The sequence below is a fragment of the Thamnophis elegans genome, chromosome 11, assembly GCF_009769535.1.
Source record: "Thamnophis elegans isolate rThaEle1 chromosome 11, rThaEle1.pri, whole genome shotgun sequence".
In the NCBI taxonomy this organism is placed as follows: Eukaryota; Metazoa; Chordata; class Lepidosauria; order Squamata; family Colubridae; genus Thamnophis; species Thamnophis elegans.
This window is the reverse complement of record NC_045551.1, coordinates 12,844,564-12,981,430: the sequence shown is the minus strand read 5'-3', so window position 1 is coordinate 12,981,430 and position 136,867 is coordinate 12,844,564. Positions and strand designations below refer to the sequence as shown.

The window sequence follows — 136,867 nt, the reverse complement described above, 5'->3', positions numbered from 1 at the left end:
GAAAAACAATACATTCCACAATCCTACTTCTGTCTATTCCCCCCTCCCATCGACTATACTAATGAAACAGCATAATGAAATAAGCGAAAGTGTGGCAGGCCAAAATTCTAAAAAGAATATAAATGCGGGCCTGACACTAGGACAGTTAAATGTCATAAAATAAAAAGCTGTCAAATTAGTTTAGATCTGATATACTGATGTTCAGTTGATAATGACTGAAACTCATAAAGGGATTGTGAGTGGTGATCACTACATGATAAATAAAAAAAAATCAAAATCGAAAGATAATTGCAAAGCAGAGAGAAGCAAGAAACTAGGGAGCATCAAGGGAAATTTCAGTGGGAACTTTTGACACCATGCTGGGATCTCATCTTAAAAGCTCCAAGTGCTGCAGCCACCACCACTTATTTCTTTCACCTACAAGACTCTAGTATGTCCCTCGGTGTAAGGGAGGTGATTTGTATCAGCATGTACCCGAGAGGTTTTGACAGACCTTACTTCTGCTGAATCTCATAACTTCTACTATAATTGACGCAAATACCCTCAGGACCAACTGTCCAGAGTTTCTATTGCTCCATTCTCTGCTAGAAAAGATAAGAGAAAGGAAAATAGCTTTAGCTGCCCAGTGGTGACAAAGATGTGGAACTGCAGTGGTGGAAGCAATATAATGAAAGTGCCTAAAAACTTGAAGCAGTGAATGAAGTCAGAAGAATTAGTGAACTAAGTAGAGAAACGAGCACAGAAGAAGTTCTGGAGAAGAATTTCTTGTGACAGAAGTTAAGGGGGAAAGCATTACACGGCCTACATGAAATAACAGGTATTACTTGGAATCAGTTCTGTGAAAGCATGCAAAATAAAGCACAAAAGTTAATAATAAATGGTGATACTTTTACACAGGAGAGCCTCTGCAATATCTGTACTAGTTCAGTGAAGCTGAAATAATGCTTAATGGACCATATTTCCCAACCTTATAAGCAAAGAAAACATACTGTTCCAGAAATCCAAGAACATTGTGCAATACCCCAAATTCTTCATATTTAGTGGAGAGTGGTTGTTTTTTCTTTTGTTATACCCCATTCTGGTTTTTCCTATCCCTTGCAAGGATCTATAAATGCAAAGGGGTGTATAATTGCTGTCATGTATAGCAGAAAGTCAAAAGAATTATAAATCCTCCTGAGTTCTGATCAGCTGTTGGTCCAATCCATGTTATCTTGTGACAGAAGAAGATACAAAGACAGAACTGCTTTTTAATGTTCAGAACAACTATTTTTTTTAAAAAAACAAACCTTCCAGCATCACTTGGTCATTTTTTGTGCATTACAGTGCACTAATAAGGAAAATTTGCAAGGAATGAAGATATAAGAAGTATGAATACAAATGTGTAAAATGTTATCTCCTTCTCTGCACTAAAAACAGTATATGTGTGCAGTTCCAAAAGCAATTATCACAAAATTCTAGTAATCAAAGCAAAAACAGCCCCTTTTCGTTGAATATGTACAACAATTCTCATAAGGATAACATGTCTTTCAGTAGTCACCTGTGAAGATTCTCAATATTCAGTTAGGATCCACATTCTAAAAATGCCTATTGTGGGGAAAATAGGAGGAAGGAGTATTAAATATCTCTGCCATTTTGAGATATTTTTTAAAAAGTGGGATATAATTTTCTTAAAGTATGAAAATACTAAACTGTTACAAATGCAATTGGAAAATGTCCTTCTGTTTCAGGGTCCAGTCTAAATAATTGTATGATCTTTTTCTTGGCAAATTTTTGTATTGATTGGCAAGCACAATTTCCAGAAGAAACCAGATGGTGAGGAAACCAGATGGATGCCATATGGCAAAGAATGGAGCAAATACCCTTGTTCCACAGAGTTTTCTGCTGGATTTTTATCTTTATTTTTGAAAAAAACGTGGCAATAGGAAATGCCTCATAAAAGGCATTAATTTTTTAAATAAAACAATCAAAGATCCTCAGAGGGTCCCAGATATTTGAAATGGCTTTACTGCTTGTGGCACAGTTGTCAAACGTGTGGCATCACATTGCTGTCACATGATATTTTGAGATTCTCCTCCCCCCCTTTGCAGACCTGGCGTGGGCGTGGCCCAGTGGTGGGTTTCAAAAAATTTTCGAACCTACTCTGTGGGTGTGGCCTCCTTTGTGGGAGTGGCTTGCCAGCCATGTGACCTGGTGGGAGTGGCTTGCCGGCCATGTGTTCTCTCTCTTTCTTTCTCTCTCCTTCCTTTTGTCGCTCTGTCCCTTTTTCCTTTTTTCCTTTCATCTCTCTCACACACTTTTTCTTTTTTTTCTTTTTTATTTCTTTCTTTCTTCCTTTCTGTCTCATTTTTGATTTTTTTGATTTTATTTATTATTTATAGGCCGCCCTTTTCCCTGAGGGGACTCAGGGCGGCTTACAATTCATGGGAGGGGGTGTGCAAGACAAAACATAAGACAGTACGTAAATAAAAAAAATAAAATAAAAAAAATAAACAATAAAACACAACTTTCATTCAGCATTCGGGTGGGGCAGATTAAAATCTCTATCCCCAGGCCTGACGGGATAGCCAGATCTTAAGGGCTGTGCGGAAGGTCTGGACGGTGGTGAGGGTGCGAATCTCCACGGGGAGATCGTTCCAAAGGGTCGGAGCTACTACTGAAAAGGCTCTCCTCCGCGTAGTCACCAGTCGGCACTGACTGGCAGATGGAACTCGGAGGAGGCCTAATCTGTGCGATCTAATAGGTCGAAGGGAGGTAATTGGCAGGAGGCGGTCTCTCAAGTACTCAGATCCACTACCATGGAGGGCTTTATGGGTGGTAAGTAGCACCTTGAAGCGCACCCGGAGATCAACAGGTATCCAGCGCAGCTCGCGGAGGATAGGTGTTATGTGGGCGAACCGCGGTGCGCCCACAATCACTCGCGCGGACGCATTCTGGACTAGCTGAAGTCACCGGATGCTCTTCAAGGGCAGCCCCATGTAGAGCACATTGCAGTATTCCAGCCTAGAGGTCACAAGGGCTCGAGTGACTGTTGTGAGGGCCTCCCGATTCAGGTAGGGTCGCAACTGGCGCACCAGGCGAACTTGGGCAAATGCCCCCCTGGTCACAGCCGACAGGTGATGGTCAAAGGTCAGCTGTGGGTCCAGGAGGACTCCCAAGTTGCGAACCCTATCTGAGGGGTATAAAATTTGACCCCCCAGCCTGAGTGGTGGAACACTGGCCAAATTATTGGGAGGGAAACACAACAGCCACTTGGTCTTGTCCGGGTTGAGTACCAGTTTGTTAGCTCTCATCCAGTTCTTAACGGCCTCAAGACCCCGGTTCATCACGTCCACCGCTTCATTGAGTTGGCACGGGGCGGACAGATACAACTGAGTGTCGTCCGCGTATTGGTGGTATTTTATCCCGTGCCTCCGAATGATCTCGCCCAGCGGTTTCATGTAGATGTTAAATAGTAGGGGGGATAAGACCGAACCCTGCGGCACCCCATATGTTAGGGGCCTAGGGGACGATCTCTGCCCCCCAACCAACACCGACTGCGACCTGTCTGAGAGGTAGGAGGAGAACCACTGCAAAACAGTGCCTCCCACCCCCACCTCCCGCAGTCGTCGCAGAACGATACCATGGTCGATGGTATCGAAAGCCGCCGAGAGGTCGAGGAGAACCAGGATGGACGCATGGCCTCCATCCCTGGCTCTCCAGAGATCATAGGTCAATGCGACCAAAGCGGTTTCTGTGCTGTAACCAGGTCTGAAGCCGGACTGGAAGGGGTCAAGGTAGCTCATTCTCTCTCTGTGTGAGTCTGTCTGTCTCTCTGTGCGTGTGTGTGTGTGTGTTTGTGTGTGTGTGTGTGTGTGTGTGTGTGTGTCAGTGGTGGGTTTCAAAAATTTTTGGAACCTCTTCTGCAGGTGTGGCCAGCTTTCCGGGTCCACTGGTGGAACCTCTTCTAACTGATTCGGTAGATTTGACGAACCAGTTCTACCAAACTGGTGTGAACTGGTAGGAACCCACCTCTGGCGTGGCCTGTCCGTGATGCATCTGGCCTGGGGCTGCCAGTTTGACACCCCTAGTTATGGAGATTATAATGTAAAGGTTATCAAATCTGGGCTGCAGCAATCCAAATTCTCATTGCCTGCACGATCTTGAGGCAGGATATGAGCAAAAGCTACATTTCCAGAGGAAGGATTCTTAAGCTGTCTTTGCCCTGTCGTGGCTGTGAGAGGACACTCAGAAAAAGGCAGAGGTAAGGGGGCATGGGAATTGGGCCAACAACAGGAGCCGAGGTGGCGCAGTGGGTAGAGTGCAGTACTGCAGGCCACTTCAGCTGACTGCTATCTGCAGTTCGGCGGTTCAAATCTCACCGGCTCAAGGTTGACTCAGCCTTCCATCCTTCCGAGGTGGGTGAAATGAGGACCCAGACTGTGGGGGCAATAATGTTGACTCTGTAAACCGCTTAGAGAGGGCTGAAAGCCCTATGAAGCGGTATATAAGTCTTAACTGCTGCTATTGCTATCTATCCAGGACAGGTAACGCAGTGCAAAATTTGGATGTTTTCCTTGGATAAAGTGAGGATAAATAAATTATCCATTTATTTAAATAATGCATAAACCAATTTAATATAGATAAGTAGTTTAATTTCAGCTGTGAAGGAAATCTTGAAAATGAAACACTGCTTTTGATAGGCAAGATTTTCCTGCACTTAAGCAGATTTCTGCAATATTTTGATTAGCACCGAAGAATTGATTGATTCTTGCTCAAGGGAAAATGTGCTGGGAATTTGACCTTTTCTTTGAATTGTATTACATATTAATCCAATCCCCTTTGATGTCTCAGAGCACTAGATTTCTGACCTGGTGAATGATTTTTTTCATTGTTTATAGTTGTGTTCTATCCTGTTACTTAATTTTCTAGTAAGGAAACTGCAATATGTCTAAATATGATGTATAAAAACCTAAAAGGCTTGAGGGTCAGTAGCTGAAATACTCGAGCAGAGCACATGGCTGCAGTGTTCTCTGAGAATCAGACTAATTTGGAATAAGCAGCTTGAAACCACTAGCTCCAATTGCATCAGATCTAGTAAACAAAAATGTTCCCGTCACTTATAGCACTTCATGCAAATGGTTAGGACAGTACCAATCCATTTCGGCCAGGATTTCACAAGCACAACCAGAAACCAATATTGCCCTAAAGTTGTTCACACTATGCTTTGTAAACTAGGATCTCTAATCTCTAATCTACTTTGCAAGGCAGGCATTCTCTTGTCCACATCCCAGAAATTCCAAATTGTGTGCAGTGATACAGAACAAGTCACTCTTGGTTATAGCAGTAAAAGCAATGGACGCTCTTCTTCAGCTCCATGGCACCTTCTCTATTTGCATTCTTGTATGATGAGATTTAGTGCCACACTACGATCCAATGTCCAATCCACTTACAAACAAAGACATTCAGAAGGCCTTCAAAGTCATCCCAATTCCAGACAAAATGAGAGAAGCCAGGCTGTGATGGTATGGACAAGTGGTCAGAACTGGTCTGTTGTGAGGTAGCCCAGATACCCCAAGGATGACTGGAATAGCAATGGACGGACTGCCTGCAGAAAGACATGTGAGCCATAGGTATGTGCTCTGCCGACATTGCAGACTGCACAAACTGATGGACAAAATGCAAAACTGCTTCTCCCATGATACAACAGGAATAACACAAGATGGATCCATGTCTTGAAAGTACTGCTCTGTAAGATATTTTTGGAAGTCTTTGCTGATATTTCTCTGTTTCCTTTGCAAAGCTTTTGCTTTTGGAATCCAATGTTGCACTTCCTTGCTCTTCCATAAAAATCTTTGATTGCAAGAGAGGAAGGAGCTAGCCTAATTCATGTGGTAGATTTGAAGTCCCATAGTGCAATAACAAATGGTCTTAATTTCTGCATTTCTTTTCACACAGGGACAGTGGGGGGATTCAGCCAGTTCGCACCTATTCGGGAGAACCGGTTGTTAACTTTCTAAGCAGTTCAGAGAACTGGTTTCTGGAAGAAATTTCCTTTTGTTTTTCCCCCACTTTACAGGGCTAATCCTGTAAGGAAGGCAGAAAGGAAACATTCTGGTGTTGTTTCTAGCCTCATCTTTATTGCCCTGCTTACAGAAACTGCCTCTCCGGTTAACCCTGATGACACTGTCACAGCTAAGGCAAAGCGTGCCCATTGACGTGCGGGACATTGAGTTGGCCACGTCCACCCAGTCACATGACCACTGAGTTCCACCTACCCAGGTGGTCATTAGGGCAGAGAACCGGTTGTTAAATTACTTGAATCCCACCACTGCACAGGGACCTCATTTAGACAGCATAAATCTCCAATGATGTATTGAATTAAATTGTGAACCTTATGCTTTCAAAAATATTGTGCAATACAATAATAGTGGCAGGAGTAATGAACTTCACTATAATATGTAATAAGTTGGTACATTACATCTCTGATGCTTGAATGGTTTTGCAGATTGAACTACTATTGAAACTGAGATCAAAATGAACTATAAAGTTCAAAACTTTTCCCGATTTGAACGTATTCTTTTACAGAGAATGTTCCTGTTCTGTATGCAGAAGGAGGTGTCAGATTTTAACTGGGAGGTTCTCTGGCTTTGCCCATTAGTTGTTGTCCACATCCTATCATCTACTCTTTCCCCATCCCTTCACCCAACAAAGCAAGATTGCTCTTTCAGTAGACCCTTTCAGCAATGCTTTTGCGTTAGCTGAAGGACCTTTAAATCTGAATGTCAGCAACATTTAATGTGGTATTGTTAAGTGGTCCTAACCCTTTCTCACTTTTACATATTTTCTCAAGTGTCCTACACAGCAGTTATAGAATCGGAGTTGGCAGCTTCTTAACTGTATTTTTAACAGGCTGTGTTTTCATGAAGTTTATTTTTTCAGTTTGCCTATCAGAAAACTCACACAGACAGATGAACGCAAAGCCCTGTAAAGATTTCAGCTTGATTACCTTATTTGCCTTGTCTAACTCTGTTTCTCAGTAGCATCAAATCATTATCAAAACTGGTGCTGCTGTTTCACATTCCATATTGAATTGCACATTAGATGAGCTTGCACACTTGTGACCGAGAGCCACTGTGACATAGTGGTCAAAATGCTGGATTGACATTGGTTCTACCTCATCTTCAGCCATCCCAAGTCATCCTCTTTCAATCCACCCATGGGTGTTGTGAGAAAAAAAATAGGAGGAACATTTCCTTCTATATTCATATCCATAAGGTTGCCCAAGGCTTGAAAAATAGGCCAATCTTCACGTATTACTCAAAGGGGAGTGGGATAGGGGCTTTTGAATCCTTCGGTGAAGTGATTCCAGAGGACAGGCGCTGTGACACCAAAAGTACTTTTCTAGGATTTGTTTAGATGATAATGCTAAATAGAGGGGACCTGGAATACACTGAATCTGCTGGAATGGCAAATGGGTGTAAACCATGGGACTCCATGCACTATTTGGGGGGGGGGGGCTAGTTGTTAGTCTAATCAATTAATCGAGTCTAGTTGGCTCCAAGTGCTGTAACAAATAGCAAAGCGGAAATTGCATAATTTCAAATTCAGGTGATAGGACGTCACCGTTGTACATCCCAATGTACAACTGCAATGTACATTTTGCTTTCCAAATTCCTGGAGATCTAACCCTAACTCTATGTAAATTTACCACCCAATTGGATTTTCCCAGGAAATGTAGCTAAGGCAGATTTGAAAAGTCTGTCCCCTCCTAAGTATATGAATGTGCTGCAAATCCATTGGCGATGTCCATTTTGCTATTTAAATTCTTAGGGATCTAACCCTTACCTTAATTAGATTTACTCCCCAATAGATTTGCACCTCAATGGGATTTTCCAATATATATTCCCAGGAAATAGAGATAAGGCGGGGTCAAAAGGTCAGCATCCTCCTAAGCACACACTGTGAGTCCATTGACAATGCCCAAATTGCTCTCCAAATTCATGGAGCCCAGTGAATGCAAAGTCTTTCCAGGTGGTTATTCTTGTTTATGCTAATTATAAAATCATATTAATTTTGTCATTTTCCATTCATCTGGTGAACACGATATTTAGACATCCTCATTGATATGGTTAAAATGTTTACATTCAAATGTCTGAAGCCACTGTTCAATTGTGTACACAATCCAGAGGTGGGTTCCTACCAGTTCGCACCTATTCGGTAGAACCGGTTCGTCAAATGTGAGCCAAGGTGGCGCAGTGGTTAGGGTGCAGTACTGCAGGCCACTTCAGCTGACTATTGTCTGCAGTTCAGTGGTTCAAATCTCACCGGCTCAAGGTTGACTCAGCCTTCCATCCTTCCGAGGTGGGTGAAATGAGGACCCAGACTGTGGGGGCAATTTGCTGACTCAATTTGCTAAAAATCTGTAAACCGCTTAGAGAGGGCTGAAAGCTCTATGAAGCGGTATATAAGTCAAATAAATAAATAAATAAATAAATAAATAAATAAATAAATAAATAAATAAATAAATAAATAAATAAATAAATAAATAAATAAATAAATAAATAAATAAATAAATAAATAAATAAATAAAATCTACCGAACCGGTTAGAAGAGATTCCACCAGTGGACCCGGAAAGCAGGCCATACCTACAGAAGAGGTTCCAAAATTTTTTGAAACTCACCACTGACTCACTCTCTCTTTCTGTCTCTCTCTCTCTCACACACACACACACAAACACACAAACAGGGAGAGAAAAGAAAAAGAAAAAGAGTGAGAGAGATGAAAGAAAAAAAGAAAAAAGGGACAGAGAGACAAAAGGAAGGAAAGAGAGAGGGGGGGGAACACATGGCCGGTAAGCCACTCCCACCAGGTCACATGGCTGGCAAGTCACTCCCACAAAGGAGGCCACGCCCACAGAGTAGGTTCCAAAATTTTTTGAAACCCACCACTGACACAATCACAGATACATAATCCCATTTTAATACTGTTTGAAAGAAATATGACATGCAAAGTCCCTAAAACAATGGTATGTTCTATATTTAATCTGGCACTAGTGGTGGAGGAAATAAACTCTCTGAAACCACTCCTGCCAGCAATTAGTGCTCTGAACCATGTAAGATCATGGGACTCCTAGAGTCTTGTAAAATAAGAACCTTTGCAGCTGAAGAAAGAATTGTTAAGGGCTTTCTGCAAAAAGAGGTTTTACTACTTCACCAGAGATCAAATTGCTTAATTATGGATTTTACCAGGTAAACATAATAAATTATAGAAGTTGAATTGCTAGATCCAGGAAGTCTATGAATATTCTCATGGATTACATCTCAACTGTGAAATGAATCCTAGTGGCATTATCCAAACCAATTCTTGCAAGATCTCCTGCATGATAGCAGTGTGCTGCTACTCACTTTGCCCCATCCCCCCAAGACCCAGTTACACATCTTTTATGAGCACAGTCTTACATTTTTAAGGGGAAAGTACAAGTAAACTGTTTTAGATTAAACTTTCTCGATATACATGCCATCTGCTGAGAAATCTGCACTTCTTAGATTTATTACAAACTGGATGAATTATGGCTACTCAATTGGGAATGGGATCCATTCTATGACTGCCTTGGTCCGCCTGCTATCAGTTCTTCTTGCTATGTGACCATTTTCATTTCCATTTCAATTCCCTCTTGATATAAAGCATCCACGAAAGAGACCTAAAACAAGATGGATTGACAACATCTGTAAGTATCGTGGGCCCAATTGGCAAAAGAAAGCTCAGATAGCTTATGATTAAAGACCAGGAATGACATAAATTGTCTAGAGTTAGCCTAGCAAGGTGGAGCTAAAGCTCAATTGAAAGACGTTATTAACTTTTTATTTTCTTTCTAAATATATTTTGGACTGTTTTTGTTAAAGACTTATACCTTGTATTGGTTCTGGGAAGTCGGTGGGGGGAAGGTTGGGGGGAGTTTGGGGGGAGGGAAGTAAATATTTGTAACAAAATTAGGCTTGTGGGGGGGTGTTGGGTTTAAAAGCACTATGACTATACATGTATACTGTTTTGTCTTATTTTTTAAACAAAGAAGGAGGAAGATATGTTATGTATAGTGAAATGGAATTATAAATATCATCAACACAAAATGGAGCTTGCGCAGAAGCTGAAATACACCAAGTGAATGAGAGGAAGAGTGGGAAGCAGAGGAGAGAAGTAAGGTAGGAAGAGAGGGATAGGAGAGAGGGTGGGGGGGAAGACGAGGAGAATAGGGAGGAGTGGAAAGGGGAGAGAGGAGAAGGAGAAAGGAAGGGGAAGTAGAGCAGAAAAGGATGATGGAAGGAAGAAAGGATGTAGGGAGGGGGAGGAGAGAGGGAGAAGGAAGTGTTGGATAAGGCACAAATATGGTGTATGGAGAGCAGAAGAGCCAATAATTGTTTTTTGGGAGCTGATGGTAAGATGAATTGATGTAAATATTTAATAATACAACACAATATTCGCTATGTAATAGTATACATGTGATTATATGTTATGAAGATGGAAAATAAAAAAACTTTATACCTGAAACATGTGGAAGAGTCCTTCACCCTGCAGTGGATAGACAATGGCTAAGATGATGATGATGATGATGATGACGATGACTTGGGAATGGTAAATGCCCTGTACATGTTCAGAGTTATTTTCACATTCTTTCACTTAGTCAGAGTGAGTTTCTTCAAAAATATTTAATCACGCTGTGAGAATTAGATGTTTCAAAGTCCGTTTAAGAATTTTCCAAGTATCCCGTTACACAGACTATTAAAAGTTATAGTGGCACAGTGCTTAGAATGCAGTGTTGAAGGCTAATTCCGCTGACTGCTGATTGCCAGTGGTTCTGCAGTTCGAGTTTCATCGGCTCAAGTTGACTCAGCCTTTCATCCTTCCCAGGTTAGTAAAACGAGGACCCAGATTGTTAGGGGCAATATGTTGACACTGTAAACTGCTTAAAGAGGACTGTAAAGCACTGTGGAGTGGTATACAAGTGTAAGTACTATTGCTATTGCTATCAAGAGCCGAGGTGGCACAGTGGTTAGGGTGCAGTACTTCAGGCCACTTCAGCTGACTGTTATCTGCAGTTCAGCGGTTCTAATCTCACCGGCTCAAGGTTGACTCAACCTTCCAGCCTTCCGAGGTGGGTGAAATGAGGACCCAGACTGTGGGGGCGATATGCTGACTCTGTAAACCGCTTAGAGAGGGGCTGAAAGCCCTATGAAGCGGTATATAAATCTAACTTCTATTGCTATTGCTAAATATGTCTGTCAAAAATATCTACCAAGTGCAAATGGTTATAAATCCTGATGAGGCTGTCATTATCTGGCACAGACATTCAAATGGGATGGTGGCTCCATACAGAAATCCCTCCTGAAGGTGTTGCTTTATTTGACAGCTACTTGGCTGGATCTCTGCCTGCCATATGTTGCACAATTAAGCAGAGCTGCTTCCAGAGTCAGGTTGAAAATATAAACTAAATGGGTGAAACGTGGATATCTGTCGCCACCTTATGGAGGACAGAAAAATGTGTGGGAATGCATTCTATTTTCACTAACACCCTGGTTTAATTTTCACTGCCCTTTCCCAATTCTAGGAACCAGCATTCTATGAAGAGAGCGCAGCTGTCACAGAATTCTGGAAGTGCCCCTCCCCAAAAATTCCAGCGCACAAATGGATATTTATGGAACACTAGCTAGCCATTTAAAAATTATGACTATTAACATGTTCTATGCTTACATATTGCTATTTTGTATGCTGTCTCCAGCCACCTCAGAGTAAAGTCTCTCTGTCAAGCTGAGAGGCTTTAATGGACTCCAGGAGGAGGAGGGGACATCGTCTCCCACTTTGTGAAGCACAGTAAATGTAACTGTGCTGCACAAGGAGGTGACAATAGCAGAAAGTAAGAGAGATGAGAGAGAGAGAGACAGAGAGAGGAAGGGAGAAAGATATATATACAGCCCATCGGCACTTTAAAGTGCATGCCAGCGCATGGCTTTAAAAAATAAAAAATAAAAAAGTGCTAGCCCACGCGCCAGCAGAGGCAGGTAAAACACACACACACACACACACACACACACACACACACAAATTACTTATAATAAAACAAATTACAATTACTTACAAATAATTTTGAATTCCTCCCCCCTGCCCCCTCCCTCGGACCCACATACCTTTTCCAGCTGTGTCAGAGGATTTCAACTCTCCTCTTGTCCGCCATGATGAAAATGTAAAAAGAAAAAGGCAACTTAGGCAAGATTTTCTGCTGCCAGAGCAGGAGGCAGAGAACGCCGTGCCTCCTTTGCATAAGGAATTTTTCGCCTTTTAACCCTTGCTTATCTCTGAGCAAGGGTTAAAAGGCGAAAAATTCCTTATGCAAAGGAGGAACGTCGTTCTCTCGCCTCCCCCTGCAGTTAGCACAAAGCAGAGTTATCCACTGTGATGCTCAGAGTTAAGCAAGGGTTAAAAGGCGAAAAATTCCTTATGCAAAGGAGGCACGGCGTTCTCTGCCTCCTGCTCTGGCAGCAGCAACTCTTGCCTAAGTTGCCTTTTTCTTTTTACATTTTCATCAGGGCGGACAAGAGGAGAGTTGAAATCCTCTGACACACCTGGAAAAGGTATGTGGGTCCGAGGGAGGGGGCAGGGGGGAGGAATTCAAAATTATTTGTAAGTAATTGTAATTTGTTTTATTGTAAGTAATTTGTGTTTGTGTGTGTCTGTGTGTGTGTGTGTGTTTTACCCGCCTCTGCTGGTGCGCGGGCTGGCACTTTTTTATTTTTTATTTTTTAAAGCCATGCGCTGGCATGCACTTTAAAGTGCCGGTGGGCTGTATGGCTGGGCCCGGGCGGCGACATGCACTTTAAAGTGTTGGTGGGCTGTATGGCTGGGCCCGGGCGGCGACATGCACTTTAAAGTGTTGGTGGGCTGTATATATATCTTTCTCCCTTCCTCTCTCTGTCTGTCTCTCTCTCATCTCTCTCATCTCTCTTACTTTCTGCTATTGTCACCTCCTTGCGCAGCACAGTTACATTTACTGTGCTTCACAAAGGGGGAGACGGCGTCCCCTCCTCCTCCTGGAGCCCATTAAAGCCTCTGAGCTTGACAGAGAGACTTTACTCTGAGGTGGCTGGAGACAGCATACTTACAAGACTTTCCAATGGAATTCCCAATAAGATTTGAATCTGGAATTCCCTACTCCACGTTCAACACCTTAACCACCACAAACAGCATAAAAAGTGTGATAACCTGCCCTCAAAATGGAAGGCCTAGCGCATTGTTTATAATTTCCTTCCTATTTAGGAGGAAAACAAAATATTATTCTCTGTTATCACAGCAGAGCTATAGAATTGGTAGTTGCTTCACCATGGAATCTTCTCGTTTAGGTTTCCTTATCGATTATTTTCATTTGAAATTTCAAACATAATTTTTTTTTATTGACAAAATAGCAATATGTAAGCATAGAACATGTTAATAGTCATAATTTTTAAATGGCTAGCTAGTGTTCCATAAATATCCATTTGTGTGCTGGAATTTTTGGGGAGGGGCACTTCCAGAATTCTGTGACAGCTGCGCTCTCTTCATAGAATGCTGGTTCCTAGAATTGGGAAAGGGCAGTGAAAATTAAATCAGGGTGTTAGTGAAAATAGAATGCATTCCCACACATTTTTCTGTCCTCCATAAGGTGGCGACAGATATCCACGTTTCACCCATTTAGTTTATATTTTCAATCTGACTCTGGAAGTAGCTCTGCTTAATTGTGCAACATATGGCAGGCAGGCAGGAGAGATCCAGCCAAGTAGCTGTTAAATAAAGCAACACCTTCAGGAGGGATTTCTGTATGGAGCCGCCACCCCGTTTGAATGTCTGTGCCAGATAATGACAGCCTCATCAGGATTTATAACCATTTGCACTTGGTAGATATTTTTGACAGACATATTTAGCAATAGCAATAGCAGTTAGACTTATATACCGCTTCATAGGGCTTTCAGCCCTCTCTAAGCGGTTTACAGAGTCAGCATATCGTCCCCACAGTCTGGGTCCTCATTTAACCCACCTCGGAAGGATGGAAGGCTGAGTCAACCTTGAGCCGGTGAGATTAGAACCGCTGAACTGCAGATAACAGTCAGCTGAAGTGGCCTGAAGTACTGCACCCTAACCACTGCACCACCTCGGTTCACATTTGAAGAACCGGTTCTACCGAATAGGTGCAATAGTACTTAGACTTCTATACCACTCCACAGTGCTTTACAGTCCTCTTTAAGCAGTTTACAGTGTCAACATATTGCCGCTAACAATCTGGGTCCTCGTTTTACTAACCTTGGAAGGATGGAAGGATGAGTCAACTTGAGCCGATGAAACTCGAACTGCAGAACTACTGGCAATCAGCAGTCAGCGGAATTAGCCTTCAATAATGCATTCTAAGCACTGTGCCACTATAACTTTTAATAGTCTGTGTAATGGGATACTTGGGAAATTCTTAAACGGACTTTGAAAAATCTAATTCTCACAGCGTGATTAAATATTTTTGAAGAAACTCACTCTGACTAAGTGAAAGAATGTGAAAATAACTCTGAACATGTACAGGGCATTTACCATTCCCAAGTCGTCATCATCATCATCATCTTAATCATCATCATCATCATCATCATCATTTTAGCCATTGTCTATCCACTGCAGGGTGAAGGACTCTTCCACATGTTTCAGGTATAAAGTTTTTTTATTTTCCATCTTCATAACACATAATCACATGTATACTATTACATAGCGAATATTGTGTTGTATTATTAAATATTTACATCAATTCACCTTACCATCAGCTCCCAAAAAACAATTATTGGCTCTTCTGCTCTCCATACACCATATTTGTGTCTTATCCAACACTTCCTTCTCCCTCTCTCCTCCCCCTCCCTACATCCTTTCTTCCTTCCATCATCCTTCTCTGCTCTACTTCCCCTTCCTTTCTCCTTCTCCTCTCTCCCCTTTCCACTCCTCCCTATTCTCCTCGTCTTCCCCCCCACCCTCTCTCCTATCCCTCTCTTCCTACCTTACTTCTCTTCCCACTCTTCCTCTCATTCACTTGGTGTATTTCAGCTTCTGCGCAAGCTCCATTTTGTGTTGATGGTATTTATAATTCCATTTCACTATACATAACATATCTTCCTCCTTCTCTGTTTAAAAAATAAGACAAAACAGTATACATGTATAGTCATAGTGCTTTTAAACACAACACCCCCCCAAGCCTAATTTTGTTACAAATATTTCCTTCCCTCCCCCCACCCTCCCCCCCACCCCACCCCAATCTCCCCCCCTGACTTCCCAGAACCAATACAAGGTATAAGTCTTTAACAAAAACAGTCTAGAATATATTTAGAAAGAAAATAAAAAGTTAATAACCTCTTTCAATTGAGCTTTAGCTCCTCCTTGCTAGGCTAACTCTAGACAATTTATATCATTCCTGGTCTTTAATCATAAGCTATCTGAGCTTTCTTTTGCCAATTGGGCCCACGATACTTACAGATGTTGTCAATCCATCTTCTTTTAGGTCTCTTTCGTGGATGCTTTATATCAAGAGGGAATTGAAATGGGAATGAAAATGGTCACATAGCAAGAAGAACTGATAGCAGGTGGACCAAGGCAGTCATAGAATGGATCCCATTCCCAATTGAGTCGCCATAATTCATCCAGTTTGTAATAAATCTAAGAAGTGCAGATTTCTCAGCAGATGGCATGTATATCGAGAAAGTTTAATCTAAAACAGTTTACTTGTACTTTCCCCTTAAAAATATAACACTGTGCTCATAAAAGATGTGTAACTGGGTCTTGGGGGGATGGGGCAAAGTGAGTAGCAGCACACTGCTATCATGCAGGAGATCTTGCAAGAATTGGTTTGGATAATGCCACTAGCATTCATTTCACAGTTGAGATGTAATCCATGAGAATATTCATAGACTTCCTGGATCTAGCAATTCAACTTGTATAATTTATTATGTTTACCTGGTAAAATCCATAATTAAGCAATTTGATCTCTGGTGAAGTAGTAAAACCTCTTTTTGCAGAAAGCCCTTAACAATTCTTTCTTCGGCTGCAAAGGTTCTTATTTTACAAGACTCTAGGAGTCCCATGATCTTACATGGTTCAGAGCACTAATTGCTGGCAGGAGTGGTTTCAGAGAGTTTATTCCCTCCACCGCTAGTGCCAGATTAAATATAGAACATACCATTGTTTTAGGGACTTTGCATGTCATATTTCTTTCAAAGAGTATTAAAATGGGATCATGTATCTGTGATTGTGTCAGTGGTGGGTTTCAAATTTTTTTGGAACCTACTCTGTGGGTGTGGCCTCCTTTGTGGGAGTGGCTTGCCAGCCATGTGACCTGGTGGGAGTGGCTTAGCGGCCATGTGTTTCCCCCCCCTCTCCTTCCTTTTGTCTCTCTGTCCCTTTTTTCTTTTTTTCTCTCATCTCTCTCTCACTCTTTTTCTTTTTTTCTTATTTATTTATTTATTTATTTCTCTTTCTCTCTCTCTCTCTCTCTCTCTCTCTCTCTCTCTCTCTCTCTGTGTGTGTGTGTGTGTGTGTGTGTGTGTGTGTGTGAGTGAGTCAGTGGTGGGTTTCAAAAAAATTTGGAACCTCTTCTGTAGTAATGGCCCACTTTCCGGGTCCACTGGTGGAACCTCTTCTAACCGGTTCGGTAGATTTTATTTATTTATTTATTAGATTTATATACCGCTTCATAGAGCTTTCAGCCCTCTCTAAGCGGTTTACAGATTTTTAGCAAATTGAGTCAGCAAATTGCCCCCACAGTCTGGGTCCTCATTTCACCCACCTCGGAAGGATGGAAGGCTGAGTCAACCTTGAGCCGGTGAGATTTGAACCGCTGAACTGCAGATAACAATCAGCTGAAGTGGCCTGCAGTACTGCACCCTAACCACTGCGCCACCTCGGCTCACATTTGACGAACCGGTTCTACTGAATAGGTGTGAACTGGTAGGAGCCCACCTCTGGATTGTGTACACAATTGAACAGTGACTTCAGACATTTGAATGTAAACTTTTTAACCATATCAATGAGTTCACTTGAATAAGTTGTCTAAATATCATGTTCACCAGATGAATGGAAAATGACAAAATTAATGTGATTTTATAATTAGCATAAACGAGAATAACCACATGGAAAGACTTTGCATTCACAGGGCTCCATGAATTTGGAGAACAATTTGGGCATCGTCAATGGACTCACAGTGTGTGCTTAGGAGGATGCTGACCTTTTGACCCCGCCTTATCTCCATTTCCTGGGAATATATATTGCAAAATCCCATTGAGGTGCAAATCTATTGGGGAGTAAATCTAATTAGGGTTAGGGTTAGATCCCTAAGAATTTAAATAGCAAAATGGACATCGCCAATGGATTTGCAGCGCATTCATATACTTAGGGGGGCACAGACTTTTCAAATCTGCCTTAGCTACATTTCCTGGGAAAATCCCATTGGCTGGTAAATTTACATAGAGTTAGGGTTAGATCTCCAGGAATTTGGAAAGCAAAATGTACATTGCAGTTGTACATTGGGATGTACAACGGTGACATCCTATCACCTGAATATTTTAGAAATACTTTGTAATTTGAAATTATGCAATTTCCGCTTTGCTATTTGTTACAGCACTTGGAGCCAACTAGACTCGATTAATTGATTGATTAGACCAGTGGTAGTCAACCTGGTTCCTATGGCCCACTAGTGGGCGTTCCAGCTTTCATGGTGGGCAGTAGGGGTTTGCTATAACTCTGCTTTATAAATTTTATAAAGTAAAGTTACTTCCCTACTTTATAAATAACCATTATTATGGAACTGGTGGGCGGTTAGAAAATTTTACTAGTAACAGAGATACAAAAGTGGGCGGTAGGTATAAAAAGGTTGACTACCCCTGGATTAGACTAACAACTAGCCCCCCCCCCCCAAATAGTGCATGGGGTCCCATGATTTACACCCATTTGCCATTCCGGCAGATTCAGTGTATTCCAGGTCCCCTCTATTTAGCATTATCATCTAAACAAATCCTAGAAAAGTACTTTTGGTGTCACAGCGCCTGTCCTCTGGAATCACTTCACCGAAGGATTCAAAAGCCCCTATCCCACTCCCCTTTGAGTAATACGTGAAGATTGGCCTATTTTTCAAGTCTTGGGCAACCTTATGGATATGAATATAGAAAGAAATGTTCCTCCTATTTTTTTTCTCACAACACCCATGGGTGGATTGAAAGAGGATGACTTGGGATGGCTGAAGATGAGGTAGAACCAATGTCAATCCAGCATTTTGACCACTATGTCACAGTGGCTCTCGGTCACAACTGTGCAAGCTCATCTAATGTGCAATTCAATATGGAATGTGAAACAGCAGCACCAGTTTTGATAATGATTTGATGCTACTGAGAAACAGTGTTAGACAAGGCAAATAAGGTAATCAAGCTGAAATCTTTACAGGGCTTTGTGTTGATCTGTCTGTGTGAGTTTTCTGATAGGCAAACTGAAAAAATAAACTTCATGAAAACACAGCCTGTTAAAAATACAGTTAAGAAGCTGCCAACTCCGATTCTATAACTGCTGTGTAGGACACTTGAGAAAATATGTAAAAGTGAGAAAGGGTTAGGACCACTTAACAATACCACATTAAACGTTGGTGACATTCAGATTTAATGGTCCTTCAGCTAACGCAAAAGCATTGCTGAAAGGGTCTACTGAAAGAGCAATCTTGCTTTGTTGGGTGAAGGGATGGGGAAAGAGTAGATGATAGGATGAGGACAACAACTAATGGGCAAAGCCAGAGAACCTCCCAGTTAAAATCTGACACCTCTTTCTGCATACAGAACAGGAACTTTCTCAGTAAAAGAATACGTTCAAGTCGGGAAAAGTTTTGAACTTTATAGTTCATTTTGATCTCAGTTTCAATAGTAGTTCAATCTGCAAAACCATTCAAGCATCAGAGATGTAATGTACCAACTTATTACATATTATAGTGAAGTTCATTACTCCTGCCACTATTATTGTATTGCACAATATTTTTTAAAGCATAAGGTTCACAATTTAATTCAATACATCATTGGAGATTTATGCTGTCTAAATGAGGTCCCTGTGCAGTGGTGGGATTCAAGTAATTTAACAACCGGTTCTCTGCCCTAATGACCACCTGGGTAGGTGGAACTCAGTGGTCATGTGACTGGGTGGACGTGGCCAACTCAATGTCACGCACGTCAATGGGCACGCTTTGCCTTAGCTGTGACAGTGTCATCACTGTCACATTAACTGGAGAGACAGTTTCTGTAAGCAGGGCAATAAAGATGAGGCTAGAAACAACACCAGAATGTTTCCTTCCTGCCTTCCTTACAGGATTAGCCCTGTAAAGTGGGGAAAAACAAAAGGAGATTTCTTCCAAAAACCAGTTCTCTGAACTGCTTAGAAAGTTAACAACCGGTTCTCCCGAATAGGTGCAAACTGGCTGAATCCCGCCACTGTCCTTGTGTGAAAAGAAATGCAGAAATTAAGACCATTTGTTATTGCACCATGGGACTTCAAATCTACCACATGAATTAGGCTAGCTCCTTCCTCTCTTGCAATCGAAGATTTTTATGGAAGAGCAGGGAAGTGCAACATTGGATTCCAAAAGCAAAAGCCGTGCAAGGGAAACAGATAAATATCAGCAAAGACTTCCAGAAATATCTTACAGAGCAGTACTTTCAAGACATGGATCCATTGAACATTGGATTCTTGTTCTTGTGTTGTATCATGGGAGAAGCAGTTTTGCATTCTGTCCACCAGTTTGTCCAGTATGCAATGTCAGCAGAGCACATACCTATGGCTCACATGTTTTCCTGCAAGCAGTCCGTCCATTGCTATTCCAGTCATCCTTGGGGTATCTGGGCTACCTCACAACAGACCAGTTCTGACCACATGTCCATACCATCACAGCCTGGCTTCTCTCATTTTGTCTGGAATTGGAATGACTTTGAAGGCCTTCTGAATGTCTTTGTTTGTAAGTGGATTGGACATTGGATCATAGTGTGGCACTAAATCTCATCATGCAAGAATGCAAATAGAGAAGGTGCCATGGAGCTGAAGAAGAGCGTCCATTGCTTTTACTGCTATAACCAAGAGTGACTTGTTCTGTAACACTGCACACAATTTGGAATTTCTGGGATGTGGACAAGAGAATGCCTGCCTTGCAAAGTAGATTAGAGATTAGAGATCCTGGTTTACAAAGCATAGTGTGAACAACTTTAGGGCAATATTGGTCGCTGGTTGTGCTTGTGAAATCCTGGCGGAAATGGATTGGTACTGTCCTAACCATTTGCATGAAGTGCTACAAGTGACGGGAACATTTTTGTTTACTAGATCTGATGCAATTGGAGCTAGTGGTTTCAAGCTGCTTATTCCAAATTAGTCTGATTCTCAGAGAACACTGCAGCCATGTGCTCTGCTCGAGTATTTCAGCTACTGACCCTCAAGCCTTTTAGGTTTTTATACATCATATTTAGACATATTGCAGTTTCCTTACTAGAAAATTAAGTAACAGGATAGAACACAACTAGAAACAATGAAAAAAAAATCATTCACCAGGTCAGAAATCTAGTGCTCTGAAACTTCAAAGGGGATTGGATTAATATGTAATACAATTCAAAGGAAAGGTCAAATTCCCAGCACATTTTCCCTTGAGCAAGAATCAATCAATTCTTCGGTGCTAATCAAAATATTGCACAAATCTGCTTAAGTGCAGGAAAATCTTGCCTATCAAAACCAGTGTTTTATTTTCAAGATTTCCTTCACAGCTGAAATTAAACTACTTATCTATATTAAGTTTGTTTATGCATTATTTAAATAAATGGATAATTTATTTATCCTCACTTTATCCAAGGAAAACATCCAAAGAGTAATTTTGCACTGTGCTACCTGCCCTGGGTGGATGTTGGCCCACTTCCCATGCCCCCTTACCTCTGCCTTTTTCTGAGTGTCCTCTCACAGCCACGACAGGGCAAAGACAGCTTAAGAATCCTTCCTCTGGAAATGTAGCTTTTGCTCATATCCTGCCTCAAGTTCGTGCAGGCAATGAACACTGAATTAAATTGGTCAGGCAGTTTGAAAAGAAGGGCTCCATGACAGCCCATTCGTGGCTCTATTTGGTTCTGCTGGTTTCTTGGGAGAACTGCCCCTTCAGCTGGGTCCTGAATAATTCAGATATTTTCTCCATATAGTAGGGGTTTATTTAAAGGGAATTTTGTATCCCATAAGCAACATTCAATGTACTCTTCTGACTTTACTATGGAATGTTGCAGTTTGATATTGTTTGTTTGTGATACAGCAAAACCTTTAAACGGGTCTTTGTCTGACTTCCAAAAGTCTTCCTTGATTAGGTCAACAGACAACAAAACATCTGTATTCTCAGGGAAGTTTTTTCTAAAGCATCTGGAATTCACATATAAATTCATTCTTGCAGAATATGTGTAGTTTGTGGTTCAAAGGGTTCTTCAAATGATGGTTCTTGACATACTTTCAGGGAGAAACCAAGAGTACACTAAATCTTAAATATGCTTACTATATAGAATTTAGATGAGTTACCTGTTTCTGCTGCTTTGTAGAATTTTGGTGGAATGCATTCATTTTATCAAGGCCAACCAGATTTGGATGGTAAAAATCGAGATAGCCACAGATTCACAAAAATCACAGGAACTTTTGCTGCCATCTTAGTGAGAATTTGGATTGCTGCAGCCCAGATTTGATAACCTTTACATTATAATCTCCATAGCCAGGGGTGTCAAACTGGTGGCCCCAGGCCAGATGCATCACGGACAGGCCACACCAGAGGTGGGTTCCTACCAGTTCACACCAGTTTGGTAGAACCGGTTCGTCAAATCTACCGAATCAGTTAGAAGAAGTTCCACCAGTGGACCCAGAAAGCTGGCCACATCTGCAGAAGAGGTTCCAAAAATTTTTGAAACCCACCACTGACACACACACACACACATACACACACACAGACAGACAGACTCACACAGAGAGAGAAAGAGAAAGAGAAAGAAAGGAAGAAAGGAAGAAAGGAAGAAAGGAAGAAAGGAAGAAAGGAAGAAAGGAAGAAAGGAAGAAAGGAAGAAAGGAAGAAAGGAAGAAAGGAAGAAAGGAAGAAAGAAAGAAAGAAAGAAATAAAAAAAGAAATAAAGAAAGAAAAAGTGAAAGAGATGAAAGAAAAAAAGGAAAAAGGGACAGAGAGACAAAAGGAAGGAGAGAGAGAGAGAGAGAGAGAGAGAGAGAGAGAGAGAGAAAACACATGGCTGGCAAGCCACTCCTACCAGGTCACATGGCTGGCAAGCCACTCCCACAAAGGAGGCCACACCCACAGAGTAGGTTCAATTTTTTTTTGAAACCCACCACTGGGCCACGCCCACGCCAGGTCTGCAAAGGGGGGGGGAGGAGAATCTCAAAATATCATGTGACAGCAATGTGATGCCACAGGTTTGACAACTGTGCCACAAGCAGTAAAGCCATTTCAAATATTTGGGACCCTCTGAGGATCTTTGATTGTTTTATTTAAAACATTAATGCCTTTTATGAGGCATTTCCTATTGCCACATTTTTTTCAAAAATAAAGATAAAAATCCAGCAGAAAACTCTGTGGAACAAGAGTCTTTGCTCCATTCTTTGCCATTTGGCATCCATCTGGTTTCCTCACCATCTGGTTTCTTCTGGAAATTGTGCTTGCCAATCAATACAAAAATTTGCCAAGAGAAAGATCATACAATTATTTAGATTGGACCCTGAAACAGAAGGACATTTTCCAATTGCATTTGTAACAGTTTAGTATTTTCATACTTTAAGAAAATTATATCCCAGTTTTTTTAAAATATCTCAAAATGGCAGAGATATTTAATACTCCTTCCTCCTATTTTTCTCACAATAGGCATTTTTAGAATGTGGATCCTAACTGAATGTTGAGAATCTTCAAAGGTGACTACTGAAAGACATGTTATCCTTATGAGAATTGCTGTACATATCCAATGAACATATCCAATGTTTTTGCTTTGATTACTAGAATTTTGTGATAATTGCTTTTGGAACTGCACACATACACTGTTTTTTTAGTGCAGAGAAGGAGATAACATTTTACACATTTGTATTCATACTTCTTATATCTTCATTCCTTGCAAATTTTCCTTATTAGTGCACTGTAATGCACAAAAAATGACCAAGTGATGCTGGAAGGTTTTTTTTTTTTTTTTAAAAAAAAATAGTTGTTCTGAACATTAAAGGAGAATCTCAAAATATCATGTGACAGCAATGTGATGCCATTAAAAAGCAGTTCTGTCTTTGTATCTTCTTCTGTCACAAGATAACATGGATTGGACCAACAGCTGATCAGAACTCAGGAGGATTTATAATTCTTTTGACTTTCTGCTATACATGACAGCAATTATACACCCCTTTGCATTTATAGATCCTTGCAAGGGATATGAAAAACCAGAACGGGATATAACAAAAGAAAAGAAAAAACAACCACTCTCCACTAAATATGAAGAATTTGGGGTATTGCATAATGTTCTTGGATTTCTGGAACAGTATGTTTTCTTGTCTTATATAAGGTTGGCAAATATGGTGCATTAAGCATTATTTCAGCTTCATTGAACTAGTACAGATATTGCAGAGGCTCTCCTGTGTAAAAGTATCACCATTTATTATTAACTTTTGTGCTTTATTTTGCATGCTTTCACAGAACTGATTCCAAGTAATACCTGTTATTTCATGTAGGCCGTGTAATGCTTTCCCCCTTAACTTCTGTCACAAGAAATTCTTCTCCAGAACTTCTTCTGTGCTCGTTTCTCTACTTAGTTCACTAATTCTTCTGACTTCATTCACTGCTTCAAGTTTTTAGGCACTTTCATTATATTGCTTCCACCACTGCAGTTCCACATCTTTGTCACCACTGGGCAGCTAAAGCTATTTTCCTTTCTCTTATCTTTTCTAGCAGAGAATGGAGCAATAGAAACTCTGGACAGTTGGTCCTGAGGGTATTTGCGTCAATTATAGTAGAAGTTATGAGATTCAGCAGAAGTAAGGTCTGTCAAAACCTCTCGGGTACATGCTGATACAAATCACCTCCCTTACACCGAGGGACATACTAGAGACTTGTAGGTGAAAGAAATAAGTGGTGGTGGCTGCAGCACTTGGAGCTTTTAAGATGAGATCCCAGCATGGTGTCGAAAGTTCCCACTGAAATTTCCCTTGATGCTCCCTAGTTTCTTGCTTCTCTCTGCTTTGCAATTGTCTTTCGATTTTGAGTTTGATTTTGAATGCAGTTCTGAAGGATGCTGGCATGCCACAAAAGCAGAGGCCATTTTCCAGTGTTGTAAGAAATGTCCTTCTGGGTTCGGCTCCAAGTGGGGAAAAAGACACTGGAGACATGGAGGCTGTTTGGAAAGATGGTTTCCAAACCATCTTTGGACAGGACCACATGGCTTGAGCCTGAACAGAAAAGATGATCACATGGAGAAGAGAAGGGAAGGGGAGGGAAGAGAAGCTGAGTCCCTGGTTTTATGCCCTCTCTGGCCTTTGATCTTGAGCTTGTATTCTGATTGGTTGTCAGACTCCCACGGGCCCATGCAGAGGCAACTCTCTAGGATGCGTTTTGAATCCAGGTTTGGTTGAGTTCTCAGATGGCATGTGGCGAGTTGGGTAAAGGGCCAATATTATGTCTTAATCCCATCCCCCTGGAGCTGAAGTGGAGAAGTCTTTATTATGTAAAGGGACTAGCTTGGCCTTCTTAATGGTCCATTGACAAAGTGGGGATGGGCAGGAAGCTGCAAGCAGCTATTCTGTCTTTTAAAACATGTTTCTTTCTTTTCACATCCAGAGAAATATTCTGCCTTTTCAATATTTCCTAGGATATTTCATTTTTTTCTGGGAGAGGGCTGGGTTGATAACTTCCTACACCAGAATTACTTTGGTTTTTAACTAAGTTGGAAAATGAAAATGTTGAGTGGCTGCAGCTCAGATGGCCACTTCTCTGCCAAGAAAAACCTCTCAAGGAGAATTACTGGTAGTTACAGGAGTTTTCTATAAACATTTGCCTTGCATTTTCTTTCATCCAGATTGTCATGTTCAAATTGCTGAAGCAAGTTGCTTATCACGCAACCTGTTCAAACATATTACATTCTGTGCCCCTTCATTACCTTTGTCCCTTTCTCTGCATATATCTCTTGGCTAATAACCATATGATGCTGCCTTAAATTCTAGTTGCAATGGAACCCCCTCCTGCTTGCTGAGTGGGAATAAAAATCTGCCATTTAGCAGTTTCTTTCATTATAGTTTTTCTCAGAGTACTTACACTTAAATAACTTGAAATATAGACAGGGGATTCAAGAGGTCAGGCATTAAATAACTTTACTGTACCAAATCTTATTTATGCTGGCATTCTGCTGAACTGAAGCCAACCTTTATTTCTGCCACAGCTTGTAATCAGAGTTACACCAAGGTAGTCAGAGGTGGGTTCCTACCAGTTCGCACCTATTCGGTAGAACCGGTTCATCAAATCTACCGAACCGGTTAGAAGAGGTTCCACCAGTGGACCCGGAAAGCATATATTCTTTTTAGAATTTTGGCCTGCCACACTTTCTCTTATTTAATTATGCTGTTTCATTAGTATAGTCGATGGGAGGGGGGAATAGACAGGAGTAGGATTGTGGAATGTATTGAATGTAATGAATGTTGTGTTTTTATTGGTTATTTTCCTTTATTCACATTTCTTTTGTGTCCTGTCTTACACTCCCCTCCTATGAAATGTAAGCCGCCCTGAGTCCCCTTAGGGAAAAGGGCGGCCTATAAATGTCAATAAAATGATAAAAATGATAAAATGATATTGTTTTTCATTCTTTACTAGAAGCCAAGGTCATCCTTTGTCTCCGCACTTTCACACCTGACCGGAAGCAGCTGGGTGGAGACGCCAGCATGGAAGAAGAAGATTGGACCATGTGATGGATTGTGGGTGTGGGGACAAGATCATGAACTTTTAACTGGGTGGGATTCTGATGTCATTTCCAGTATTGGAATTCCATAGCACGATGCCAACATGCCTGTCTTATTAAATTGGAATTTTAAGGATAGTTTTGCCTTTGACTCTGATTTAATTCTGCATGGTATTTGAGTCCCTAGGGAGTGGGCGGCATACAAATTCCATTAAAGTTTGAAAGTTTAAAGTTTGAAAGTTTGAACGCTGACACGTAGCCTAGTTAGTAGCCATTTCCTAACAAACTTGAACAGCCTATGACTCATTCCTAACTCTAATCATTTAGAGGTGAGTTAAAAGTCAACTATCAAACAACAGACACCTGAGGAGTCAGGAAATTCCCATTCTTCTTTAGAGAACTGTTCATTTTCCTGTTGTGTAGTGTGTTGAACTTTCCCTAAAGGCTGCCAACACTTAGGAAGCACAATCAGGTCACAAATTATGTAATCTTGCTCTAAGGGAACTCCTCCTATCTTTCAGAGCCAACCTCCAAAACCAGCAGGGAAATACCTTTGGCTTTTCTTGCCATTGTTACTTGTGCGCTCTAAAGAAGCTGACAGAACAAGAAGGGCAACAGCCAAAAGAAGTAAGGTGAGGTGTGTGTGTGTTGTGTGCCGAGGGAGTGTAAATATAAGAGTAACAGGTCAAGAGCTGGAAGGGAAGGGGTGAAAAACTATACCAATATTTCTGTCTCTGATTCTTGTTCTGTATTCCTTAGAACAGCATTCCTGAAATGGAATAGTATAGGAAGGGATGTCCATGCAAGCTCTAAGCTTCCGGACAATGCCAAATACCTTTTTGGGGAAAGATTCTTCTTTGCAGAGGCATTTTCCACCTGAAAAATCCAGGTGTATCTATTTGAATTATGAAGCTCCTAAAAAGTTATTGATCCTTCAAAATGTTTTCCTAGAACTTAGAGGCTAAGGTAAATTACTCACAAGGGGTAAACTGGCATCATTGCGGAGAAATAAAGGGTCAACAGTGGATATCTAACTGTAATCAGTGTTTGGGTTGCTGTGATTTTGTTGTACCATTTTCATTTTTTAATAGAAATAGCACTTAGACTTACCTGTTGCTTCACAGTGCTTTACAGTGCTAAGCAGCTTACAGGGTTAGCATATTTCCCCCAGCAATCTGGGTCCTCCTAGTGTCTCCAGTGTCTTTTCCCCCACTCGGAGCTCGACCCAGAAGGACATTTCTTCCAACAGTAATTTGTGGTACTTGGAAGTTGCAATCTGGGTCCTAATTTTACCGACCTCAGAAGGATGGAAGGCTGAGTCAACCTTGTGCTGGTCAGAACTGAACTCCTGAACTCAATGAACATTGAGATAGCTTGCAATACTGCATTCTAACCACTGTGCCACTATGGCTCTTAATGTAAGAATAAGGTTGGTTTGAACAATTCCTTTCCCACTAGGTAACCATGGTACGCCGTGTAGCAATTATTGGAGCAGGAGTGAGTGGCCTTGCATCCATCAAATGCTGCCTGGATGAGGGACTGGAACCCACATGCTTTGAGAGGAGTGAGAGCATTGGTGGATTGTGGCGCTTCATGGTGAGATCCAAATATCCTACTTGTGTGACAAATGTACTGAACTTGAAACCTGCTTAGGTATACTGGAATTCTTTTGATACCTTGTGCATCCCTTGTCTGTTTCTTTGATTGGCAAAATATTTGATATCTTTTTAGATCTTATCTCAAGATATCTTGGGTTTGCAGGGATATTAGAGATGTTTATAGTGGGTATGAAACACTTACAGAAACTTGTATTGGAGTTTATGCAAAAGTACTGACTGGGGTTTTATTCAGTTCATGGTATATTTTAAATACTATATTTTTCGGAGTATAAGATGCACCGGAATATAAGACGCACCAAGGTTTTAAAGAGGCAATTTTTTTTAAAAAAAGTATTTGCACTCTGCAGACCTCCCAAAAACGGACCATTTTTCACAAAAACATTTTTATAGCCTTTAGGAAGCTTATAGAGTGCTCCTGGGGGCTGGAGGGCAAAATTGAGCAAAAACACCCAATTTTTCACTCATTTCTGCCCTCCCCAGCCCCCAGGAGCATTCAGAAAGCCTCCTACAGGCTCTGCACAGACATTTTGGTGAAGGGGGTGGGGTTTCGGGAGGGAAAAAATGCTGTATTCAGTGTATAAGACGCACCCAGATTTTCAGCCTCTTTTTAGAGGAGAAAAAGGTGTGTCTTATATTCCAAAAATTACAGGTAGGTAGAGCAGTTTTTCTCAACCATGGCAGCTTGAAGATGTATAGCCTTCAAATCCCAGAGTGCACCAGGCTTTCTGCCTGGGGAATTCTGGGAGTTGAAGTCTGCATATCTTCAGGTTGCCAAGGCCAGGAAACTGGGGTAGAGTATAGGTGTCATCAGGGCCGTATTTAGATGAAAAGAGGCCCTAGTCTATTCCACTTATGAGGCCCTTTCACTTCCCATTTTTAAGTTTGTAAATTACATGAGAGACAATAAAATACATCATTACTGTATACACTATATATATTGATATATCAATATATCAATATATATAGCTGGCCTCCCGACGGAGGGTGGCTCTGCTCTGCGGCAAAGGCAGCGAGGCCAGCCGCCTCCCTGCTGCGCTCAGCTGCCCGGCTCGGCCCCCTCACCTGCCTGGCCGCTGGTGGGCTCCGCGTCGACGGGGCAGCTACTGGGAGCGGCCGCGCCTCTCGCCCGACCACCGGTGCCGGGAACATGGGCGGGCTCCCCAACTGCTGTGGCGCTGGAACGATCTTAACCAATACATTTTTATGTTTGTTTATTAGTCATATGCGTAGAATTTCTCCTTATTTTCGGTTCAGTGTTTTAGTGTTCACTGTTTTTAGAATAGTGTAATTTTAATTTTGCTAACAATTTGAATGTAGGCCCCTCTTGATCTTGAGGCCCTAGGCTGAAGCCTAGTTAGCCTATAGGAAAATCCGGCCCTGGGTGTCATTCATATTGCTGTATCTCTTTACTCCATCTCTTTACTCTTTATATTGAGCAAGTCTCAGATCACACAGAGCTATCATAGAATTCAAGAAAAAATGGGCACAGTTCCTCTTCGGACTTAGAGCTTGAATGTATGGAAGTTGGGAATAGATAGATAGATGACTTGGTCAGTCCTGGAATCTGAAGGAAAGATAAAAGGGATGAGGGTGATCAATGCCTAAAAATTCATAGTCAAATACGAGGTAGTGTCATCAAAGGATGATGATGTCATGGTTCTGCAAAAATACCCACTACTCCAATATGTAAGATATTGCAATTAGAGATTTGAGGGTATGATTTGAAATGCTAACCCATGAGATTACTGCCTGCTACCTACCTACCTACCCACCAGAGGTGGGTTCCTACCAGTTCGCACCTATTCGGTAGAACCGGTTCGTCAAATCTACCGAACCGGTTAGAAGAGGTTCCACCAGTGGACCCGGAAAGCAGGCCACGCCTACAGAAGAGGTTCCAAAAAATTTTGAAACCCACCACTGCTACCCACCTACCCTTCCCTCCTTCCTATTTACCAAATAGGTCCTTTTTTATTTTTAATAAACCTAATTACAAATTGCAGTGAAAGCACATTGGGCTGGCTCCAAATACCCTTCATCAGGTTCCCCTCCAAATGGAATACAATTGTATGAGATACTAAAGCAGACTTTGAAAATGGAAAAGGAGTGACATTTCACGTAGTTTATTCCTCTTGAGTTGGTTCTTAAAATTAGTTGACTGGCTGATGGATTGGCAGATTTGATTGGATGGTTTATAGTGTGAATAATTTCAGCTGATTAAGTGAAAGTATTGATAAATCTTGGTCCCATTGGGTGAGCCAAAAATCTCTTGTTCTAGGATTCTGCAAGAGCAGAAACAAAAATGATTTCCACCTTCAACAGCTCCATCAGACTTTGTGGAATTCTTGGTGCTCTTCACTTTCATATCTTTCATTACCTGATTAGGTAACTTCAGGACTGCTTATGTCTGCAAGCAAACAATTGAGTTCAGAGAGCACCAAGTTCAGTTCAACCCAGTTCAACCCAGAGCTGCATTTACTCTGTTCATTGGGTCCATAAGGCTTTATCTCCTATCCCCTTCCCGCCACCTCCCACCTGTCATCCAGCTATCTCTCCCTCTGGCTCTAGTAAAAAAAAACATATAAGGGACTTGGCTTACCTGGGAAATCTTTAATGACTCTTGTTGTAGACTAGAGTAAAAAGTGGCCAACTGCTTCCATATTTCACCAAGAAAGGTGTAGGAAATCCCCGGGGGTCGGGCTTAACTCAAAAATTGTTATTGTAATCAATGTGAACAGTTTCCATTTCCAATTTGCAAAAGCATTAAATGTTAGAGCTAATAATTGGGTATCTGAATGTTCATGTTTCACTTTATTTGCTTCCCCTTACTTGTTTGGTTGTATGTTTTATACTGCAAATGTGTGAGTAACAATTCCCAGGGTGGAAGATTAAAGCAAGTTATAAATAGTCCAGATAAATATTTTTTTCAAGAAACTAGTATTACTACAAATAGTAGCTTGCAACTGCTGTTATATATATATATATATATATATATATATATATATATATATATATATATATATATATATATATATATATATGTACTTACATTATACGTATGCTTCCAAAAGATAATGCAATAGTTAATCCAGAAAATAACTATTCAAGTTAATAAGTGTTATTTGATAGGACTTTGACATCTGTCTTCTTTTTGTTGCCTGGAAATAAATTGTGGTGTTTTGTTTTGGTTATGCAATCTTTCATAACCATCTGCAGAATATTAATCCATGCAAACTTGTTGAGTAACATGAAGTGTTGCTTGACTGAGTACTGGCCCCCTTAATCTTTTGGATTGCTTTGAAAGCAGCAAGGTACTTGTGAAGGCTGTAGCCTTAAACTGATGGACTCCTAAGAGTAAAGCAGCTGGAAATCAAGGTTTAAGAAGTCCATGTCCAGATTTCATCTGATTCCTCCTTTGGATTGATGTTCTGTCTCGTTGCATTTTCCACAGCTTCTGATTGTAGATTTCTGTGTTTTTTTTAATACCTCCTGGAGCAGCAAAAAAAAAAGACAAAAACACCAGTGTTATTGTTTTTCCTGCCACTCAGGCTACAAAGTGGAAGTGGTAGAAATCTTGTCAATCTGACTCAGGATTTAAAAAGGAAAGAAAAAAAAAGATCTATCTGCTTGAGTTGGCTCTGGAAAAGCTTAGATTTGTTTCTATGGAAATCTATTGCAGGAGTTTTACTATTTTTCCCCTTAACATTCCTACTTCTTGTTCTCAAGTCTGCAATATGCATGAAAAATAGACAAAGCTTCAGTTGTGGCTACCATCTTGCCTTCCCCCTCCCACCCCGGATCTTTTTATTGTTTTACCTCTACACTTTTAAAAGAAATGTTCATGGAACAGTGACGTGCGGTGAGGTTTATGGTTGGTGAGGCAGAAAGAAAGAGGCTTTTGCCCGCCCGGCTGCTATGTCCGACATAGAGGCATCTCGCCTCTATGTCGGAGTCGGACATAGAGGCGGGGTGGGCAAAAGCCGCTTTCTTTCTTTTGCAGCAAAAGAAAGAAAGCACCAGCCCGCCAGCAGAGGTGGGTAAAAGACCCGCTTCTGCTGGCGGGCTGCCCCGACACAGAGAAAGAAAGCTGGCGGGCTGCCCTCCCTGCCTCTCCTACCCCCTTCCCTCTCTTCTCAAACAATCTCTCAAATTGAGAGAGAGTTTGTTTGAGTGAAGAAACAAACAAACAAACACACACACAAACACACACAAATTACTTACAATTACTTACAAATTACATTAATTTTGAATTCCTCCCCCTCCCTCTGACCCACATACCTTTTCCAGCTGTTTCACAATCACAGAGGATTTCAACTCTGCTCTTGCCTGCCATCATGAAAATGTAAAAATATAAAAGGAAAAAGGCAAGAGCTGCTGAGGTCAGGCTGGGCTAGCTGCTGCCAGAGTCCCCAATGGATGACTCTGCTTAACTGTTTAAAAAAGCCTCTAAAAAAAAAGCCCTCTACAGGAGGAGGCAAGAGAACCACGTGCCTCATCTACATAAGGAATTTTTCGCCTTTTAACCCTTGCTTAACTCTGCTCGAGTGATCATAAAGACAGACTAAATGAGGCACGTGGTTCTCCCGCCTCCTCCTGTAGAGGGCACTTTTTTAGAGGCTTTTTTAAACAGGTAAGCACTAAGCAGAGTCATCCACTGTGACTCTGGCAGCAACTACCTCAGCCTTTTTCCTTTTACATTTTTTTTCTTTTCATGATAACAGTGGTGAGGGTCTGCCTCCCCTGCCTCCCCTGACTGTACGTCACTGTCGTGGAAGTAGTAGGTGACCACCATTCCTGCTTTTAGAACACAATAACTGACAGGATTTGAAGTTTTTGCCTATTGTGAAATGAAAGGCAGCAGGGGATCTGAACTCTACCACTTGAGGCATTACAACTCAGAAAACACTTTCATGTAGTGCAGAAAAAGATGAGTGGAGATTGCCTTCTCAGTGGGCGAAGGATGACTAGAGCACAATGTTGTACATCCCTTTCTCAGGAAGTGGTTGAAGGCTAGCACTGAGGCAAGTGGATCAATCAGGGAAGTTCCCATAAATTAGAGCAGGCCCAAAAGTAGAATTCCTTACATGGGAAATGGTATAGTGGTTAAGGCACCAGGCTAGAAACCAAGAGACTGAGTTCTAGCCCTGCCTGTAGCACAAAGGCAGTCATTTCCTTCCTTCCTTCTGTAGGAAGTTATCACCCAGCCCTCTCCCAGAAAAATGAAATATCCTAGGAAATAGTGAAAAGGCAGAATATTTCTCTGGATGTGAAAAGAAAGAAACATGTTTTAAAAGACAGAATAGCTGCCTGTAGCTTCCTGCCCATTCCCACTTTGTCAATGGGCCATTAAGAAGGCCAAGCTAGTCCCTTTACATAATAAAGACTTCTCCACTTCAGCTACAGGGGGATGGGATTAAGGCACTTTACCCAACTCACCACATGGCATCTGAGCACTCAACCAAACCTGGATTCAAAACACAGCCTAGAGAGTTGCCCCTGCATGGCCCCATGGGAGTCTGACAACTAATCAGATTTCTTACACAGGAACTGGAAACTGAGAGGTGGGACTGAACAGGTTATAAAAAGCCTAGCAAGCCCCTCCCTCAGCCCTTCTCTTCTTGTCCACCAACATTGAAGCATGTGATCACCTTTTCTGTTCAGGGCTCAAGCCATGTGGTCCTGTTCACCAATAAACCGTCTTTCCAAGCAGCCTCCATGTCTCCAGTGTCTTTTTCCCCACTTGGAGCCGAACCCAGGAGGACATTTCTTTCATCACTTCCTTCCTTTAAGAAGGAAGTATTGATGAAAAAAATCTTGGCTGCCACCCCCCAAAATATTCTTTAGATTCCTCAGGACATAGTCACCCACCCAATGCTCAGAAATAGATATATTTCCCTTTGGAAATAAACTGTGCTCTAAACTTTGAATTTTCACATTTCATGACAGTTAGCTGCCTCACATGTCACTGGTTGCTGATCTCTCTTCTGACATTTGAAAATGTTTTTGATGGAATTGCAAGTATAATCCTCATCTCTATTAAGAACAATTTGTACTCTTGCGAACTTGCCTGAGGCAAGAGTAGGTAAGTATTTCCCAGCCTCACAAAGCGTCTTCTTAAACAAAAGAGGATTAGTAGATGAAATAGAATCTGTAAGAGGAAACTGCCGCATTTCTTTCTTGACAAAAAAATCTTATGAAACCCACAAAGGGCATTCGTCTAACAAATTCAATTACTGCCCTTCTGGTGATTGTATAATCCATAGCCTTGTCCTTCATGGAATGAAAAATGCCTTGCATCTCCTAGAGTCTTCTCTTGGTAAGACACTAGACTAATATTTCTCAATTGTAGAATTCAGACGAATGGACTTCAATTCCCAGAATTCTCAGACAGCCATGTACTTCTGGGAGTTGAAGTCAGGCATCTTAAAAGTTGCTAACAGTGGATCTCAACCTTCCTAATGCCGTGACCCTTTAATACAGTTCCTCATGTTGTGCTGACCCCCAACCATAAAATTATTTTATGTTTTCCATATTTTTTCAAAAATATGTGTTTTCCGATGGTCTTAGGCGACCCCTGTGAAAGGGTCGTTCGAGCCCCAAAGGGGTCCCGATCCACAGGTTGAGAGCCACTGCTCTAGAAAGTTCTGTCCTTTTTGATAGAAATAAATATCTTGTTTTATGAGTATTGCTTGCTTTATGAATAATGTGTTTTATTTGTGTCAGTCAGCTATTTTGATTGCTTCCGGCACAGCTTATGGCTGATCTAAGAACTTTTTCCTCGCCATGTTGTTCCATGCAAATAAAATTAGGATAGCAAGCCTAGATTTTATGGACAAGTTCAAAATGATCTGTCACTTCTCTCAATGGAAAATACCATTCTTATCTGCCCCTTTTTGTTCATACAACAAACAGAGCTGAGAAAAATCTAGCACCTCAAATTTCAAGTTAACTGAAAAATATTTCCACTTTCTGCAGCTCTGTTTCTTTGAAGAAACTTCAAATACCATTCATCTTTGCTTCCCTTTCTCTGCCAGGAGTCACCAGAGGAAGGCAGAGCCAGCATTTACAGATCTGTGTTTACCAACTCATGCAAAGAAATGATGTGCTACATGGACTTCCCTTTCCCAGAGCATTTTCCTAACTTTATGCACAACTCGAAACTTCAGGAATATATTGAACTATATGCCAAGCATTTTGATCTTCTTAAATACATACAGTTTAAGGTAAGTTGAAGGTAAGCTGATTGAGAAGGGATTTTTAACAATTGCCTTTCATTGCTGCTTCACATTTAGTTTATGGACCCCAAAAATACTGATCTGTGCTGCTTCTTATGGCTGCTGGATAACAGTCAAAATATGTTTTTTTTAATTTATTCATCAAATTTATATGGCCAGGAAGTGATTCTGAACAGTGCAGAGTAAAAACAGTATAAAACAATATACATGTCATACACAGTCATATTAAAAAGTTGCAAAAACCTAAACCATATCACCATCACATCTATCCTCCGCAAGCTGCACTGGCTCCCCATTGGAACACAATTCAAGGTGCTGGTTATTACCTTTAAAGCCCTACATGGCCTAGGACCTGGATACCTACGAGACTGTCTCCTGCCACATACCTCCCTTAGACTAATAAGATCGCACAGGATGGACCTTCTCCGGGTGCCTTCAGCAGGACAATGCCGGCTGGCGGCGCCGAGGAGTAGGGCCTTCTCTGTTGACGCTCCGGCCATATGGAATGAGCTGCCCACGGAGATCCGGGCCCTCCCCACTCTCATGGCCTTTCTCAAAGCCATTAAAACCTGGCTTTTCCGGCAGGCCTTCTGATTGGGTGTTTGTTGTCTTTCTTTTTAACTTTGTGTGTCCTATTGTTTTTAAGCCTTTTTCTTTTTAATTTCTTTTTATTCTGTAAGCCTCCCGGAGTCCTTCGGGATTGGGCGGCATAGAAATCAAATAAACTCAACTCAACCATGCACATAAAAGCTTTGATTAGCAATGGAGACATCTCAAGATCTCAAAAGTTTCCTGGGACAAAGCTAGGTTTTGAGAGACTTCTGGATGGAAAATTGATGGAAGAAGGGAGAAATAATGGGAGGATAACAAATGAAGGCAAAAAAGCATTCTGGGGTTCTCATCAAATTCTGTGAATAAGACAGGGTGATAGGATTTGAAGAGCAAACAAAAATGTCTGCTGTTGACTCAGTTCTTGTTTAAACCAGCATAACAGTAATACTTTGCATTTCTTCTGCCTATATCCCTGTCATTACCTTTTCTTTGGTTTGGTGAACATTTATAATTCCCAAGATTCCCAAGAATTTGTAAAGAATAAATTTATTTAATAACTGGCACTGATTTAACCTTTTGCATAAGCCTAATGTGCTGAACTCCCGACTTGAACATTATTCTAATTTTCACAAGAGAAGATCTGAAATAGAGCTTATTTTTCTCTCTGACTATAAATGTTGAATTCAAGCTGAGGATGACTTATGGAGGGGAGATCTATGTTCCTAATATAGTTTGTTTAAACTGGGTTCCTTTTAGGGTATATATTGAGCTAGATAAATCATGGTGTTTCCACTATTATGGCTTTATGCAGAATTGGCAAGCTTTTCAGATACTAGGCACTATTTCGATACAGGTTTGCTCCCATTTTGTTTTTAAAGAACTTGTCTGAAATATCATCCCTAAGTTCTCACAATTCCTTACCGTTTTCAACAGATATCTTGCAAGGGTTAGCAATCGTACAATAATTTTGCCATTTAAAATAAAATTTAAGAATAATTTGGAGATATGTATACATGATCTGAAGCATTATGGCACTTTAGCATTGTCAACGATTGGCTTAGCATACTGCACAAATTAAGACATAGATATTATAGGTTGGAATCCTAAATTCTTTTATTTGGAATTGATTGATTGATCAAGTCACTTTCAATTCTTAGCAATCACACAGGTAGATATTACGGATAAGTTTTATTGCACAAGTAAACTTGTACAGGATTGGATTACATGGTCCTTTTGTCAATTTTTTAATTCCACTGAAAAGAATTATAGATATATACCTGTTCTGACCCCCTCCTCCATCCAGTAATGAATGCCGAGACAAGCTTAACTGGAATGTACTTTAATAGCAAGACACCAAAACCTCAGTGGCTGAAAGCCAAGCAGAACAAACAGATAAGGACATTGGCAGCAACTCAGACAAACTCAGGCAGCAATAAACACAGATAAGGCTTGGCAGCAATCCAGCCTGCCAAGCTCACAGTACTGTCCTCCGACATTCAATCCTGTGTTGACTTCTACAAAGAGGGCTGTGTGCACAAGTAGCTTTTTATAGTCTGGAGAGGAGCCTAATGACCACCAGCTGAGTACAATCACCTCCTGTAATTGTTCCTGACGTTTAGTAGCTCTTCAATGGGGGCATCTAGGAACAACTCACTACTGGCCTCCGGCTCACTCTCCCTCGTCTCCTCCCCACTGGTCCAAGGCTCAGGTGCCTCCTGGTAGCCAACTAGCCTCTCTGCGCCCTGCTTGGAGTCAGAACCCTGTCCAGGGTCCTCCACCTCCTCCAGAGCCAACTCAGAGGGCCCCTCGCTGTCGGAGTCTGGTGGCAGCTGCAACAGCACCTGCTGGGCCACAACATATAGCCATACATATATCTCATACATGATGTATCCATTCACACCAATGAGATGTCATCAGTAGTCATTGATCTTGAATCATACTAACTCCCCAGTCATTAGGGCCAGGAAGTTCAGCCAACTTGTTGTTAGTGTGATTTTTATGACTGGAAGATAATGTATTATATATTTGGGCAACATCAGTTATTGTATTGTTGTTAAAACACAACCTTTGTTTGTATGCAGCAGCTCAGACCCACAGTTGTGAGATAGGCAACCATATTTATATATATATATATATATATATATATATATATATATATATATATATATATATATATATATATATATACACACACACATATATATACACACATATATATACACACACACACACATATATATATACACATATACATACACACGTACACACACACACACACACACACACACACACACACACACACACACACACATATATATATATATATATATATATATATATATATATATATATATATGTTGTATTTGTGCTGATAAATAAATAAAGGGAGACTAGTATAGATCTATTTCAAGCTATTTAGCTCTCATCAGCTAGCCATACCCTTACTGGGATTCGAACCTGTGCTGTATTACATCTTAGGCAGATGTCTTAACCATTAAGCCACAGGTCCTCCTCTTTATCAGCTGAAGCCAGGGAGGTAGGTATATATTTAGTGTCACAACGCCTAGTATGCCCCAATATATATATAAATAAATAATATGTCCTTGAATGTTTCTTCCAAGACAAAAGTGACCAATATTAAGAAGCACTCAGATTTCCATGTCTCTGGCCAATGGGATGTTGAGACACAGAAGGATGGCAAGCTGGAATCAACTACATTTGATGCTGTCATGGTTTGCTCAGGACATCATGTGTATCCAAGTATTCCAGTTGATAGCTTCCCTGGTAAGTGACAAATATATTAAATGGATATGGAAAAACGGCAAGACGATATGTCCTTCTTAGGATTTATTACAATCAATGGAAGTTATTATCTGACTGGACTGGAGGGAGCAGCCCTGCCCCCTTTAATATTGTACATATATGTGTTAGTTTTCACACTACCCTCAATCCTGCATATCAGGTTTTGGGCTCACATGAAATCCAATTCACATACAATAGTAGATGTAAGGTATTTTCTGGGCAAACATCTATATTATGGTAAACATGCCTATCTATGACTGAATCAGCACAGGTTAAAAGGGATCCCACCAGTGGTGGGTTTCAAAAATTGTTCGAACCTACTCTGTGGGTGTGGCCTCCTTTGTGGGAGTGGCTTGCCGCCCATGTGACTGGATGGGAGTGGCTTGCCGCCCATGTGACCGGATATGAAGATGCCGACGACACTTGTCAGAACCACCTTAAATTACCTCACACACAGCACTGGCCTGCATAAGAATATGATGCAAACTTGTTTTTTAAAAGGCATCTTTGGTTTGCGTTAAAACAACTTCAACACACGCAATGTTCTGATTGCACCACAAACGCAGTAGTCATCCTTACCTTTCACAGAGGCACTGAGTTTTATAAATAGGACCATGATAGTGTAGAATAATCATATCCAAGGACCAGTGGTGGGTTTCAAAAAATTTTGGAGCCTCTTCTGTAGGTGTGGTCTGCTTTCCGGGTCCACTGGTAGAACCTCTTCTAACCAGTTCGGTAGATTTGACAAACCGGTTCTACCGAATAGGTGCAAACTGGTAGGAACCCACCTCTGGGTCCCACTCTTCCACTCTTAACATGGAGAGTTTCATATTTTTCGTAATGACTAAACAGAACCAACCTTTGATAAACCACGAATGATAAAACACACTTTGTTAATCGTTATGAGTGATACAAGAGGTTCTCATGCTTTGTATCTTCTTCCTTGTAGTTATTTCAAAGCAAAATTGAGCCTAAGATTAAATGCACGACTACATTAATACATCAGTTTTACTTTTAACAGTAGTTGCTAGCAGTGGGGAAGTGGACTAGAAACATGGCAGATGAGAAAGAATTTCAAAACCATTTTCTCCTATGCCGCTATCCTGTTTAAAATCCTTCTTTCCAAAGCTGTAAAGAAAATCCCATTAATTAACAGGAAGCTTCATTTTTAAGGGCAGCGGGGCATACAGACCAATTACTCTAGGAAACAGCAATAGTAGAAGCTGAGATGATATGAACCGTATCAGTGGGAAAACTCAAGATGTACATCCATGTCAGACCTCCATGTGCTTTCACTCTATTGCATCAGTGGTTTTCTTTTGATGTGCTGGAAGATTTCAACTGTTACAATCATAATTTGTTTTCAAACTTTTTTTCATACAGGATTAGAGAAATTTCAGGGTGCCTTCTTCCACAGCCGGGAATACAAGGGCCCTGAAAAGTTTAGAGGGAAGAAAGTTCTGGTAATTGGACTGGGCAACTCTGGGAGTGACATTGCTGTTGAGCTCAGTCACACAGCCTCACAGGTACGGCCTCTACCCTGATAGTCCTCAGTTCTAGTTCTAGTTGTTCTAGTTCTCGGGGTCACCTGTCCAAAGCTGTGCCATTTCCTAGAGGGTCTGTTTCAAAAAAATCTTAAAATGTGCTATGTTTACACTGATTTGCACATAGTGTAATGAGAAAAAAATAGGAGGATCCAGATGAATTACATGCAGAAGGATTCAAGTTTAATTTCTAATACAGCCACCTGGAAGAATTTTCCATTAGTACTGATGAAAGAAATGTCCTTCTGGGTTCGGCACCAAGTGGGGGAAAAGACACTGGAGACATGGAGGCTGCTTGGAAAGATGGTTTATTGGTGGACAGGACCACGTGGCTTGAGCCCTGAACAGAAAAGGTGATCACATGCTTCAATGTTGGTGGAGAAGAAGAGAAGGGCTGAGAGAGGGGCTTGCTAGGCTTTTTATACCCTGTTTAGTCCCACCTCTCTGTTTCCTGTTCCTGTATAAGAAATGTATTCTGATTGGTTGTCAGACTCCCATGGGGCCATGCAGGGGCAACTCTCTAGGCTGTGTTTTGAATCCAGGTATGGATGAATTCTCAGATGCCATGTGGTCAGTTGAGTAAAGGGCCAATATTATCATGCTTTTACTCCCATCCCCCTGGAGCTGCAGTGGAGAAGTCTTTATTATGTAAAGGGACTAACTTGGACTTCTTAATGGCCCATTGACAAAGTGGGGATGGGCAGGAAGCTACAGGGAGCTATTCTGTCTTTTAAAACATGTTTCTTTCTTTTCACATCCAGAGAAATATTCTGCTTTTTCAATATTTCCTAGGATATTTCATTTTTCTGGGAGAGGGCTGGATGATAACTTCCTACAGTACAATATGGGCACTTTGCTCTAAAGCCTTGAAAGACCTTTACCAATCTGCCATAGTGATCTAAGTTGACTTCACATTGTGTTAAACCGTAGTTTAACTGGAGGTATACAGCCAATATTAAGCTATAGTTGATGGTTACAACAATAGAGACTGAGTTCACAAAATATATTAAGCCACAATGAAACCTAATTGTTCCGCAAACAGAAAATGTTTGTACACTCTGGATTCTCAGAGGGTGAGAAGCCTCCAAACATGCTTAAAAGTACCTCGTTTGTGGAAGGGAGTCGAGATGGTGGCATGCGTGGCCCAGGAACATGGATTTCACACTTTGGTATCCTGTCCTTGTTTTTTTTAAAGGTTTGCATCAGCTCTAGAAGTGGATCCTGGATAATGAGTCGTGTCTGGGACAAAGGCTACCCTTGGGACATGCTGATTGTAACTCGCTTTGAAACATTCCTCAGAAACGCCCTCCCAACAGCCATTTCTGACTGGCTGTATGTGAGGAAAATGAACAGACGGTTTAAACATGAGAACTATGGCCTGATACCTGTAAATAGGTAATGTATGAACAAGAGCTTATAATGAGATCCTGTGAAAACACATTCCCTTCTGCCAGAGCCACACTGATAGGCAAATGTGTTGCTTGTTTAGAAGACTTATATTCATATTTTGAGTGCTTTTTAATACAGCGTTCCAAACATTATAATAAGCAAACTAATATAATAATCCAAAACTCATACCACAAAATGCTTTAGCTAAATCCTAATCAAGTCAGTGTAGATATGCTGGTGGAAAATAATGGAAATTATTCTAATATATCTGATGATGATGATGGGTCCAAGAATGGGGAAGCTGCTTTAGCATATTAATAAGTCCCTTGTAAAGTGAAAGTAGGAGACCATTATTTAAATGTATGACTAGAGTAACAGTATTGAGTATATTTAATTTAATTGCAATAGTTAGACTTATATACCGCTTCATAGGGCTTTCAGCCCTCTCTAAGCGGTTTACAGAGTCAGCATATTGCCCCCAACAACAATCCGGGTCCTCATTTTACCCACCTCAGAAGGATGGAAGGCTGAGTCAACCTTGAGCCTGGTGGGATTTGAACAGCCAAACTGCTGAACTGCAGTCAGCTGAAGTAGTGCATTTAACCACTGCGCCACCTCGACTCTATGTTGATGTAAATACAACTAAATCAAATTCAATTTTCTACTATCCTCTAGTTCTGGTAGTGTAAATTTGGCCAGTTAAAAATCAACTACAGCTTTTAGCCCATAAAATGTTGTGCACTCTTGATGCAGAAGTTTCTCCCTTTTTCGGGGTGGTGGTGAGGAACATAAAATTTGACTTAATTTCCTAAGCCATTTATATTACATTACACCTAAAATCAGAAAAGTTCCACCCACATATGGCACCATTTTGTTCAATGCTAATAATAACACCCTAACATTTCTACAATCTTCTTATATCATTTTCTACATGATATCTACAGAGGTGTAGAAGAACCCTCCTTTTTGATAGCACTAAAGCAGTGGTGGGTTTCAAAAATTGTTCGAACCTACTCTGTGGGTGTGGCCTCCTTTGTGGGAGTGTCTTGTCACCCATGTGACCGGATGGGAGTGGCTTGCCATGTGACCGGATATGAAGATGCCAACACTTGTCAGAACCACCTTAAATTACCACACACACAGCACTGGCCTGCATAAGAATATGATGTAAACTTGTTTTTTAAAAGGCATCTTTGGTTTGCATTAAAACAACTTCAACACACACAATGTTCTGATTGCACCACAAACACAGTAGTCATCCTTACCTTCCACAGAGGCACTGAGTTTTATAAATATGAGCATGATAGTGTAGAATAATCATATCCAAGGACCAGTGGTGGGATTCAAACAATTTTGGAGCCTCTTCTGTAGGTGTGGCCTGCTTTCCGGGTCCACTGGTGGAACCTCTTCTAACCAGTTTGGTAGATTTGACGAACCGGTTCTACCAAATAGGTGCGAACTAGTAGGAACCCACCTCTGCACTAAAGTAAATTAACTTTAAATAAATTTGTGCTTTGAATTATATGACGTAGAAAATGTAATAGAATTTTAGATAATTCAAACAATGTTAGGATTGATGTAAATAAAGATGCATTCTTACAGATTGAATTTGTAAAGCTGAACAAGTTGTGTTCCATTCCTTGAAGCAGAATAAAAATTTGCCAAATTAAAGATATTAATGGGGCAAGAAAAAGCCAAGTATGTACATTGGATGCCACAGCACTCTTTCATATTCTCTGAAAAAAAGCCTTAAAATGTTAGTCTGTTATCCTGCTGGGAAAAAAAAATAACTTTTTAACTAAATCTATTTCTAGATTAAAAAAAACTATAAGAATAGTTTGACTTTTCCAAGAAAGATACCATAAACTGCAAGAAGAAATCTATAAATAAATCACAGTCTATCTGAATTGCTAAATAGTTTAAATATTCTTCTGAAGTGAGTTTGATTTGTGCAAGACACACACTTCACTTTATACAAACACTGAGATTAGAAGAAAATGGTCAAAGTTCAGGAAAACTATTATTTTCTCATCCATATCAGTTCAAAGCCAAAAATCCAATCCAGAAAATGTTACATAAACCTTTAAGTCAATCCCAATAACCTAACACAATTTCACTCCTTAACTTTTTCTTTAGTGGTTGGTTGTCAAAGCTTCGGGACTTTTAGCAAAGACTTGAAGAATTTTAAACATTTATCTGGGGAGTGGAAATCTGCTCAGTATAATACTCCCTACTGTTGTACAGCTGTGCGCTACGACTGTTTTGTGGCAGTCATGAACTGTGATATAGGGCTGATTTAAAGAATTTGGGACACAAGGTTTGGAGTCATCCCAGATATAACCCTAATTAACACTATATATTGAATCCTATAAAACAAGATGAGGGGGGAGAATGAAGAGATAGCGTGACCCGACAAAAGGGCGAACGACAAAACCGCGCCCGACTAAACCGCGTCACTGACGTCATCAACACGGCGACAACAGCCAGCGCGGAGAAAGAAGGGCGCTTTAAATAGCGCGTCGAAAGAAAGCCGATTTAACTTAAGGTAAGGGTTAGGTTTAGGGTTAGGTTTAGGGTTAGGTTTAGGGTTAGGTTTAGGGTTAGGTTAAGGGTTAGGTTTAGGGTTAGGTTTAGGGTTAAGTTAAGGGTTAGGTTTAGGGTTAGGGTTAGGTTTAGGATTAGGTTTAGTGTTAGGTTTAGTGTTAGGGGTTACGTTTAGGTTTAGGGTTTACAGTGTGCTTCTGTCTCCGCACTGTTGTCGCCCTGTTGATGACGTCAGCGACACGGTTTAGTCGGGCGCGGTTTTGTCGTTCGCCCTTTTGTCGGTGAACCAAGAGATAGTGTGTATTAGAAGAAAGGATCATGATTTGGGAAGAGAATAGCACCACTATGCAGGTCAATCTAGTTAGGATGATCAATTGACTTAATCTACGACTACCAGCATTATCTAAATGGGTGGGCTAGTGTATTAAAAAAACAACCACTGGCTTAATTTCACTACAGCATTGGCTAACATGGAGAGGCATTAGCCAAGGGGTAAACTGGTCTGCTCATAAATCTGTTGGCCTGATCTGCCCATTGGCTCATTCTGAGCTGGGTTAGTACCTTTTAATTTGTGGGAAGCAGATATGTATTTACCATCTAAGCTCCTGTTGTCCCATGCTCCTGCTGCTTGTCCAGATTGTGTCACTTGGCAACAATTTACATGCTTAGTCCAGACTGCAGGCTACTACAGTATCCCATTGGACAGTTTCCCTGATGTTGGCTATATCTATATCTACATACATTACACACACACACACACACACTTTCCTTAAAAATCCAAACGCCAAAAGGAATACAAATGAACAATGAAAACAATACAACTTTGGGAAAGGTGGATTTATTGTAATAGTGTACAGGTAAAAGGTTGTACACCCCTCTCCAGGACAATGCCTGCACTTCCCCAATAGAGATTACAGTTTATAATTTGGGAAACCCTCCTGTAAGAGAAGCTGTCAAGAATGCTATAGAACCTTCTAGACACAGAGTACCCAATCAGCGCATGCTGAAAAGTGTGTGGTACATACACGACTGTGTGTATGTATGGACACATGGACATGCACATGTGTGGACACATAGACACACACACGCATGGATACGTAGACGCACGCATGCATGGACAAACACATGTTTGGACACTTGGACAACCACATTCGCAGACAAGCACACATGCGCAGCAGAGACCCAAAGACCAGCTAGCCAGCGGGAGGCAAGGCATCACAACACCAGCAGCGTGACAAGAGGCAAGAGGTTTTTCTTTCAGGAGCTCCTGCTTTATCATTTGCAGGGAAACAGAAGTTCCTGAAAGAAATGCCACGGAGATCTGACCTGGGGCAACGGAACGTGTGCCAGCAGAGAGGGCTCTGAGTGCCACCTCTGGCATGCTTGCCATAGGTTCTCCATCACGGCTATAGAATATGGATGTCCAACCTTTTGCCTTGCGTGGGCCACATATAAAATATATAACGTAGTTAATGTATATATCACACAATAATGTTAAACATTTATGATCTTGCAGAGCCACGTTATTAGTGTCCAGGGCTACATGTGGCCCATGGCCTGCATGTTGGACATGCCTGCTATAGATCCTGAAGTGAGCAGGAAGTTAGACTACATGTTTCCCAAGGTCCATTCTTATAGCTAAGAAGAAATCATAAGATGGAAAGTGGTTGCGAATATGGATCTGATGAATCTGAAGGGTAAACAGGGGTGGGTTTCAACCAGTTCGCGGCGGTCCCCGCGAACCGGTTGGTCGGCGAACCCGGAAGTAAGTAACTTCCGGGAATGGCGAAGGGCCCACCCGCCTGCCCGCGCTCCTTACCCGGTTTTGACGAGTTCTGCGCTTCCATGCATGCGCAGGATGCATACAGCACCTGCGCGATCCTCCAGGAGCAGCTGGAGCATCGCACAGACGCTAGTATGCATGCGTGCACTGCGCGCGTGCACGAGGATGCCGCCGGCCCCGTTCCAACCGAACCGGTTGGAACGGGGCGAGAAACCCACCCCTGAGGGTAAATGTGGTACTTTGGGAAATATACAAAGAAAATTAAGTACATATTAACACATCTGCTAACTACAACTAGAATAGCATTTGCCCAATGCTGGAAACAAAATAATACCCCCTCGGACGAATTAGTGATAAAAGAAAACTTTGGATTGTGCAGAGATGGACAAATTAACACTGAAATTAAAAGATAAAGAAGAGTTGGAATACAATGAAATTTGGAACAATTGGTACAAATGGCTGCAAAACAGGAACAAAATTAATTAAGCCCATAAACAATATATATAAATATATATAGAACTGTGTATAAAGTGTGTAAATATAAAAGCGAAATATTATATACATGTACAGGTATGATGACATAACAATGTTGATGTAATGACTGTAAGGTGTTGTAGAAGGGAAAAATAATAAAAAAATATGTCGAAAAATAATAAAATAAAATAAAATATATAACGTAGTTAATGTATATATCACACAATAATGTTAAACATTTATGAACTTGCGGAGCCACGTTATTAGTGTCCAGGGCTACATGTGGCCCATGGCCTGCATGTTGGACATGCCTGCTATACAGGGGTGGGTTTCTTGCCCCGTTCCAACCGGTTTGGTTGGAACGGGGCCGGCGGCGTCCTCGTGCACGTGCGCGGCGCACGCATGCGTACTAGCGTCTGTGCGATGCTCCAGCTGCTCCTGGAGGATCGCGCAGGCACTGTACACATCCTGCGCATGCGTGGAAGCACAGAACTCGTCAAAACCGGGTAAGGAGCGCGGGCGGGTGGGTGGGCCCTTCGCCGTTCCCGGAAGTTACTTACTTCCGGGTTCGCCGACCAACCGGTTTGCAGGGACCGCCACGAACCGGTTGAAACCCACCCCTGCTGCTATAGATCGTGAAGTGAGCAGGAAGTGAGACTACATGTTTCCCAAGGTCCATTCTTATAATTAAGAAGAAACCATAAGATGGAAAGTGGTTGCGAATATGGATCTGATGAATCTGAAGGGCAAATGTGGTGCTTTGGGAGAGAAGACAGAGCTTTGGGGGAACTCCCTGGATTTGGCCCACAACCCAGATATATTCCTCATTACTGTTTTAAGATGTGACATATACTTTGATGGTTTTTTTTTTCTCATGAGATGGTTTTTGTTCATAAATTGTTTACGCTTAAGTGGCTTCAGTGGCAAGTCAAACATGTACAGCTTTTCAGGACCAAAGGCCACACTCGGCCTTTCAATGGTGTGATAGGATCATACCCCAAAAGTAATGAGGCCAAGACAGGAATTGAAACTTAAATTAAATTAAATTCAGTTACAAATATATGACAGTTCCTTCCCTCTGTCACATTAAAATTGTAATTTGGTAGCAACCCTTGGAGTCACCCCAGGACCATATTTACAAAACACCTGTGGTTTTGCACTTTGGGCCATGAAACAGTTAGCATCATTCATGAATGTATTTAACTAAACACATTCACAGTTTTAAAAGTAACAATTGGCTAAGAAAATCAACATGGACCATTTCTCTTGAAGCTAAGCTGAAATTCCAGGTAGAAGTCTTCTTTTTCTTTCAAATCTGCTCTGCTGAATAAACAACGAAGTGTGTATTTTGAATGTATGTCAAATAGTAGAACAGTGCAATTTAAATAATTTAAACATTTTAAAAAAAAGAAAACTGGGGAAGAATAAAATGGCTGAGAATTTATATTATAAATTCATATATCACAAAACAAGCAAATGCATTTGATCCAATTGTTCAAAAAAGAACAATAATGTTGATAAAGAGCATGTATCAGCATTCTGTTGCTGCAGATCAAGTCGAAAGGACAAAGACTTTCCAAGAAGCAGAAAAAAGAATGAGCCCTCTGCAACTCTCTTTCTGTAAGAGAGAAAGTGGCAGAGTCAGGGTGATAAGTTAAATGAGGCATCAGTTTAGAATCCTTATATAGCCACAAAAGAATGAAGTCCAATTTCCCTTGAAAGCTGTTGACCCTTATCTAGTTCTTTCCAGTTGCACAATGTTAATCTAAAACAGGGGTGTCAAACTTGTGGTGTCACAGCGGCATCACGTGACATATTGTGACTTTTTCCCTCTTTACTAAACCGGGTGTTTGCGTGGCCAGCGTGTGACACATCTGCCCCCTTCCCCCAGCCTGGGATTTTGACAGCCCTGGTCTAAAAGATTCCTGAGCATAGCCTTTAACAATAAATCAATAATTCAGAAACTTCACATGTTTTTTGTACCTGGCATATCCTGAGACAGAAACTATATAATATACAGTATAGGTTATACAGATATACAGTATGACCAGTGGTGGGTTTCAAAAAATTTTGGAACCTACTCTGTGGGTGTGTCCTCCTTTGTGGGAGTGGCTTGCCAGCCATGTGACCTGGTGGGAGTGGCTTACCGACCATGTGTTTTCTCTCCCTCTCTTTCTCTCTTTCCTTCCTTCCCTTTGTTTCTCTGTCCCTTTTTTCTTTTTTTCTTTCATCTCTCTCTCACTCTTTTTCTTTCTTTTTTCTTTTTTTATTTATTTATTTCGTCCTTTCTTTCTCTTTCTCTCTCTCTCTGTGTCTGTCTGTCTGTCTGTGTGTGTGTGTGTGTGGGTGTGGGTGTGTGGCAGTGGTGGGTTTCAAAAAATTTTGGAACCTCTCCTGTAGGTGTGGCCTGCTTTCCGGGTTCATTGGTGGAACCTCTTCTAACCGGTTCAGTAGATTTGACGAACCGGTTCTACCGAATAGGTGCGAACTGGTAGGAACCCACCTCTGAGTATGACCCTTTTAAAAAAGTAATATCTGCCAACTTAAAGGTCCCCTTCTCTTCTCTTTCTGCCTAGGACTCTGCGAAAGGAGCCTGTCTTCAATGATGACCTCCCGAGTCGCATTATCTGTGGCACCGTTGTGGTTAAACCCAACGTCAAGCAATTCACAGAAACCTCTGCAATATTTCAAGATGGGACTGTGCTGGAGGGCCTTGATTATGTCATCTTTGCTACAGGCTACACCTTTGCCTACCCTTTCATGGATGATGAATCCATTATAAAGAGTAGAAATAATGAAGTCACCCTATACAAAAGTATCCTCCCCCCTTTGTTGGAGAAACCAACCATGGCAGTCATTGGCTTAGTCCAATCTCTTGGATCAGCTATCCCAACCGCTGAGCTTCAGGCTCGCTGGGCTACAAGAGTATTTAAAGGTTAGTGATAATGCTGTGCACCAGGATGTCCCCCATTTCACATCTTACTTGCCATTTTATGCCTTCAAATTAATACAATTACTAGTCCTAGTTTTACATGATTCATTCAGAGTAAAATTTAACATCTGATATGAATTATCCATGACCAGAATCTAAATTTCTGCTTTGGTAACTGCAATTATCTTGTCAGATCAGGGTCAAAATATTTTGAATGATCATCCATATTTAACATTTTCTGCAGATACCATTGTTTTTTAAAACTTTTTTTTTTGGGGGGGGGGATAATTCTTTGGCTATATCCAGCTTCTCAAATCATATTGAAAATCCAGGTTGTATATTCTGCAGTCACTTAGCAATAGCAGTTAGACTTATATACCGTTTCATAAGACTTTCAGCCCTCTCTAAGCGGTTTACAGAGTGAGCATATCGCCCCCACAGTCTGGGCCCTCATTTCACCCACCTCGGAAAGATGGAAGGCTGAGTCAACCTTGAGCCGGTGAGATTTGAACCGCTGAACTGCAGATAACAGTCAGCCGAAGTGGCCTGCAGTACTGCACCCTAACCACTGCACCACCTCGGCTCTGTAGAGTGTAAAGAGATGTAGAAGGATATGCTTATCGTATCTGTGAAAAAATGATTATTGTAAGAAATCATAGCCAATTCTTTCTTCCTTCTACAGGATTATGTAAGCTGCCTTCAAAGACCACCATGATGGATGACATTGATGAGAAAATGGGGAAGAAGCTCAAATGGTAGGTATCAATTGCAGATATGACCTTTTAAATCTCTACCCATGTCAGAAATGTTCATACCATCACTTCAAGTCCTAAAAGTCCTTTCAACTTTTGGGATGATTTACTAAAATACTAAAATTACTTTGGAGACAATCTATTATTATCTTTGTCTTCATTCTATTTTATTTTATTTTATTCAAAAGAAAATTGAAATACAAAGCACACAAAAAACACTTTCTCCTTTCTTTTTTCTTTTAAGGTTTGGCCAGAGTGACACCCTGCAAACAGATTATGTTGTCTATATGGATGAAATCTCCTCCAACATAGGTGTCAAGCCCAACATCCCACTTCTCTTTTTGAAGGATCCCTGGCTGGCACTGAAAGTCTTTTTTGGCCCCTGCAGTCCATATCAATTTCGTCTCACTGGGCCAGGGAAGTGGGATGGAGCAAGAGATGCCATCCTAACCCAGTGGGACCGAACATTGAAGGTCACAAGGACACGAACTGTACCCAACTCTCAGAAGTGTTTTTCTTTCTCTGTTTTGCTCAAATTCCTTGCAATTCCATTTCTCCTTGCTGCTATTTTTATAGTGTTGAATTAGCAACTTCAATGTCAAATTAGATAATGTCGTGGGACTCTAAACTGTGTTTTATTGGAAAGAAAATAATCTCAGGTTTTATAATAAACATTTCAAGAGTGCTGAACACCTGCATATACAGAGTCCATGTAAAATTTGACAAGCATTTTAAGAGATCATCAGCCAAGCATTACATGTGCCGAATCCTGTGCAGAAGCCAGATGTCTGGCCTCTCCTACAGCCTAAGTTGAAAATGCCCTGGACAACTCTGGCTAGTGACCAAAAGGGTTCTATGTGACAGATATTGAAGGTAGTTGCAATCAGGGATGGGTTTCAAAATTTGTTACTACCAGTTTGGTGGGCATGGCTAGGTGGGGGGGGGGCATGTGATTGAGTGTGTGTGGACAACCTGATGTCACTCACACCCATGCCCACTCAGTCACACACTCCCCCACCTAGCCACGCCCACCGAACTAGCAAAAAAAATTGTTTCGTCACTGGGAGGTTGGCAAAGAAGCCTCGATTTCCCGGTTCCACCACAAAACCGCGTTCGACTAAAGTGCGCTCGATGAAACCGCGTACCTGACGTCATCACAGCGCGACAAAAAAGCACGCTGTGAGCGCTAAAGCTAAAATTAACCCCTAAACCTAAACCTAACCCCCCAAAACCTAACCCTAAACCTAACCCTAAACCTAACCCTTAACCTAACCCTAAATCTAACCCTTAACCTAATGCTAAACCTAATCCTAACCCTTAACCTAACCCTAACCCTAACCCTAAAGCTAACCCTAACCCTAACCCTAACCCTTAACCTAACCCTAACCCTAACCCTAACCCTAACCCTAACCCTAACCCTAACCCTAACCCTAAACCTAACCCTAAACCTAACCCTAACCCTAAACCTAACCCTTACCTTAACTTGAATCGGCTTGCTTTCAAAGCGCTTTTTAAAGCGCCCTTTTTTCTCTGCAGTCGCTGTTGTCGCGCTGCTGATGATGGTTTTTTTTGTGCCACGGATTTCCCTGCCGCCGCTGCTTCTACCTCAGTGCTGAACAGTCCGTGTCAGAGGGGGGGTTCTACTGGTTCAGCTGAACCAGTAGTGGTTCGGCAGCCTGGGTTGCTGGAACTGGCAGTGACCCACCCTGGCCACACTCCCAGATCAGTTTTCCCAGGGGTGCCATAGGTGCCGCCATTTTTCTCTTGCTTCTTTTTTTATTTCCAGTGCAATTTCTTTTCTTTTCTTTTTGATTTTGTTTAATTTTAATTAAACAAAAACACACAAAAAAGAATCATCCTTCATTACATCTTGTAGAAAGCGTGTCAATTGGTTACAGATAACTTTTGTACACAGTTATTATTACTTATAGTTCATATTAGATTATACACTTTAAGTCAAAGATCTTTGTATATCTTACTATCAATGTACCACAATTCTCATTTGACTACAATTATTTGAACATGTTTCTACCTCAGATCATTCATACTTAAAGACACAACCCCATAATGGCATTCATTAGCTATTTCAAAAAAAATCCTCCAATAACATTACACCTTTATAGCATCTTTTAAGTAAAAATCAATCAATAAAGTTTCTAAACCTTCCCCCCTTTTTTCCCAATCACCGATTAAAATTTATATCCAAGTTACTTTTGCCAATACCATAGCATGTTATATTTTTAAACAATGACCATTAACATTTCCTTGTTATTATTATAATTGGCTAAAAATCATTTAATATTTATGTCCCATCTCCTCTCATCAGACCCCCCCCCACCAGAAAAAGAAAAACCTTACACCTTTATAATAAGATCTAAATAAAAATTTGTTAATAAAATTGTATAGGTCTTTTTCCCAAGTCACAATTTGCAGTTTATATCCAAATTTATTTTGCTAGATTACCATACATGTGTATATCATTAAGCTGTATCCATTATCATTTCCTTATTGTTATTATAGTTAATTAATTGTTAGCAAATAAACATTTGATAACAATCTAAAACAATCCAAGAGTTACAAAATTCCTACTTATTAATCACCAAAATCAACTGATTTTTTATTATCAACTTTCATTGTCAACCTATATCTTTCCAGTAACAAAACAGACTTATCTCTCTTGACAATTGTGGTGTAAGTCTTCTTTTTATCTCCTTTATAAGGTTTTTATAGTCTTCTCTCCGCACTTTGAACTCACTGTTTAGGATTTATATCCAAGTTACTTTTGCCAATACCATAGCATGTATATATTGTTAAAAAATGTCCATTGACATTTCCTTGTTGTTACTATAATTGGCTAAAAATCATTTACTATTTATGCCCCATCTCCTCACATCAGAGCCCCCCTCAAAAAAACCTTACACCTTTATAACAAGATCTAAATGAAAATTTGTTAATAAAATTTATAGGTCTTTTTCCCAAGTCACAATTTACAATATATATCCAAATTTCTTTTACTAAATTGCCAATACATGTATATATCATTATGTTGCATCCATTATCATTCCATTATTATTATTATTATTATTATTATTATTATTATTATTATTATTATTATTATGGTTAATTAATTGTTAGCGAGTAAACATTTGATAACAATCTAAAACAATCTAAGAGTTACAAAATTCCTACTTATTAATCACCAAGTCAACTAATTTCTTATTATCAACTTTCATTGTCAACCTGTATCTTTCCAATAACGAACAATCTTATCTCTCTTGCCAATTGTGGTGTCAGTCTTCTTTTTATCTCCTTTATAAGGTTTTTATAAACTTCTCTCCGCACTTTGTTGCTTGAAGGGTCTCTCAGATAATCTCCTTGCCCACTAGTTGCTACTAAAATTAGCTTGTTTTTGGTTGTCAATCTTGCTTCTGAAAAAAATTCTCTTCTTATGTCTATCATCATTAGTATTTTTTTTCTTCTGTGTCCTGGAATCTGGGGTAGCACTCCAATTCGTCGAATTCCCTTTTCCATATTCCCTTCTTTCCACTTTCACCCACATTTGCTCCATTAATAAATTCAACTATTGTCTTATCTTTATCTTCTATCTCTTCATTCTCCCCTTTAATTTTTGGGCTCCAACCCCATCACCTTTGGTGTGAGGAAGACTAGTCTTTCCAACTTCTTCTTAATTCTCCCATATCCTTCCAATAGATTTTGAATTTCAGCCAAGATATTTTGGAATTTTAAGGTTTCCTCATCTAAGTATTGATCCATGTTTCCAAAACAGAAGAAAGAAAGAAAAAGAAAAAAAACTAATAGCGACTGCCACTCTAGCCTTCCAGGCCTCTTTTATTTTTTAATTTAAATTGACTTGAACACAAGTTCTTTTATGCTCTTCAAAAGAGAAGGGTTCTGTTTCCCCCCCCTTTCTTTCTTTCCCCTGCCAAAATAATTCTCAGAGGTACCTGTGAAAACAATTTGTGCCTTTAGTTCTTTATCAGCTTCTGTAAACAAGTTGCAAACCCTTCAGCTACAAAGTTAGTGAAGTCAAATAAGGAAAGAAAAGAGATATGTTGTTTCAAAAACCCCAGCTTCTGACCTCCGAGTGGCAGTGTTAATTTTCACCTTCTAATATTTATCTCTGGCTAAAGGGCTATAGGGAACAAAGTTCTTTAGATTTCTTTTAGTGTAGTTTGATAACAAGTAGTAGGAAGAATTGTTAAAATAAGAAGGAAGGTTTTAATCCAGAAGTCAAAAAATAAAGCAACAAAAAGCAGAAGAAAAAAATCAGTCCATTCACTTTAAGAGGAGAGATGAAAAAAAACATTGCAAGCACTTCAATCCACAAAAAATAGTTACAAAGAGAAAAAACAACTTTCCACAGCAATCCAATTAGGATTATTTTTGCCGCTTAGTTCTTTTGCTTAAAGATCTAATTTGGCTTTAAAGAAACATTTCTTTGGGCAGTCTTTAGCAAAATAGAAAAAATACCTCACCAGATGGACTTATTTTCTCTTTTCACTTCCTTCCTTCTGGAGCATCCCGATTTCATCAGCCTGGGGGCTGCCTGTTTACTGCCGGTTTGAAGCAGTTCCCTTGGGTCTATCAGGGATTTTGCGATATTCCTGAGACCAGCAAGACTTTGTCTTCCTGATCACCATCTCTACAGGACGGTTTAGGTCTCAATGGACCGTCCAGCGGTAAAAGTGTCAACGGCGGTCTCAGAGTATCGAGACCACACGTTGTGACATCATGACGTGGATCCTCCTTCTCGCCAGTGCAATTTCTATTGCACTGGCTGGCCACACCCCCAAACCGGCCCACTCTGATGCTTGCCCTGTCTTGTCTTTGCCATGTGGATTCACAGAACTGCCTCCTCCTGCCTACACACAGGTAAGCAGCATTTGCGCTTGCCTAGCCCCCCCTCCCCACCAGCTGCAATCCGGTCCCTGCCTGGTGAACTGGGCAGCCAGCAGGGAAAGCGGTGAGTGGGTGGGGAGGACCGGCCTGGCCTCCAATGTTCCATCCCTCAGGGGCGGCGGCAGCGAGTGGTATGGCAAGCCCTGAGCCAGTATCTCTGTCTCTTTCCTCTGAGAGCTGGCTTGGGGGATGGCCAGCCTCCTCCACCACTGCACCCTTCCCTTGCTGCCCCTGCCGGGCGAAGTGTTTGTGGCCAGGCCAGTCCCAGTCACCCACCCACTTGCTGCTTTCCCAGCCAGCTACCCAGATGACTAGGCAGGGCCCGAACTGCTGCTGATGAGGAAGGGGTGTGCACGGGGCGAAATGGGAGGTGCCCCACCAGCAGAGGCTCCGTGTGGACAGTGAGGGAAGGGTGCAGGGGCAGGGGAGGCTGGCTGTAACAGTACTTTAATAGTAATCTGAAATATAAATTTATCTTTACTGGTAGCAACTCAACTTTTCCCCATTTCACTGTCCAGAAAATAATGAGAGATGCTGAACCCAGGTTTTGTTGTTTCAGTATTAATCACTACCACAATCTTGTAAGGGACAAAACTCTATTTTTAGGCTTCTCTCTGAGTTGATAGAAATGAACAAAAAGGAAGCAGACAGCCCAGCCTTAACAGAAAAAATAATATTCATAAAGACAAAAAGGAGTATGCATTTTTTCCACCTCAGAGGTCAGGACAAAGGAAAGTAGAAATGTGGTTTTCTAAAGCTCTCCAAAGACCTTTTTCTTTGTTTGCTCAAGTTATCCACTGGTTTGCTGTTTACACTGTGCAATTGGCAGAGTTGCATATAACAGCAGAAATGTATCATAGAGCCGAGGTGGCGCAGTGGTTAGGGTGCAGTACTGCAGGCCACTTCAGCTGACTGCTATCTGCAGTTCAGCGGTTCAAATCTCACCGGCTCAAGGTTGACTCAACCTTCCATCCTTCCGAGGTGGGTGAAATGAGGACCCAGACTGTGGGGGTGATATGCTGACTCTGTAAACCGCTTAGAGAGGGCTGAAAGCCCTATGAAGCAGTATATAAGTCTAACTGCTATTGTAGTCAAAGCATTGTGTTATATGACTTATTCTAATCTCACCCATAATAATCATATTTCCTCTTTTATATCATCTTATAAGATATTTAAATTGGCTATAATATTTGACTTCATCATAACTTTCATAGTTCCATTTTCTTTGTTAAGTATTGCAGCAAATATTTAAAGCAGATCCTTTCAGAGGCTTACAGAATCCAACTCTGCAAAAGCTTAGGTTATATAATCGGCAAAATCTCAGCATTATTTTAATAGGAAAACTGCCACTGAGTAGAGGAAAGTCTCTTTTACTGCAGGAATACAGGAAAGTACAGCATATATGTGTATCCCTTGGATTGGAAGTACATTACCAGTTTATCAATGGGATGGGGGGAAATCCTATAAAGTGGATCCCAAAATAAGAATATAAAGCACCAAGATGTCTAAATGCTCAATGATGTTTTAATTCACAGGCATCTGTCAAAATAATTCAATGCTGATGTTTTATTCAACGAGTGTAATTTCATTTACACCAATCCCTTCAACCAGATGTTTCAAGTAGACTTCTCTAGGTTAAGAGCGAAGCTGTGTGCATCATAATCCGTGATGAACACGTACAAAAGTGTAGAAGTGTCACTACAGAATGGTTCCAAAGCAGGGATGGGTTTCAAAATTTTTTACTACCTGTTCTGTGGGCATGGCCTATTTTGTGGGGTGGCTTGGTGGCCATGTGACCATGTGGGTGTGGCCAACTTGTAAAATGTGGTGAAACTCACTTAACAACGCTCTTGCTTAGCAACCAAAATTTTGGGCTCAATTGTAGTTATACGCCAAGGACTATCTCTGCCTTCCTCTGCATGGCAGTAAACCTCTGTTTGAGGCACCAAAATAATCCAGACAAGGTAAGGCTTCCTGCTGCAGCAGGGGGTTGGACTAGATGACCTCCGTATAGCCTTCTAGCCCGAAATTGCTGTGCTGTTTTTCTTTCTTTCTTTCTTTCTTTCCGGTTCTCTGCCCTAATGACCATCTGTGTAGGTGGGGCTCGGTGATCATGTGACTGGGTGGGCGTGGCCAACTCAAGGTCACTCAGGTCAATGGAAGCTTCGCCTTACTGTTACTTAGCCTTAACCCTTATAACCCTGTTATAAGGGTTAACCGGAGAGGCAGTTTCTGTAAGCAGGTCAATAAAGATTAGGCTAAAAACAACACTAGAATGTTTCCTTCCTGCCTTCCTTACAGGATTAGCCTTGTAAAGTGGGAAAAAACAAAAGGAGATTTCTTCCAACAATCAGTTCTCTGAATTACCTAGAAAGTTACCAACTGGTTCTCCCGAATAGGTGTGAACTGGCTGAATCCCACCACTGCCTCCCTCCCTCCCTCCTTCCCTCCCTCCTTTTCTCTTCTACTTTTTTAAAGTCTTTTTTCCCTTGCATGAACTGGCCTTTCGCAAAGCCATTAAAACTTGGCTTTTCCGGCAGGCCTTCTGATTGGGTGTTTGTTGTCTTTCTTTTTAACTTCCTGTGTTCTATTGTTTTTAAGTCTTTTTCTTTTTAATTTCTTTTTATTCTGTAAGCCGCCCGGAGTCCTTCGGGATTGGGTGGCATAGAAATCAAATAAACTCAACTCAAACTCAACTAATGAATGACCCCATATCACCCAAGAGCTTCTGTGGCTAAGAATAGACTAAACCTCAGTCTTCTCAATGCCTCTCAAAAGGTTTATCCACCCTTTCTGACTTCCCCATGTCCTATGTTCTATTTCTCAGTCCATATATCTGTTAGAAATTATCTCTCTGGTGGGACCGGGCAAATTGGGGTTTGGGAAAAACATGCTGTTCCTTGTGGTTTGTTCTTCTTGCACAATCCCTGCTCTCTATGAGCTACAGAAGGAAAAGCATTTGCCAAGCAAAGGGATGATTAATGAATTGCTGGATGGGACGCAAAAAGAGGGAGTCCAAACATCTGCCAAGAAGAGTGAAAGGAGGAAGACATGTTTGCTGACTGCTGAAAACTCTTCAAGAGACTTTTATGGAACTGTAGAGGTAGCAAGGGCTCTGTCCGAAAAGAACAAATGTCGGTTTTTGATCCCATAGAAAGAAGAATGATCTATCAGTCAGGATTGATGGTGAAGAGTGCACAGTATTGACTGACTTTATTGTAAATGTGTTTTTATTTTCCATTTCATTTTTGTACAGTCACATATATACTGTGCATAACCGGGGCTATATAACATTAAACAATAAACACAGCCATTCCTCTTGTCGACAATACCCCCAAAAATAGAAACCCAATGTACCTCTTCGACCCTCCATACACCCTTTCTTTTGTCCCCCTCCAACTTTCCATCTTCCCTCCATCATTCCCCTCTACCCTACTTCCCCTCCCCCTCTATTACTCCTCTCTCCCGGTACACTCCCTCCCTTCCTTCTCACCCTCCCTCCAGTCCTCTCTCCCACCCTCTCTACCCCTCTTTCTTCTATCCCTCTACTCCTCCCTTCGGTGTATTTCTACAATCTATTAATATATTCAGCTTGTCCTATTTTTACAGTGGAATTAAAGAGCAACAGTATACAAGTGCCGTCACGTTACTTTAAAAAGTATTGTGGCACTTTCCAATTTGTTTAGCTGAAAAGGGCATGGTGGCTCTACATGGGGCTGCCTTGAAGAGCACCCGGAGGCTTCAACTGATCCAGAATGTGGCTGCGCAGGTTATCACGGGGGCACCTATGTGCTCCCATGTTGCACCCCTTTTAGGCAGCCTGCACTGGTTGCTGGTTGTCTTCCAGGTGCGATTCAAGGTACTAATTATGACCTTTAAAGCGCTCCATGGCTGAGGCCCAGGATACCTGCGAGACCACCTACTGCCACCGATAGCCTCCCACCGTCCAGTGCAATCCCTCAGAGTTGGCCTCCTCAGGGTGCCGTCAGCCAGGCAGTGTCGGCTAGCGACCCCCAGGGGGAGAGCCTTCTCTGTGGGAGCGCCTTCCCTCTGGAATGGGCTGCCCCCGGAGCTTCGCATAATCCCCGACCTCCGGTCCTTCCAACGCGCCCTAAAAAGTTGGCTTTTCCAGCAAGCCAGCCTGGCTTGAACAAAACACAATAAATTATTGATTATTGTTAATTTTAATCAAAAAAATTAAAAAAAGTTATTGTTAATCTTAATTGGGGTTTTTTTTATATGCTATCTAATTTTTTTTTAACTTTTGTAATATGTGTTCAGTGGTGGGTTTCAAAAATTGTTCGAACCTACTCTGTGGGTGTGGCCTCCTTTGTGGGAGTGGCTTGCTGCCCATGTGACCGGATGGGAGTGGCTTGCCACCCATGTGACCAGATATGAAGATGCCGACGACACTTGTCAGAACCACCTTAAATTACCTCACACACAGCACTGGCATGCATAAGAATATGATGTAAACTTATTTTTTAAAAGGCATCTTTGGTTCGCGTTAAAACAACTTCAACACACGCAATGTTCTGATTGCACCACAAACGCAGTAGTCATCCTTACCTTTCACAGAGGCACTGAGTTTTATAAATAGGAGCATGATAGTGTAGAATAATCATATCCGAGGACCAGTGGTGGGTTTCAAAAAATTTTGGAACCTCTTCTGTAGGTGTGGCCTGCTTTCCGGGTCCACTGGTAGAACCTCTTCTAACTGGTTCGGTAGATTTGATGAACCGGTTCTACCGAATAGGTGCGAACTGGTAGGAACTCACTTCTGTATGTGTTTTTTTTAATGTTGTACGCTGCCCTGAGTCCTTGGGAGAAGGGCGGCATATAAATCCAATAAACCAAACCAAACCAATGCTCCCACATGCTTCTTGTAGGTATGTGTGCCTGAGTGTTGACTCCAGGTGACTGCCTGGACAAGTCTCTGAAGTATTCTTGGCAGGTTTTCAGAAGTAGCTTGCCATTGCCTTCTTCTGGGTACTTGAGAGACCGCCTGCTGCCAATTACCTCCCACAGACCCATTAGATCTCACAGGGTTGGCCTCCTCTGGGTGCCATCTACCAGCCAATGCCACCTGGCTACTACCCGGGGGAGGGCCTTCTCTGTGGCAGCTCTGGCCCTCTGGAATGAACTCCCCGCAGGGATTCGGACCCTCACCTCTCTCCAGGCCTTCCGAAAAGCCGTCAAAACCTGGCTTTGCCGGCAGGCCTGGGGGTGATGAGTTCCCTCCCCTCTCGACATGTATGGTTGTGCGACTGTTGTCTACTTTTACTATTTGTATTTTGTTTTTTTTATGTTCCCCTTTTTCCCCCTTGAATTGTTCGCCGCCCTGAGTCCTCCCGGAGAAGGGCGGCATACAAATAATAAAATTCTATTCTATTCTAATGGCTGAGAAGGCCTGGCCCACGGTCATACAAATGGCTTCCTGTCAAAGGCAGGAATAGACTCACAGTCTAATTTTAAATTTAAATTTCAAAGTTGGAGCTGAATATGGAGGGCTTGATGGAATAAAAGAAAAAAAAGAGACATAAGATCTAGTTAGAAAAATCCTATTAAAATGGAAAAGTGCCTTATTGAGCCAGTTTGTCCCCTAGAGCCCTGGTGGTGCAGTGGTTAAAATATAGTATTGCATGAAAACTCTGCTCACTGCCAGGAGTTTGATCCTGACTGGCTCAAAGTTGACTCAGCCTTCCATTTTTCTGAGGTCAATAAAATGAGATCCAGATTGTTGTGGGCAATATGCAAATAATGTTTCTACAGGGAGTGTTGAGCCAAAAATCTGCTAGGTCGTTGGTAAAAGATTCAGTAATAGAGAAGGGTATGAATAGACATTACACTAGATTAGGTTCTGGCACGGTAAATAATGGTGGCTTTGCTTAACCTGAAAGTCCAGTTTAAAACTGATCTAGGGGTTTTCTTCCATAGTACAATAACTGTCCTTCTGGGTTAAAAAAGGTTGAATTATCATCTTGGTGAAAGAAAACAGAATTTTCTCGCCCACGTTTGTCTTAGCTGCTGCTTTATAGATGGACTTATTCTAATATTTGTGGCTATTCAATGGTTCGTGGAGAAAAGGATTTAAATAAGCAGGAAGATCATTTGAAGGAAAGCAGACAGGCAGAATGCAGTACCTAGGAGTATGCCAAGTGTATATAAAAATCTTACTTCTAGGGATATAAAGGTTCAAGTTCCCAAAATATTTTTTTTCTGGCAAGACCATCTCCCTATCCTGTCTTCTATCGGTATAATATTTTTGGTCTTCTTGGCATTGGTTTTTATGTTATGGCTAGTTACAAAAGAATGGATCTACAGATTCTTTTTGGTTTCATGAACACTGCATCAAATACATTAATATTTTCCCAGAATAAGAACTTGGGAAACTGGGAAGAAGAAATCTATAATCAGCATTGGAATTTATTCAGTGAATGGATTGTTTCCAGAACAAAAAGTTGTTATGTGGAAAGTTATCACCCAGCCCTCTCCCAGAAAAATGAAATATCCTAGGAAATATTGAAAAGGCAGAATATTTATCTGGATATGAAAAGGAAGAAACATGTTTTAAAAGACAGAATAGCTCCCTGTAGCTTTCTCCCCATCCCCACTTTGTCAGTGGGCCATTAAGAAGGCCAAGCTAGTCCCTTTACGTAATAAAGAGTTCTCCATTTCAGCTCCAGGGGGATGGGATTAAGGCATGATAATATTGGCACTTTATGCAACTCACCACATGGCATCTGAGAACTCAACCAAACCTGGATTCAAAATGAAGCCTAGAGAGTTGCCTCTGCATGGCCCCATGGGAGTCTGACAACCAATCAGAATACAAGCTTAAGATCAAAGGCTAAAGAGGGCATAAAACCAGCCTCAGTCCTTCCCTTCTCTTCTTCTCCACCAACATTGAAGCATGTGATCACCTTTTCTGTTCAAGGCTCAAGCCATGTGGTCCTGTCCACCAATAAACCATTTTTCCAAGCAGCCTCCATGTCTCCAGTGTCTTTTTCCCAACTTGGAGCCGAACCCAGAAGGACATTTCTTTCATCAGTTAAAAATATTTTGCATTTGTTTTCGGATAGACCATGTCAGTTCAAGGAGGCTCTATTAAATGTTTGTCCTAAAGCTTGTTTCCCTTGGGATATTGAATGTTGTCCAAACCTCATTTTCTGTTAATTTATCTAATATTATCCTAAACATTTTTCCATCACCTCACTACATTTCACTCTTTGCCCAAGTTTGTGGGGAAAGGAACACTACAGAGGCCTTGCTAGCAAATCACCTTGAAGAGATTCCAACCTTAAATTCCATGAAGACTTGCAGACGAGAGACAAAGAAAGAACAAAAAGCAAGCTGTTTGTAGGGTAAATGGGAAGATAGAACACATGAACACACCACCACCCCAAATTTGTAAAATTATCCTTTCAGCCTCAACTCTTTTAAGCAGAAGGTACAGTAAATGGCCATTCGGGAGGAAGACTGTAGTAGGAATTGGACTCATAGAGTTCTGGTCTATGAAAAGAGATTTTTGGCAAGTATTTTTTTCCCTCTCCATTTCTGCACCAACCAAAAATACCTCCTTTAAACAATTTCAAAAGTTAGTGTCCTTTTTTCCACATTTTATTACATCATTGATTATTAAATATTTTCAGAGTATTCCAAAAAAACAAGTGTGGGAAATTTATTGCTTCTTCATTCCAGAAAGCGTTCCAACTTTGATTCCTGGTTAAACTTGCATTTTTGGAAAATCTCCCTCCTAAAAAACACATAAATTTTATATGACAACTACTAAACTCTATTTTCTCCCATTATCATTTCATAAGTGTAATGTTTCTATAAAAAAAAGACAGGGGAGAAGGGATCTGGCTATATTCATAGCTGTCTGGGTCTTTGCCAGTGGAATAGAAAACCACGTGAGGTTTTGCCTGTTTGTTTAAAGCTCTCTGAACCTTGCTTGCCAGTGTCAATTTCCCTCCAGATCAAGGGACAATTAGCTTATTCTAGAAGACAGACAACAGGTAAGAGCTGTTCCTTCTCTACTATACTTTTTCTCTTCAAAGCAGTTCATCCTGATTAAAAGAAAACGAGTCTAGAAGAAGAGAGGAACAATTCCTGTTTGATGGAAATAGCAGGCAAGTGCATGAAATATTTAAAATTCGTCTCTTACTTACACATGCATGCACACTGCTGGATGAATTGAAAGCTTCCCAAGATCCTGGTGTCTCTGTATTCATCTGGTGCGATTCAATTTAGATTGTAAAGACAGCATTGGAGAAAGGATTATAACTTCTTTTTATTCCATTCAAAATCTGAGCCCTCTGCAGCTGCTCTATATGATTAAAAACGGACACAGTGGATCCCAATTTTCCAAAGTTCTGGTTTATTTGACTCCATTTCATTTTTCTTTGCTTTTCCTGAAGTTAATGCTGACTGTGTTATATGGCGATAACTCTAATTCATATGTATTAGTGGCAGCCTGGAAAAAAAAAATTGCAAAGTTTGACAAGATGATATAACAATAATGCATGAATAGCAAACCCGGATATTTACTCTTAACCAAAAGTAGTATAATGTAAGATATGAGCTGTAGAATTCTTTCTTGCAGACTATTTTATTGAATATTTCTGTATGCTTTTCCTCTTTCTTCCCCATCTACTTGACTTTTGGTCAATTAATATTTAGCATTTCTTAGATAATATCTATTCTTTAATTCAAAACTTGAATGAGTATAGCAATACATATTTGATGGATTCATCCATACTAAGTATTATAAGTTGCCATGGATAATGAAAATGCATATCAGGATGTGTTGTAAGTCTAGTTCCAAAAACAAGGGACAAAAGAGGAAGAAATTGAAATTATCTGGGCAAAGGGGAAAGGGGAAAGGACAGAGTCGAGGTGGCACAGTGGTTAGGGTGCAGTATTGCAGGCCACTTTAGCTGACTGTGATCTGCAGTTCAGCGGTTCAAATCTCACCGGCTCAAGGTCGACTCAGCCTTCCATCCTTCCGAGTTGGTGAAATGAGAACCCAGACTGTGGGGGCAAGTTGCTGACTCAATTTGCTAAAAAAAATTGTAAACCACTTAGAGAGGGCTGAAAGCCCTATGAATAAATAAATAAATAGATTTGAACTTTTATGAAGCAAAGGTCCATGCTTAAAGCATGGATTCAGTGTTTCTTTTTAATCATGATGTTTCTGGCAAAAGCAGGCACCTTGCTTTGTAAGTGTTAAGAAAAAATATGAATAGAATTTGTTAAAAGGAAATTCCTATGGTAAGTTTTATAATTTCTAGCCATTATTAATATAACAAATTGGCAAAGATATTATTATTTTTTTTAAAAAAAAATTATTTTCAAAACAAACATACAAATCCCCCTTTACATACTGTAAAAAGTGTATCAGTTGGTTACAAAAGGCTTTTGTGCATCTCTTCCACCGTCATCAAATATAATTCATATTAATTCTAATATTTTAACTCAGATATTTATTATATTACCATCATCAAACCTCGACTTTTATTTGACTATAATTATTTAAATGTCCTTCATCCTAAAATATACCAAGATTTAATACATAACCACATGCTGGCATTTCATTTACTTATTTATAAAATCCTCCATTAACATTATATCCTCATATCCTGTTTTAGCTAAAAATCCATAATATTTAATACCAAAGTTTTCTAATCCTCCATATAAATAGTTTATTATTGTTATCCTTTCTTTATTTAACTATATCCTATATCATAACATTTCCCCCTTATTAGTTAAAACTTAGCTGTGTCTAATTGTGTTCTTTTTTATTGTTATTGTTATTAATAACCTTTATATATAGTCCAAGAATATTTCTAACCTTCCCTTCACGGGTAACATTCAATATTCATATCCAATTATTACTTATCATAACAGCTCAACATTATATCATTACTATCATTATCAATTTTTATTTAACTATACCAGGGGTGGGTTTCTCGCCCCGTTCCAACCGGATCGGTTGGAACGAGGCCGGCGGCGTCCTCACGCACGCACGCGGCGTGCGCGCGCACGCACGCGGCGTCCTCGCGCACGCATGCGGCGTCCTCGCGCATGCACGCGGCACGCGTGTGCACGCACGCGGCGCGCGCATGCGTATTAGCGTCTGCGCGATGCTCCAGCTGCTCCTGGAGGATCGCGCAGGCGTTCTGCGCATGCGTGGAAAGCGCGAAATTCAAAAAAACCGGGTAAGGAGCGGGTGCGGGTGTGCGGGCGCGTGCAAGCGCGGGGGGGGGGCTTCGCCGTTCCCGGAAGTTACTTACTTCCGGGTTCGGCGACCAACCGGATCGCAGGGACCGGTGCGAACCGGTTGAAACCCAGCCCTGAACTATACCTATTATCACTGAATTTAACTAAGTTTAGCTAGTTTTAAATTATGCTCTTCCATCTATCAACCTGTATCTCTCCAATAGCAAAATAGTCTTATGTCTTCTGCCATTTGTGGATCCAGACCTCCAAACATCTTCTTAAACAAATCTGTCTGGATTCCTCTTTGCAGCTCCTTGTTTATAGTATTTCTCATATAATATTGACGTCCTGTTTCTGTTTTCTTTTTCAGCTTATCTTTAATTCTCAGCAGTGTTACCAAATTTTTGCAAATAGTATTTCATAGTCCATAATTTCTTTAATGCTGCCTTCTTCTTCTATGTCCTGTCCTTTGAAGTAAATTTTCTCTCCATTTAGTTCCTTTTCCAATATTCCACTCTTTCCTCCCTCAGAAGTGAACCAATTGCCACGAATATCAGCAAGCTCCATCTCTTTATATTCATCTTCCATTTCAATTTTTTGAATTTCAATCTTCTTATTTTGTGTTTGAAAAACATCCTTAATTTCATCATATTTCATTGGCAAATGCACCAAATAATCCAATTTTCTCTCGGTTCTTTCCTCTGTCTCCAACACCCTCTCCAGAGCTAAGAGTACTTCTCGGAGAGACACCATATTTATACGCAGTTATATTTTTTCTTAGAAGCTGAGCAAGATTGGAACACTCACTCACAAACTCTCTGCAAGCGAAAACAGACTTCAAAGGGACAGCTGTAAAATCTTATCAGATCTTAAGCCAAACAGCCGCACAATAAAAGCTTAGAAAGTCGAAGTCAAAGCAGGTCCATCTGTGTCATGCAGAGAGTCACAGAGAAATGTTAAGGGTATGATCCATCCATTTGAAAAAGTTTTGCTTAGAATTAATCCATGTAAATAACATTTAAAAGGTAAGATAACCAATGTCCAGAACCGTTACAAAGATCAAATTCGCCGCTAAGTTCTTTGATTTAAATTAGTTTTTAGATTTTATAGGCAGTCAGTTTTTTAAAACAATAAATGTTTCTCACCAGCTGGTATCAGTTTCTATTTCCTTATTGTTCCATTCCTTTCTGGGGTCATTCTGACTTCGTCAATCTTGACAGACCGGATTTTTTATTGCCGGCAGAAGACTCTTGCCCTGCTTTTCTCGGAGATTTTGCGATATCCCCGAGATCAGCAAGATGTAATTTTCCTGTTCACCATCTCTTTGGGATGATTTAGGTCCATTGGAACCCCCCAGCAATAAAAGTGTCGACTGCGACCTCAGAGCTTTGAGATCGCATGTCGTCTCATCACAGCATCGGCCCCACCTTCTGCAAAGCTACTATCTTGAGTTAATAACATTTAGTGGAGGCCTTTAAATTTGAAAGAGGGATTTGAGTAGGGATCCCCTGCTCCTGAAGAATTCTCCTGATCATTCTGTATTGTAGGAACCATGTCAAAGAGAGTAGCAATTGTTGGTTCTGGAGTAAGTGGGCTGACATCCATCAAAGCTTGCCTGGAAGAAGGACTTGAACCCACCTGTTTCGAGCAAAGCAATGACATTGGTGGCCTATGGCGATTCACAGTAAGTAGGTTGAAAATTTTTAATTGCTTTCTTATAGGAACAAGTATAATATGTAGGCAAAGTTTGGAAAATTGAAGTTTTGAAATCCCCTTAGGAATTTTCCTCTTCAGAAGAGAAAGAATCCTATACAGAGTATTCCTCTGAATCTGATAGCAATCCTACCGGTAGGAAAAATGTAGTTGTGTAAAATCTTTTATAAATTGAATTTTGAGGTTAATTTAGCAATTTGTATCTCTTAGACAGGGTTCCACCACAAAACCGTCCCCGACTAAACTGCGCCCGACTAAACCGCGTCGCTGACGTCATCAACAGGGCGACAACAGCGCGGAGACAGAAGCACGCTGTAAACCCTAAACCTAAAATTAACCCCTAAACCTAAACCTAACCCCCCTAAACCTAATCCTAAACCTAACCCTAAACCTAACCCTTAACCTAACCCTAACCCTAACCCTAACCCTAACCCTAACCCTAACCCTTAACCTAACCCTAAACCTAACCCTTAACCTAACCCTAAACCTAATCCTAATCCTAACCCTTAACCTAACCCTAACCCTAACCCTAACCCTTAACCTAACCCTAAACCTAACCCTAACCCTTAACCTAACCCTAAACCTAACCCTAAAGCTAACCCTAAACTTAACCCTTACCTTAAGTTGAATCGGCTTGCTTTCAAAGCGCTATTTAAAACCCCCTTCTTTCTCCGCGCTGGCTGTTGTCGCCCTGTTGATGACGTCAGCGACGCGGTTTAATCGGGCGCAGTTTAGTCGAGCGTGGTTTTGACGGGTCACGCTTAGACAGGATTCTAAGGGCATATGCATATAAGATGGGCAAAAAAGTTAAGGTGGCCATAACTGCCTGATTGAACACTCACTCTATTTATGTGGATTGGATGTATGATGCATGTAAAAAAGTATAAAGCCCTCTCTTACCAACATAACATTTGTCAAGAATTAGTCCTAAGAGCCAACTAGGAATGATGTTAACTGTTTGTAAACAATTAACATTTTGAGAGAGACAGGCAGACAGACAGACAGACATTACAATTGAATGCTGTGTCTAATTCTAGTTTGGCTGTGGGCTGAGCCTTCAATATAGTAGAGTTGTACTAAAGATATTTTGTGCATTGCATGAAAAATCTAAATGAACCTTACCGCCCTCCTCCCCCGATGAACTAGTAGTAGTTACATTTCATTACAGTAATTGATCAATTATGCACCATTAACCTATTATTTGCCCTTAAAGGTAAAGGTTCTCCTCTCAAATATGTGCTATTTGTTCCTGACTCTAGGGGGCAGTGCTCATCTCTGTTTCAAAGTCAAAGAGCCAGCGCTGTCCGAAGATGTCTCTGTGGTCATTTACCCTTAGTCAACCACATAGATACATCTGCTCCATGATGATCTGTCCCTAATCTGATCTTTCAGGTCTTTTTTTTTCTCCTATCACTAAGAGTAATACGGCATTGGGGACTTCCGGGGTGGAGTCACACTCAATTTTCCGTGCCAGGAGCTTGCAAAGGCAGAGCTGAGTCTCGGAGGGACTAGCGACAGAGAGGGGACCCTATACAGTCAGGAAAACAACTCAGAAAAAGAAATCCAAAATAATTTACAAGGGAGAAACCTACCAAGTATTTCAGAGGCAGCAAGAGAAATGCTAAATGGGATCTCCGCAGAGATATATAAAAAATTTCAAGAAACTTTTGAGGAAATCATGTTAGAACTGTACAATGAAGTACTTGAATAAACAAAAATGCCAAGTTCATGGACTGAGACATTTATAACATTAATTCCAAAAGAAGAAACAGACAATCAATTGATTCAAAACTATAGGCCAATCTCGCTGCTAAATGCTGACTATAAAATATTTATGATGATCATTGCGGAAAGACTTAAAAAAATATTAAATACAATTATTCATTCAGATCAAAACGGATTCCTACCCAAGAGACAATTAAGTATGATATACGATGGAACTTATTGTTCCTATGTTGTTTTTAAGTTATGTGTTTGTTTTTGTTGATGTGTTTATGTGTTTAAAATAAAAAAAATTATCATTAAAAAAAAGAAATAATACAAGAATTATAATTAATGTATTAGAATACTATGAAGCTCATCCAGAAAAACAATTAGCATTAGTATTGGTAGACGTACAAAAAGCTTTTGATAATTTAAATTGGCAGTTTCTTATCACACAATTAGCTATTATGAAATTTATCCCTTAGTAACCAAGAAAGAAACCACTCAACTTCATTTTTCAGAATTAAGAGTACTTTTACTGGTCATGAGTAGATAGCAGCTAAGCAAAGCAAGATTTAAGGCAAAAGCGCGTGTAATCATAGATATCAATATGTGACCCAACACCCCCCCCCGGTAACCCCATCCCATGGTCCAATCCGCACATCCCTCAGGTGTCATGTGGGAGACATCTTCAAAAAGCATCATCAAGTTGGTATGCCGGACAGTTGGCCTTGGCGGCAAATCCTCTACCTGCAGCATGCGCAGTAGATGGTGAGAACACCTCCCTTTTAATGACCACTCCTGCACTGAATACTTCCCCACCCAAATACCATGCCCCCCCTCCCAGTTTCAATGGCAGCCAAAAGCAAGCAGCAAAGCAGAGGCTGACAAATATACTCAAACCAGACAGCTAAAATAATGGTAAATGGAGATCTAACAGACAAAGTCAATATAAATAAAAGAGTCAGACAAGGATGCCCACTATCGCCTCTTCTATTTATCTTCTCATTGGAGGTTTTATTAACACGGGTTAGGGAAAAAGAGGAAATAAAAGGGTTAAAATTAAAAAAGAAGAATACAAAACTCAGGCATTTGCAGACGATATGGTTTTTATAATTGAAGACCTCCTTGAAACAGGGAAAATATTAATTCAAGAAGTAGAGGAATTTGGTAAAGTTGCAGGCTTCAAAATAAATAAAAATTAAACCAAGATAATTACTAAAAATCTTACACAAAGGTAAAATGAGGAATTAGAGAGAGTATTGGAAATGCAAATAGTTAAAAAGGTAAAATATCTTGGAATCTGGCTAATGGCTAAATGTTCTGCCATGAAAGAAGACAATTATTCAAAATTATTACGAAAAGACTTGGACATATGAAAGGACTTGGGCTAAATTACAATTATCGCTGATTGGAAGAATTACGACCATAAAAATGAATATCCTACCAAAAATTTTATTTCTATTCCAAACTATAGCAGTAAAATTAGGATATATTTTTTTTCGTGGAACTAAATAAAATAATTTTAAAATTTATTTGCCTGGGGAAAAAAGCTAGGATAAAATTAAAATTACTACAGGACTCTGGAATCAAAGGAAGATTTGGCCTCTCAGATTGGGAACTTTACTATCAGGCAGCAGTGGTAACATCATGGCACGACAAAACCGCACTCGACTAAGCCGCGCTCGATTAAACCGCGTCGCTGACGTCAACAGGGTGACAACAGCGAGCACGGAGAGCACTTTTTAAATAGCGCTTTGAAAGCAAGCCGATTCAACTTAAGGTAAGGGTTAGGTTTAGGGTTAGGTTAAGAGTTAGGGTTAGGGTTAGGGTTAGGGTTAGGGTTAGGGTTAGGGTTAGGGTTAGGGTTAGGGTTAGGGTTAGGTTAAGGGTTAGGATTAGGTTTAGGGTTGGGTTAAGGGTTAGGTTTAGGGTTAGGTTAAGGGTTAGGTTTAGGATTAGGTTTAAGGGGGTTAGGTTTAGGGGTTAATTTTAGGTTTAGCGTTTACAGCATGCTTCTGTCTCCGCGCTGTTGTCGCACTGTTGATGACATCAGCTACGCGGTTTCGTCGAGCGCAGTTTAGTCGAACACGGTTTTGTGGTGGAATCTGGTAACATAGCTCAAAGAATGGATAGTACTTCAAAATAAAAGAATATTGACGATAGAGGGTCATGATTTACAGCTGTGTTGGCATGCTTTTATCCGGGAGGGAAAGAATAAAGCCCTTAAATACTTCCAGAGGCATCAGGTAAGAGGGGCCTTACTAGAAATATGGATGAAAATCAAAAGAAACTTCTACACAAAAATTCCCAGATGGATATCAACCATGGAAACAATTATTTGCCCCAATGTAATAGATTTGAATAGGATATTGACATATACGGAGTTATTGGATGGGAAAGGAAAACTTAAAACAAATCAGGAGTTAAAATTACAGGGAATTGAATAGGCTGGTGGCCGTACCTACAAATTCAAGCAAGATACAAAAAGGACTTAGAACAGTACGCATTTCAAAACAAACAACAAGAATTGGACAAAATAGTAACAGGAACAGAAGACAAAATGATTACAAAACATACAATTGTCTCTTAAAATTCCAAATGGAGGAGGAAACCGTGAAGGAAACAATGATAATTTGGGCTAAAAACTTCGGGTATAATATTGAATTGGACCACTGGGAAAAAGTATTGGGGGGGGGGATTATAAATTGACAATGTCAGCATCCTACAAGGAAAACATTTACAAAATGTTTTATAGGCGGCATTTTTTGGCGAGATTGACCAAAATGTTCCCAAACAGATCTCCAAATTGTTGGAAATGTAACCACCAACAGGGGACCTTCTATCATATCTGGGGGACATGTACAAAAGCCAAAGAATTCTGGACCAAAATTCAAAAATGGTTTGAAGAAATAATAGAACAAAAAATTGACATGAACCCTGAGTTGTTTCTTCTAGGAATAATTTAAAAAAATATTAGTAAGGATATCCAATATTTAATGCTTCATATAATCACTGCTGCCAGTTTTTCTATGCCCAAAGTTGGAAACTAAAAACCATTCCATCAAATGCAGAAACCATAAAAAAAGGTGTTAGAATGCTCAGAAATGGACAAACTAACAATGGAACTAAGAGAGAGAGAGAAACAGAGAACTACAAGATATGGAACAGGTGGTATAACTGTCTTGAAAAGAGATGTAAAATCAATGCATAAGGAATACATAGCAAACACAATGAAAAGAGATGGAATATATTTAGAAAGCAATAGAGCTGGAAATATTGTATATAGATGTATATATTGTAAAAATGAGAAAGTAAACAAAGAAGAATATGTATAAAATAATAGAATGGAAAGTGGAAAACCCAAAATTAGAAAAAAGAAATACCAATAAGAGAAAGCTGTAAAAGTGTAATTGTGATTTTAATGTTTGGAAAATGTCAAATAATTTTTTTTAAAAAAAAAGAGTACTACGATATAAGTAATCCTCCATATTGTTTCTAAAACAATATATTTCTTATAGTTAAATGGCTTTCCATCTGAAGGAAAGAGATTCTCTTTTAGGTAGTCTGTGTTTTCCATACATCAAAATTTAAATTTCAAAGCTCAGATTCTTGCAATTTTGATGGTATAGATTTGGATACATTTTGCTCCAAAATCATTTTTTATAGGAAGTGTGGGAAGTTATCACCCAGCCCTCTCCCAGAAAAATGAAATATCCTAGGAAATATTGAAAAGGCAGAATATTTCTCTGGATATGAAAAGAAAGAAACATGTTTTAAAAGACAGAATAGTTGCCTGTAGCTTCCTGCCCATCCCCACTGTTAATGGGCCATTAAGGCCAAGCTAGTCCACTTTTACATAATAAAGACTTCTCCACTTCAGCTACAGGAGGATGGGATTAAGGCACTTTACCCAACTCACCACATGGCATCTGAGAACTCATCCATACCTGGATTCAAAACACAGCCTAGAGAGTAGCCCATGCATGGCCCCATGGTTGTCTGACAACCAATCAGAATACATTTCTTACACAGGAACAGGAAACAGAGAGGTGGGACTGAACAGGTTATAAAAAGCCTAGCAAGCCCCTCCTTCAGCCCTTCTCTTCTTCTCCACCAACATTGAAGCATGTGATCACCTTTTCTGTTCAGGACTCAAGCAATGTAGTCCTGTCCACCAATAAACCATCTTTCCAAGCAGCCTCCATGTCTCCAGTGTCTTTTCCCCCATTTGGAGCTGAACCCAGAAGGACATTTCTTTCATCAGAAGAATGCAGATAAATGTGAGCAATCAGCTCAAGTCAAAAGTGAGGCCCGTGATCAATATTTGTTTAGAATGCAGAATGAAGCCTGGCTCTTGTTCATTGTTGAGAATTGATGTTAGAGATACTAAAGAGTCAGAATTATCATATGCATCATCATACATAGTGGCTTTCTGTATAGAGAATATTGGAGAAAATGTTCTTTTTATATTCTTTAGGAAACTGTAGAGGAGAGAAAAGCAAGTATCTACAGGTCACTCACCAGTAATTCCTCCAAAGAGATGAGCTGCTTCAGTGATTTTCCAATGCCAGATAACTTTCCAAACTTTCTGCACAATATAAAGTTCCTGGAATATTTACGACTGTATGCAAAACATTTTGAGCTACTCAAATATATCAGATTCAAGGTGAGTAGCATTGAATTTCCAAGTGACCATATGGACGCATCACACTAGCACTGTTTAAATCAGTGTTTTTCAAACTTGACAACTCTAAGATATGTGGATTTCAACTACCAGAATTTTCTAGCCAGCATTTGAAAAACACTGATTTAAATAAAAGAAAATTGAAATCATCAGTGTAATAGCATTAAGCATAATGTATATCTCAAAGGACTACACAACATGTGTATTGTACACATACACATATATGTACATCAGTGGTGGGATTCAGCCAGTTTGCACCTATTTGGGAGAACCAGTTGTAAACTTTCTAAGCAGTTCGGAGAACTGGTTGTTGGAAGAAATCTCCTTTTGTTTTTTTCCACTTTACAGGGCTAATCCTGTAAGGAAGGCAGGAAGGAAACATTCTAGTGTTGTTTTTAGCCTAATCTTTATTGACCTGCTTACAGAAACTGCCTCTCCGGTTAACCCTTATGACATTGTAACAGCTAAGGCGAAGCTTCCATCGACCTGAGTGACCTTGAGTTGGCCACGCCCACCCAGTCACATGATCACCAAGCCCCACCTACACAGATGGTCATTAGGGCAGAGAACCGGTTGTTAAATTATTTGAATCCCACCACTGGAGGGAGGGAGGGAAGAAGGAAAGGAAGGGAGAAAGAAAGAAAAAGAAAAAGAAAAGAAACTCACTTTTCAGCCAGGAGATTCAGCAAAGGGGAAAAACAAATGCTGTCGCTTTTGGTTTTTGGAAGAAATCTCCTTTTGTTTTTTTCCACTTTACAGGGCTAATCCTGTAAGAAAGGCAGGAAGGAAACATTCTGGTGTTGTTTCTAGCCTAATCTTTATTGCCCTGCTTACAGAAACTGCCTCTCCGTTTAACCCTGATTACATTGTAACAGCTAAGGTGAAATGCCCATCAATGTGAGTGATGTTGAGTTGACCATGCTCACCCAGTCACATGACCACTGAGCCCCACCTACCCAGCTGGTCATTAGGGCAGAGAACCGGTTGTTAAATTATTTGAATCCCACCACTGACATATACATATGCCAGTTTAAATAAACCAAGGCAACTGTAAATAGAATGAAGTATAGTAGTCTATTAACCAGATAAATCGTAACAGAAAATAACCAATTTTTTTATACAGAGGAGCAGTTAGTGAAATAATCAGAACTGCAAAAGGCATCCCTTTGATGTATTTGTTTTCCATCAACCCCAAACACGGCACTTGAACTTTGAAAGAGAGTGTAGCCCTGTCCTGTTCTGATTGCAGATCTCCATTCCTGACTGGTAAACTTCCCAAGCTAGAGTAATTCTACTTAATGTAGTTTATCTATCTAATTACTCTAGAGGTGAAGGAACCAGACTAGAAATCAGGACACTTTAAGTTCTAGTTCCACTTTAAGCTTAAAAGCTAGCCAGGTAACTTCAGGCCAGCCACTCGCTCTCAGCCCAACTTATCTCACAAGTTTATTGTTGGGGAAATAGAAGAAGAGACTATTAGGTTTGTTCACCATCTTGAGTTATTTATATAAAAATATAAAGACAGGGTAAAAATAAATACAGGTTATGACTGTAATGGAGCCTGACCATTACAGTTGCAAGTTGCAACGGTCATTAAGAGAAATGTCAAGCCTAATGCCCTGTCCCTGCTCTCATCAATGAATCATTAAATGAATGTACAGGTTGTTAGGTGGAGAATTAGATGCCTCAGGGAGTTCACCGACAAATGCACGATAGACATATGTGCACCGACAAAACCGTGATGCCAAAACCGCGACGTCAAAATCACTAATTGATTTTCGACAATAGCGCGCGGACAAATGCGCGATGACAAAATCGCACATATATCCGTTATAACCCTAACCCTAACCCTAAATTTTTTCGATTTTATTGTCATTGCGCTTTTGTCGGCGCGATTTTGACGTCGCGGTTTTGTCGGCGCGCATATGTCTATCGCACATTTGTCAGGTCACTGCCTCAGGGGTGAGGCAGACCCTTGGAGGCCTAGCACAGACTCAGGCCTGCCTGCTCCAGGCCTCTCCCACCCCTGAGAGACTTGATGCTCCCTGTCCCTTGGGATTTCCCCAGGCCGAGTCCTGCTAGCAAGCTGGCCTTTTAGCCATGCAACGGAGCCTAAAGGAGCTATCAATGCAGGGAGGAAAGTTATAGCTTGTAGGCCTTAGCCAACTGCCCATCCAGCCACCTGAGGGACCACACTTACTTCTAGGGCCAAGCAACATCTAACTTACTTTTATTTTTGCAGAGGAACCTGGACCAGGCGGGGTGAGGTGAAGCTTTTGTTGCAGAGGCCGCCAACCTTAGGCCAAACTTATGCTAATCTCCTAACATGTGGTACTTCTCAAGAGACTGTGGGAGACTCTGTTTTTAAGGATGCTCCCTTTGTGGAGACACTGTTATTTTTAAAAAGACACTGTGAGTTTGCTCCAGGGGTGGGTTTCAACCGGTTCGCGGCGGTCCCTGCGAACCGGTTGGTCGGCGAACCCGGAAGTAAGTAACTTCCGGGAACGGCGAAGGGCCCAGCCGCCCGCCCGCACTCCTTACCCGGTTTTGACGAGTTCTGCGCTTCCACGCATGCGCAGGACGCATACAGCGCCTGCGCGATCCTCCAGGAGCAGCTGGAGCATCGCACAGACGCTAGTATGCATGCGTGCGACGCGTGCGTGCACGAGGACGCCGCCGGCCCTGTTCCAACCGAACCGGTTGGAACGGGGCCAGAAACCCACCCCTGGTTTGCTCCCTAGTGTCTCAGTAATTTTTTCACACTGTTCCTCATTCCCAAAATGTACACTGCTGCAATATTCAAAAGTCTCTGCTTCCTCTAGTCCACAGAAAGAATGATTGGTGTATCATATTTATTTCTCATGGCAGGTGACATTCGGTGAGAGATAAAACAGCGAGAGGAATTCACCTTAATTTGCTCCACATAAAATCTGTAAACACAACTTCAACCGATCAGCCTTGTCATTTCTCCTGGCTGAAGAAATGCACATCAAACATGGCAATTGTGTAAATTCCAGACTTGTTCTTTAACTTCATTCAAGAAAACAAAATGAGACAAGCTATTTTAGCAGCCAACAATTACTGTGTATAATAACTGTATCCCTTCTCTGTTTTCGTATTAGTCTCTAGTTGTGCGTGTAGAAAAATGTCAAGATTTCTCTACCACTGGCCAATGGAATGTGACTATAGAGAACGATGGAAAACAGGAATCCTTCACCTTTGATGCTGTCATGATCTGTTCAGGACACCAGATAGAAGCATATACTCCGCTGAATTATTTTCCTGGTACGGCTGGGCTTAACAGAACATCGAAGCTTTGAATGTTTTTGCAAATGTTTAGAAATAGCACATTCTAGCTCCAGCATCCAGTGATTGGGGATGAGATAAATTCAGCTCTGTCATAGAAACCAATGAAATAGCCATGGATCGTGCTGGAATGTGGGGTGATGTTTAATTATATCTTGAAAATGGTACATAACTAAGAACCTGACTTCTTGCCTGCCACAAAGATGCATTTGGAAATGGAAGGGGAAATGTTACAGACCTGAAAAATATGATCAGAAACACTATTTTACTTAGCTTTTTATGTTTGATTATAGTTTTATAGATTATAGTTTTTACGTATAAGGAGAGATTGAAGGAAGTGAATAAGTACAGCTTTAGTTTAGTTTAGTTTAGTTTAGTTTATTGACATTTATAGGCCGCCCTTTTCCCTGAGGGGACTCAGGGCGGCTTACAATCAATGGGAAGGGAGTGTAGGACAAAACACAAGAAAGAAAAAAATGTGAATAAAAAAAATAAACCGATAAAACACAACATTCATTCAGCATTCGGGTGGGGCAAGGTTCGGATCTTATCCCCAGGCCTGACGGGATAGCCAGATCTTAAGGGCTGTGCGGAAGGCCTGGACGGTGGTGAGGGTACGAATCTCCACGGGGAGATTGTTCCAAAGCGTCGGAGCTGCAACTGAGAAGGCTCTCCTCCGCGTAGTCGCCAGTCGGCACTGACTGGCGGATGGAATTCGGAGGAGGCCTACTCTATGCGATCTGATGGGACAGAGGGAGGCAATTGGCAGAAGGCGGTCTCTCAGATAGTCGGATCCACTACCATGGAGGGCTTTGTGAATGGTGAGTAGCACCTTGAAGCGCACCCGGAGATCAACAGGTAGCCAGCGCAGCTCACGGAGGATCGGTGTTATGTGGGCGAACCGTGGTGCGCCCACGATCACTCGCGCGGCCGCATTCTGGACTAGCTGAAGTCGCCGGATGCTCTTCAAGGGCAGCCCCATGTAGAGCTTGGGAGATAGAAGGAAAAGGGAGGACATTACTGAAAACTTTAATAATATTAAGGGTGTGAATAAGGTTCTAGAAGGCAGTATTTTCACCATTAAGCAAAAATCAAGAACATAGGAGCATAACTTCAAACTGACAGGAGGGAAGTTGAAAAGTAATGGTAGAAAGTATTGCTTCACAGAAAGAGAAGTGCAAGCTTGGAATCAATTTCCAGCAGAGTTAGTGAGTCAGTCATCAGTAACTGAGTTTAAACATGCCTGGGATAAATACATATACATCATTTGACACAAATTTAACAACAACAACAATTTTAAAAAAAACAAAGAAATAAAACACTAGGACTTTTTATGCTGTCAGTTTTCTGTTTCTATGTTTTGTTGTATAGATGCAGCATTTGTCAAGAAAAAAATGAGGCAAAAATCACTTTTATTTATATTCTTGCTTGCGATTCCATGATTTAAAAAGATTTTTTTCTCACTCATGATATCTATGTTTATCCCTGTCATTCTTGACGTAACTTTTTGTCCTCAGTCCAAACAAAATGTTACAAAAAGTTACAAATTTTGCAATGTATCCTTTATGTCCCGTTGTGCAAACAAAATGGTGAAAGCAAATCATGTAGTACTCTTTATTTTTATATTATAGCAAGCTCATATTTTGATTTCTTTAAAGCGGGAAGGCATTGAAATTCTACACGGAGGAGAAGGGATCAGAATCTGGTACATCAAAACCATTTTATTTTTTTTGCAGCCTAAAATTATTGTACTATCGTTGTGGTTTGCTTCATGGCAGGTTTTGAAAAATTCAAGGGGAATTCATTCCACAGCCAAAATTACAAGGATTCAGAAGGATTTGAAGGGAAGACTGTTGTGATCATTGGAATGGGAAATTCAGCTGCTGACATTGCTGTGGAGATCTGCAAGAAAGCAAATAAGGTATAGGGAGAGTAGGTTGTTTGGGGAGGTTATAATATTTCAGATGTGGTCTTAAGATTTTGCAGCAGGCCCAAAGCATGAAAGTAGATTACTCAATTTGAAAAGAGCATGCATCCATACACACGAGAGAACAGGAATAGGGGAAGTCAAAGGGATACAGAACAATATAGGTATAAATACAAAAATTGCATACCATACTCATGGGATATTTTTTTACAAAAACAAATGGTTAGACTGAATCATTGAAACAAGGGTAATATGATACTGGATCATGCCTCCATCAGTTTCCTACAAAAAGAAATTTTTCCCTAGGCCTTCTCCACATTTCTTGAATTGTAGAATCCATTTGCCAAAACATAAAACCAAATCTAGTTATTGGAAAGCAAAACAAATTCATTCCTAGCTTCATTAAAACTATCTGGAGTGGATACAAGAGATTTCACTTTTCAACTGTGCAAACACATTGACTCATCTAATAATCTGGAATAAACTCAAAATTTGCCAGATTAAAATAATCCCACCTATTCTGTGCCCAAACGGATTACCAAGGAAGGGAGGATAATTCCCCTTCTATCTCTAATTTCAGTGTGTCAGAAAACAGACAAACCACAGAAAAAACAATGCAAACAAGTGAGTTTTAAATGTCCCAGGACAAATACCATAGAAAAAGGCAAAAATAATTTCCCAAATTCAAATGAATGATAGTCCAGCCCAATTCAGTGCTAAGCTTGCTCCTGAATTTTCCCTGTATACATTGCTTTTTGAATAATATGTACTGCTTGCATCACAAATCTCACATATTTTGAAATCTGTTACAACAGTTGAATATTATGACCTTCATTAAAACTAGATAAACTTTACAACTTTGTAAGGGTTTGGATTTCTGAGAAATCTATTTCAAGCTAATTTAATGGCAAATATATTTGCAAAGAGCTAAGGATGTTTAAGATCTCTGAGCATTCACTGATCTTATAGCCACATTAAGTGCTCTTCATTTCTGAGCTTTAGGGTACTAACATTTCCTTTTCTCAGATCTCCGGATATTCTTTGGACGCTGAAATATCAATGGGGTGAAAAATGAGTCTCTATCCTTCCTTCCTTAAATTTGCTAGGTTGTACAGTATGTACATTGGCCTATTATCTGACTTGGTATCAGGGACGTGCAGTCACTAGAGGCAGGGGAGGCGTGGCCTCACCAGTCATGAGGAAAAGGAAAGAATTTTAAAGAATTTTTTTTTAAATAATTAAAGCCAAGGTAGTTGCTACCAGATTCACAGTGACTTGGAACAGTGCTTAGTGTTAACTATAGGAGGAGGCCAGAGAAATAGGGGCCTCCTGTGCATAAGCAATTTTTCACCTTTTAGAGTTAAGCAAGGGTTAACAAGCAAAAAATTCCATATGCAAAGGAGGCACGTATTCTCTCGCCTCCTGTAGAGGGCATTTTTAGAGGCTTTTTAGAGTTCTCTGGGAGCAACTAGCTCAGTATGACTCAGAGCTCTGGCAGAACCATGTTGCCTTTTCAAACACATACACACACAGCTGGATAAAAGTACATAAGCCCAGCTTCACTGATTACAACATGATTCACCTGCAATCAAAGGTTCCGATCGGAAGGCAGCAGGAGAAGTTGGGGTATGGCAGAGGAGCTGCTTTCAAGCCTTTGGAAAATATATCCAATCCAACTTCTGTGTTTGTGTTTGTTTGAGAGTGAGAGTGAGAGAGGGATCCAATTTCTCTGTGTGCGTGTGTCTGTTTGAGAGAGGGGGGAAGGAGGGAGAGAGGGAGGAAGGAGGGGGAGGGAGAAGAAAAAAAATGGGAAAACTTATTTTGCAAGGGGGAAAAATGCTGTCGCTTTAAATCGGAACTGAGCATGCCTGGCTGTGGAATTCTGGGAGTTGAAGTCCACAAGTCTAAAAAGTGCCTCACCAGCCATAAAGCTGACCGCACGTCACTGCTTGGTATCATGGTTCTGTAGTATTTTTATTTTCATCTTTTATTTGCATAGGAAATACCCATAGGTGGGACATATTAGAATCCCAAACCTCTACCAGCAAAGTACAGAATTACAATCTAACAAGAGCTAAAATCTATAGTACCCTTCCTGTAATTACAGCATGAGTTTGAGGTCTATGCTGAAAAAAGCTGTTTCTTTGAGAATCAAAACAATAACCGCTCTAATTATAAATTAAATGATTAAAAATAACAGAAGACTATAGAAAAGTCCAGACTTATAGAGTGGGAAATGATCATGAGAGCATTATGTACCTATGCTCAAATGTTGTAGTAGGCTAAGGAAAAGAAAGTGGGTTTCAGGAAAAGGAGAGCATCAAAATAGGTACCTTCAATCCTTCTCTTGTGATTATATAGGTGGTCCTCAGTGCCAGGGGAGGCACCTGGGTGATGAGTCGAGTATATGACAATGGCTATCCCTGGGACACCGTTTACCACACTCGCTTTCTTAATTTTATCCGAAATTCTGTCCCATGGTTTGTTTTGAAATGGATGACAGAACAGAAGATGAATCAATGGTTCAATCATGAAAACTATGGCTTGGTGCCTCAAAACAGGTATATGAGGAGAAATGCATAATTATATATTTGTCATGAAACTGTATTTATAGTTATTGCTAGTTATTACAACAATCACTTGCAAAATTAGTAATTTAACCTTAAAGCTAGTCAAGGTTTTGAATTGTGCTGAATTTCACCTCCTGTACCATTCTGCAAAACCAAGCAAAATTGAATTGGTATGTTGCTTAAAATAATTTTGTATGAGTAAAGTTAAATAATCTTTGACTATCAGTATTAGCTTCCATTTATTCCTATTTTGAAAAACCATATGCAATTCCCACTTTAAAACTCATGTATCTGTAAAAACATGTTTCTTATTGTGTCTCTTCATGGATCACTTTTGTTGCCTTGCTGATCTCCAGAGTGTGAGTTCCAACCAATGCCCTAATTAAAACATGAATCTCAAGCTGAGGTTCAAAAGAAATCCAGTTATTTATTAGGAGTGTCATGTCGGCATGTACTAAGTGAAACCAACTCTGACCTCACTTAATTCACGGCTTGGCTCTGATCCTGTTTCCCCCTCCCCCTAAGGTGTATCATCAGTCACATTCCCCAATGAAGCAATTTCACGGGTTGCAAAAGTCACTCCCTCCAGCCATTGTGGATCTCCGTGGAGATGGCCTTGACATTTGTTGGCTGGAATGTGCTTTGTTTTGACTGAGGTGCAGTGGTGGGATTCAGCCAGTTTGCACCTATTCAGGAGAACCGGTTGGTAACTTTCTAAGTAGTTCAGAGAACTGATTATTGGAAGAAACCTCCTTTTGTTTTTTTCCACTTTACAGGGCTAATCCTGTAAGGAAGGCAGGAAGGAAACATTCTAGTGTTGTTTCTAGCCTAATCTTTATTGCCCTGCTTACAGAAACTGCCTCTCCGGTTAACCCTTATTACATTGTAACAGCTAAGGCGAAGCGTCCATCGACCTGAGTGACCTTGAGTTGGCCACGCCCACCCAGTCACATGACCACCGAGCCCCGCCTACCCAGATGTACATTAGGGCAGAGAACCGGTTGTTAAATTATTTGAATCCCACCACTGCTGAGGTGCAAACTCCCTGATACAGCTGCGAGGCTCCATTCCCCATCCCCCTGCCAATGGCAACTTGAGAGCTGGTTAGGCAGGCTTTGTGAGTTGACACAGGGATTTATTCAACAATAGCATCTACCCTTGAAATCCTTTCATTTTTTCGGTATCAGTTTGATGGCTGCTTTTGCAATGCAATATGAGGACTCTAATGAATACAGCATGGTCTTTACTGTATTGTACAGACATATAGGAATTAAAACCAATAGCAAAAATCAACAATCCAAATGTCTAAAGTTGCAGAAAATATTCCAACTCCAATAGAGACAAGAACAATAAAAAAACAATCATGCGCTCACTCAACATTTCCTCTCTCTTCCTGTCCCAACCCAAAATGCCCCGGGGGAACAGCCAAGTCTCTATTGGCTTAGAGTATGAAGGAGAAGCTAGAGTGGTGTCTTTCAATGACTTAATAGTCTTTCCATCATCTTAATTGCAAGTGTATTTATATATTACATTTGTGTAGGGAAGCAGGCTGCTTTATGTGGGAAATCAAGCCTTCAAGTGTCTAGTTTCCACTTTCAAAGTTTTTGTTTCTTTTTTAAAAAAAGAAAATTAACAACATATGCACTTTCTCAGGTATGTACAGATGCAGATTTAAAATAAATAGTGAGTTATTCATACCCATTCAGGGACAAAACGAGGAATATCCTTTTAAAAAATGTTTTATCTTTTCAACAAATCCCTCCCATCTCTATTTACAGGGTTCAAATGGCAGAAAATGTTGCAAAACAAATTCTAGAGTTTTGAAGTTCTTCTTCCTATTTTCCCCATAACAGCTCCTCTATGAAGTGTATCGGGCTAAGAGGTTATGAGTGCCTTAAAGTCACCCAGCTGGTTTTCATGCCTAAGGCAGGACTATAAGTCATAATCTCTTGGTTTCTAACCTGATACCTTCACCACTAGACCTAACTGGGCTCTTTTCAAATTTTTAATTAATTTTCAGTTAAACATTGTACAGTTTAAAATTACGTTTAAAACTAGTTTAGAAGAAAAATGGGAGATGTCATCAAATGTTAGTGGGAAAAGCCGTTTTGTATAGAGTGAGAGTTGTTACAAAACTAAGGAGCGTGTTAGTGTAGATTGGCTTAAGAAAACTAGAATGAGTTCCTGAGGGAAGATAATTTCCCCTTCTAGGATATGCTCTTCTATTCATTGAATATGACAAAATCGAATTGTACAAAGCAGAGGTGGTTTCCTACCAGTTCACACCTATTCGGTAGAACTGGTTTGTCAAATCTACCGAACCGGTTAGAAGAGGTTCCACCAGTGGACCCGGAAAGCAGGCCACACCTACAGAAGAGGTTCCAAAAAATTTTGAAACCCATCACTGGTCCTTGGATATGATTATTCTACACTATCATGCTCATATTTATAAAACTCAGTGCCTCTGTGAAAGGTAAGGATGGCTACTGCGTTTCTGGTCCAATCAAAACATTGCGTGTGTTGAAGTTGTTTTAACGCAAACCAAAGATGCCTTTTAAAAAACAAGTTTACATCATATTCTTATGCATGCCAGTGCTGTGTGTGAGGCAATTTAAGGTGGTTCTGACAAGTGTCGTCAGCATCTTCATATCCGGTCACATGGGCAGCAAGCCACTCCCACAAAGTAGGCCACACCCACAGAGTAGGTTCGAACAATTTTTGAAACCCACCACTGGTACAAAGTATTATGAAAAGTCAACTGGTGATAATATATTTTTCTTAGCAGTGTTTTCCATCTATTGTTCTGTACGTTTTAGGTACTTGATGAAAGAACCAGTGTTCAATGATGATCTGCCCAGCCGTATCCTGTGTGGATATGTCAACGTGAAACCACTTGTCAGGCAATTCACAGAAACCTCAGCCATATTTGAAGATGGGACAGTGGTGGAGAATGTAGACATTGTCATCTTTGCAACAGGCTACAGTGTTGCATTCCCTTTCCTGGACAAATCAGTCCTTGAGGTAGAGGATAATCGTGTCCCACTGTATAAACATGTCTTCCCTCCTCATCTGGAGAAGCCAACCTTGGCTGTTATTGGTCTCATCCAGCCCCTTGGGCCTATTATGCCTACTTCAGAACTTCAGGCACGCTGGGCTACAAGAGTCTTCAAGGGTAAGATTATAAAGAGGATGAATATTTTATATAAAGTGATGCCAACAGTGGGCATCTTGACCTGCAGAGTATAGAGGAGTGTTTCTCAACCTTGTCAACTTGAAGATGTCTGGACTTCAACTTTCAGAATCCCTCAGCCAGCATTCGCTGGCTGGGGAATTCTGGGAGTTGAAGTCCAGACATCTTCAAGTTGACAAGGTTGAGAAACACTGGTATAGAGGGATAATATGCTGACTTAAGGAACTTGAAATCTAAAATTTGATACAGGATAATGAGAAAAGAAAATGAAGAACACTATACTTATTCAAGGTACAGGTAGTCCTGAAATTACAACCATTTGTTTAATGACACTTCAAAGTTACAATGGCTTTGTTAAAAGCGACTTATGTCTTCTACTCACACTTAGGGAACCATTGCACCATCCTTGTGGTCATGAGATGGCAATTCAGGCATTGAAAACTGGCTCACTGGTTGTCATTTGTAACACTTTTTTGCTGATTTCCAACAAAAAATGAAAAAAACCACCAATTGGGGAAACTGAATTTTGAATGAAATTTGAATTCGTTTAACGACCACACGATTTGCTTAATGTCTACATGACTCACTTAATGTCTTCAGTACAAATGGTTGCAAATAAGGTCCATCTCGACTTACAACCACAAAAACTGATTACAGAAAATCTGGTCCCAATTATGGCCAGAAGTCAAGGACCAACTGTAATATATATTATTCACATACATAAACAAACCAGAATTTATTTGAGGTTGATAAACCACAGTTTGAAATGTTGGCTTGCTGTTTACTTTTTGATAACAAGTACAGTTTAAAGGTCCACCAAAGTTGCAGCCTTTTTACCTCTAGTACATATTAAATATAATTTAATTTATATTTAAGTTCATTTTTTCTTGGCAATTTTTATTTTATTCAAAAAAAGTTAAAATATAAAAATCAAAGAAATTTAAAAACAGCAACAAACAAAAGACACCAAGCATGCAAGACATTAAAAACAGCATTAAAAAGGAAAAGAAAAAAAACCCCATCATATATACACATACTATCCCCCCCTAGGTTGAGTATTGATTAATACAAGGCTACACCTTGTGAAACAGACCCGCTAATTTTTAAAAAACTAATAAATCTGCTTGGCAAACAAAACAGTTAACAGTAAGAACAATAATAATCAGAAAAGGACAAGTTTAGAGTTTCAAAACCCTCTGTTAACAAGCTATTATCGTAATCAACTTGTAGAAAATTTACCATGGCATCTTATCTATCCCAAATCATCCCAAAAGAGTAATTCGTCCTGGATCAAATATCCACATTTGTTTCTTGATGAGTTAAATATAATACATTAAATCTCCACAGTCTATCTTCCTAATAAAATTCATATAAAAGTGGTTTGCAATTAAGCATAATCAATCCATTCCCTAATCTCTGCTATCTTTCTAAAAAAAAAAAAAAAAAAACAATTTGTCACTTTTCCACATCAGGCTCCCAGTATTGTAAATAAATGCACACCAAGTTCAAAGAGATGTATGGAATTAACTCAGTTCTCTGTTTGCACAATCAATATCTCTTTGATCTACAGATTTCAAATCAGATTCCTCCAAAGCTACACACCTCCAAATATGTTCCATAACCATTATCATCCCATCAAACTTTTTAAAAAAGCTTTCAACTAAAAGTTGTATGGTGCCAAAATGTCTTTTCTGATATTTCAGCCACTGTTGTCTGTCCTCTGGAACATTGTTGCTCTATGAAGCTTAACCAGAGAACAAAGAAGCTGAAGCAGAAGGAAATGGGAAATGTGTTTTCTGTCAAAGTGTTTTCTTGGATTTCGATCGAAGATTTTAAAAAAAATAAAAAATAAACAAACTCCAAATATTTTGAAATTGAAAGGGAACAAAAACCTTGTGGCAAGAGTCCAATATTAATGTAAATAAATGAAAACACTTCATAATCCACAATCACACTAAGTTTACATACTGAAAACAAAAGTTATTTAGAACAACAGCATAAAGGAAAACGAAAAAAGAAAACAGCTAAAGTCCAGAAGGGAGTTGAAATAAATCATCATTCAGCCAGCCAGCCAGCTAGAATTTTATCTTTATTAGCAATTTTGGCTTGTTCTACAATCCTGGTTAAAAGAAAACATGGTTTAGTCTGGGACAATGAACTCAGATATTAATCCTAAATTATTCAGTGAGCTTCATAATGTTCTCTGGTTCTCATCCTGCAGAAGATTTCAGCCTAGGAAGCTGACAATGACAGACTAGTGAATTTATGGCTGAAATCTGAAACATAATCATTGCTACTATATGCCAGATTTGGGGTGGTTATGTACAATGTGGATTCTTTCCATATTTTGATATCTTGGAAATAAATATCAAGCCAAGGAAAGGAAAATGAAAGATACATAAACAAAGAAACATATTAGCTCCTTCCAATCATAAGCACTGAGTAGGTTTTAGCCAATAATAATCCAAGGCAAGAAAAGATTCTTGATAAGAAAGAGGCCTGTTTCTTTATAAAACACTGAGGGGTTGCAGAAGTTATCTTTATATATTCCTTAAATCAAGAAACATTTGTTTTCTAAATCCTTCCCCTAGAAACAACTTCACTAACATGAACTCTGGTTAAGATATAGAATAGCTGGTTAGAGCAAGTGGTAGCTTTTGCTTCCCTTTGTAGCCTGTTCTACCGTGACCCATCAAAACCACGGAGGACAAAATCGCGCTCGACGAAAGCGCGCATTTGACGTCATCACAGCGCGACAAAAAAAATTAAAAATTGAAATAAAATTAAAATTAAAGCAAGCCGATTCACATAAAGGTAAGGGTTAGGTTTAGGGTTAGGGTTAGGTTAAGGGTTAGGGTTAGGTTTAGAGCATTAGGGTTACGTTTAGCGTTAGGTTAAGGGTTAGCGTTAGGTTTAGCGTTAGGTTAAGGGTTACGTTTAGGGTTAGATTTAGGGTTAGGTTAAGGGTTAGGTTTAGGGTTAGGGTTAGGGTTAGGTTTGGGGGGGTTAGGGTAAGGTTTTCACTTTATTTTTACATTTTTCGATCACAGCGCGATGTTTTCGTCGCGCTGTGATGACGTCAAATGCGCGCTTTCGTCGGGCGCGATTTTGTCCTCCGCGGTTTTGTGGTGGAACCGCCTGTCTACATTTCTAGTCTATATTTCTCTCAATTTTGTGCATCTTTAAAAGTAAAAGAAGATGAGGAGAAAGAAAAGTATCACAATCTTCCAGGTCTACAATGTGTAAACCTTTTCAAGTTCTGAAACTTTAGGGGATAAAAGAAAAAAAAACTTGATATGGTAGTAAACAAGGTACTAGTGATAGAAGACTGGCTGAATTTCAGTGAACTATTTTTTTTAAAATCCTTAGACTCAAAGAATCCCAAGTTAATTTTGCACTAAGACACTTTACATTTGCAAACAAGAGTTTGTGTACTGGAGAATACAATTAAATATCCTGTGGTTTCTGTGCAAGTAATCTTCAATATGCTCTTTCTTTAGCAAATCGGAGTATCTTATTGATTGGATGTGATTGATTCTTCTAGTACCTTTTGCAAGAATCCCAATTGTCATTTTTAGAAAATCCTGAGGTATAGCAATTTCAGTACTCAGCATGTGGTCCTCAATGGAATTACAGCCACATGAAGGGGAGCATGCAATGGGTTACCCCAAGGTTCTTTCTTTGGACCAGTTCTCTTCAACATCTTCATAAATGACTTAGATGAGAGAATTGAAAGGGAGCTCATCAAATTTGTAGATGACACTAAACTGAGGGAAATTGGTAATACTTTGGAAGAAATACTCAAGAGTTGGAATGAACTTGACAGACTTGGACACTATTCAACGAGATGCAACAAAGTGAAAAAAGTAAGGTCCTGAACAGGTACAGAATAGGCAGTATCTGGCTCAACTGTAGTAGTTGGGAGAATGATCAAGGAGTTCTAGTGGATCACCACTTCAGAAAGAGCCAGCACTGTGCTGCAGCTGTGAAAAAAGTCAACTCAGTTCTAGGCTGCATCAACAGAGGGATAGCATCAGTGGTGGGATTCAAATAATTTAACAACCGGTTCTCTGCCCTAATGACCAGCAGGGTAGGTGGGGCTCGGTGGTCATGTGACTGTGTGGGCATGGCCAACTCAACATCACTCACGTTGATGGGCGCTTCACCTTGGCTGTGACAATGTAATAAGGGTTAACCGGAGAGGCAGTTTCTTTAAGCAGGGCAATAAATATTAGGCTAGAAACAACACCAGAATGTTTCCTTCCTGCCTTCCTTAGCTTTGTAAAGTGAAAAAAAACAAAAGGAGATTTCTTCCAACAACCGGTTCTCCGAACTGCTTAGAAAGTTACCAACCGGTTCTCCCGAATAGGTGCGGACTGGCTGAATCCCACCACTGGATAGCATCAAGGTCATAAGAAATGATAATAACTCTCTAAATAATAAGGTCACAGTTACTGTGTTCAGGTTTGGTCACCACAATATAAAAAAAAATGCTGAGACCCAGAAAGAATGCAGATAACAGCAACAAAGATGTTAAGTTTGTCTCGAGCCTAAACTGCAGGATGAACAGCTAAGGGTTTAACTAGGTATGTATAGCCCAACAAACATAAGTATTAGGGTTGATAGCTGTCATCCAGGACTTGAAGGGCTGTCATAGGGGATCAACAAATGCTCCACCGTACTGAGGGCAGGACAAAAAGTAACGGACAGAATCTCATTAAAGAGAGATCCAATCTAATTCCCTGACAGTGAGAACAATTAATCAATGAAACAGCTTGCCTTCCAGAATTGTAGAATTGTGGCTGCTCCATTGCTGCAGGTTTCAAGAAAAAAATGGACAACCAATCAGGATGGAATAAGATCTCCTACCTTGGCCAAAAAGATACATTTAGGAAGCTCAAAGAATCAATTGGACTCTTCTACTGTTGCTCCCTAATATTTATGGCTGTGAAATAGGAAGTTCAGGATTAGAAACCATTGATAACCCAATTTATCACAAATTTAATCCACTTTTAAAAGCATCTAAACTGGTGACTACCACCCAATGCAAATGAATTTGGCAAGCTAGTTGTACATAAGCTAAAATAATAAACCAATAAAGGAGAATATTTGTAGCTCAGTGTTAAAATTGTGATCTCTGAGCTTGGTTGTTTTCTTGCAGACTGATGATTTTACCTAGTTTGGGTAATGAAACTTCTGCAAGAAAATAACCGAGCTCAGAGAGCATCAAGGATCCTTCAAAATAGTAAATGACAGCAAAGGAAAGAATAAAAATGCCTGGTGGAGCTATATAAATTGTATTCCTAATTGTCCATGAAGTTGATGGACGATGTATGTATATAGGTTTGTGTATGTGTTCATCATTAGAATATAAAGATATTGCATGTTTGCCCTTTTAATTCTCATTCCTCCCCCCACAAAAAAAAATCATTGAAGCACTGAATGACTTTTCCATTTTTTATTCAAAAGTACATTTTAAGTAAACACAGACAAAGAGATTAATACATAGATGTTCTGACCCCCCTCGTCCCACACAACACATACTCCGAGCAAAAGATAAGTTACGGCATTTAATTAACAGACAGACAAGATTAGGCAGCAATCCAGCACAGATAAGGCTTGGCAGCAATCCAGCCTGCCAAGCTCACCATAATGTTCTCCAACATTAGTTCCTGCGTTGACTTCTGCAAGAGGGGCATGTCCACAAGCATTCCTTTTATAGTCTGGAGCGGAGCCTAATGACCACCAGCTGAGTGCAATTACCTCCTGTAACTGTGCAACTGTTCCTGATGTCTATTAGCTCTTCAGTGCCGGGCATCCAGGAACAACTCACTGCTGGCGTCCGGATCACTCTCCCTTGTCTCCTCCCCACTGGTCCAAGGCTCAGGTGCCTCCTGGTGGCCAACCAGCCTCTCTGCGCCCTGCTTGGAGTCGGAACCCTGTCAGGGTCCTCCACATCCTCCAGAGCCAACTCATAGGGCCCCTCGCTGTCGGAGTCTGGTGGCAGCTCCAACGGCTCCTGCTGGGCCACAACACATAGAGTATGGGGAAATTGAAGAAATGGTAAGAGGAAGTAATATTAAAAAATTTTCTTTGCTACTGTCACCCACTTTACATACTCTAAAAAGAATAACATATAATCTCTATATTAGTTATCAAAATTATAAGAAAAAGTAGATGACAGTGATAATGATTATAAAAACAATAGCAACCACATCCAAAATTTTTATATCACTGGGAAGAAAAATAGGATTCTATATTTTTGGATGGCAAGAGTGAGTTATAAACCAATTAAGCTTGTGCATCTGTATGCCTTATGTGAAATTTGAATGAACTATATTGAGATGACTATCCTGCTATGTTGTTTTTTGAGAGGCATAAGTGGCTTGTTCAGACTCAAACTTTTTCTCCCCCTAGGGTTAAGCCTTCTGCCTTCAGAACGTGCCATGATGGCTGATACTTTTAAAAGAAATGAGAAGAGGACTAAGTGGTAAGAGAACTCTCCTAGGCATTGGCATATGTAGAGAGGGTAACAGGCAGCAAGTAATGAAACTTCTGTTGTAATGGTTACAAGTGCAAACATTGTCCATTATATATTTGCATGCAATGTCATCATGCATGGTGAAAAGTAGAAAAAAAAGTAGAAGTAAAAAGTAAAAGTAGAAAAAAACAGAAGTTGCCTTGTGACATCACAACACACAATTTGACATTTGGGCATTAGCATGATTAGGACTGGATAGTTATATTCCTAAAGAACATGGATATTTCTTATTTGGAGACACTTCTCCATCTTATAAAGCTTCCCAAATGGGAACAAATTTGACATGATGATATGTTCATAAATTCTGCTATAAATCAGTGGGCAATGATTTTTTTAAAAAATAGTTTAACTTGAGAGAAATATCAAGAAACATGCTTTGGCATGGATTTATAACATTAAAATATTATAAACATACTTATTTGCTCACCATGAAATAATTAAGAATGTTTTCATATCAATGATGTAAAACCAAATATCAGAGGGGAGCTGGATAGTAGCATTATTATTTGGTTCTCTTATTTCTAACTCTTATCATCTAGAATTTTATTTAGCGACTATTTCTGTTCAGACACAAAATGCTGCAGGGAAGAAAGAAAATACAAAATGTAGGATTGAGGGTTTTCACTTTTTAAAACAGGAATAGCCCAATCAAGTGATCAAAACATGACATTTCAACATTACTTTTAATAATATTCCACAACATTTTAATTCACTTCGTACCAAGGATTTGTGGTGAGTGGGAAGGGTAGAATTGATGTTGGAAGGAGAATAATTATTTCCATTACAGAATTGTAACCCCTCTCAACTACTGTCTCTTTATTTCTCCCACCCACAAAGGTTTGGAACCAGCCGCAGTCAGTCAATCCAAACCGATTTCATTGATTACCTGGACGAGCTTGCTGCAGCCTTGGGATCAAAGCCAGATCTGTTCTCACTGCTGTTGTGGGATCCCATACTGGCTTGGGCCATGTGTTTTGGCCCTTGCAACCCTTTTCAGTTCCGTTTGAAAGGGCCAGGAAAGTGGACTGGAGCCAGGGATGCCATCCTCACCCAGAGGGAGCGGATCATTAAACCCACAAAAACACGAGTCGTGAGCAGCTCTTCAAACCACGCTCTGTTCTCCCTGCTCACAGCCATTGGTCTCCTTCTTATCTTGGCTGCTTTTTTCCTTTTCCTTGTTCAGGACTGATGTCCATCCTAAAAACCCCAAAAAGTGACAATTGCTTATATCAAAACCATGCTTTCTATTCTTCTAATGATTACCATCACGGGTTTACTGTCTATTATACCTTAGTTCTGTATGCTCACAAACATAAAAGAGGATCGTTTGAGCAACTTTCTGGGAAATTATGAACGAGGAAGAGATATGGAAAATGGGGGGGATGAAAGAAAGAAAAAGCTTTTTTTTTTTAAGAAAGGGAAGTTAACATGCCAAGTGCAGCTTTAAGGTGCTCCAACAACATGCCTATTTTTCTGATTCCTTTTAACATTAGATAGCATTGTGAATTGCAATTCATTCTTGAATTTTAAAAAAGGAGCAAATTTGGATTTCATACTTGAATTATATAAAATGCTATCTGGAACATGTCTATTAATGTCTAAAGGCAGAAATATATATTTCATGAAATGCTGTGATGTTCCACTGTGGGTTCACCGACAAAAGGGCGAACAACAAAACCGAGCCCGACTAAACCGCGTCGCTGACGTCATCAACAGGGCGACAACAGCGTGGAGACAGAAGCACGCTGTAAACCCTAAGCCTAAACTTAACCCCTAACCCTAAACCTAACCCTAAACCTAACCCTAAACCTAACCCTAAACCTAATCCTAAACCTAAACCTAAACCTAACTCTTAACCTAACCCTAAACCTAACCCTAAACCTAACCCTAAACCTAACCCTAAACATAACCCTTGACCTAACCCTAACCCTAACCCTAACCCTTAACCTAACTCTAAACCTAACCCTAACCCTAAGAGCTATACAGGAGCTTAAGTATTCTAGATAAAAATCTAGGTAGCCTCTGCCCTACTAGGAGTGTCATAGCTGCTCTGCCTCCCAACCCAAATTCTCCGATTATAGCAATATTGACTAAATTGAACAAAGGAACCAAATATCAGGAATCTTAACATGACAACATCAATCATTTTAGGAGGCTGAAATCAGGCATAGCGAGCAAAAACATGAGTTCATCAAATATTATTTCCTAGTAACAAAATGGAAACTAACCCACAAGCTCAAAGAATGAACCTCTACCCTCATCTTTTATCAGTATTCTTCAATTGGCTATAAATTATATTCTCCCAAACTAAATATACTGTCAAGCTTGTAGACTTAGTTGCATTTCTATTATTTTTATAGAAACATTTTAAATGTTTTCAAACTTAACAGAGGAATGACTGCTGCTTAGCTGCATTTGCAAGTGTTAACATTACAAAAATGTGAGTATTGCTATCTCTCACCCCATTATTTTGACAGACTCTGACAATAGAAATAAGCTGTTCAGTAAAACATAAAATCAAGTGCTAACCACCAAACTAATAGGGATAATAATTCAGGTTTCTTAAATACATCCTTAAGTTAATATTAACAAGGTAGAGATTTAAGCCAACATATAGCCTTTTCCCTTCCCACTTAACAGTAACCCATTACACCACACTCCTTTAATACTAAAATATAAATGTAGCACACTTGAACAAAATTGGGCTGTTACTATGGAGTTGTCTAGAGGTGGATAGGTAGGTATATCACTAATTCCGCCACAGCAATAAGAAGAAGGCAATGAGAAACCACTTTGAAAATACAGTCATGAACTTGTCCTGGGAATTGTCAGGAGACAAGATAAAGTCAAAGTCATTTTTAAAAAAGTACTGAAGTGTTAAACTGTTTTAACTGCAGGAAGTTACAGTACAACTAATTATGCTGTAGTTATTACTCACGGAAACAAGTTTCTACAATATAAAAATATTCTGGTGAACTGTTTGTATTCTAAATGGCCTACAAAAGTGAGCTATGCATTGAGAGTTCTAATATATTTCGTTTTTATTTGAGAAATGAAGAGTGATCTTAAAGTACAGTTCCATTAAGTAATTCTTACCATCACATTGTTAAAATCTTCCAAGCTCCTATGAATGCAGAACTAGTTATTTATTAAAAAGAACTGCCAAGTATAAAGTAGCATTTAATCCTTCCTGCACTCATCAGTATGCCCATAGAAATGCCTCCAAGGCCATCACACCTGACAAGTTTATTTACAGTCACCTGATTCATTTGAAGGATAACAAAATGTATGGATTCAGGTTCCAATTCTCATCCAACTTTTCTTAAGTGCCCCTTACCCCCTTATCAGTGGCTTGACAGCCAGCCTAACATCTCAGATATGTAAGGTATGAAACTTAGGTATGCCATATTGGCGTCCTTACCTTATTTTAAAAAAATGCAAAAACAAACACTTTCTTCAGTAACTAAATCTCTATTAAAATTCAAAAATCAATCACCTTTGCACAGGTTCCACCACAAAACCGCGGTCGTCTAAAGCGCGCTCGACGAAACCGCGTACCTGACGTCATCACAGCGCGACGAAAAAAGCACGCTGTGAGCGGTAAAGGTAAAATTAACGCGTAAAACTAAACCTACCCCCCCAAACCTAACTCTAAACCTAACCCTAAACCTAACCCTTAACCTAACCCTAAACCTAACCCTAAACCTAACCCTTAACCTAACGCTAAACCTAACGCTAATCCTTAACCTAACCCTAAACCTAACCCTAACGCTTAACGTAACCCTAACCCTAACCCTAACCCTAACCCTAAACCTAAACCTAAACCTAAACTTAAACCTAACCCTTACCTTTACGTGAATCGGCTTGCTTTAAAAGCCCTTTTTTTCCCGCGGTCCTTGTCGTCGCGCTGCTGATGACGTCAGCGACGCACTTTAATCGGGCGCGCTTTAGTGGACCGCGGTTTTGTCGTGCCACGCTTTGCACAATTATTACTTGATGTGTAGCCCAAAAGTCAATCCAAGTGAATTTTCTGATAGTTTAAATTCCATATCTTCATTCTTATTGCCAAAAATGAACCTACAACAATAAAGATTTTCCCACCCAGCTGGAAGAATCACATTTTGGCAACTTGCCATACATTTTGTATGTAAAGAAAAAATAAATCTGTACAGAAATTGAAGAAGCAGGCCGTAGACATTCTCTTGAAAGTATTTGTGTAAGATTAAAAGGAGAGAGAAACATCGAAGGGATGTTTTTATAGATCAGTTAAGCAGGCAGAAAGTGTAGATGTGGTCAGAAGATTAGTAATCTTTCAAAGAGCTATACAGGAGCTTAAGTATTCTAGATAAAAATCTAGGTAGTCTCCGCCCTACTAGGAGTGTCATAGCTGCTCTGCCTCCCAACCCAAATTCTCCGATTATAGCAATATTGACTAAATTGAACAAAGGAACCAAATATCAGGAATCTTAACATGACAACATCAATCATTTTAGGAGGCTGAAATCAGGCATAGTGAGCAAAAACATGAGTTCATCAAATATTATTTCTTCTTCAGTTTCTCTGAAGAGCTACTACTGGTCAGCCACCAAATGCTAACTAGTTGCCAATTCTCTGGGCACAAGTATTACTAAAAAGAATTAGTATTTATTGGCTGACAGTTCATTACAAATAAGTATGATCCATCCTCCCAGTTTCCCGATTTCCAAAAAGATCTGAAATACTCAGAACACCACAGAATAGTTTTAAATGAAATACTTAAATTAAATCAAATTAAATCAGAGATTCTAGAAAGAGTGCAGAGAAGAGCAACAATGATGCTAGCAGGCTGGAGGCTAAAACATATGAATGAATAGCCATTCCGTGCAGGAACTGGGTATGTCTAATCTAATGAAAATAAGACATCATAGCAGTGTTCCAATATTTGAAGGACTGTCACAGAGGAGTCAACCTATTCTCTAAAGCACCAGAAGGAAGGACAAGAAGTAACAGATGGAAACCTATCAAGGAGAGACCCAGAGGTGGGTTCCTACCAGTTCGCACCTATTCGGTAAAACCGGTTCGTCAAATCTACCAAACCGATTAGAAGAGGTTCCACCAGTGGACCGGGAAAGCAGGCCACACATACAGAAGAGGTTCCAAAAATTTTTGAAACCCACCACTGGTCCTTGGATATGATTATTCTACACTATCATGCTCATATTTATCAAACTCAGTGCCTCTGTGAAAGGTAAGGATGGCTACTGAGTTTGTGGTGCAATCAGAACATTGCGTGTGTCGAAGTTGTTTTAACGCAAACCAAAGATGCCTTTTAAAAAACAAGTTTACATCATATTCTTATGCATGCCAGTGCTGTGTGTGAGGTAAGTTAAGGTGGTTCTGACAAGTGTCGTAGGCATCTTCATATCTGGTCACATGGGCAGCAAGCCACTCCCATCCGGTCACATGGGCGGCAAGCCACTCCCACAAAGGAGGCCACACCCACAAAGGAGGTTCGAACAATTCTTGAAACCCACCCCTGGAGAGACCCAATCTAAAACAAAGGAGACATTTCCTGATAATGAGAACAATTAATCACTGGCTTGCCTCCAGTGATTGTGAGGGCTCCATCGCTGGAGGTTTTAAAAAAGAGATTGGATAGCCATTTGTCTGGAATGGTATAGGGTCTCCTGCTTGAACAGGGGGTTGGCCTAGAGGACCTCCAAGGACCTCCCTTCCCTCTCTGTTATAATGTATTTTGTAGAAAAGTCTTACCATCGTAAAATCCTTTCAATCTGCAAGTATTCACAGTTGCTTTATCTGTTAAAAGAAAACCCTCAGAACAAAGTTCCATTGAACTATACAAAAGTATAGAGTTTACTCCAAAAGTTCAAAAAGATATCAAATGGTGTGATTGTATTTTGGGTGGTGGTGGTTTGTTTCCTGGGAAGAAGAGAACATAGGAATTGCATCTAGACTTATGTTTCAGATGTATAAAGTGATATTCTGAAATTTCACATTAAACATCATTGACTGGATGATAGATGTCTATTCAACATCAGTCTCTGAAGGGTAACTGCTGATTGACTGATGGTTCTTGGTGATTTAACAGATTCACAAGCATGTAAATGTGTCTATGCCCACAGCATATTATTATATTAATGGTAGAAGTTTTAAGAAATAGGAAATGTATATTGTTTCAAGCTCAGAACAAAGTATGCTGCCCAAAAACATTCTGTTGAAATGCTCTGATTTGGCTGTGTTCTGGTGGAATTAAAATGACATGAGAGTTCTTCAAAACAGTATTCTTCAAAGAGAGTTCTTCTTCAAAGTATTCTAGCCACATTTGGGGGTGGGGGGATGAAATGAAAATTGGCTTAATTTGTCTTTCATCCAGGGGCCATAGAGTAGGTGAGATGACAGTCCATGCTGACTTTTACTAGTTAGTCAACTTGTAGATGAATAGACTTGACTAGACTAGACTAGAACAAAGCAGAATAGAATAGAATAGAATAGAATAGAATAGAATAGAATAGAATAGAATAGAATAGAATAGAATAGAATAGAATAGAATAGAATAGAATAGAATAGAATAACAGAGTTGGAAGGGAACCTGGAGGTCTCCTAGTCCAACCCACTGCTTAGGCAGGAAACACTACACCACTTCAGACAAATGGTTATCCAAACTCTTCTTAAAAACATCCAGTGTTGGACTGATTAATTGTTCTAACTATTAGGAAATTTCTCCTTTGTTCTAAGCTGCTTCTCTCCTTGATTAGTTTCCACCCATTGTTTCTTGTCCAACCATCAGGTGCTATGGAGAATAGCTTGACTCCCTCTTCTTTGTGGCAGTCCCTGAGATATTGGAATACAACCATCATATCACCCCTAATCCTTCTTTTCATCAGACTATAGATGTACCCAGTTCCAGCAACCGTTCTTTATATGTTTTAGTCCCCTAATCAGTCCCCTAATCATCTTTCTTGCTCTTCTCTGCACTCTTTCTAAAGTCTCAACATCTTTTTTACATTGTGGTGATGAAAACTGGATGCAGTATTCCAAGTGTGGCCTTACCAAGGCATTATAAAGTGGTATTAACACTTGACGTGATCTTGATTCTATCCCTCTGTTTAAGCAACCTAGAACTGTGTTGGCTTTTTTGGCAGCTGCAGCACACTGCTGGCTCACATATTTAAATGATTGTCCACTAGGATTCCAAGATCCTTTTCACAGTTACTACTATTAAGCAAGATACCACATATACTGCATCTGTGCATTTTGTTTTTCTTGCCTAAATGTAGAACCTTACTTTTTTCACAATTGAATTTCATTTTATTAGATAGTGCCCAATGTTCAAGATCCTTCTGTATCTTAGGCCTATCTTCTGGAGTGTTGACTATTGTTGCTAGCATGATGTCGTCTGCAAATTTGATGAGTTCCCCATTTATTCTCTCATCCAAATCATTGATGAAGATGTTGAAGAGTACTGGGCCTAAAACAGAGCCTTGGGGTACTACACTGCATACTTCCCTCCATGTAGATGCAGTTCCATTGAGGACTACATGTTGAATGCGGTTGGTCAGCCAGTTATGAATCTATCTGGTGGTGATGCTGTCTATCCCACATTTTTCTATATTATCTAGTAGTAGGTTATGGTCTACTTTATCAAATGCCTTACTGAAGTCCAAGAAAACTATATAGACAGCATTCCTCTGGTCCACTAATTTTGCCACTTTGTCAAAGAATGCAGTAAGATTAGTCTGGCATGATCTGTTTTTGGCAAACCCATGTTGACTTTTGGTTATTACTTTGTTTGCTTCTAAGTAAGTGTTCGCTGATTCGTTGCTTGATTATCTTTTCCAGAATCTTCCCTTGTATTGAGTCAGACTAATAGGTCTGTATCTACTTCCTGGATCTATTTTTTTTTCCTTTTTTGAAGATGGGAAATACATCAGCTCTTTTCCAGTACTCTGGCAGTTCCCCAGTGCTCCAGGATCTTTATAAAAGGAATGATTTTTAAAAGATTGACAGTGCGTATAGGCAAAAATAACCCAGACATTTCTAACTGACATGATCATGGTGCCCAACATTTAAGACAAAAAGCTAATTCTTTCATCAATCAAACATCATCATCACAAATCCTTTACTCACACTGACACCAAACAGCACCAGTTCAATTGAAGCAACACAATATTCATTGGCCATGCTACCACCCACCATGCTCATGCTAGCACTCCACAAGCAATTCCATCAACAGACACATTGACCTATAACCAGCCTACAAACCCTTCAGAACGCAAGTCAACCACACAGCTAAGCAGAGACACCATCGACCCTCAACCAACCCGTGCAAGCACCTCCACTAGCATTTCACCTCCCAATGACCTTCACCTGATGTAACCTTCCCATCACAAGACCTATAAAAAGACTCCCACTGATGACTCCCACCTGACGCATCACAAGACCCATCACAAGACCCTCACTTGACACATTCACACCTGATCCATCATAAGACGCCCTTACCACATGATGCCCTTATAAACAGAAAAACACTGACACCCCCCTAAACTCTGCTGAAGATGTTACCTAGCCTAGTAACAAAATGGAAACTAACCCACAAGCTCAAAGAATGAACCTCTATCCTCATCTTTTATCAGTATTCTTCAATTGGCTATAAATTATATTCTCCCAAACTAAATATACTGTCAAGCTTGTAGACTTAGTTGCATTTCTATTATTTTTATAGAGACATTTTAAATGTTTTCAAACTTAACAGAGGAATGACTGCTGCTTAGCTGCATTTGCAAGTGTTAACATTACAAAAATGTGAGTATTGCTATCTCTCACCCCATTATTTTGACAGACTCTGACAATAGAAATAAGCTGTTCAGTAAAACATAAAATCAAGTGCTAACCACCAAACTAATAGGGATAATAATTCAGGTTTCTTAAGTACATCCTTAAGTTAATATTAACAAGATAGAGATTTAAGCCAACATATAGCCTTTTCCCTTCCCACTTAACAGTAACCCATTACACCACACTCCTTTAATACTAAAATATAAATGTAGCACACTTGAACAAAATTGGGCTGGTACTGTGGAGTTGTCTAGAGGTGGATAAGTAGGTATATCACTAATTCCGCCACAGCAATAAGAAGGCAATGAGAAACCACTTTGAAAATGCAGTCATGAACTTGTCCTTGGAATTGTCAGGAGACAAGACAAAGTCAAAGTCATTTTTAAAAAAGTACTGAAGTGTTAAACTGTTTTAACTGCAGGAAGTTACAGTACAACTAATTATTCTGTAGTTATTCCTCATGGGAACAAGTTTCTGCAATATAAAAATATTCTGGTGAACTGTTTGTATTCTAAATGCCCTACAAAAGTGAGCTATGCATTGAGAGTTCTAATATATTTCGTTTTTATTTGAGAAATGAAGAGTGATCTTAAAGTACAGTTCCATTAAGTAATTCTTACCATCACGTTGTTAAAATCTTCCAAGCTCCTATGAATGCAGAACTTGTTATTTATTAAAAAGAACTGCCAAGTATAAAGTAGCATTTAATCCTTCCTGGACTCATCAGAGCCGAGGTGGCGCAGTGGTTAAATGCAGCACTGCAGGCCACTTCAGCTGACTGTTATCTGCAGTTCGGCGGTTCAAATCTCACCGGCTCAGGGTTGACTCAGCCTTCCATCCTTCCGAGGTGGGTAAAATGAGGACCCGGATTGTTGTTGGGGGCGATATGCTGACTCTGTAAACCGCTTAGAGAGGGCTGAAAGCCCTATGAAGCGGTATATAAGTCTAACTGCTATTGCTATCAGTATGCCCATATAAATGCCTCCAAGGCCATCATACCTGACAAGTTTATTTACAGTCACCTGATCCATTTGAAGGATAACAAAATGTATGGATTCAGGTTCCAATTCTCATCCAACTTTTCTTAAGTGCCCCTTACCCCCTTATCAGTGGCTTGACAGCCAGCCTAACATCTCAGATATGTAAGGTATGAAACATAGGTATGCCGTATTGGCGTCCTTACCTTATTTTTAAAAAATGCAAAAACAAACACTTTCTTCAGTAACTAAATCTTTATTAAAATTCAAAAATCAATCACCTTTGCACAATTATTACTTGATGTGTAGCCCAAAAGTCAGTCCAAGTGAATTTTCTGACAGTTTAAATTCCGTATCTTCACTCTTATTGCCAAAAATGAACCTACGACAATAAAGATTTTCCCACCTAGCTGGAAGAATCACATTTTGGCAACTTGCCATACATTTTGTATGTAAAGAAAAAATAAATCTGTACAGAAATTGAAGAACCAAGCTGTAGACATTCTCTTGAAAGTATTTGTGTAAGATTAAAAGGAGAGAGAAACATTGAAGGGATGTTTTTATAGATCAGTTAAGCAGGCAGAAAGTGTAGATGTGGTCAGAAGATTAGCAATTTTTCAAAGAGCTATACAGGATAAGGTGACCAGACGTCCCGATTTCAGCGGGATAGTCACGATTTATAACAATTTGTCCCGTGTCCCAGGGCGTTTTAAAAAAGTCCCGGTTTTCTGGCTTCATGTTGAAAGCCCAGTGGATTTGCTTAAGAAATCCTAACCGGGGCAAGACAAAAGACACTGTGTCTAATCTCTCTCTCTCTGTCTCAGTACTTTCATTGAAGATATTAAAACTTTAAAGCAAGAAAATGGACTACCCCCCCGCGCCCCTTTTACTCACTTTTATAAGAAAAAATGATGAACTACCATAGAGCTCCAGGAAATACTTGGCTAGAGAGGTAGTGAGTGTTCCTTCCTGGATTTTCCGGAGGGGAGGGGCATGGAGGTTGGAAGTCTGCTCGTGTGGAAAAAATGGTAGCAAAGTTTCTTTGAAAAATATTTCCCTGACCATTTTAATTTGCTCAGTTCTTTGTATTAACATCTACATCATTATCTGGATTGACTTGGAGTGCTCACTTGTGCCTGCTGGTAAGTGAGCTGGGTTTTTTTCTTTTATTTTTTTAATGTATTTTAAAATAATATTTTATTTATTGTGCATAAGATTTTCTAAAATAGTTTTATTCTGTGTAGATTCTTTTTTTAAATTGTCTTAGACTATTTAAAAAAAGATTCTATCCAAAATACAAAATACCAGCTGCAGTTATTCACTTAAGAACTGTGGCAAGAAAGGTGGTATAGTGACCAAAGTTACAATGGGATTAAAAAAAGTGACTGATGACCATTTTTCACACTTAGCGACCATTTTCACACTTAGCAACCATTTCAGCATCCTCATGGTCACGTGATCAAAATTTTGATGTTTGGCAACAGATTCGTATTTATGATGGTTTCAGTGTCCTGGGGTCATATAATCACCTTTTGACAAAGTCAAATGGGGAAACCAGATTCACTTATGCTACTAACTTATCAGCTGCAGTTATTCACTTAAGAACTGTGGCAAGAAAGGTGGTATAGTGACCAAAGTTACAATGGCATTGAAAAAAGTGACTGATGACCATTTTCACACTTAGGGAGCATTTTCACACTTAGCAACCGTTGCAGCATCCTCATGGTCACGTGATCAAAATTTTGATGTTTGGCAACAGTTACAATTTATATTTGTAAATTGTAGTTATGTTGAAATAAAAAAAATATTACAATACTATTTTTGCGTTGTATGAAAATTTTTGTTGCTCCGTATAAAATTTTTAATCAAGCCCCCCCCCCTCCCCCTCCAGTCAAAGGTGTCCCTCTTTACCAATCTGAAAATCTGGTCACCTTAATACAGGAGCTTAAGTATTCTAGATAAAAATCTAACTCAGATAAGAGTAAGTGGTCTAACAAATTCTTGTCCTCTCTTGCTGATAACATCATTTGTCAGAAGATTATAGAAGAAACAACATAGAGGTCTTATATCCTGGACATAATTGTCAGAAAGGAAATGGCTGAAGAAGTGAAAGTGACTGGCATCCTAGAGAAAATGATTATCTGATCTTTGAATTTGTGATATCCAAAAGAGGAGCAAATGAGAAGAACTGGAGTTGCAAAGTGGATTTCAGAAGAGTGGATTTGATAAACATGATCGAGTTGCTGAATTAATCCACTGGTCACTATGTAAGAAATACGCCCTACCTGTATCTGAAAAGCCATGGGAACGTAAAGTGGAAAAAGTTACCGAAAATGAGCTGGTGAAGATCATATGGGACTTTCAAATATAGACAGATTGTCATTTGGAACTCAACACGCCTGATATCATGATTATTGATGGCTGAAGCAAGAATTCTAATATATTTTATTTTTATTTGAGAAATGAAGAGTGATCTTAAAGTACAATTCCATTAAAAAATTCTTACCATCACATTGTTAAAATCTTCCAAGCGCCTATGAATGGAGAACTAGGTATTTATTAAAAAGAACTGCCAAGTATAAAGTAGCATTTAATCCTTCCTGCACTCATCAGTATGCCCATATAAATGCCTCCAAGGTCATCACACCTAACAAGTTTATTTACAGTCACCTGATCCATTTGAAGGATAACAAAATGTATAGATTCAGGTTCCAATTCTCATCCAACTTTTCTTAAGTGCTCCTTACCCCCTTATCAGATGTGGCTTGACAGCCAGCCTAACATCTCAGATATGTAAGGTATGAAACTTAGGTATGCCGTATTGGCATCCTTACCTTATTTTTAAAAATGCAAAATCAAACACTTTCTTCAGTGACTAAATCTCTATTAAAATTCAAAAATTAATCACCTTTGCACAATTATTACTTGATGTATAGCCCAAAAGTCAGTCCAAGTGAATTTTCTGAGACGCCAGAGTTGAAGAAAAATAACTTGAAAAAAATCATGAAATATCGCAAACTGGCCATTGAAACTACACAGCTATGGATGAAACATGTAACAGTGATACCCATTGTCATCAGGGCATTTGGTACCATGTCCAAGAATTTTACAAAATTTCAGCTTCCTGCACTAACACCAGTGGAACTGCAAAAAGCGTGCTACTCGGAACATCATATATTTTACGAAGATACTTGGTTGATACCGAGGACACTGGCAGCAACCCGTATCAACCATTAGCACCAGTCAATGGTATTTGTGAACACATTTTTAAATGTTCAGTTGACTGAGTTTCATGTTTAATGAGTAATAATAATAATAATAGCCTTTATTGTCATTGTACATCATGTATACAACAGAATTGGTTTAGCCTCTACTGGTGCAATCCATAACAGAAAATACAAGACATCTCTTCTGGGAAAGGTCCTTGAAAAGCAGTTCATTTGTGAGTAGGATGGGTGTATTACAATTAAGAGGAGACAGCATGAGATTGTCACAAACAATTCATGTCTGCTGAAACTTATCTTTTTATCTGATAGACTTGTCAATTTAATAGACTGGGGAAGTAGTATAATGTCAAATAAATCAAATGTTAGATTTAGCCTGCAGTAAATTAAATCATGCTATCCCAAATAGACAGGAATGCTTGAGGCAATATAATAGGAAAGAGTATAGGAAAAGAATGAGTCCTGAGATCATTTTGAAGATGAGCAGGGGATTGAAAGAAGGTGGCATCATCCATTTATGCCTCCAGAAATACTTGTCTGCCCATTCTGTTGATGGGGCAACCTAGCAGTCCAAGTAAATCCTTAATCATATTTAAGTGTAGAATGTTTTTGCTACTGTCTGCAAGAAAACTTTCAGGTGTTAAACTCTAGTTAAATAGGTGTTTGATGCCTTTCACTAGGAAAAAAATATAGAAATGCCCATGCTTATTTCTTTTCTTGGCTGAAATGTCAGAGTCCTCTGATCGAATCTGATTAAACAGCTTCTTTCCACATGATGATCATGTCAGTTTACAAAGTTCCGTTGTGTAATCCAATATTAATCAAAACAATGTTTGTTTTGCCCTCCCAGAAAAAGCAGTTCCACCCTTCCACACAGTCTTGCAACACACTCTACGCATATCCATTGCAGTACTGTATTTCAAAGTAATTCCTTCAAAGCAACTTATGTAAGCCTGTAAAATTGAAGAAGATTTGAAGGGAACTTCTGAAATGAGGTAAGATTGTGACAATCTGTCAATCTTCGGCTAAAAACATTCCAAAGTAGGGAAATATGTATAATGAGAATAAATAAAATGTTGCTGCTGAATGTAACTAGGGATTGATTTGTCACTAAAATCCTTTTCTGTTGCTTTCTAGAATTATATAATACAGGAAGGATTAATCTTGCCAGTTGACCAGAATAACTATAATTTGCCTTTACAGCAGTTTTGAATATGGAAAGTAATCTTGTATGTGTTTCTGGTGATATACTGTATATTTTGTGGTGATGCTATATGTGTTGTCAATCATTAATTTCAGCACATGTTCACATTTGTTCTGCTTAGTTGCAGGCTTTTCTTATTTTCATACTGTACTCACCTAATTCTTACAATGAAGCTTATGATGATTTTCCAGACAGGAGATTACGGAGCCTGAAACTAATTAGGGCTAAGAACATGACCAAACTAACTTAGCTGGTTTTCACGCCTAAAAGGGGACTAAAACCAGGGTTTCCCCCTCATTTTGCAGCTCATTAAACTACCTCACATGTTGGCTGTCCACAAATTTCTGTACATGAAACCAATAAAGGCTTTAACTAAATATATTAGGCTGCAAAAGGAGCAGTAGCTTAAATTTGTATCCAGAGGAGGTAGCTAAGGAGGTCCCCAAAAGGAATTCTGTGGAAACTCTAATGTCTGTATGTGAACTGGCTCTCTACTTCTTTGCAAATTATTCACTTTTCACATCCTAGGAGAAGTCTGGTACTTTAACCTACCAATCCTTTTAAGGTTAAATTTTGAATCCAGATTTAATTCTTAGGAGTGCTCGCTCAGAGGTGAAGATTTAAGCTAAGAAAAAGGTAAGCAACCAATTAAGAATCATGACTCTTTCTCTTGAAGTTCTTATAATCTCTACCACACTTTTTAACGGATGGACAAATAATTGACATTTTAAACCGGTTTGTAATATTTTCATGAGAATTTTTCAATACAATAAAAATATAAAAATTAAAGGAAAAAAGAAAAGAAAAAAGCATAGAATTATGACTTCCACCTTTCTATTAAGTAATAAATTGCCTCTTACTCTTTCCCCTTCCTCTTCAGCCCTTTTTAATCTGCAAATCCATAAATCGCCAGTTCAGTCTTTTTTTCTTTCAGCAAAACTTCTCTATAAAGTTTCTAATCCTTTAAAAATCTCTATTGTATTTTCCCTGATCAAATTAGTCAGCTTTGCCTTTCTGCAAGCTTCATTCATTTTATAAAACAATCTTCTAGTCTGGACAATTTATTATTTCCCCAACTTTGTTGCCACAGTTGCTACATACAGTACTACTTTCTCATATTTATTTTCCATCTTAACAAATGTTTTAATTAAGAAAATAATTTGACACTACATACAATATATAATAAAATCTCTGACAGTATCCTTATTTCTGTACCTTGCATGGGCATAATAAAAACGGGAAGGGTATTGTATTGCAATAAGTGTGCCTTGCTTGGAAGCACCCACTGCCAGGGGAACAGGCAAAGGCAATGATTGTATTGTAAGTATTTCAAGGAACTAGAAAAAACAGAGTCACAACCACATGTGCCAGCCATTTTATGAGCAGCTCTCCCACCCATTCACCTCATATTTTCAAATTTTCAAATGGATGTCCAGCACAAAAAAGTTTCCTATGGCTTAGCTAAGAAACAGAAATTTCACTTCATACCTATCTTGTTCCTTCTGTGAAAAAAATGGTTTATTTTAAGACTATTCATCTGTGAATAAGCCAATCCTTAAAATTTTAACCAAAATACCACGAAAATGTGCCACCATACCATGTGTAAATTTATGTTTATCATCATTTTTTTCTTCACTTTATCTACTAACTGATTGCTGTGTTTACAGTCTTGCATGAAGAAAAGTACTGGAGAACCTGAAAGCTTGCATACTTTTTAAGATATCTGAAATTGTCGTAATAAAGGTATTGTTTTATTTTTAAATGTATTAATTCATCTGTTCATGCTTAGTTTTCATCTTTGATTTACTGTAATTATATTCACCATCTCAGTCTTCGAGTTCTACTAATATTGTGTATAATTATGATTTTCCCTTATAATTTCATATATGTCAATATATGTATGATAATATTCTGCTAATTGCTTCTTTTCCCATGCATAAAAATGCTTACACTTTTCATCAAAATGTTAGTATTATTACAATATTTGCTCACTTTTCCTGCAGTTTATAATCAACCCTGTTCCTTCCCTATATGTTGTTTTGTCACAACGGCAGCTCTATCCAATCCTCTTATTGGGAAGAATTTGTACTATCAACTATTTCTCTAAGCTATTTTTTTTTCAAACTTAGCTTTAAAATGTATGGATTCTGGGTTCATAGCCAGAGAATGGTATGGAGTACACTGCTGTAAACCAAGGGCTGTGTGTATTGCACTTGGCATTTAGAAAGCAAAATCTCTTTAAAGAATGGAAAAGAGATGTTATTCTACCTCAAACTGTGTTAAGAATAAATTTATCTGCTGTGTAATTTTGTTATTAGCAGAAATCCATTTAATTTCAGTACAGAAAAACAGCCATATCTTTCTAACAATTAGTACAACTTCCTAGCTACAGTTTCTGATTGACAAGCTGATTGAACTCTAGCTGAAAGTTGAAATGCCAACTCATTATGAGTTAAAAGTTAACAGTGAGAGGATTTCCATTTCATGAGGACTACAGCTGATCCAAGTGATGTTTTAAATGTACAGGCTTAAGTCAACAGTGCAGGAAAAGTTCAAGATCCTGAAACTCAATTAATTTTGTAATAGAGGGATTTCCAAATGGCTGGGAGCAATCCATTTTCAAAAAGTTATGCAATATTTTCAAGATAAGAATTTAAGTGTTTCAGCAAAAAGAAGCAAGAAAGCAAACACTACAGTCTTTACAAGCTGCATGCTTTCTTTCACCATACTATCATGGTGAAAGGGTGCGTCAGTTGCTAATAAGATGGTATCAGTGATATGATAATTGGTACCAAGGAATCTCCTATGCCTTGTAGAGTTGTGGCCATACTTGTCATCTGGGAGACAGAAAAACTCTACTTGAATAATCTCAACTACATATTTCTTAATAGGAGAGGAACTGACCACAGTTATTTTTCCCCTTCTGACTCTTTATGCCTTTTGTCTTATCCATATCATTCCTCATGGCAGGGTAGGATATTGAATCTGTTATTTTTGGCCCTTGTGCTTTAAGGGTAGAAAACTACCCTATTTCCCTGAAAATAAGATCTCCCCAGATAATAAGCCCAATTGGGCTTTTGAGCACATGCGCTAAAATAAGCCCTCCCCCCAAAATAAGCCTCTCCTAAAATATTTAAATGCACGTGCAGCCGGTCCCCACCATTTCCTGGGGGTGGAAACATGCCCCACACGCCCCGCATGCACCTGCCATCCACACGGAATGGCCTCACAAAGGCTGTTCCCGCAAACCCTGGGTACCGCGCCCCTTCTCTTAGTCGCAGCCGCAAAAAGAGCGGCAGGCCCAGCGACACTAGGGCTGGCAAGACTATGCAAGAAACAGAGACAGAACTTCTGGCCCTCTCTGGACCGGCTGATTTGGGGGCCACAGGCAGAGGTTAAGGGGCTTCCTGAACCTCAAAAATAATAAGACCTCCCTGAAAATAAGGCCAAGCGCTTATTTCGGGGGTCAAAGAAAATAAGACCGCATCTTATTTTCGGGAAAATATGGTATTAACACTGAACATCAGTGGAACATTTGCAGCCATAGGAATAGGAAATGGAATAGGAATAGGGAATGGGAATGGGAATGGGAATGGGAATGGGAATGGGAATGGGAATGGGAATGGAATGGAATGGAATGGAATGGAATAGAATAGAATAGAATAGAATAGAATAGAATAGAATAGAATAGAATAGAATAGAAGGGACATTTTGGGTCATCAAGTCCATCCTCCTGCCATGCCCAGTTTCTACAACCGTTCTTCATATGTTTTAGCCTCCAGTCCCCTAATCATCCTTGTTGCTCTTCTCTGCATTCTTTCTACAATCTCAACAGCTTTTTTATAGTGTGGTGCAGTACTCTAGGTGTGGTCTTACTAAGGCTTCATAGAGTGGTATTAGTACCTCATGTGATCTTGATTGTATCCCTCTGTCAATGCAATTTAGGATTGCATTGACTTTTGGGCTGCCACTGCACACTGCTGGCTCATATTTAATTGATTGTCCACTAAGACTTTTAAGATCTGTCTCACAGTTACTGCCACAGTTATTCACATATAGATTTCACCCAATCTATGTGTGCACTTTTGTGCCCTCCTTTATACCTTATATAAAAAGCAGAGTCTTTAGTCTTCAATAAATACTTAATGGCTAATTAAGATGTTTTAGAATGTTAAGTTATAAATATTTCCATACTAATCAAGCCTAGTTATATGAAAGCATAGAGAGATTTTGGAGCCCTCAATATTAGCTTTAAAGGCATGAATTACATCACCCTGGGCATTAGGAGGATAAAATCAGTGCCTTTACACATTTTGGATACTTATATTAATGACTACTTTTGTACCTCAGGTAACTTTATTTTTGAAATGTTATTAAAGATAATATAAAGTTTATTCTTGGGACAAACTACGACAAAATTCTTCCGTGTTTCTTCTTCTATATATCTCATCTTCTGTGTTGTTTTTTCTAACTCACAAGAGCTTGAATACCTTAATCTGACTAATTTCAGTCTTCCTATTGGCACAGATATGAGTGTTCAGTCTTTACCCTGTAAGACATACATAATCATTTGCTATATATTAATTTACCTTGTATTTTGGATTTTTTTGGATTTTATTCAATTTGTAGGCCGCCCTATTCCCCAAAGGGACTCAGGGCGGCTGAACAAAGCCAAGGGAGGGGAAATTACAAAAGTAAGACAAAGACAAACAGACAATACAAACAATTTAAAAGCACAACAGACACAGCAAATTCGAGTAGGGGGGGAACTCAACCCCAGGCTTGCTGGGACAGTCAGGTCTTCACGGCCGTCCGGAAGGCCTGAAGGGTAGAGAGGGTCTGAATCTCCACGGGGAGCTCGTTCCAAAGGGCCGGGGCAGCCACAGAGAAGGCCCTCCTCCGAGTAGTTGCCAGCCAACATTGGCTGGCAGATGGAATACGGAGGAGGCCTAATCTGTGGGATCGAATGGGTCTGTGGGAGGTAATCGGCAGAAGGCGGTCTCTCAAGTAACCCTGAGAGTCCTGTAACACTGTAAACTAACCCAAATAAAATCATTAGAACATTTTGATATTTTGTGAGTGTAATAAGTAAAACACCTCTCACATCCACCTCCAAGAAACTTGGGACTCAGTGTAAAATTTGCCAAGATATATGACTATTGACATCTCTCCAATAATATGCACTGTTGTGCAAAGAATTCTTACACACAGAGCTAAGACACTATTCTGTTTATCTGACCATATCTGTATCAGTGGTGGGTTGCTAATTTTTTTTACGATCGGTTCGGGCGCACTCCCGTGTAACGCTTCCGCGAATGTGCAGAAGCGTCCAGGTGGGTGGGCGGAGCCTCCCGCCGCTGCTACTACCAGTTTGCCTGATCCATGCCAAGCTGGGAGCAACCCACCTCTGATCTGTATCCTATACAAATCTGGATGATAGTCCTGCTCTTCAAGATAGCTATGCAGAGAGATTGAACAGCCCAAACTGAGACCATCGCCTAACTGTATTAAAAGATGCATTTATGAGCTGTGTTACTTCAGATACACACAATCATGCCACAAAGGAAGCTTTGCTTAGTAATACGGTGTCTTTCCCCAGGCCAGGGCTTTGAGAATGCACCTGCTGCCTCAAAAGTGTTTGCTGATGTTGGTTAGATTGACTGTCCCCGGGAATCATACAATTGTTGCTTGTATCTAGTTATCTCTTTCAGACTAGAGTCTCCTGGTCAGTTCCAATTTCAATTTTTCAGTTAATTCTATATATCTGCACAATTCCTTTATTTATATTTTCATGACCTACTTTTACCTGTTCTTCTGCTTCCTAAAATGTTTCCTTCTTAGCGTATATTCCATTTATGCTCAAAAATGGCTGCATTTAAGTTATACTAGAGATAATGAAAATATGAATAATCAATACAATTAATCATAATATCTGAATGTCTGCATCTTTAGAAATAAGAATAAACAACCACAATACATATGCTACTATATCTTGTGGGTGATTCAACAGTTTGTCTCACAAGATCATGTACCGAGCTTGGGCATGGGTCTATAGAGCAGGCATGATAAAAGCACTTATCCTGTTCCACATTATTTTTGAAAGAATTCTAATAAATAATAATCTATTAACAGGCCATGTGAATTTGACCAACAATCCGTTGGAGAGATGTAACTTCCTGCAAACTTCTTTTCAATTATGCACCCTTTTTTATCTCCTACATAGTGATATCATGCTTGGTGATACTGGGGGGAATAGCCAACATTCTAGAACATGGGTGTCAAATTTGCGGTGTCACATTGCCATCATTTTGTGATGTTTTGCCCCTTTGCAGAACTGGAATGGGTGTGGCCTGTGCATGATACATCTGACCCGTGGGCCACCAGTTTGACACTCCTGCTCTAGAAGATAGGCTCAAGATCTAAAAGGATCTTGATACACTTGAACATCCTATGTAACAGAATGTAATTCAGTGGTGAGAAAAATAAGGTTTTTCACAGGCAAGAAAAACCAAATAGACAACAATGTGAGCCAGCAGTATGCTGCAGTTGCCAAAAAGGACAATACAGTTCTAGGCTACATCTAAGAGGGATAGTATCAATATCATGTGAAGTGTTAGCACCATTTTATACTGCACTGATAAGGTCACACTTGGAATACTGCATCCAGTTTTGGTCACCACAATGCAGAAAAGATGTTAAGACTCTAGAAAGAGTACAGAAAGAGCATCAAAGATAATTAGGGGACTGGAGGCGGAACAGTTGCAGAAATTGGGATTGTCAAGTTTAATGAAGAACTATGGGTGACATGATAGCAGTGTTCCAATATTTGAGGAGCTGTCACAAAGAGGAGGGGATCAACCTATTCTCAAAAGCACCTGATGCCAGGAAAAAAAGTAATGGATGGAAGCTTAAAAAAGAGAGATCCAACCTAGAATAAAGGGAAATTATCGGTCAGTGAGAACAATTAATCAGTAGAATGGCTAGCCTTCTGAAGTTGTAGATGCTCCATCACTGGAGGCTTTAAACAAGAAACTGGGCAACCATTTGTCTGAAATAGTTTGGGGTTTCTGCTTGAGTAGGGGGATAGATTAGAAGACCTCCACAGTCCTTTCCAACTGTGTTATTCTATATTCTACCAAGAGCAAATCTGAAACAGACAGAAGTATGTTACTAAAAGGAAGCTACAAACAAAAGTTGGGGAATAAAAGTACCTTGAATAAAACCTCCTGTGTAAGAAAAGCAAATTTCAAAATTCGGACTTGAAAGTGTAAGTTAAACACAATTTTTTAAGAAAGGGGCAGAACAGGTCCAACCAGCTGTCATGACAAGTTGAAACAGATAGCTACTTTCATTTTTTTAAAATACTAACCCCATATATTTCTGCTCTTCTTGCTGCAAGGAACCATGGTGAAAAAAGTAGCTATTGTTGGAGCTGGTGTGAGTGGACTGACCTCCATTAAGTGCTGCTTGGAAGAGGGACTAGAGCCAACCTGTTTTGAACAAAGTGACGACATAGGGGGATTGTGGCGATTCACAGTAAGTTATGACAGTAGAGCATAGACCCATCTCTATCATGCCCATGTGTTATGTTGCTTAACTATGAAATGAGACAACTGAATGTTTATACTACGAGATATTGGCTTTTATTGCAAGTTTTATTATTTAAACAGCAAAGTAACTGATAAATAAAACTATTTTTCCCTCAGCAGGTCCTGATGAAAAGTATTCAATATATTTATCCTACCAATAATTTCAAAATATTCACAAAATATTTAATAATTGTACAATATCTATTTTCCCAATTCTTTTTTTAAATAGCAATAGCACTTAGACTGATATACCGCTTCACAGTGCTTTACAGCCAGGGGTGGGTTTCTCGCCCCGTTCCAACCGGTTCGGTTGGAACGGGGCCGGCGGCATTCTCGTGCATGCGCGCAGCGCACGCATGCATACTAGCGTCTGTGCAATGCTCCAGCTGCTCCTGGAGGATCCCGCAGGCGCTGTATGCGTCCTGCGCATGCGTGGAAGCGCAGAACTCGTCAAAACCGGGTAAGCAATGCGGGCGGGCGGGTGGGCCCTTCGGCGTTCCCGGAAGTTACTTACTTCTGGGTTCGCTGACCAACCAGTTCGCGGGGACCGCCGCGAACCGGTTGAAACCCACCCCTGTTTACAGCCCTCTCTAAGAGGTTTACAGAATCAGCATATTGCCCTCAACAATCTGGCTCCTCATTTTTACTGACCTTGGAAAGATGGAAGGCTGGGTCAACCTTGAGTCGGTGAGAATTGAACTAATGAACTGCTGGCAGCTACCAGTCAGCAGAAGTAGCCTGCAGTACTGCATTCTAACCACTGCACCTATGTAGGTGGAAACAGAACAAATTGTATAATGCACACATACACACACATGGTTATACTTCATATAAGGAAAACAGATGATACTGCAAAATAACGGCAACATCCCATAATTTTCTATATATCTTAGTGTCTCATTAACCTCAATGTTCTCCAGGCATAAACTTATGAGGAGTTATGTCATGGAAACAGTAATATCAATATCACTTGATTTATTTATTTTTTACAGTTATGCCATTTATTGTGCAAAATAAGTTTCATATTTTATTCACAGTGGGAGAATCATGAAAGAATGTACTCACCTTCCAAGTATTGCACAGTATTTGATCTATCTGCCACCTTCCAGTTTTTTGAGTCAAAATCAGTGGTGGGATTCAAATAATTTAACAACCGGTTCTCTGCCCTAATGACCAGCTGGGTAGGTGTGGCTCGGTGATCATGTGACCGTGTGGGCATGGCCAATTCAATGTCACTCCTGCTGATGGGCGCTTCATCTTAGCTGTTACAATATAATAAGGGTTACCAGAGAGGCAGTTTCTGTAAGCAGGGCAACAAAGATTAGGCTAATAACAACACCAGAATGTTTCCTTCCTGCCTTCCTTACAGGATTAGCCCTCTAAAGTGGAAAAAAACAAAATAAGTTTTTTTCCAACAACTGGTTCTCTGAACTGCTTAGAAAGTTAACAACCGGTTCTCCTGAATAGGTGCGAACTGGCTGAATCCCACCACTGGTCGAAGTCTTTGTATTTAACATATATTGCCTACAGGTAATAGAATTGCAATTAGCCTTCTTTAATCACCTCACATATCCTTTTCATAACAAGTATTGTGTTTCATCTGAAAATGGCATAGTTTATTTCTATTGAATGGCAAATATGCCTGGAAATGTTACCTGAATCTGTCTAAACTGAAGAAAGTTGCATTTTATCCCCCTTTTTTAAATTAAGAAGCTTAGATTCCAAATTCCTTTTGGAAATCTTTGTATTTAACAGATATTGACAAGCATTACGGTCTCCTGGTTTCTCGTCTGATGCCTTAACAAACTGGTGTTTTAATACATCATCTTGTAATATTTTATGAATAGGACTACATTGAAGATGGAAGACCCAGCACGTACAGGTCGATGGTTAGTAACAGCTCTAAGGAGATGTCTGCCTTCACAGATTTTCCATATCCAGAAAACTTCCCAGCCTTTTTATCCCATCACCAACTTCTGGAATATTTGAGGATGTATACAAAACATTTTGATCTCCAGAAATATATTCAAGTAAAGGTAAGCTTTAAAAGTATTAGCTGAATGTTCACATTGAAAAAAGTAGTACATTTATTTTTAGAGGTTTTGGTTCAGTGACACTCCAACCCAGAGTTTGCCTCTCAAAGTGTAAACTTTCCAGAGCACATATATGATTTGGCTTATTCACTTGTTCATTTGTGTTCGTATTAGTACATTCATCTATTTCTAACCTAAAAAGTTGCCTATGAACTCAAAGCCAGATGTATTTGCAAGCTCAGTCCTTTTTGCATCATCACAACTGATTATTTTCTGGAAATGTTTCAGACAAAAGTAATCAACATAACAAAGTGTCCTGATTTCTCTAACACCGGCCAATGGGAAGTTGTTACAGAGACCAATGGGAAGCAGAGCTCAACCACTTTTGATGCCGTGATGGTTTGTGTTGGCTACCTTACTGAGCCTTCATTGCCGCTCAAGAGTTACCCAGGTAAATAATCAATTGTCACTTTGCTGAACTTGTGTTATCTAGAGTGCTTCATGAGCAGGGATTTTTGCCATTAATCCATCTGTTTCATTTGTTAAATTACAGATTGTAATACTTAAGGAAATGATAATATAACATGTATTGTGGCCTATCAGGAGCCGTTGGAGCTGCCACCAGACTCCGACAGCGAGGGGCTCTATGAGTTGGCTCTGGAGGATGTGGAGGACCCTGGACAGGGTTCCGACTCCAAGCAGGGCACAGAGAGGCTGGTTGGCCACCAGGAGGCACCTGAGCTTTGGACCAGTGGGGAGGAGACAAGGGAGAGTGAGCCAGAGGCCAGTAGTGAGTTGTTCCTGGATGCACGCCATCGAAGAGCTACTAGGCGTCAGGAACAATTACGCAATTACAGGAGGTAATTGCACTCAGCTGGTGGTCATTAGGATCCTCTCCAGACTATAAAAAGCTATTTGTGCACACGCCCCTCTTTGCAGAAGTCAACACAGAATTGAATGTCAGAGAACTTTGTATGAGCTTGGCAGGCTAGATTGCTGCCAAGCCTTATCTGTGTTTATTGCTGCCCAAGCTTGCCTGTGCTGGGTTGCTGTCAAGGACATGTTTGTCTGTTAATTAAATGCTGTAGTTTATCTCTGGCTCGGAGTGTGCTTTGGTGTGGAACAAGGGGGTCAGAACAAATATGTATGTACATACACATTTAAGGATCTTTGTAAATATGATGATGATGATTTTATCCATTCAGTCAAGTCCAACCCAACAATTCTATGGGCCCGGTCTCTTCACTTCTTCCAATCTTGCACTATTTCTTTGCATTTTTCTATGTTCTGGCTGGTGTCAGCTTTGATAGTGTCCAGCCACCATGTTCTTTGATGGCTTGGTTTCCTTCTACCGCTAACTCTTCCAAATATAATTGCTTTCTCCAGTGAAGTCCAGTGAAGTGAGAGAGACACAGTTTCATGATTTTGCCTTCTAGTGACGTGTCTGGTGTTATGCACTCCAATACTTGCTTGTTAATTGCCTTTGCTGTCCAAGGACTTTGTAAACATAGACATCACATTTGCAATGTTAAGATGAGGAAGGGTGTAAGAGCTGGTTCTTAGACTTATCCAAATTTAAGCAACCTTTAAGTAAACAAACCAGGTTTGCAACAAACCTCCCCATTATTGGTAGAGATACTTGTACCATAGAGCTGTGAAAAAAAAGTTCAGAAACTCTCCACCTTAATAGACACTGAGAGTTATTGGGTTTAAGTTGGACATTAGTTCACTTACTAGAATTCTCGAAGCATTACACAATCATTTTAATAAACTGTGCTAAAGAAAAGTTTGAATTATGTTTTAATTGTAGCTTCTTATACTCAGAGCAGAGTTTGTTGGAACAGTAAAGGAGTTTTGTTTGCATTCTGGTGTCTTAGTGAAACAGAAAATGTAGGGAAGCAGTACTACCTGAGGTGGAAGGAGAAATGAATATTATTTGAGGGGATTTATACTGATAAATTGTTATCCTAAACAATGTGCAAACTTAATACATTTTGGCCTTTTATAGGAGTCCCCTGACCCACCCAAAATAAATACCTTTGAAAATTATCATTTTGCTGCAGCCATATGAGAACTCTCTGTAGGGGCACAAAATGGAGTCTAACTCCTTCTCCAGTTCAGTTTCTATCTCTCAGTTACAATGACCCATTGTAATTAGGTATATTGATACATAATGGACATCAACAAAACAATTTCTTAAAAAAAATAAGAAAGTCAAGCAATACTAGAGAGCCTTGCTGTATCCCAGCGTTGGCTAATCTTTTCAACACCGAGTGCCAAAACAGGAGCGTGTGCCGGAAACCGGAAGAGCAGCTACACACAAAGAGTAGCTGGTGTTCGTGCGCATCAGAAACTGGAAGACCAGGTGGCTGGTGCACATGTGCATGTTGGAAACCAGAAGATCATCTTCCCGGGGTGCGCATGCGCACCACTGCCTGCTCTTCTGGTTTCTGGTGCTCCCACGTGTGTGACGACCAGCTGGCTGGTGCGCTGGAACCCAGAAGAGGATTGGGTGATGGTTCGCGTGCCAAGAGAGATGGTTCTGCATGCCACTTCCGGCACACGTGCCATAGGTTCGCCATCACGGCTGTATCCTGTTTTACATCTACATCATTATCTTGGTCTCTGGTTTCCCTGTTAGCTTGTACTTCCCCTCTTTAGGATGATATGGTTTCATTTCTGCCATTTTGGGTTTTTCTCTGTTTTTACAAAAGTCTTTATTGAATTTGCTTTAATTTACAAAGCAGGATCTCTTTAAAAAATTAAAAAATTAAGTCATCCTAATTATGCTGTCTTGCTTAAGAACTGGCACAGACTGTGAAGTTCCCAGAAGATGACCTAATTAATTTACGAGCCTCGAGACAAAGTTGACACAGACAACTTGTGGCCTTCCAAATGTTGATCAACTTCTAATCCTACCAATTTTCATCTTGGTCATTGCTTGATAGGAATTGAAGCTTGAGAACGATTAAAATATTTATTTACTTTAGAATGAGATAATAGTTTTGCTGGATGACCAAGCTGTAGGTAAGTCAGCATTCTTCACAAGAAACAAAGAAATCTATGACTAGAAAGGTTGACCTTCTACCCACTTCTAAAAACCTTTACAAAAACCAAACAGAATTAGCTTACAGCAGGGAACCGCAATGGAGGACTATAAGATAATTTATGTGACAGTGTCCAGCAAAGACCGTTAGCATCAACTCTATTCCAGAAACATATTATTGAATATTGTTTTATGAAACTCAGATATGGTCATTAAATGAAGGATTATCAGCAGCCCTTAAAATTCCCCCAAATGCTATCCATCTATGCGTGTTTATAGGAATATTGAGGAAAATGCTTTATGAATTTCTTAGATAGCATCTAGTTGGCAAACTACAGTTTCAGATTTCTCACCAGTGATGGGCTACAATATACTTTGTTGGGCTCATGTAAGGGTCAAGCTCTTTGCATATTAGGTTTGTTCTATATAAATGCCACCACTGCAATCAAGATGGAATCTGCTATTATTTATTATAAGTTTTATTTGAAAGTTGATTGGATTTGCCTTTGTTTCCCCACAGGCTTAGAAAAGTTTAATGGTCACTATTTTCACAGCCGGGAATACAAAACCCCAGAGGTATTCAGAGATAAAAAGGTACTTGTGATTGGCATGGGGAATTCTGGAGTAGATATTGCTGTAGAAGCCACTCAAACAGCAAAAAAGGTAAAGTACTGCTTCAAAACTACTTCACTTTTGGGAACTTGATTGGGCTACTTTTTAGCATTGATTTTGGTAGAGAAGTTCCTCACATTTTAGAACAATACTGATAAGAGAATAGTCACTTAAACTATTATCTTACCAGTATTGTTCTAATGTGTGAGGAACTTCTAGGTAAATCTTCCTGAAAAACACACCACTCAGCTAATATGAGTATGAGAATAATAAAATGAGAATTAACTTTTTTAAATTTATTCAGTAAAAGGTGCTCTATATTACTGTACTGAATAAGTTTAGAACTTAAGATTGGTAATGCGTGTTCTACACCAAATTTATATTGCTAACAGATGAGATCTTCCAAGTGAAGGCATAATGCCTGTGACTAAGTGAGCCAATCACATGTTATATGGCTTAAACAAAGGGCTTGTGGATACAAGCACCTTCAGTAAAGTCCTTTGCCAGTGTTTTTGTATCTATGGACTGAAAATGTAGTTTCAAAGCAGCAAATATCATTTTATAAATGACAGCCTATCACTGCCTTTTGCTTGACTATGTGAGCTACAAAGTTACTGGATCTAAACTTCTTTGTTCATTCTGGAATCCCCCTGTCCAAGGCCTAGGCTATTCCACTTATGAGGCCCTTTCACCTCCCATTTTTAAGTTTGTAAATTACATGAGAGACAATAAAATACATCATTACTGTGATATATATCAATATATATCAATATATATAGCTGGCTTCCCGACGGAGGGTAGCTCTGCTCTGCGGCAAAGGCAGCGAGGCCAACCGCCTCCCCTGCTGCGCTCAGCTGCCCAGCTCGGCCCCCTCGCCCTCACCTGCCTGGCCGCTGGTGGGCTCCGCATCGACAGGGCGGCTACTGGGAGAGGCCGCGCCTCTCGCCCGATCGCTGGTGCCGGGAACATGGGCGGGCTCCCCAACTGCTGCGGCGCTGGAACGATCTTAACCAATACATTTTTATGTTTGTTTATTAGTCATATCCGTAGAATTTCTCCTTATTTTCGGTTCAGTGTTTTAGTGTTCACTGTTTTTAGAATAGCGTAATTTTAATTTTGCTAACAATTTGAATGTAGGCCCCTCTTGATCTTGAGGCCCTAGGCTGAAGCCTAGTTAGCCTATAGGAAAATCCGGCCCTGCCCTGTCGTAGCATGATGAGGGAAAGGAGCTCATGCAAATTACTTGCCACCCCAGCTTTAGTAATACAGACGACCTGGGGATTTTGAACTTTCTTCCTCCCATAAGACATAAACAAAAGCAAATTCATCAAGAAAAGGGTTCAAATACGAGTGTGCAACCATTTATGTTAAAGACAAAGGAAGAGTTGCCTTAACAAAGTAGCTTTTTCTAAATAAGTTTTAAAAAGGAACAACGATGCAGCATTCCCAGCAGATTCTAGTCCACTACTGTACAGTCTGTGTTGCTCAGCTTAGAATGTTACAGAGGTTCAAGCTTGTCAAAGAAAAAGTACTATAGCAGAATGTTTAACTTTACTGTTAGGAATTTGTTAGGCAGAGAAGGCGGGGCTGTTGGGTTGTTGGTTTGTTTGTTTTCGCCATGAGGAATGCAGCAACATGGGAAAACGCAATTCTTTCATTTTTATGGAAAGATGAAATTTGGTATGTTTCAGTGGTGGGTTTCAAAAATTGTTCGAACCTACTCTGTGGGTGTGGCCTCCTTTGTGGGAGTGGCTTGCCACCCATGTGACCAGATGGGAGTGGCTTGCCGCCCATGTGACCGGGTATGAAGATGCCGATGACACTTGTCAGAACCACCTTAAATTACCTCACACACAGCACTGGCATGCATAAGAATATGATGTAAACTTGTTTTTTAAAAGGCATCTTTGTTTGCGTTAAAACAACTTCAACACACGCAATGTTCTGATTGCACCACAAACGCAGCAGTCATCCTTACCTTTCACAGAAGCACTGAGTTTTATAAATAAGAGCATGATAATGTAGAATAATCATATACAAGGACCAGTGGTGGGTTTCAAAAATTTTTGGAACCTCTTCTGTAGGTGTGGCCTGCTTTCCAGGTCCACTGGTGGAACCTCTTCTAACCAATTCGGTAGATTTGACGAACCGGTTCTACCGAATAGGTGCAAACTGGTAGGAACCCACCTCTGGTATGTTTATACATAGACCTGAGCAGGGAGTATTGACTGATTGCTACAGTCTTTCTGCCTGACTACTGTTCAGAAGGGGCTGTTAACTTTTGGGGCTCCAGATTCATAAAGATGTGTTATCCAAGTATGCAAACAGCCTTGATCACTCATCTCCAATCAATAGAGCCAAGAGGCTCACCCTCAGGATGCCAGGTCTTTAAGGCCTTGCAAAACACCAAAGGTCAGAATATGTCTGATATCCAAAGAGATGATGTTCTAGAGGTGAGCACTGTGACAGAAAAGGTCACCTTCCTGGGTCCCACTAGCTAATGTTCTGTCACAAACAGGATCTGGAGCAGCTTCTACTCCTGCTGGATCCAACAGGATGGATAGATAACTGTTCTGACCCCCTCCTCCGTCCAGTAATGAATGCCAAGACAAGCTTAACTGGAATGTACTTTATTAGCAAGAAACCAAAACCTCGGTGGCTGAAAGCCAAGCATAACAAACAGATAAGGACCTTGGCAGCAACTCAGACAAACCTTGGCAGCAATCCAGCCTGCCAAGCTAGTTACAAAAGTTCTCCAAATTTTAGTCAATGCATTGACTTCTGCAAGAGGGGTGTGTGCACAAGCAGTCCTTACTATAGTCTGGAGAGGAGCCTAATGACCACCAGCTGAGTGCAATTACCTCCTGTACTTGCGCAACTGTTCCTGACACCTATTAGCTCTTCAGTGCCGGGCATCCAGGGACAACTCACTGCTGGCATCCGGCTCACTCTCCCTTATCTCCTCCCCACTGGTCCAAAGCTCAGGGGCCTCCTGGTGGCCAACCAGCCTCTCTGTGCCCTGCTTGGAGTCGGAACCCTGTCCAGGGTCGTCCACATCCTCCAGAGCCGACTCATAGGGCCCCTCGCTGTCGGAGTCTGGTGGCAGCTCCAACAGCTCCTGCTAGGCCACAACAGATACCACTGGGAAGAAATGGTGTCATAAGTAACATCTCCCTCATTCAATCCCTTGCTATTGTCCACATTGATTGAACATTACATTGCTGTCCCTGAAAATACGACCTAACCTGAAAAAAAGCCCTAGCCGGATTTTCACACCCCGTGCCCCCCCCAAATAAGCCCTAGTTAAGCCCTGCCCACCATCTGGTTGTACGCAGTGGGGTGAGGCGCAGGTGTAAAAATCAAGCTGGGGCTGGGGTGGGGAGATGGAGTTGCCCCATGCACCCTGCACCTGCTTACCTCGTTGTGCCGGTGGAGCCACCTGTGGCACAATGCCACGAGGCTCATAGAACCAGTGGAACCGCTTGCAGCCCAACCCCATGAGGCTCATAGCGAAGGTGGAGCTGCTCACAGCAGAAAGCCATTCACGGCAGAACTTTTCACCTGGACAGAGAAATGATGGAGACTCAAAGCTTCGTGTGCTTGAAAAGGGGACAGTTTGAAATGGAGTGATTAGCTCTTTTTCAAAGTGTCCCCTTTGCAAGCAGACAAAGCTTAGTCTACTTCTGGACTAAAAGTGTTTGGGCAGCTACCACTGGCCCCGCCCTCTCCGTCCCACTATCTGCTTGCCCACGGCCTCAATTGGGGCTAAGCTCTTGGCTTTTCCCAGCTTCCACCCACCCTGCCAGAAGGGCAAAGAGTCTCCATGAGGTGCTGCGGCCAAGAAGTGTCTCAGCAGCAGCTGGACCAGCAGGCAGGGTGGGTGGAGGCTGGGGCATGCAAAGAGCTTGGCCCGTTGCAGCTGCAGACAAACAGACAGTGGGACAGAGAGGCCGAGGCCAGTGGTAGTTGTGCTCCCATTCCCATTGGCCCCCACACTTAAATCAAATAAGCTCAAGTGCTTATTTTCAAGCCCAAAAGAAATAAGACCGGGCTGCCCCTGAAAAGTGTTCGGAGACTACAGTTGGTCCAGAACACAGCCGCGCGAGCGATATCGGGTGTACCTAGATACACCCATGTTACACCTATCCTCCGTGAGCTGCACTGGCTTCCGATCAGTCTCCGAACGCGCTTCAAGGTGCTGGTCATTACCTTTAAAGCCCTACATGGCCTAGGACTTGGATATCTGAGAGACCGCCTCCTGCCACATACCTCCCAACGGCCGATAAGAACTCACAGGCTGGGCCTTCTCCGGGTACCGTCGACCGGACAATGCCGGCTGGCGGCCCCTTGGGGGAGGGCCTTCTCTGTAGCTGCTCCGACCCTGTGGAACAATCTACCCGTAGAGATCCGGACCCTTCCCACTCTCTCGGCCTTCTGAAAAGCCACTAAAACCTGGCTATTCCAGCAGGCCTGGGGCTGTTGACCTCATAAATGAGGTCCAGCCCCACTCAGATTGAGTGTATGGTGCGTCGTTTTTAAATTGTTTCTCTTTTTTCTATTTTTAAATTGTTTCTCTTTTCCTATTTTTAACTCCTGATTTTAATCTTGTTTCTGTAAGCCGCCCGGAGTCCTACGGGATTGGGCAGCATATAAATTTATTAAAAGTTAAGTTAAGTTAAAAGTTATTTTCCAGGAAACACGGTAGAACCTAAAATCTGAAATTTTTGGAGCGCATTACATTTCCTGTCCTTCATACAAAAGCATGGGCATGTTTGCAGACCATGTGTTCTTCATGCAAAGAATTATAACCCATCCTTTTCCAGGTTGGGTTTGGTAAATCATCTATCAGAAACATTGATCAACAACTATAAATAATAACTGGATGGACATGACATATAGCTGTTTGATATAGAAAAATCTTCATTTTTCTACATACAGTATATCTCAAAACAAGATACAGAGGAATTTATTGAAATAAGGTTTAAGAAAAATTCTGATTTTCCATATTATTGTTTGAAGCTTTAAGTGGAATGGTAGCTCCATCTTGTGTGAAAAACTATGTCCTGAATATATTTTTTTTCTATAGCCAATGGAGAGATTCTTCATATGCTACTAAAGTACATTAACTATCTCCAGATTTTCCCACAACAGGATTTTGTACAAATTAGCAGAAGAATTTTGCCCCATGTAACCCTGACTGTACAGTTAAAATCATTTACAGAAGGCCTTCTGTTAATCCTTGTCAATGATATCACTGGAGCTTATTCACACAAAGGAAAGGGGCACATAAGGAATATGAATTACCCTGCCGTTTAAATTGTATTTTAAAATTATTCTTATTAAACTTTATTTAATTTATGTATAGAAATTTAAAGGGGATCTCTATCTCTAATGACTTCTGGCTTTCTTTCAAGTGCAGATCTGGGAATTTCATAGCCCAGGGGCCACATCTGACTCTAAAGCTGTCCTTGCCCAGTCCGTGGGGTTGGTGGCATTGGCTGTAGGGAGCAGGGTAGTTGCAGCATCAGGAGGCAGGGCGGCAGTGGTGGGAGAATGGGTGGTGGTAGCCCTTCAGAACATTTCCAGTTTCTATCAATCAAAATATTGGCCTTTCAGGAAACCATGATGTTTTGGCTCATCTCCCAGGCAATAGCTTTGACATGTATATATAAATTACATGGGGAAAGTTGATATTTTACTGTGGCCTCAGCTGGTGTGTGTGTGTGTGTGAGAGAGAGTGAGTGTTTGTGTGTGTTGGATATTTCTTTTACTTAGTGGGCACAGTTAGATGGATATTGGCAGGCCACAATATAGCCAGCAGAATTAAAAGAACCAGGTGGGCACTTAGAAGAAGTACCGCAAGCAGTTCTCGGACCTATTTCAACCCAGCAAGAAGTCTGGAATTCATCTACATAACTAATGCCTTTCAAGAGGGTCAGCCCTTCATGGGTTAATGTTATTTATGAAGCTTTATATCACCTCAATCACAATTGGCATTAAGCACTTCACGGCCTAACATTATATTGTACATAATATGGGAGAGAGACAATGAGTGAGTGAGTGAATACAAGTTCTCATTGTAAGAGTCCCAAATAGAGGTGGATTCCTATCAGTTCGCACCTATTCGGTAGAACCGGTTTGTCAAATCTACCGAACCGGTTAGAAGAGGTTCCACCAGTGGACCCGGAAAGCAGGCCACACCTACAGAAGAGGTTCCAAAATTTTCCTTGGCTATGATTATTCTACACTATCATGCTCATATTTATAAAACTCAGTGTCTCTGTGAAAGGCAAGGATGACTACTGCGTTTGTGGTGCAATCAGAACATTGCGTGTGTTGAAGTTGTTTTAACGCAAACCAAAGATGCCTTTTAAAAAAGAAGTTGACATCATATTCTTATGCATGCCAGTGCTGCGTGTGAGGTAATTTAAGGTGGTTCTGACAAATGTCGTCGGCATCTTCATATCCGGTCACATGGGCTGCAAGCCACTCCCATCTGGTCACATGGGCGGCAAGCCACTCCCACAAAGGAGGCCACACCCACAGAGTAGGTTCGAACAATTTTTGAAACCCACCACTGGTCCCAAACCTAGACTGAGATCATACTTTTAAATATTTTTGTGTGAGGTATAGATATGACTTAAGATTGTTGACTATATCAGGCTGCTGCTCTATTTTCATTGTCTTCTATTTTTAGGTGATGATCAGCACAGAAAGAGGTGCTTGGGTATTGAGCCGTGTTTTTGATAATGGCTACCCTTGGGACATGGTGTTTCTAAGTCGTTTTTTGAATATTATCCGAAATAGCCTTCCTAGACGTATCACAACATGGATGATTGCAAACAGAGTGAGCCAATGGTTTAACCATGCAAACTATGGTATAATTCCCCAAGACAGGTACTGGGAATAAATTGGAGGCTAAAGATGGGTAGATAATAAAGTTTGTTTCTTTGTTTGTTTACAAAATTTATATTGCAACTATACTGAATTCTACTTTATAGTGCAATATTAATGCAATATCGGGTTTTCAATTCAATTGTATAGAATGTGAAGAATGTGTGTTTGTGTTTTATTTTTATAGTTATAATGTATACTGAAGATGACATTTTATTTCATTGTACGAGGTGCAAATAAACTAAACCATTGCTGCCTATTCACACATGCCAATTCAAGGCGGCTTACAAGAACATAAAAACCTCATATAAAAAAACCAATAAAACTAATAAAAGAGAGAATCATATAATAAATTAATATAATAAAATAAAATAACCCCTCCCCCCCCCCGTCCCACATCAAACAAGCTATTCATTGGGCTCTATCCCGCTCTGCATTTCCCAGGCCTGCTGGCAGAACCAGGTCTTCAGTGCCTTCCAGAAGAGTACTAGAGTGGGGGCCATCCTAATATCTGGGGGAATGATGTTCCAGAGAGAGGGAGTCACCACGGAGAAGGGTGCAATTCAATTAAAATTGTTCTTCACATGCGCAGAACTAAAACCAAGATGGTGGTGGCAATGCCAGTGATGAGGGAATTGGTTCAGAGGCGTGGCAGGCCTAGGTCGCTGCCTGTTCCAGTGACCCAGTCCACCATACCATTGTTGGTTTGGCCTGGTTCGGCCGAACCAGCACTGTTTATGTTCCTTCCCAATTTCCTTCTTCAGGTTCTTGCCCTTCGTTTTAAAAAGATTAAGCTATTTATTTGTGAAGCAGAGAATGGCTGCTGACCTGTGTGTGACAAAGCCATTCCTCGCTCAAGAGGTTATGGATTGTGCATATACAATATGATATATAGCAGTGATGGCGAACCTTTTTTGGCTCCCGTGCCAAAAGCGGGGGGAGCACAGGGGGGGGTCGTGCACGGATGTGCCATACCCATAATGCTATGCATGTGACACTCTCCCCGCCACATGCATGCGCGCGCAACCAGCAACCCCCCCTTGCTTTTGGCAAGGTTTTGTGACTTCCAGTTTGTCTGTAGAGACGATTTTCAACCTCTGGAGCCTTTGGGAGGCTTCCCTGAAGGCTCCAGAGGGCGAAAAACAGACCTATGGACAAACCGGAAGTTCGGTAATTGTGACTTCCGGTTTGTCCGTAAGGTTGTTTTTCGCCCTCCAGAGCCTCCTGAAGGCTCCGGAGGGCAAAAACAGCCCTATGGCCAAACCAGAAATCTGTTTCCGAACTTCCTGTTTGCCCATAGGGTCGGTTTTTCACACTCAGGAGGCTTCAAGGGCAGTTCCTCATGTGCCCTAACAAATGGCTCCGTGTGCCACCTGTGGTACACGTGCCATAGGTTCGCCATCATGGATATATAGTCTCCATTCAAAACATGAACATTAAAGGGGACGCAAAGGTTTACATTATTTTGTTCTACATTTGATTGTGCTACCTCCTGAATTACTATGCATTCCTTGCCTTGAGCAGATTCGCCTCAGTCTTTCAGCAGAAAGCAGCAGTCTTTTGGAGACAAGCAGACCAATTTGCTAATTATAGATGTACTGTACAAATCTATTTGTAATTGACAAGATAGCAAGCATTTTAAATTCTAGATTTGGGAGGTTTTTCTTACATAATGCTTAAAGCTTTTCTCTGAATCTAGAGTTTTCCTAAGCCAGGGGTCGTCAAACGTTTTAAACAGCGGGCCAATTCATGGTCCCTCAGACTGTTGGAGGGATGGACTGGCTGTCTGGGTGTGGCTAGGTGGTCATGTGACTGGGTGGGTGTCACTAGATCATGTGACTAGGTGGGCGTGGCCAATTTGACAGTCCATTGAACAATGCTCCTGGGGGTGTTTTATTTGCTTTTGTTTGCATATTGCTCTTTCGGTTGCCTTTTCTTTTTATTAGATCCTTTTTTCAGTTGTTTAGGAGTCTAGTGATTCACTTCAGAAACTCAGTTGTGCAGCAATTCTTCCCAGCCCCAAGGAGCTTGAGAAATATCTCTCCCTCCCTCCCTCCCTCCCTCCCTCTCTACCTACCTACCTACCTACCTACCTACCTTCTGGAGGCAGGAGAGGTGAAAAACAGGCTGTTTTGCCCTTTTTTGGCCTCCTGGGGCATCTGTGCACCCTGTTTTTCACCACCACCCCACCTCCAAAAGCATTCTGCAGACCAAAATTGTTGGCCTTACTATTCCTTTCCAGCCCGCGGGGCTTGCAAAGTTAAGTCCTGCACTCAGCTGAAGAGTGGGCAGGATGATGTGGGTGAGACAGCCTCTTGGTCCTGCACAGGCCAGATTAATGGCTTCGGGAGACCACATGTGCTCATGGGCCATAGTTTGAGGACTGTAAGCTATGCTAGAAAAGAGCAGAGGTTAGCAAACTCCAGTTCTTTTATCTTGTTTAAGAGAGAGATAAATGGGGGGGAGGAGCCAATGTCGCGACGAGATGGTTGTGTGGTCTCAATTCTCTGAGACCACAGCCAACACTTTTGCCACTGGGTGGTCCAAACGGACCTAAACCGTCCTGAAGAGACGGTGAACAGGAAGAATACGTCTTGCTGATCTTGGGGATATCACAAAATCCTCGAAAGAAGCAAGAGACGTTCTTCAAGTCGGTGACAAAAAATCCAGCCACAGTCTGACAAAGTCGGGGCAGCTTCAAAACGGAAGGATACGGAAAGAGAAAGTGTTTCCAGCTGGTGAGGAATTTTTATTGTTTTAAAAAAGAGACTGCCTATAAAAACTCAAAAACCAAGAGAGAGATAAATGAATTTTCCCCTCATCATATTACTAGATCTCTGGGTCATCTAATGGAATTGATGGGCAAGAGATTTGGAAAACTTCAAAGGAAATACAACTTTACATCATGCTAATGGACTTCACTTGTACAAGCTATGAGAATTACCATTAGTTTAGCCAGCCTAGAACACGCACATGCACACAGACAAACATATACATTCTTGGAGGATAACTTTATTACCCACTATATATTCATGGTGAAATGAATGAAAATTCCAGGCTCAGAGTCAAGGGGAGAATGTCTTTCTCATAACTTTCTCTAATAAGAATGATCTGTAAAAATGCTGAAAAGAAAAGATAATCTAGGAGGTATCTCCTTTGCCTGCAATTTACTAATTGCATTTATTTTTCTTCCTAGGAGTGTGATGAGAGAACCTATATTAAATGATTTACTTCCTTCATGCATTATCACTGGAAAGATCTCTATTATGCCTGCAGTCAAGGAGTTCAAAGAGAATGCTGTTGTGTTTGTCAATGCTCCCACTGCAGAGAAAGTAGATATTGTTGTCTTTGCCACTGGATACAAAGCTTCTTTTCCCTTTATTGATGAATCAATCCTCAAGGTTGAAAACCGTCATGCTTCCTTGTACAAATACATCTTTCTTCCTCAACTGGAGAAACCAACACTAGCCATTATAGGCTTCATCAAGCCATTTGGTGCAGTCATGCCAGTGGTGGAAATCCAAGCACGTTGGGCCACACGTGTCTTTAATGGTATGTAGATTGAGTCGCAATCCTCTAATGCAGGGGTGTCAAACTCACAGCCCGCGGGCTGGATGCGTCAGGTGCTGCCCCTGCCCGGTTTAGTGAAGGTGGAAAAAGTCCCAATATGTCATGTGATGCTGCCGTGACAACACAAATTTGACAACCCTGCAGTCTAATGAGTCCTTGAGCATATCTATTTTATATCAAAATGCTACTGAACAACAGAGTGATGATATAAACTAAGCTAGGTATTCTTTGATAGTAACTAACTTCTCAGCAAGAGTTACCAGTCTGCTTTTAGATATACCCCTGCTCAATACCATCATAAACTGTAGATAACCAGCTCAGCCAAGGTCATTACTGACAATGGTGTTACTATCATATCTCCAATCTTAAAACTGTAGATAACCAGCTCAGCCAAGGTCATTACTGACAATGGTATTACCATCATATCTCCAATCTTAATAATTAACTCCAAGTAGCCCTCTTCTGAAACACTAACTAGATCCATACTTGCTTGTCCTTAATAGAGTGGTTACATCCTCTATATCTTCTTATATTTTTGACTTAGATGATATCCCCTTGTTGTTTAGTTTTTGAAAGTATCCTACTTTATTAATCTGAGATTATTTGTTACAAACTTGTGTTCATCTTGTGTGCTGTTTGGAGATTCAAGGGACCTATTCTAATTTCATAGTATTCCCATTCAATTTCCAGAATAACTTCCTTTCCAAAGATTGCACCCATTACATGCTTCAGATGAATTGAGGCACGAAACCCCTTCTCACTTCTACTCTTTAAATCCACTTCTTTACTTTATCTCTTCACTCTTGTTTGCAGAGTTGAGTTGCAGGGGGAGGGTGATCCAATTCCCCAAATCAGAGGTGGTCTCTTGTTTCCCTTGTCAGTGTCTTGATGGTGGGGGCTGTTTTTTATGATGAAGGTGAAATTAGTAGTAGGGAGCCTTAGGGTGGCAACTTACATCCATTTCAATTCTCAGAATATATCTCTAAGGAAAGCAACTACAATTTCAAGTATAATTTAAATACAATTACAAGATAATCTCATGATCATTTCCAGTTGGGCATTTTTTTTATTTGCTACGTCTTCTTTGAAAGACAGACAGACAGTTTTTTGGTTTGGTAATAATCTGCCACTAAAGTTATCATTCACTTGCTTTGGAGCAGTGTTTCTCAACCTTGGCAACTTGAAGATGTCTGGACTTCAGCTCCCAGAATTCCCCAGCCAGCTGGCTGGGGAATTCTGGGAGTTGAAGTCCAGACATCTTCAAGTTGCCAAGGTTGAGAAACACTGCTTTGGAGCAAAAAAACAACAACTTTCTGAAATATTGCTGAAACATTCTCTCTCCTTTCAGGTTTGTGTAAATTGCCTCCAGTCAAAACCATGATGGAAGAAATCAATGAAAAGAAAAAAAACAAAATCAACTGGTAAGTCCTTGTATGTAATGAAGACCATATTGGACCAAATCTCCTTGGCTGGAAAAAAATATGCACTATAATTATTAGCTGACCAGCTTCCAGCACATGTTTGATATTCGGAAAACACTATAAAAATGCATACAGTGTAAACATTGATTGCTAATATTTTGTACTGTATAGCAGATAAACAATCTAATCTAATGAGCCATGGTGGCGCAGAGGTTAGAGTGTTATACTGCAGTACTGCAGGCTACTTCTGCTGATTGCTGGCTGCCTGCAATTTGGCAGTTCAAATCTCACGAGGCTCAAGGTTGACTCAGCCTTCCATCCTTTTGAGGTTGATAAAATGAGGACCCAGATTGTTGGGAGCAATGTGCTGACTCTGTAAACTGCTTAGAAAGGGCTGCAAATCTAAGTGCTATTGCTAATCATAAACTAAAGCTGCTTCAAATGAGACAAGAAGGAACTAATATCTCTTTGTCATGAATTGGAGTGATATGGATAAAATCCTGAGCTAATAGCTTACTAGTTCAGGTCACATGGCTCTACCTGGGAGACTGCCTCCTGCCATTTACCTCCCAATGACCAATAAGATCACACAGATTGGGCCTCCTCCGGGTGCCGTCGGCTGGTCAATGCCGGTTGGCGGCTCCCCGGGGGAGGGCCTTCTCTGTAGCTGCTCCGGCCCTATGGAACGATCTTCCCGTAGAGATCCGCACCCTTACTACTCTTCCGGCCTTCCATAAAGCTACTAAGACCTGGCTGTTCCGGCAGGCCTGGGGCTGTTGATTAGTATCCAGCCCCACTCTAACTGTATGCATGGTATGAAATTTTAATAATTGTATTCTTATTTTAATTTTCATATATGTTTTTTGTCTTGTCTGTAAGCTGCCCAGAGTCCCAAGGGAGTGGGCAGCATACAAATGTCAATAAATTCAAAATACTGGCAATATAGTTAAAAAATTTATTTCTATAAATATTGACTTAAACCAGATTTAATCTTGTATACAGCCATTTCACCCGCAGCTTGATTTTAATTCAGTTTTATTAGAGGACTAGCCCTGTAGAATGATCCTGGGGCCTGGGGAGGGCAAAAATGAGTGAAACCAGGCCTGTTTTTCACAAAAACGGGGCTGCTTTTGACCTCCCAAGCCCCCAGGAGCACTCTGCAGGCCTCCCAAACCCTCTGCATGCCCCATTTTCATGAAAAACGGGCCTGTTTTTCGCCTCCCAAACCCCCACGTGTTGCGTTTTTTTTTCCTCCCCGGCTCCCAGGAGCACTTTGCAGGCCTCTCAAACTCTCTGCATGCCCCTTTTTCACAAAAAGCAGGGCTTGCAGAGGGTTTGGGAAGCCTGCAAAGTGCTCCGTAGGGGCCCTGGAGAGCAAAAACTTTTTTAAAAAAATTTGCCTCTTCAAAATCTTGGTGCGTCTTATAGTCCGGTGCGTCTTAATAGTCGGGATAATGCAGTTTATTTTCATTTCATGGTGGCACCTAAACCTAGTAGATGAAAGATATTTGCCTGGCAAAGCTTGCAAAGTGCGGTATGATTGCTGACTTTCATGATACCATTACAAGGCTCAAAAGGGAGAAAATTTAATAACAGCAGGCAGTATAATAGCAGGCATTATTTCCAATCAGTAAACAGATGTGGTCATAGCTCAGAAGAATACGGGGTTAGGCCTCACTTAGCAATAGCAATAGCAGTTAGACTTATATACCGCTTCATAGGGCTTTCAGCCCTCTCTAAGCGGTTTACAGAGTCAGCATATTGCCCCCAACAACAATCCGGGTCGTCATTTTACCCACCTCGGAAGGACGGAAGGCTGAGTCAACCCTGAGCTGGTGAGATTTGAACAGCCGAACTGCAGAACTGCACTCAGCTGAAGTAGCCTGCAGTGCTGCATTTAACCACTGCGCCACCTCGGCTCTATAGCAATATTCGTATCATTCAAAGTTACAGCAATGTAAAATAAATCAGCTTTGTGACCAATCCTTGCATGCATGACTGTTGTTAATGTGCTCCACAGCTGATTTCCGACAAGCATAGTTAATGGAGAATGTAGAAATAAAATCACAAGTCACAGTCATGTGATATCTCATTTATCACTCACAGTGATTTGCCAAACAACTGAATGGGAAGTGACATCATAAGCCTGTTGCAGTCACCTGATTTTTCACTTAGCAACCACAGTGGTTAATGACAGAATTGCCAGTCCCAATTGTGATAATTAACTATGGTCTATGGCAGGGGTGTTAAACTCACATCGTCATGTTGTCATCACAGGACGTATCGCTACTTTTTCCCCCTTCGCTAAAACGGGGAAGGGTGTGGCCAACGTGTGATGCACCGGCCCACTCGCCACGAGTGTGACACCAATCAATCATGAGTTTGACATCAAACAATCTTTACAATAGATCTTGTTTAATGACCACAGTTGGGACCAGAAAATTGGTCATGAAATGAAGTGCCTGCTAACCACAACTATGCTTATAATCTTCCTTCAGCTTTCAATTGCTTTACAGAACTGCAAAGTCATATAGGCAGGTATTGGTCACAAAGTTATTTTTTCATCCTCATTGCAACTACCAGCAGATTCTAAATAAGTCAGTCATTAAATAAAGACTATGTGTAGGAACAGTTTCTTCCAGTGATGCCTCGAATTTTGCAGGCAGATTTTGTCCATTTTCTGGAGCAATCAATCTATGAACCAATTTCCTGATGAGAATTATGCTTGCAGCTCAAAAAAGTGATAAAATAATAAATAAAACTGGCTCTCCTGGGGCCACTTCAAATCTTTTTATTTTCTAGGCTAGGGCAAATGATCATAATTAAATCATAAAGCACTTGTTTTGCAGGCGGGTCACCTAAAAAAATTGATGGAATGTCCAGCTTTTAATGTATCTTAAATGGAAGGAGTGAATCTGCTTAAGCCATAATATAGTACAAAATATTAGGACAGCTGAACTGATGGATTGATTCTGCTTTCATTGGCCAGCGTTACTAGAATGTCTAGTAGCCTTTACAAAGCTGACTTTCACTATGTCAAGGGGCATACAAATCCATCTTTAAAAAGGTTCTACAAAGAAGCACAGTTGTAACACAGAAGTAGCCTCTCTTCTTCATTCGGAGGTGCTCCGGGGCCTCTCTCACAATCTGGACTCACATTTTGATTGCTGGAAGATGTTCTATGTGTGTAAAAAAAGCCCCTTTCAGATACTGGAGATTCTGGTTGAAATTGTGCTGCCTTTATACTTCAGTGAGGTGAATTGTGTCGCCCCTGCTGTATGAGGCAAATAATAGTATCTCAAATGTTGCTAAGATTTATTTGTAATCAGAAAAGCAAATAAATGGTATTTCTGTTCATCTAGATTAAATCATAACAATTCCAATATATTGTCTCCAAAAGGATTTGTAGAAATTTTAAGTTTTGGAGGAAGCTAAATATCAAAGATCCAGAGTCCCCAAGAAAAAGGACAGAATTTTCAATGTCAGGTTGTGTATTTAATTTACTAACTGTACATATTTCCTGTCTCTTCCTTTGTGTTATTTGATTAAGGTTTGGTTTGTCCTTTGATGAAGTCCTGAAGACAGATTGCCTTGTGTACTGTGATGAACTTGGTTCCTTCATTGGTATAAAGCCTAGTGTGCCAGCTCTACTTCTCAAAGACCCCATACTAGCGGTGAAGATTTTCTTTGGCCCCTGTTCTCCCTACCAGTATCGTCTGACTGGGCCAGGAAAGTGGAATGGGGCTAGAAATGCCATCCTCACCCAGTGGGAACGGGTCCTGAAGCCCATAAGAACCCGAGTTGTGGAAGATTCCTTAAATTGCTTCTCTTGCCTATTGAAAGGGTTTGCCATATTTGTTATCTTGTTTGGAATTTACCTTAGTTTCAATTAGCTTTTGCAGACCACTTTGGGGCAACCAATGTGCAAATTTCTCTTTTTAAAAAGGACATACTCCTCCAGGTACCTCTTCAAAAAGTTAGAATTCTCTAAACGTCATTACAAAATATTAATTTTAAATGTATTACTTGACCAGATAGTAATCAGATTAATTACATTTGATTTCACTTAAAAGTAAAAGAAAATGTAAATGTTGACCTGACCCAGTTAACTATTTTTTTTGAAGGGCAGCCTTGGTATGCCACCCGAAAGCCATCATCTAGTCTTTAGCCATGACATTTTCTTGATTTTCTTATAGTCATTCGGGTAATATAAAAAGTCCTGCTAGAGTACATAAAAGTTTTAATTAATTGATCTTTTTGTGGCCATGTAAGTAGGTCGTGATTAAAGTTCCTGTTCCCCAAAAGCCAGTAATCAGACCATTGTGATTAATACTTATTGATAGACTTTCTGTTCTAATCGCCTGCAAAATCATTCAGATTCAACTCCACATTGTTTGAGTAAATTCCACATTTCATGTGAAGGATCCCACTCTTCGTTCTAAAAGCAAAACAATTACATTGCTTTACTTTGTTTTGCATTGCTCTTATTTCATCTGGCAATTCTAATTGCCTAAGAGGTTCCTACGCTTGTGCAGGCATCTCTTCCTGCCTGTCAGCCTTTCAAGGTACCGTAATCCAGGCAGAAACCCAAAACATGAGTTCTAATGCTGCTTTTATTGTAAGGTTACAGTAAGAGAATCTTGCACGTCTAAAAGCATTTTCCCCTTTCCTTGCTCTTACTTTCCACAGAATTAGAAAGAGTCCTTTCTGATATATTTTTTTCCACCTGCATTCGTCATTTGGCCTCAAACTTTGTTTATCAGAGGATTGTTTAGACTGCAGCTCTTCCTTCTGTCTTGCAAGGTTATTTCCACAGCCCATTACATCACCCTTCTAGTCAACGCTTGAAAAAAAATCAGAGGCTTTGGTGCATTTATATTACAGGTAGTCCTGGACTAATTGTGGCCATAAGTCAAAGGCTACTTGTATTGGAACTGCCAGATGAAACCTCAAGTCAGTATGAAACATTCCGATGTGAGTTACTGCCATGTCACTATGGCATCAAACAACTCTTCAAGGGCAAACATAGCCATTTCACAAAGTTTATTAACTATAGTAGTTAATGGCTTGAACTAACTGTTACCCTTTGTCTCTCTGCTAACTGTGTGTCATGTCTCGTAATTCTGGATCCTCTAAGCCAGTGTTTCTCAACCTTGGAGCATAGCTGGCTGGGGAATTCTGGGAGTTGAAGTCCACAGGACTTAAAGTCACCAAGGTTGAGAAACACTGTTCTAAGCATTGACTTTCTTTTTTTTTTAAATCCACTCATTGATACCCTCATGATTTTAGGACTTGGAGATGAGATGTATACTGTAAATCAGATGTAAAAATGGTAATTAATAATAAGAACACAACAGCTCTGTCATATCAGGCTATAAGGCAGCATTGCTTGGCACTTAGGGGCCAATTGGATTCATTTGCAAAGTTAAAAAGGTAACATCCAAAGCGGGTCCAAACCAATCTATCTTTGGTGTTCAAAGAGAGGTTAGAGTTCCATGCCAGTGTTGCAGATTTAAACTAATCAACTTGTTTTCATTTGGAAGGCTCCCATGCAGGGATTAATTTTTTCTTCAGAATCTGTGACCAATAACTGTCCAACCCCCCCCCCCCAACACCAACACCATTGATAAGATGTCTTGTTTTGACTGCAAACCCAAGAAAACAAGGCTAAGAGATTTGTTTGAATGTTGCCTTCATTTTAATTTTGCTTTAATGAATATAACGGTGTCCTTTTTTCAGAGCTCATTAGAGAACAAGTATGTAAAAAGGTTAATTGGACATGAACTAACCAAGTCAGCCTCCCCAATCTACTACTCCCCAGATGTTTTAGACCAGTGTTTCTCAACCTTGGCGACTTTTAAGTCCTGGGGACTTCAACTCCCAGAATTCCCCAGCACAGCTGTCTGGGGAATTCTGGGAGTTGAAGTCCCCAGGACTTAAAGTCGCCAAGGTTGAGAAACACTGTTTTAGACTATACCCCAAATCATCTTATAGAAGCAAGGGATTGTAATCATTTAGCATTTGTGGTAACAATATCTTCCTAGTTTTAAGTAGCATGCTTATTAATGCGCTATTTACACACAAAGTGATTTCCTATGTTTGGCTACCCTATGCATATATGGTAATGGATACATATTTATTAATACATATATTTTTTATGTTTGCAATACCAGGACATTAATTTACTCCATAGGACATTGTGCTATCTTTTGAAATAATGGAAACTTATACAGGATAACTCAGAACTTTGCTTTCAGCATTGCTGAACCTGATCCCTTGGGAAATGGTGTTGTCCCCAATTCGGGTCTGAGCCTGGTGCCGAAACCAATGATGGACGCCAGACATGAGGTGCAGGTTTTCTGATTGCTTTTTATTGGAGTACTCCAAGGAAAAGAGTTCCTCCCTGCCGTCCCTGGCCTCTTCACTCTTCTTCTTCTGCTCGCATGGCTTTAGCTATTGGGCATTCATTCTTCCAGTGTCCTTCCTTTCTGCATATAGCACACTGATTGGGTCCCAAGGGGACCTTCCCTCTTCCATTCCCATACTACTTTCAGATTCCCTAAACTTCCACTCCTCACCACCTCTTCTGGTATGTCCCCCTTCCTCCCACCTTTTCCTGCCTTAGGGCTTCTGCTAGGAAGATAGCATTTCGGCGAGCCTTCTGAATTTCTTTCTTATTTCTGCTTACCCTCCATTAAGCTATCTCAACCAATTCTGAGATGTCTTTCCACGACCTCCTGCTACTTTCTTCTAATATCCTCTGCTGACTTCCCTATAAAAAACCATGTTTATCGTTTTCTGATCATTGCCTGAAATCCTGGTATATTCTTTCAAGAAAAGTCCTCAGGACTCTCATCTCTCTTTTGCCTTAATTCATATACTTTTACAATAGTCTTAATTTAGGGAACTCCATTTTTGGATTCCATATAAGACTTAAGATTGAGAATTTTGTAGCTCATATTTGTCCCCATTATCATCCAGATCCCATCTGGCTCCATGAGAAGGGCATTCCCAGCGGCTGTCATTCTCATGCTTCTTTCTTTCTTTCTTTCTTTCTTTCTTTCTTTCTTTCTTTCTTTCTTT

The 136,867-nt window shown here is 40.3% G+C and overlaps 3 protein-coding genes across 8 annotated transcripts; all 3 read left to right on the top strand.

The window, feature by feature from the left end:
• The first annotated feature begins 26,495 nt into the window (after nucleotides 1-26,495).
• On the top strand, nucleotides 26,496-50,298 carry LOC116514756 (dimethylaniline monooxygenase [N-oxide-forming] 3-like). Its single transcript, XM_032226450.1, has 9 exons — nucleotides 26,496-26,609; nucleotides 27,436-27,573; nucleotides 34,628-34,816; nucleotides 38,002-38,164; nucleotides 39,566-39,708; nucleotides 40,922-41,121; nucleotides 48,493-48,851; nucleotides 49,531-49,603; nucleotides 49,845-50,298. The coding sequence occupies exons 2-9, from the start codon at nucleotides 27,442-27,444 to the stop codon at nucleotides 50,185-50,187; spliced, it is 1,602 nt and encodes a 533-aa protein (XP_032082341.1). The 5' UTR covers nucleotides 26,496-26,609; nucleotides 27,436-27,441; the 3' UTR covers nucleotides 50,188-50,298.
• A 12,161-nt stretch (nucleotides 50,299-62,459) lies between these two features.
• On the top strand, nucleotides 62,460-92,082 carry LOC116514843 (dimethylaniline monooxygenase [N-oxide-forming] 2-like). Of its 3 annotated transcripts, none has more exons than XM_032226628.1 (9): nucleotides 62,460-62,538; nucleotides 66,289-66,425; nucleotides 72,639-72,827; nucleotides 75,968-76,130; nucleotides 77,930-78,072; nucleotides 80,440-80,639; nucleotides 83,465-83,820; nucleotides 90,256-90,328; nucleotides 91,217-92,082. In XM_032226628.1, the coding sequence occupies exons 2-9, from the start codon at nucleotides 66,294-66,296 to the stop codon at nucleotides 91,566-91,568; spliced, it is 1,608 nt and encodes a 535-aa protein (XP_032082519.1). In that variant the 5' UTR covers nucleotides 62,460-62,538; nucleotides 66,289-66,293; the 3' UTR covers nucleotides 91,569-92,082. The 3 variants fall into 3 exon arrangements, with proteins under 3 accessions (XP_032082519.1, XP_032082518.1, XP_032082520.1); XM_032226627.1 differs by lacking the exon at nucleotides 62,460-62,538 and adding an exon at nucleotides 62,557-62,652; XM_032226629.1 differs by lacking the exons at nucleotides 62,460-62,538; nucleotides 66,289-66,425; nucleotides 72,639-72,827 and having other exon boundaries at nucleotides 76,043-76,130; nucleotides 77,888-78,072.
• A 12,193-nt stretch (nucleotides 92,083-104,275) lies between these two features.
• On the top strand, nucleotides 104,276-135,533 carry LOC116514807 (dimethylaniline monooxygenase [N-oxide-forming] 1-like). 4 transcript variants are annotated; one of them, XM_032226557.1, is made up of 11 exons: nucleotides 104,276-104,410; nucleotides 105,216-105,255; nucleotides 106,287-106,362; nucleotides 112,019-112,155; nucleotides 114,056-114,244; nucleotides 114,530-114,692; nucleotides 117,808-117,950; nucleotides 124,597-124,796; nucleotides 127,990-128,345; nucleotides 129,712-129,784; nucleotides 133,335-133,677. In XM_032226557.1, the coding sequence occupies exons 4-11, from the start codon at nucleotides 112,024-112,026 to the stop codon at nucleotides 133,675-133,677; spliced, it is 1,599 nt and encodes a 532-aa protein (XP_032082448.1). In that variant the 5' UTR covers nucleotides 104,276-104,410; nucleotides 105,216-105,255; nucleotides 106,287-106,362; nucleotides 112,019-112,023. The 4 variants fall into 4 exon arrangements, with proteins under 4 accessions (XP_032082448.1, XP_032082449.1, XP_032082446.1 ...); XM_032226555.1 differs by having other exon boundaries at nucleotides 104,277-104,410; nucleotides 105,148-105,255; nucleotides 133,335-135,533; XM_032226556.1 differs by lacking the exon at nucleotides 105,216-105,255 and having other exon boundaries at nucleotides 104,277-104,410.
• The last annotated feature ends 1,334 nt before the right edge of the window (nucleotides 135,534-136,867 follow it).

What these genes read in the sequence shown, in the direction of transcription:
- LOC116514756 (XM_032226450.1), top strand. Translation starts at nt 27,442, where the DNA reads ATGGTACGCCGTGTAGCAATTATTGGAGCAGGAGTGAGTGGCCTTGCA. An exon ending in TTAAATACATACAGTTTAAG is followed by an intron (nt 34,817 to 38,001) that starts GTAAGTTGAAGG and finishes GTTTCTTCCAAG; the next exon opens with ACAAAAGTGACCAATATTAA. An exon ending in GGCCTGATACCTGTAAATAG is followed by an intron (nt 41,122 to 48,492) that starts GTAATGTATGAA and finishes CTTTCTGCCTAG; the next exon opens with GACTCTGCGAAAGGAGCCTG.
- LOC116514807 (XM_032226555.1), top strand. Translation starts at nt 112,024, where the DNA reads ATGGTGAAAAAAGTAGCTATTGTTGGAGCTGGTGTGAGTGGACTGACC. An exon ending in GGGGATTGTGGCGATTCACA is followed by an intron (nt 112,156 to 114,055) that starts GTAAGTTATGAC and finishes TTTTATGAATAG; the next exon opens with GACTACATTGAAGATGGAAG. An exon ending in GGTATAATTCCCCAAGACAG is followed by an intron (nt 124,797 to 127,989) that starts GTACTGGGAATA and finishes TTTTCTTCCTAG; the next exon opens with GAGTGTGATGAGAGAACCTA.
- LOC116514843 (XM_032226627.1), top strand. An exon ending in TCTGCAAGAAAGCAAATAAG is followed by an intron (nt 78,073 to 80,439) that starts GTATAGGGAGAG and finishes GTGATTATATAG; the next exon opens with GTGGTCCTCAGTGCCAGGGG. An exon ending in GGCTTGGTGCCTCAAAACAG is followed by an intron (nt 80,640 to 83,464) that starts GTATATGAGGAG and finishes TGTACGTTTTAG; the next exon opens with GTACTTGATGAAAGAACCAG.